Source organism: Pelobates fuscus, chromosome 3 (genome assembly GCF_036172605.1).
Source record: "Pelobates fuscus isolate aPelFus1 chromosome 3, aPelFus1.pri, whole genome shotgun sequence".
NCBI classification, from domain to species: domain Eukaryota; kingdom Metazoa; phylum Chordata; class Amphibia; order Anura; family Pelobatidae; genus Pelobates; species Pelobates fuscus.
The window spans coordinates 100,918,730-101,049,879 of NC_086319.1; the positions used below are offsets into that span (position 1 = coordinate 100,918,730).

At 43.3% G+C, this 131,150-nt stretch overlaps 1 protein-coding gene across 3 annotated transcripts; it reads left to right on the plus strand.

Moving 5' to 3' along the window:
- The first annotated feature begins 44,614 nt into the window (after nucleotides 1-44,614).
- Nucleotides 44,615-109,600, plus strand: LOC134602471 (protein kinase C delta type-like). Of its 3 annotated transcripts, XM_063447390.1 has the most exons (9): nucleotides 44,615-45,028; nucleotides 61,426-61,512; nucleotides 106,555-106,713; nucleotides 106,878-106,969; nucleotides 107,743-107,805; nucleotides 108,032-108,170; nucleotides 108,637-108,819; nucleotides 109,032-109,160; nucleotides 109,377-109,600. In XM_063447390.1, the coding sequence occupies exons 3-9, from the start codon at nucleotides 106,558-106,560 to the stop codon at nucleotides 109,518-109,520; spliced, it is 906 nt and encodes a 301-aa protein (XP_063303460.1). In that variant the 5' UTR covers nucleotides 44,615-45,028; nucleotides 61,426-61,512; nucleotides 106,555-106,557; the 3' UTR covers nucleotides 109,521-109,600. The 3 variants fall into 3 exon arrangements, with proteins under 3 accessions (XP_063303460.1, XP_063303457.1, XP_063303459.1); XM_063447387.1 differs by lacking the exon at nucleotides 61,426-61,512 and having other exon boundaries at nucleotides 44,615-45,045; XM_063447389.1 differs by lacking the exon at nucleotides 61,426-61,512.
- Nucleotides 109,601-131,150: the final 21,550 nt, after the last annotated feature.

Genomic DNA, 131,150 nt, shown 5'->3' on the forward strand with positions numbered 1-131,150 from the left:
AAAACAGACTTTTCTAAAATTAGAATATGTGTAAAGGAGTCATTATCAGACTGGAGCAATTTATATGGAGTCCAAAAGAAATGGGATTATTTAAAAGTTGCACTACTGAAGGCAACAGAAAATTGCATTAGGCTTGTCAGTAAAAGCAAAAAATTCAAGAAACCACTGTGGTACTCCGCAGATGTGGCCAAAATAGTAAAAAACAAAAAGTTAGCATTTAGTAATTATAAAAAAACCCAGAGTGAGGAAGACAGAATGACTTATAAGATTAGGCAGAAAGAGGCTAAGCAAGTTATAAGAGCTTCCAAATCCCACACAGAAGAGAAAATAGCACAGTCAGTAAAAAAGGGGGACAAAACTTTTTTTAGATACATAAATGAGAAAAGAAAAGTAAAACAAGGATTAGTTAGATTAAAAACAAAAGAAGGAAGGTATGTAGATGAGGATAAAGGTCTAGCTCACTGCCTCAATGAATATTTTTGTTCGGTATTTACAGATGAAAATGAAGGAAAGGGACCTCAGTTAAGAAAAAGGATAAATGAGTCATTTATTACACGTGAGTTTACAGAGGAAGATGTTCTATTTCAACTGTCAAAAGTAAAGACAAATAAGTCAATGGGGGCGGAGCCTGACTACCAAACGGACAAGACGTACACAGAGTGGGCTCCCGAGTCTGGACCCTAGATTCCGGGCATAACGCCCGACCACCCAAACACACGGACTGCTGATAGCACTAACCGAGTGCAAAAGACCGACCTGAACCCGGGGATACCAGTCACTTGGTCCTCCGGTACCGGGCGGACCACGTGCGGCAAGCGGCCTGTGCGGGTGGGAGCCGAGGAGGGACGGCCGCTCTCCCGGTTCTCTGGCAGACGAGGGGGCACACACATCCTACCCCCCCCCCCCTGCCGGTGGGGGTTACCCCGGCTCCCAAAGACCTGTACTGCCTCCGGTCTAAACGCCTCTGTGTACCCGGCGCAATTATCAAGCGGGTCTAGAGCGATCCAAGATGGCGGACGCACCAGGCGCTGCGACGATGGGCCAGACAATAACGCAATCGGATGAAGCAAACCCCAGGTGCCAAGTTCTGGACACCCTAGGGGTCATATTTGAAAATTTCTGGTCCAAGCTGCAGGAACGTATGAGACAGGCACAAGCTACTGAGAAGCCGTACAGAGGTAAACAAACCCGCAATGAGCGGCGACCTTGGCGGCCTCCTACCTGCCGACAGCAAAACTACAATGGCCTCATGTCGCTAGAGAGACGACCGCTACCACAGAAAACCCACAGAAGAAAAAAGAGGGCTAATGGCGGACATAATACCTATCGCTGCAGTACAGTCACGATCCCTAAAACAGCCCTGCCTGGCGATGCCACTCTGGAGTACCCACGGGGACCACCCAAGGGCCGAACGGCACACCGCACCACTCGCAAGGAAGTCGTTACTGGGACAGTGTACCCTTCTTCCGAGCTGGGGGCTTACCTGGAGGTGACCCTCCCACGCCGCCCATATACCCGAGGGGATAGCTGTGCTCAGGCACACCCTCGGGCCCACGACCCTGTTGATGGGGTCAATGGACATGCGGCACAGGCCCCTACTAAGGCCTCGGGCCGAAGAGACACGGCGCCAGGACGACGAGCACCCGGGAAATGCAGAAGGAGAACCGCGGAGTGGGGAGCTGAGTGCCAGGAAGGCCCGAGCAATCTCCAGCACGCTGCAGCACAAACACTCCGGCACAAGCAGGGCGTTGGATGAACCTGTCGCACCATAGAAACACCAGCACCTTGCCATGAGGTGCAGACCGGCTGGACGACATGTGCCTAAACCTACCGTTATGCCCACACACACACGCATTGGGACTCTCTCCTATGAGTAATGTTTATTTGATGTAAACTGATAAGTACCACCAGAGGGCAGCTGAGCAGTACCTTAAATGTATAATTCATGTCTTAACATAGTTTCTGTTTAATATGACTCAGCTCCTGTTTCCTGTATAGGTACAAGCATTTTTAGGTCCTCTCTAGTACACTTTACATGGCGGTGCTTTATTGCCTTTAGTACGCTCCGTCTCATGCCCCTCCCGTGCCTTAAATGTCTATGTTACCGGATAGGCTCCGAGCCCCCTAAGCCCCCTCACATTAACTGCTCCGCATAAACAGAGGGCTAAACCAGCGCAGATAACCTAGCCCGCAGACTAGCCATGGCTACCCATTTACATGCTTCGACATACTGAGGTAACATTTACATTTGAACCTGACTTAGCCGAGAGAACCTCTAGTATCTCGCATAAAGTAAAAGCGATAAATAGTAAAGTGACACACGTTAAAGCGACACACATTAAAGCAACACATGTTACAGCGACACATGTTACAGCGACACATGTTACAGCGACACTTGTTAAAGCGACAAATGTTAGAGCGACAAATGTTAGAGCGACATGTTAAAGCGACAAATGTTATAGCGACAAATGTTATAGCGACAAATGTTAAAGCGACAAATGTTAATGCGACAAATGATAAAGCGACCAGTGATAAAGCGACAAATATTAAAGCGACAAATGTTAAAGCGACAAATGTTAAAGCGACAAGTTCAACACTTATATCACTCTTCCGCTACTGAAACTGAACGACTGAAACACTCACTATTACTGACTAGCCTGGACCCAGCCTGATTCTGCTAATATTATTTTCTGATTTGCTTATATGTCGATGTTAAACCATAACACATAAAAAAAAAAGCAAAGAGGTATGAATACTAAGGAAATGTTAGCTACCACTGTTATTGGACCCTGTACTGTATTCTACATGCACATTTCCCCTCTCTTTATTCTGTAACCCAATTACCATGCCTCAATAAAAATACAGATTGACAAAAAAAAATAAGTCAATGGGACCTGATGGAATACACCCAAATCTATTAAAAGAGCTTAGTGGTGTACTAGCAAAACCATTAACAGATTTATTTAACCAATCATTGATAACAGGAGTAGTCCCAGAAGATTGGAAGTTAGCGAATGTTGTGCCCATTCACAAGAAAGGTAGTAGGGAGGAGTCGGGCAACTATAGGCCAGTAAGCCTTACTTCAGTAGTGGGGAAAGTGATGGAAACCATGTTAAAGGATAGGATTGTTGAACATCTAAAAACACATGGATTTCAAGACCAGAGACAACATGGGTTTACTTCAGGGAGATCATGCCAAACTAATCTTATTGATTTTTTTGATTGGGTAACTAAAATTATAGATCAGAGTGGTGCAGTAGACATTGCTTACCTAGATTTCAGTAAGGCTTTTGACACTGTTGCACATAGAAGGCTTATCAATAAACTACAATCTTTGAGTTTGGATTCCAATATTGTTGAATGGGTAAGGCAGTGGCTGAGTGACAGGCAACAGAGGGTTGTAGTCAATGGAGTATATTCGAAGCTTGGGCTTGTCACCAGTGGGGTACCTCAGGGATCTGTACTTGGACCCATTCTCTTTAATATTTTTATTAGTGATATTGCAGAAGGTCTTGATGGTAAGGTGTGTCTTTTTGCGGATGATACTAAGATATGTAACAGGGTTGATGTTCCAGGAGGGATAAGCCAAATGGAAAATGATTTAGGTAAACTAGAAAGATGGTCAGAGTTGTGGCAACTGACATTTAATGTGGATAAGTGCAAGATAATGCATCTTGGACGTAAAAACCCAAGGGTAGAGTACAAAATATTTGATAGAGTCCTAACCTCAACATCTGAGGAAAGGGATTTAGGGGTGATTATTTCTGATGACTTAAAGGTAGGCAGACAATGTAATAGAGCAGCAGGAAATGCTAGCAGAATGCTTGGTTGTATAGGGAGAGGTATTAGCAGTAGAAAGAGGGAAGTGCTCATGCCATTGCACAGAACACTGGTGAGACCTCACTTGGAGTACTGTACACAGTCAGTGGTGTATCTTGGTTTTGTGCTGCCCTAGGCAGGACAAAACTCAGACACCCCCCCCCCGCGCGCACGCGCGCCACCCCCACCCAACCCTTCCCCGCATTCTAAATACACACACATTCACTGACAGATACGCATACACTAGCTAACAGACACACACAGTCGGACACACACAGTCGGACACACACAGTCGGACACACACAGTCGGACACACACACACACTAACAAACACACACAGTCGGACACACACACTAACAAACACACACAGTCGGACACACACACACTAACAGACACACACAGTGAGACACACACACCAACAAACACACACAGTCGGACACACACACTAACAAACACACAGTCGGACACACACACACACACACACACACACACACACACTAACAAACACACACAGTCAGACACACACACTAACAAACACACACAGTCGGACACACACACACTAACAGACACACACAGTGAGACACACACACTAACAAACACACACAGTCTTACACACACACTAACAGACACACACAGTGAGACACACACTAACAAACACACACAGTCGGACACACACACACTAACAGACACACACACTAACAGACACACACTGTCGGACACACAGTCAGACACACACTGTCGGACACACAGTCAGACACACAGTCAGACACACACAGTCAGACACACACAGTCAGACACACACACTAACAGACACACACACACTAACACACACACACACACTAACACACACACACACACACTAACACACACACACACTAACAGACACACACACACACACACACACACACTAACAGACACACACACACACACACACTAACAGACACACACACACACACACACTAACAGACACACACACACACACACTATCAGACACACACAGTCAGAGACACACACACTCACATTAACAATTTTTTTTTTTTATTTACTCCCCCCCACCTACCTTTGGGAATGCTGGGGGTGGGGGGGTTCTCCAATTCCCTGGTGGTCAAGTGGCTGCAGGACGGCACTGGCGGGCAGGCTGGGCGGCCGGCGAGGGAGCTCTTCCCCTGAGCTCTCTGCTCAGCTCCCTCGCGCGCCGCCCGCAGAGTGAGGCTGGGAGGCGGAGCCGGAATATGACGTCATATTCCGGCTCCCAGTCTCACTCTGCGGGCGGCGCGCGAGGGAGCTGAGCAGAGAGCTCAGGAGAAGAGCTCCCTCGCCGGCCGCCCAGCAACCAGCAACCAGCCCAGCATGTCTGTTAGCCGCAAGGCTAACAAGACATTTGCCTTGGGCATTTGGGGGCGGCGTTTTTTGCCGCCCCCTGGAAAATGCCGCCCAAGGCAAATGCCTTGTTTGCCTCGCGGCTAATACGCCCCTGTACACAGTACTGGAGACCCTATCTTCAGAAGGATATTGATACCTTAGAGAGAGTTCAAAGAAGGGCTACTAAACTGGTTCATGGATTGCAGGATAAAACTTACCAGGAAAGGTTAAAGGATCTTAACATGTATAGCTTGGAGGAAAGACGAGACAGGGGGGATATGATAGAAACATTTAAATACATAAAGGGAATCAACACAGTAAAGGAGGAGACTATATTTAAAAGAAGAAAAACTACCACAACAAGAGGACATAGTCTTAAATTAGAGGGACAAAGGTTTAAAAATAATATCAGGAAGTATTACTTTACTGAGAGGGTAGTGGATGCATGGAATAGCCTTCCAGCTGAAGTGGTAGAGGTTAACACAGTAAAGGAGTTTAAGCATGCGTGGGATAGGCATAAGGCTATCCTAACTATAAGATAAGGCCAGGGACTAATGAAAGTATTTAGAAAACTGGGCAGACTAGATGGGCCGAATGGTTCTTATCTGCCGTCACATTCTATGTTTCTATGTTTCTATGTTTCTAAAAGGGAATCATGCCATGTCACACATGTCATGTGTCCTTAAGGGGTTAAAGGAACACTATAGTCACCTAAATTACTTTAGCTAAATAAAGCAGTTTTAGTGTATAGATCATTCCCCTGCAATTTCACTGCTCAATTCACTGTCATTTAGGAGCTAAATCACTTTGTTTCTGTTTATGCAGCCCTAGCCACACCTCCCCTGGCTATGACTGACAGAGCCTGCATGAAAAAAAAACTGGTTTCACTTTCAAACAGATGTAATTTACCCTAAATAATTGTATCCCAATCTCTAAATTGAACTTTAATCACATACAGGAGGCTCTTGCAGGGACTAGCAAGCTATTAACATAGCAGGGGATAAGAAAATCTTAATTAAACAGAACTTGCAATAAAGAAAGCCTAAATAGGGCTCTCTTTACAGGAAGTGTTTATGGAAGGCTGTGCAAGTCACATGCAGGGAGGTGTGACCAGGGCCGGCGCTTCCTATAAGGCGAACTAGGCAGCCGCCTAGGGCGCCATATAGGAGGGGGCGCCCTGCGCCACCATCGCCGGCCCTTTAGATGCTGCAGCCGCCTGAGTGCTCTATATGCCTCTCTCCTCACCTCCCCTTCCTGTAGCGTGGCCGAGCTCCTCTCCGGTCCGCGAGATTCCAGGGAGGGAAGGGGGGAGAAGAAAAGAAAATTACAGGGGGGGAGGGGAGAAGATTACAGGGAGGGGGGAGAAGAAGAGAAGATTACAGGGGGAGAAGAAGAGATTACAGGGACGGGGGAGAAGAAGAGGAGAACACAGGGAGGGGGGGAAGAAGTGGAGAACACAGGGAGGGGGGAATAAGAGGAGAACACGGGGGAGAAGAAGAGGAGACCACAGGGGGGGATGAGAACACAGGGAGGGGGGGTTAAGGAGAATGTGGGGGAGGGAGAGACCACTAAAGGAGGGAGGGGGTGGTGGATAGACCACTAGGGGAGGGGGTGAGGAGAGACCACTAAGGGAGGGGGGTGGAGGATAGACCACTAGGGGAAGGTGGGGGGAGAGGAGAGACCACTAATGGAAAGGGGGGAAGAGGATAGCAGAGACCACTAAGGGGGAGACGAGAGATCACTAATGGAAAGTCGGGGAGAAAAGGAGACCACTAAGGAAGGTGGGGGGGGGGGGGAGAGGAGAGACCACTAATGGGCAGGGGAGATCTCTAAGGGATGGAAGGGAGAGCTCTTTAGGACAGGGGGCATGACAGGGAGCTCTTTCACACTACGCACACACACACACACAATGCATCCCTATACACACAGAAACACAACATGCTTCCCTTACACACAGAGAAACACACAATGCATCCATGACACACACACACAATGCAACCCTTACACGTAAAGACAATGCATCCTTTGCATATATACACAGAAACACACAATGCATCCCTTACACACACATGCAAACACACACTGCTTCTCTTACACACACACAGAAACACAATGCATCTCTTACACACACTCAGACACACACACTGCATCCCTTACATACACAGAAACACACTTTGCATCCCTTATGCATACAAACACAGATTCACACAATGCATCCCTTACACACAACAAGAAACACACAATACATCCCTTATACACAAACACACACTGCTTTCTACCCTTACACAAAAACACACTGCATCACCTACACAAACTGGTATCCCTATACACTACATTCCATAAGCACAAACATTAGATCCTCTACAATAACACATCCCCTACACACTCCACTCCCTGTGAGCAAACTCATAGGTGGAACATATAGGTGGACTTATGGGTGGGCCTTATGGGCATACTCACCGTCAGGCCCTGGGGCCCAGACCTTGAGCTGTGTAAGGGGCCCCAAAAAATTGAGCTGATTCCCGTTCTCCCAGAACATTGAATTTTGTGACCACAGTTACAAACAGCCTCCAGAGATCCTGTTCTACACCAGACCAGTGGAGCCAGACTGCAGCCAGAGCCCATCTCCATCCTCATTTGGTTGTAAGTAGGCAATCTAGTATGTTATTAGTGACACAGTCTAATCTATAATTTACCTCACATTAAAGGGGCACTTTAGTGCCCAGAACCACTGCAGCTTAATACAGTGGTTCTGGTGTCTATAGCATGTCCCTGCAGGCTTTTTAATGTAAACACACACTGTGTGCAGCACTGGCAGATCATATGGATGGGGCATTGCGATGTCACTAGGGGGTGGGTGGGAGGGGGGAGGGCAAATCTTTCTTTTGCCTAGGGCGGCAAAAATCCTTGCACCGGCCCTGGGTGTGACTAGGGTTCATAAACAAAGGGATTTAACTCCTAAATGGCAGAGGATTGAGCAGTGAGGCTGCAGGGGCATGTTCTATACACCAAAACTGCTTCATTAAGCTAAAATTGTTCAGGTGACTATAGTGTCCCTTTAAAGTTGTTATAATGTCTGCAGTTCTGCCCCCTTCCTACGTCCAAGAACCCTTTAGTTTGCTAATTAGGAGCTCTCCAAGCCCTCTGGGTATGAGAGCTTGGAATATTACTTCCTGGCTCTCATGCTATGATGTCAGCCAAGGAGGCGGATTGGGCGGCGGACCTGCACTGCAAATAAGGTGAGAATTTACTGTATTTAAGGGAGATAGGGGGGCTAAATAGTGTTTTTAAAACTATGGAATGTGTTCCATTAAGCAATATATAAGATTGAGATATGTATAGCCTGAGCAACACAGTTTTGTGGCTACTATTATTGATATTTGCAGTATATTAATTGCTTATGTAAGATGGTTAAACATAATTACAGTATTAGTACAAAAAAATCGTATTCTGTATAATTTATTTTATGCACTGTAGAAATTTTGAAATTTAATGAAACATTTTCTGGAAAGATTATAAATCATTTCCAAACAGCAGATAGATTTAGAGAATTAAAATAAGGAACAGCAAGCATTTTTGTTAGAGGGTTATTGAAGCTAAAAAAAAAGAAGAAAAAATAAAACACCAAAACGTAATACTTTGTTTCATGAATTTCACAAAACACATGCTTTAAAGGAACATTATAGTCTCACAGACCACTTCATTTCAAGTCGTCTGGGTGCAGTGTTACATAGTTACATCAATTCAGTCTTCCGCACATATGTTTGTTTTTGCTGTTGATCCAAAAGAGCTGGCAATGCACACAGCAAAATAGCCCACTCAGAGAACTTCAGTGATATCTAGTTGGGGGAACATATCTAATCAACTCGACCACATTGCATTAAAACCCCTTAATACTTAATAATTTAAACATTTTCTGGCAAATGGGGGGCTATTTATAACTAAGGAAAGGGACAAAATAGTGTCAGGAATTCAGGTTTGCATTCCTAACGCTATAGGGTTTCTGTAAATAGATACATACCTAGGGTGAGATCAAATAGGTGTCAGGAAGAAGATACCAGCAATGCTGCACTTAGGAGACTGTCTAAGGAGGGGGCTTTAATGCAATGTGGTCGAGTTGATGAGATAGATTCCCCCAACTACTTATCACTGAAGTTCTCTGAGTGGGCCATTTTGCTGTCTGTGCACACTCTCGCAAGGGCTGAGAAAATGTGATGTACTATAAGTTCCTCCCAGCACACATGCTACACATTAGGGCAAAAAGACCAACTAGACAGCTGACGACTCCCACTGGACCCCACGTAACTGTACCAGAACTCTGATACTCCGGCTGAGTTACCTCTGCCAAGAATCTCTACCTGATCCCGCAAAGTAGTTGGTGATTATAGCCTTCTCCCAAACATGAGCCAAGACCAAGGCACCTCTGTGTCAGGGAGATGATTGTAACACCCCCCCCCCCCCCTTGCTATTTAAATTAACTCACAGGCACTTACAGTTATCCCACAAACATATTAAAACAAACAGAACAGTAGTACCCAACACACATGGATAGTCCAATCTTGTAAAATAGTGATCTGATAGTGGTTGGATAAGTTCTAGGAGAGGTTGTGTGTATAAGTGCATGGAGGCTGCTTGTGTGTTGCGTTTGTGTGGGGAAACTGCTTGTGAAGTTGCATGTTTGTGGGGATGGTAGTGGTGGTGTTGTATGTTTATGGGGATGTTGATTGTGGGGATGCATGTGTAGGGGTGGTTGCTTGATGTGTTGCATTTGTGAGGGTAGGCTACTTGGGATGTTGCTTGTTTCTAGAGTTGCTGCTTCTAGGGTTGTGTACATGTGTGGGAATGCTGTTGGGATGCTGCATGTGGAGCTGTGTAAGTGGGGGGAGACTGCTTGTGCAGAGTCGTGTGTGTCGGTAGGTCTGTTTGCGGTGTAGTATCTGTGTATTAAACAAAACGTATTTCTAGCGCTTCTGACAATATTGATAGGTAGGTTGGAGAACCCAGGCCACAGTCTCTTCTTTATGTTAGTGGAAAGATATTAAAAGGGTTGCAACCCTTCCTAACACAGGCATTCATTTTGATGGAGAGACGGGGATCCCTGGGGCTCCTCCTACCTCAGGTTGTCTCTGGGCTATTGCTCGGGACATAGAACATGTCTAGTAGTACAAAATACACGTAGAGAGGCAGATAGCCTGGAATTTCGGAGGTGGATAATGTGTAGGAATGATATATAATTTGAACTTTGGAAGAGGTTATTAATTTTTGTTTACTACTGCACGGGATCTATCATCACGCTACTTTTAGATATGCCTCTCCTATATACTAATAAGGAACTTAATTAATGTTACTACAAAAAAGAAAAACCCTCGAAGGGGGGCGAGTGATACAGACTGCATAACGTGAATTACGGTATTTGCTAGAGAAGTTATATTTGTATTTAATTGTATGTTCCTGTATATTTTGGCTTCTGCGCAAGCCTACCAGTTTGTGTTGCTCTTGCCTTCCCTATCGAGTGCAAAAATAAAGAATTTAAAAAAAAAAAGGGTTGCAACGTCTTGTTGATGTCCTCCAGTCCAGATAGTGATTATTATTTTATTATACATATAGTGCCAGAAAATTCCGTAGTGCTGTACAATGTGTGGATTAACAGATACATAAATATAACCAGACAAGTAGATGCACAGGAACAGAGAGGCTAAAGGCCCTGCTCAATGAGCTTACATGCTAGAGGAAGTGGGGTAGAGTGACACAAAGGGTATAAGTAGGGGTAACAAAATAGGTTACTAGAAAAGTAATCACTGAGGTCTTAGTTGGTTATTTTTGACAGTTGCAGGAGAGGAGTCATGGGCAGTGCTGTATTTGCCGGCAAAAAATGCTGTCCCAAAATGCACAGGCAAATACCTTGTTAGCCTCGGGGCAGGTGGCTAGCTGAGGTCCAGGACAGCGAGATCACATTCCGGCTCCCGGCATCACTCTGCGCCACCTGCCTGGACCTCAACTGGCCTCCTGCCTGCCCAAACAGCCCAGCCAGCAGCCCCACTGGACCCCAGGTAAAAATTCCACCCAGCTCTCCCAAAGGTAGGGAGGCTGGGTGGATTTTAATTAAAATTAAAAATAATAATCTGTGAGTGTTGGGAGATGGAATGTGTGTGTATGTGTGTATGTCTGTCAGTGTGTGTGTGTGTGTGTGTGTGTGTCTGCCAGTGTGTGTGTCTGTCTGTCAGTGAGTGTGTGTGTGTGTGTCTGTCAGTGTGTGTGTGTGTCTGTCAGTGTGTGTATGTCTGTCAGTGTGTGTCTGTGAGTAAGTGAGTGTGTGTGTATATCTGTCAGTGTGTGTGTGTCAATGTGTGTGTATGTCTGTCAGTGTGTGTCTGTGAGTAAGTGAGTGTGTGTGTATATCTGTCAGTGTGTGTGTGTCAATGTGTGTGTATGTCTGTCAGTGTGTGTCTGTGAGTAAGTGAGTGTGTGTGTTGTGTCTGTGAGGGAGCCTGTGAGTGACTGTGTGTGTCTGTCAGTGTGTGTCTGTGAGTGAGTGAGTGAGTGTGTCTGTCAGCGGATGTGTGTTTGTGTCTGAGTGATTGTGTGTGTCTGTCAGTGTGAATCTGTCAGTTTGTGTGTGTATCTGTGAGGGAGCCTGTGTGTCTGAGTGAGTGTGTGTGCCTGTGAGTGAGTGAGGAGATGGACAGAGTATCAGGACTGCTTTTATGGTCCTGATACTTTGTCCATCTCCTCATTATTTTATCTGAATAGATTGGCAGCAAGTTTGATATAACCACTAACCTTGCTACTCCTACTAGCATCCTATACAGTCTATATAATTTGCAGACCTTGAACATACCATTATATTTATACTTATGAGGTACCCACTACTTTACTAATCCATTTAGGATAATTACTGTGTACCCGTGGACCTCTAGTACATAATTGTGGTACCTGCAGATTCTTTACGATCTGTATATTCACCAGAACTTAACAACTGATATACCATTACTACGGTGGTCTCTATATTTCTATCTGATCCCTTTAAGGATCATCACTATATGCTACATTGGACCCTGTATACAAAACTGTGGTATCTAGGACAGATCCACCCAGGCTTATAAAAGTGTATCACTGTGTTTTCATTTAATCACTTTCTATACAAAATTTTTGCAGTGATTTAGTACTTTTAGTTTATTTTGTTTACTTTTTGACTCAATAAAGGTGCATACCATTTATATGAAATTTTAACTTTAGGAGGTTTCTTTGAGTGTGAGTGGGTTCCACCTACCTCGAGTGAGTGGTTTTCCCACCCCATTCTTTCGTAATTTCCATATAATGCAAAATTAATGATATATTCAAATAATGAAAACAAACTATTATTTTTATATTGTAGGAGCATCGGGACAGAAATAAATGTTTCTACTGATTTGATTTCAGTAAGGTATAATGTCTTCGTGAGTGGAAACAATCTTGAAATAAAGGCTCAACATTTGAGCATGCTTTTCAACTCTGTCATAATAATATTAAGAGATTCCATCATGCAAATAGTTCTTACTCACTGAAGCTACTTCTAAACCATAGAGGCGCATTACTGTCAGAAGAGAGAGGGAGCTTTATGAAAGATATTTGACAAAGAATAGGATTCTCTTCTAAGTCAATCTAACACCATAGGGAGCTGCACTTTACATTATATTAAATATGATCCTCTTGCAGGCTCAGTCCGGCCGGCATGGCAGTCAGGCCCCGCCCCAACCTGTTAACTTTGGTACAGCTATCACTTTGTGACATTAATTGGGCTAATAACAAATAACAAAATTCAAACTAAAAGCTGCATTTTATAAAAAAAAGAAAAAAAAAGAAGTGTAAATCTGCTTTCGTACCCGCATTTTCTAATTTGTTGCAGGGCTATTCATTATCTTCTAAAAATATAGCCATTTGATGTTAAGTAAATATCCAGCAATTTCAGCCAATTTGCACGTCAGCCTTTGAAGAATCTGGGTTTTCTGTTCACAACCCATTGGGCTAGAAAACTGAATGGATGAATGAATGAATTAATTAATTCATTCATTTTGGGCAGCTTGCAGGAAATGGTGTTGACATGCACAGACTAAAAAAGTATTCAGCAAATAAATAAAAAATAATAAAACATAACAAAAAACACATAATCATCTCCTAGGAACTATTCTGGATTCTTGGACTGGACATCACCATTACACTTTACTTACTAATTTTAGTGCCAAGAGCATAGGCACGGCCTTGGCAGTTCACCATGGGGCTAGCACTGCATTTATTCTCTTCATTGATAAGCCTATCCTACTTTATTCTCTAAATCAGGCTGGCAGATGTGAATTCTGGGTATTACATGTGTTGCGCACACTCAACTGCTCTCAACAGCACTCAGTAATCATTGGTTCTTTAGTAATAAACTAATTTGATAATGGTGTTACAAAGCATACTTTGTATTATTACAAATAATTGCAAATTGAGGACACCAGGAGGTGGAGGGTAAAACTGGGATGTGGGGAGAGGATGACACTTGGGTGTAGGATAAAAGGTACCATTGGGGATGGGAAGGCAATGCTGAAAAGCAGTTACTCTAAGAGAGACCTCATTATGGCAGTTGAGGGTCACAACTAATTGTGGCAGTTTAGGGTCACAAGTATGTATGGGTTAATGTGGGCCATGGGGAAGCAGTCATTGAATATTATTGTAGGATATTGCATTCAAGAATTACTTTCTGTAATATCAAACTCAATAAAATGTATTTTGACATGGAGTTGAACTAGACACTCCTCTGAATTCAAAGTTTTCTGAATTCTATAGCTCAGATTCTCATAGAGTTACTAAATAAACTCTTTCAATTGTGTCCAGTTCATCACCCATACATTTCTTTCATGCTGTCTGGAATTTAAACTACATGTCAATTGCTGCTGTCTCCAGGTAACATCCGTTGCTCTGCCAGTGAGACCAGACTGCCTCTGATGTGCAATTTAAGCTCTTCATGCTGAGAAGATGAAAAGAAATCACGCACTGTATTAAATGTCCCTGCTGTCACACATTATATCACCAACTTTTTCATCTAGCTGGGAATATATATATATATTTCATAACTATGCATCTAATCCAAAATCTAACTACAAAAGGAAAAAGTGGCATCAGCCAGCCCAACGTTCACAGTTAGGATATTTTAAACCAAAGTAGATCCTACTTCACTGCTTCAAGGGCAATCGGTTCCACCGTGGTTTAGTGATCTGACATTGCTAATTGGCTTTAGCAGTCTATTCGTAAGGATTTGATTGGTACAGCTTTTATGTGATATTTATATTCAACTATAATTAATATTCTCACTTTCGCAAAGTATAGAGCTAATATTGTAAGCATTTAATACAGTAAAAGTCAGACATAGAAACTTTTCTTTAAGTCTCCTCAATAACCCTGCCTGTAAATAAAAGATGCCCTATCCACAAGAAAGGATGGAGAACTCAATTGCAATTTAATAAAAAAGCAAAACGTATTTAAAAAAAGAAGTAGATAATAACAAGGAACAATATAGATAATGTTACGTCAAAGGTGGATACATAGACAAAACGCCATAAGTTAAGCACACAAATCCAATTGCTAAATATGGTCCCATGTTGAAGCATGTCTTCTAAAATGTAGCACCCACTTGTTAAGCTTATGTTGTATCTCATGAGCTAAATATATAATTAAGGTGGACCACTTCGCAATATATATATATTTATTTGTGTTCAAGGCATAGATGCCGTAATGACAGTATAAAACGTATACAATATAAACCAGATAGAAAATATAAACAGTCGGTTTTGGTGTGCCGAAACCGACGATGTGGTAGGCCTGTAAAGATCTAAAACATATATTTTTTTGTAGAAATTGTTAAAACTGTGTGTAGACGATCGGAAGATATCTGCTATTTAATTTTAAAATCTTAATTTTTGAAGCTACCATTTATAAAATGTCAGCCTGAATTAATAGTATGTTGAACCGTGTTAAGCAGGCAGTTATCCAGAGTAAAAAGCAATGCACAAGGAACTGGAAAATGTATGATGACTTTGAGAAATAGCTAGTTTGTCATCATTATAATTTTTCTTGCATAAAATGAATCAATCTATAAATGCGACCTGTTTCAGTCATTGTGGCATTCACTGCTGACTAGACAGGGAATGCAGTCTTCTGAAGTTTGGTCCACCAAACAGAGTAACATAGTACAAGGTCTCCCACATCTGACTTAATCAAGGCCGTTTAGGAAGTGAGTGAATGGGTCGGAAACTAGGATCGTCCCTTTTCTTTTATAAGTAGCAAAGGCAAGGCCTTGATTTAATGATTTAATCGCACATGGGAGGCTATTTATAATGCTTTTTATTCTCTCATTTTCTTCACAGTGTTTACTTCAAAAGTGCTGTTCCTTTTTCATTGTTCACAAGTGCAATGTTCCTTTTTTATAAGCCAAGTTTGCTATATATGGGATTGGATTTACTGCCTAAAGCATCATTCACTTGGCGTTCATGCGTTTCTTACAAAACCTGAATTTTTTATTTTATTTTCTAAATCAGAATAGACCTTTAAATATGAATTTATTTCAACAACTGTTTGGGAATCTCTACAAATGTACATTTGTTAATTTACACAGCTGATTTTTTTTTATCTGTTATATCATATTATACATAAATATTTCCGGGCATACAATTCTAAAGATTATGTAGTCTGCCTTACCTAGTAATATTTCAGACAGAGTGTGAAATCCAAGCATAAAAGCAGCCTACATATACTAATATCAGATGATCTACACCATATATCTTTTTTATTCACAGATTTTTTTTCAAGAAGATTATTTGTTAACTATAATTCCGAGTGCACCACTGTTTGTTTGAATTGTGTATCGCTTTGTGGTGAGTGCTGCTGAATTTTACATTTAGTTTTTTTATTGATTTTGGAAGTATTTATGCACATATATTGCTTGTGTATCTAAGCGCTTTCCACTTTTTGGTTATTTATTTAGAGTGATAGCAGATGCATTCTAGGTGGTAAAGCAACAAAACTGCAGTCACCAGACCACCACGGTTCCTCTACAATACAAAACGTAGGAAACAAAATGGGCCAGATATATCATGGTGGAGTTAAGAGAATTATTTTTCTATTTATTTTTTTGCACCAGGTTCCACAAATACCAGAGGTGGCCTGCCCTTGCCCACCTGACATCCTTTTAATTGTTTACCCTCAGAGATGATAAATATATATGTTAAAGCTGTGGCCTGTAGTCGTGGTAGGTGTTACTCGGCCTATTTAAACACAGGCAACCCTCTTTCCTGGGCAACTGAAGGTCATTTGGCCCACCCACCGCTTCCTATTTATTACATCATTAACCTGGTGGGCCCTTTTTATTTACAGGCCTACTCGTACGTCGGTTTGGGCACACCACAACCCACTTTGCACCATATCATGTCTTTATGTCCCCGACCAAAAATATATATAAACATGGTGTGCATGTCTAGACACGGAGGAAGATGGCAGCTTGAGCCCTTAGCTCCCCACAAGATCGTCAGAATGGTGTCTAAGTGTATTCCCAGACTGGTAAACTTGATAAATAACAGCGATGTCACACGCCAAAGCACGCAGGAACCAGTGATACCGGAGAAACTGACGGAAGCCAAGCACAGAGAGATGGACACAGGTTTCTTCAGGAAGGAAGAGATTCTTTATTGGATCACCGATCGGGACTCAGAGGGACTAGCGTCACCAAAATACAGCAAAGTCTGAGTACTGAATACATAGAGTACATTCCTTATATAGCACTGTAGCTCCTCCCACAATTAACTACACCCACACATACCCTTAACCTATTTAATAAATAGAGTCTAAACTCATCCATCCGGTCTAACCACGTGGCTCATCTGATACAAAGGAGAGGGACGCGTAATTCCAGTTCTTACATTCCTGCACCTGGTCAGTACAGTGATAACAGTATCTTAGCTACGTGTAATTAACTAACTGATACTACAAACACATATACATACATATGCCTTGTGGCAATCTTAGCCTGCTAAACTTGTATTTTACTGGAATTACATCACATTCCCCCCTTTGATGCCTCTGATATTTCACAATTACTTGAGGCATCACTTAACCTTGGTTTGCATATACCTCAGGTTACCATGAACCAGACCAGACTTATCTTATGATGTGAATCTTTTAACACTCATCTTCCTGCATTGGTTCTCCTTGATCTAGAGCCTTATACTTATATATCGCCATTATCTGTGCAGCAGCCTTCCTCTCTGCTATACTTCCTATCAGGCTTTGCACAGACCTAACTACTAAGGGTATAAGACACGGTAGGAGTAGACACAACAGTAAAATCAGTAGGACTCCACCTACCACTGCCTTAAGCCCTCCAAACCACTCATACCAGCTACCAAACCAACTACTTGGATTGTACCCTTTCCATACCTGAGTAGGCACATGCACTAGTTTAACCATATGGCTAGTAAGCTCAGCTATTGCTTGCCCTTCGTCATCTATTTGAAGACAGCAATTGCTCAGGTTAAACTTCCCACATACACCTCCCTCTACTGCCAAAAGGTAATCCAAGGCTAATCTATTTTGGTACACTGCCGTCCTCATCCTGGCACTATGCTTCGCTAGAAGATTGAGTGCTTGTGAGGTCTCATTAGTAATAATCTCAACCACCGCCTGTAATCTTATAATACGGTTGAGCATATAAATTGGGGTTCTATAACCAAAGGTACCATCTTCTGCCCACGTGGCTGGCCCATAATAATCTATGATACGCTGGGGAGGCCATTCATTATCTTCCCAGGTGCCTATCTCTAAGGGTCCCCTTTTCTTCCTATGATTCACATCATACACTTTAACACCTAAAGTCTCACCTGTTTCAATCGGTAACAAGAAGAAGGATGGTTTGAGCATACCCAACACACATGCCCCTTCCCAGTCCTGTGGCAACTCCGAATAGGCTTTCTTACCACAGATCCAGTACAAATTTGCTGGGGCTCTCCAGGTAGATGTGATGGATAAATCAAACCACACATCCTTTAAACTGGCATATCTAGCAAACGGGTTAGATGGTTCTGAGACATTTGAAGCCGACCACCAAGTTGTATTTTTAGTATCATCATCATAAGCTTTTTGCCCTAGACAAGTTAATTCTCCTACAGAAGTATTATACATTATTCCTTTCCTTGCTATGCAAACATAACCTATGATGGAGGTCTTTAATCTCCACTCAGATTTACCTCTAACACTCAAATGATAATCGGCTTGTGTAGATATTAGTTGGTCAACTGCCTCAGAACCGGACATTACCTCCTTTGCTTCCCAAGGCCATTGGTCTCCCATGTTAGTACCTCCACACACATAGCAGTTGGTAACATTAAGACTACCGGCAATACTTTCAGCTAGGTCAATGAACAGGTTTTTAGCGTTATGGGGGATCTTATTATCTATACTCATCTCTTCATAAAAGGAATGGTATACTTGATGAGTCTGGGAGGATACCGTATCAGTCTCTATTCCTATAAACAATAATGTCCCAGGATCTAAACCCGTCCCGTATATCTGAAACCCAAATAAATTTCCATACTTATCTAGGAACTTGTCGGGGTTATTAATAAGTATATGGACTGGGTTGCATTCCATAGACTTACAATAAGGGCTAGTCGGCAACTTAGTCACTATCATGTCTTTATCTACTGTCTGTCCCCAAGTCGCCCACCCCACACAAGACCAATATGGACAAAAGTTATAGTCTTTATTTGGGCATCTAGGACTCACATATTTATTTTTACTACTGGGACAAATATATTTATCATTAGACCCATACGTCCTCTCCCATCTAAGATCCCCACATACATTCCACGGTTTTCTACCACTTGATATCGCCTTACATGCATCAAATAGCAGAACACCCGAAGAATGTACGGATTCTAACACCGTCTTATTAATTAGGGTCCCCTGAGGATCTCCATTCCTGAGAGTCAACCAAATTGTACGAGGTTGATACTCTGGACTGAAGCACTTAGGTTCTCCTACTCCTAAATGGCACACACTATAGTCTATATTTAGGTATCTACATCTTGATACCTCTCCTTTACATTCGTATTGTGAATGCCAAATTAGGGTTTGGGAAATATGGTTACCTGTTCTCGTAGTCTTAATGCATACCTCACAGCTAGGAGTGTCGGTACCTCTACCTTCCTGAATATAAAAACACATATAAATAAACACAATCAAAAGCACATCTTTCGCCGTCATCCTCAGTCTTCGTCCGTGCGATGGAACCTCAGCTTCCAGGATGTGAGGGCTGCAGGGAATGGAGTTCTGCTCGTCTTCACAGGTGTCCCTTCGAGACTTTCCTGGCTTATACACTATGTGTTGGTAAGCGGACAGGCTTTATTATGGCCTTCTCACTCACACCTGTAACAATAAAATTTGTAATCCACAATAATTCCTCGTTACTCCGACTGAGTAGTGCGTTTCAACCGGATCTTGCAGGGATTCTCTGGATCTGCTGTAATTTGCCAAGAATCGACTGCTGCTGGTTTAACCCTGGAGTGATGTATCCACGGAGTTACTTCGGCTACTTTTATCGCTGTAGGGGTAGACAAAAGAACAACATAAGGACCTCTCCACTTGGGCCCTAACGGTACATTATTCCACTCTTTAATCCACACTTGGTCTCCTGGATGATAACTATGAACAGGGGGATAAATATTCACAGGTAATCTATCTTGTACCCATTTCTGTACCTCCTCCATAGTCTTACCCAACTCTACAACCTGCTGCCGGGTAATTCCTTCTCCCAACTGACTCAAGTCCCCCCTTAAGTTACCAAGTACGGGAGGTGGTCGCCCATACATGATTTCAAAAGGAGAGAGGCCCATCCTTCTGGTAGGGGTACTGCGGATTCGCAATAAAGCTATGGGTAAGAGAACGTTCCACTTAAGTTGGGTTTCCTGACACATTTTAGCCAACTGGTTCTTTATAGTTCTATTCATTCTCTCTACCTTACCAGAACTCTGGGGTCTATATGCAGTATGAAGCCTCCACTTTATACCAAGCATATGAGTCAGTTGTTGTAGGCACTGATGAACAAAAGCTGGACCATTGTCCGATCCTATAGAACAGGGTAGTCCATATCGGGGTATTATTTCTCGTAGCAGGAATCTTACAACTTCTCCTGCTTTCTCTGTACGAGTAGGACATGCTTCTACCCAGCCTGAATAGGTGCACACAATTACCAACAGGTAACGATGTCCACCCGATTTAGGCATTACTGTAAAGTCTATTTGTAGATCGGACATGGGGAGTCCCCCCATAAACTGGACTCCTGGTGGCTTTACTGGTCCTTGTCTTGCATTATTCTTAGCACACGTTACACATCTGCGTACAATGGCCTGAGTCAAGTTGGACAATCTTGGTATGTAGAAATGTTTCCTGAGAGATTCTTCAGTACTGTCTCTCCCAGAATGTGTCCCGTTGTGATAATTTTGGACAATTTCTACCGCTAGTGATGCTGGTATGACTATTCTTCCATCTTCTAGCTGATACCACTTGTTCTCCAAATACTTTCCCGGTTCAGTCTTTAACCACTCCTCTTCTTGAGCTGTATAAACTGGAGTCCATTGGGACAGTGGAGTTGGTATAAGAGCAGCTATATGCCCCACATACTCCTGTCTTCCTGATTCAGCAGCACGCTTAGCTGCACTATCTGCCATCCGATTTCCCTTGGTTACATCACCATCTCCTCTCAGATGCGCTCGACAATGTATGATACCGACTTCTTTCGGCTCCCACACTGCTTCCAATAGTTGTAGGATTTCAGCTGCGTACTTGATTTCTTTGCCTTCTGAATTCAGTAGTCCTCTTTCTTTATACAAAGCTCCGTGGGCATGAGTGGTTAAAAACGCATACTTAGAGTCCGTATAGATATTTACTCTTAAACCTTCAGCCAATTGTAACGCTCGTGTTAGTGCTATTAATTCTGCCTTTTGTGCTGATGTTCCTTTCGCCAGTGGCCGAGCTTCTATCACCTTGTCTATTGTTGTCACTGCATATCCTGCATAGCGGATCCCTTCTTTCACATAACTACTGCCGTCGGTGTAATATTGAACATCGGGGTTCTGGATGGGAAAATCACGAAGATCTGGTCTACTTGAAAATACTTCATCCATTACTTCCAAACAATCATGTTGACTTTCAGTAGGTTGCGGCAAAAGGGTAGCTGGATTTAAGGTGTTTACAGTCTCTAAATGCACTCTTGGGTTTTCACACAACATTGCTTGATACTTGGTCATACGGCTGTTACTAAACCAATGATTTCCTTTGTAATCCAACAACGTCTGTACTGCATGTGGGACTCGTACATAAAGTTCTTGACCCAGAGTGAGTTTATCGGCTTCAGCTACTAGCAGGGCGGCTGCAGCTACGGCTCTTAGACAAGGTGGAAGTCCGCTGGCCACTGCATCCAGTTGCTTAGACATGTAGGCAACAGGTCTTTGCCATGATCCCAAGTACTGTGTCAATACTCCCACAGCCATTCTTCTTTGCTCGTGTACATATAAGTAGAATGGTCGTGTGTGATCAGGTAGACCTAATGCTGGGGCACTCATCAAAGCCTTCTTCACATCTTCAAATGCCGTTTGCTGTTCTTGGGTCCATAAGAAGGGGTCGTGCTCTGTACCTTTGATGGCTGCGTACAGAGGTTTTGCCAGTATCGCATAGCTGGGAATCCATATCCTACAGAAGCCTGCTGCCCCCAAGAATTCTCGCACTTGTCTTCTATTCTTGGGTATTGGTATTTGGCAGACAGCTTCTTTTCTCTCTGGCCCCATAATCCTTTGACCTTCAGAGATATGGAATCCCAGATACTTGACAGTTGGCAAACACAACTGAGCCTTCTTCCTGGACACCTTGTATCCTGCCTTCCAGAGAATATGTAGTAGATCGTGCGTTGCTTGCTGACATTTTTCTTTTGTAACTGCTGCTATCAACAAGTCATCTACATATTGTAACAATACACATTCTCCTGGGATAGACTCGAAATCCAGTAGATCTTGACTTAGAGCTGAACCAAATAGGGTAGGTGAATTTTTAAACCCTTGGGGCAGTCTTGTCCAAGTCATTTGGCGTTTTGAGCCCGTTACAGCGTTCTCCCATTGGAAAGCGAAAATACATTGGCTTTCTGCGGCAATTCGGAGGCAAAAGAAGGCATCTTTGAGATCTAAGACTGTGAAGTAAGTAGCCCCGCCCGGAATTAAAGCAAGCAGGTTATATGGATTGGGTACAACTGGATGTATGCTAACAACCGCATCATTGACTGCTCTTAAGTCCTGTACAGGTCGATACTCATCTGTACCGGGCTTTTGAACAGGCAGCAATGGGGTGTTCCAGGGGGAAGTACAGAATTTTAGGATACCATACCGTATGAACTTATCCAGATAGGATTGGATGTTCTTCTTAGCCTTCTGCGGAATGTGATATTGTCTTAGGCTCACTGGATAAACCCCATGTTTCAGTTCAATTTTTATTGGTGGAATATTGCGGGCCAGTCCTGGTGGGTTGTTCTCTGCCCAAACTCCTGGTATGTTAAACAATGTCTCATCACTCCTAGGGTTTTGGCTAGTCAACACTGTATAAAGTCGCCACTCTTCTTCCTTTGGTACGGATAAAGTCATAATACCTGAAGGTCCATTAAACTTTAAGGATGTTGTTCCATTTGGTAGGAACGTAATCTGCGCTTGTAATTTTGATAGCATATCACGTCCCAGCAATTGGACTGGACATTCAGGCATATAAAGGAATTGGTGTTTTACTACGTGGCCTCCCAATGTACAGAGTCGACTTTTAAGAACCGGTTTTTCAGCACTTCTTCCAGTTGCTCCTATCACAGTAATAGTCCTTCCAGATGGAGGAGCAACTAGATTAGTCACCACTGAATGTTCAGCACCAGTGTCGATCATGAACGCACTCCTTTTCCCCCCTATTGATACATCGACCATAGGCTCCGCTCGACCAAGGGGGAAGGAGCCCGGTCGGTATCAATAGTCCTCCATGACAGTGTCAGCCAATCCTACAAAGTCCCTACCTTCTCTATCGCGGGACCTTTGCGCTGCTGGAATATACCTGTCTTCCCTAACACTTCCTCTGTTCCCATTACTCCCTCTATAACCATTACTCCCTCCGGGGCCTCCTCTACCTCTCGCTCTACCTCTAAAGTTTCCGTAGCCTGCCCTGGGTTGGTCTCTCTCGTACTGCTCTCTTTGCGGACATTCGTTCCTCCAATGCCCTTCTTCCTTGCAATACGCGCATTGATCCCTACTCAAAGGCTCCCTACTCCATCTATTATTGCCTCTATCTGGGCCCCGTTTATCTACGCCTGCGATCGCTACCGCTAGCATATCAGCCTTTTTACGCATCTTGCGCTCTTCCTCTTTCTTACTTTCTGTATCCCTGTTCATATAGACCTTATTTGCTACCTCCATTAGTTGGGTGATGGACATACCTGCAAACCCTTCTAACTTTTGTAGCTTGCGCTTAATATCTCCGTATGCTTGGCTGACAAAGGCGGAGTTAACCATTCGGGAATTGTCTGCGTCTTCCGGATTAAAGGGGGTATACAAGCGGTATGCCTCCAATAATCGGTCATAAAAGACACTGGGCGCTTCATCGCTTTTCTGGATCACCTCAACTGTCTTCGACATGTTAATGGCTTTCTTTCCTCCGGCTTTCATGCCAGCAATTATAGCGTCTCTATAGGCTCTGAGTTGAACCATATCAGCACCATTTACGTTCCAATCGGGATCGGTGTTGGGATAGTGTGTCGCGGCCCATGCTGCTGGATTGGCTTGGTTCAAAGCACGGGCTCTATCCTCTAATGCTTTAATGGCTGCTTGATTTATTCTTGTCCTTTCCTCATTGTTAAATAAAGTCATTAGTAACTGCTGGCAATCAGCCCATGTCGGATTATGCGTCTGTACTATTGAGGTGAACAGATCAGTCATAGCTTGTGGTTTCTCAGTATACGAGGAATTATGGGTCTTCCAGTTTAAAAGATCGGTTGTGGTAAATGGGACATATACGAAGACTGGGTCAGCGTGTGCCATTTGACCTGCGGCATCGATATAAGCTGACCCGGGATTCAGACGAAGAGGCATCTGATAGTGCTTTAATTGTTGGGCACCAGTCAACTGTCGGGTTTGGATGGGGCTACGTAGAGAGGCGTCAGTCATGGGTTCCGGTCGGGGAGAGATAGGGTATGGGGATGTGGGAGGTCGGTTTTGGGAAAAGGTCGTAAATAAAACACTTCGAGCCGAGCTAGATGAAGCTTGACCGGAAGTCTGAAGTGGCGCCAAATCAGGATATTCGTTTCTAATGGGGGTGGATTCTGGTTCCGGAAGGGGAGATTTAGTACGAGGGGGGGTGGATCCTGTACTGGAGGAGGAAGCGGAAGTGGATGAGGGTAATGAGGGGAGGGGTGCAGGACTTCCTGCGTTTGCGTCACTTCTTCTTAACGGAAAGTAAGGGGGCGGCAAAGGGATCTCGGACTCAGGGGGCGTGTCCAAAATGGGCCTAACACCAGTCCTAGTGGACGAGCAAGTCCTAGCTACCATGAGGCGACACTGCTCCTCGTGGCATGTCTGGAGCCATTTTGGCGAGTCATTTACGGCCTGTCTCCAACAGTCAATATAAGGAAACTGGCCGTAAAGTTCAGGCCTACCCGATACAGCCACGTGTAAGCGCTGTACCAGAGTTGGATCCAAACTGCCACGTGGCGGCCATGCCGCAACCAAAGTAGGCCACTCCCTAGTACACAAAGTGACCAAACGTACAGGAGACATCTTTACCCCAAAATCACAAACTTTGAATCCCTTTTTAAAATTCTTAACCATACATCCTAAGGGATCCGGAATCGTTGACTGCGACGCACCCATACTTAACAATGGAACGTCGTCGACAACGAATACTATACACGCGTACTATTCAACAGTCACACCCGTTTCCTCTGGCAACAGCACCACGTGGTACGGTTACCAAGTGAAACGTACACAATAACAATAAACACTCAGGGAATTCCCGTACACACACAGCTGTTACACCAGTCACTATATAATCAATATTATGCCCTTTGGCGTAACTATACAGTCACCCACGCTATAATTCTCTATATACGAATTACCCGTCTATAACACACCCCAGTAACATCGTCTTTTACAAATAGCGGTTACAGTACGGTTAGCATAGGTCAAAGCACAAGTTAAGGTCACAATACAATTATTAGTGGTTATGGTGTTAAACATGCAATGGACGACAATGATTAGTACTTATTATATAATGTCAGTAAATATACAGGGTTATGGTACCGTGCACTATAATACAGCCACACACTATTAACACTCTCGCTAGACGGCTGAGCTCGCGCTATCTAACAAGATATACACTTTACTAAAACAATCGTTAACACATTTACAATTCCCAACTAAACTATTGGCCAGTACCTTGAATGGACTACCTAAAACTATATACACCCGTTTTGGTTAGCCACACTGCCCAATCACCACATATATAGCGAGCTAGAGAACCGAATTTACACAGGCGCCTCTTAGTCGCACTATCAAAAGTCTAGTGGGTTCCAAATTTACACGCCTTCCCACTTAGCCCAGATAGGATGAGAACTAGCGAACCGAATTTACACAGGCGCCGCTTAGTCTCCCGGTCCCTCCGACCTAGCGAACGTAATATACACCCTAGAACGCTAGTCTAGACAAGACACCGGTGTCCGGCTAGGGCTATTTACACCAGGACCCCGCCTGACTAACCAAATCAAACGGTCTGACTAAAGAGCGTTCGATCGAGCGGTGCGCCTTCGCTCCTTCCCTCCGACAGAGGGGGCAGATACACAGATTCAAAACCCCTTTGGGCCTACCGCACAATCGGTATACCCCTAGTGGGTCCTGCCGTCTAAAACAGCAGTTGTCTTACCTCCTCGTTCCTGAACCTGAGTTCACACTCATCGACGGGGACACCCCAGCACTTCTCACGTAGAGGCCGATGATCTCCTGGACAACAGACCAGTGGCGCCGAGACGAAGGGAGGTCCACGCAGAAGTTCAGGGGTGCAGCCGTAGAGAACGTGGGCAAAGATAGACCGTCTCACGCCTCTGCCTCTCAGCTACCGTTGAACGATGAGCTTCCCGGCCAATGCACCAAATGATACCGGAGAAACTGACGGAAGCCAAGCACAGAGAGATGGACACAGGTTTCTTCAGGAAGGAAGAGATTCTTTATTGGATCACCGATCGGGACTCAGAGGGACTAGCGTCACCAAAATACAGCAAAGTCTGAGTACTGAATACATAGAGTACATTCCTTATATAGCACTGTAGCTCCTCCCACAATTAACTACACCCACACATACCCTTAACCTATTTAATAAATAGAGTCTAAACTCATCCATCCGGTCTAACCACGTGGCTCATCTGATACAAAGGAGAGGGACGCGTAATTCCAGTTCTTACATTCCTGCACCTGGTCAGTACAGTGATAACAGTATCTTAGCTACGTGTAATTAACTAACTGATACTACAAACACATATACATACATATGCCTTGTGGCAATCTTAGCCTGCTAAACTTGTATTTTACTGGAATTACATCACACCAGGAGAAGGCAGAAAAACTTAATTTCTTCCCCCAGAAGCGGACAACACAGCATGCTGCAGAATCGGGCCTACAAGATGGCACCGACCACTCTGGAGGGAGCAGTCTTCAGTCTGAAACAGACACAAATCCTGAGTCTGAACCCCTCACCACAGCCTTCCTACAAAAAGCACTGGACAAAAAATCCAGCAAGCTGATATCAATCTGGCAAGCCAGTGTGACCGAGATAAAGAAGGACTTAAAGGATCTAGGCTCCTGCATGACACATGTAAAGACCAAAATGGAGGAGATTGTGGATGCCCACAACACAGCTGTGGGTCAAATCCAACATCTGACCGCACAGCTTGCGCAATGTGAAGCAAAAATTATCGACCTCAAAGATCGGTCCAGACGCAGCAATATACGCCTGAGGGGGATCCATGAGATAGTCCAGGTGACAGACTTATCTGCATTCGTGAACAGCTTCTTTAAGCTCATTGTCCCTAAAATGTCATTGGACACGCTACATTTTGGACCTCCTACACAGAGTCCCAAAACCCCAACATACTGTGGCCTCGCTGCCTCGAGATGTACTCCCGAAAGCACATTATTTCCATGTGAAGGAGCTCATCATGCAAAAAAGCAGAACATTGAAATATCTTCCAGCCGAATTCACATGATTTTGGATCTTTTCAGACTTCTCAGCAGCCATGCTGCGCCAACGCAAGGCACACTAAAGGATCACAGAAACCCTACGCGAGAACCGTATTCAGATGGGGCTTTCCAACTCATCTGATCATCTCTAGGAATGGGACTACCTCTGTTGTGCACTCAGCGGAAGAAGGCACCCATCTCCTACAACAATGGAAACTACAACCATCCGGTGAAACAACAACCTCCCAGTCCCATTCACCCAAGAAAGTCACTAAGGATTGGTATCCGACATGATCATATCATTACGGCCCTCACGAGTATACTCTGCTTCGACAGAATCGAGATAGCTGCGACTATGATAGTCGCTTAGAATGTGACATGTTACCCTGTTTTTTTCCGCATTGTTAGCATTATAAAAAATTACCTATACCCTGTGAAATACACCCTGTAAAGATTTGGTGCCATAGTTGATGTTCCAATAAGTTTCTAACACCATGTTTATATGCATAGTTCACTGCTATGTCCCTTATTGTGCACATGACATACTCGGACCCTATTGTTTATACTTTAGTTTAAGATTTTGTTCCCCCTTTTGATTTTACTCCAATGCCCTCCCTTTTTAACCCTCTTGCACACTCCAACCATACACAAATAAGTTTAACTGGCCTCACACACAAGTACCTGTCTTCATAATATGCAAGTATAATTCATACCTTTTTATCTTGCACCAGTGCCTTGAGAGCTGTGCCCCTATGACTCACAGAATATTATCTTTGTATGTCAGCATTCCTGATTAGCCTCCACACTAAAAAATATACTCCTATAAGGTACATAAGCTGAATATGCCCAAAAACGGCATATGATCCTACAGAAAGCACACAAAAGCGCAGCAGACGTTTTATGCCTCCAGGAGACGCATTTCCCTAAACCCAAAATCCACCAACACGGCATGATACACTTTCCTATCCAATTTCACTCTGCCCATATATCAAAATCGAGAAGTGTTTCTATTTATGTACACAAATCTGTTGCATTTGAATAGTTACAAAGAATATCTAATACGGAAGGCAGGTACCTGATTATTGTATGTTTAATGAACAATGTTATGTACACCTTGGTTAATGTATATGCGCCCAATGAAAACCAGAGGAACTTCATACATAAGGTATTACCTAAGGTGGCAGCTGCACAAAGGGGATCCACCGTTATCTGTTGGGATATCAACCATGTCATAGACCCCAACTAAGACACTTCCATACTGAAGAACACTTCCAGGCACAGGCAACTCAAACCCCAATGTAAAGCGTTCAACCTATATGATTGCTGGCAGACACTACACCCCTCAGATAGGAGCTACCTATTACTCACAAACACACAAAATGTACTCTAGAATAGATGTTATACACCCTGTTCCAAATTATTATGCAAATTCTATTTAAGTGTCACAAAGATTAAATATTTTGTTTTTCAGTTTAACTCATGGATGGCATTGTATCTCAGGGCTCTTTTGATCACTGAAAACAATCTCAGACACCTGTGATAATTAGATTGCCAGGTGAGCCCAATTTAAGGAAAAACTACTAAAGGAGGGTGTTCCACATTATTAAGCAGAGCAGCATTTTCACGCAATATGGGGAAGAAAAAAAGATCTCTCTGCTGCCGAAAAGAGTGAAATAGTTCAATGGACGAGGTATGAAAACATTAGATATTTCACGAGAACTTAAGTGTGATCATCGCACTATTAAGAGATTTGTGGCTGATTCAGAGCACAGACGGTTTCATGCAGATAAAGGCACATTGAGGAAGATTTCAAGAGAGCAGCTGTTAAAATACCATTACATAGAAGCAAACAGATATTTGAAGCTGCTGGTGCCTCTGGAGTCCCATGGACATCAAGGTGTAGAGTCCTCCAGAGTCTTGCAACTGTGCATAAACCTTCTATTAGGTCACCACTAACCAATGCTCACAAGCAGAAATGGCTGCATTGGGCAGAAAAATACATAAAGACTAATTTTCAAACGGCCCTGTTCACTGATGAGTGCCGTGCAACCCTGGATGGTCCAGATGGATGGAGTAGTGGATGGTTGGTGGACGGGCACCCTGTTCCAACAAGGCTGTGACGTCAGAAAGGCGGTGGTGGAGTCATGTTTTGAGCCGGAATCATGGGAAGAGAGCTGGTCGGACCCTTTAGGGTCCCCGAAGGTGTAAAGATGACCTCTGCAAAGTATGTGGAGTTTCTGACTGACCACTTTTTTTCCCTGGTACAATAAAATAAAATCCTCTTCATGCATGACAATGCACCATCTCATGCTGCAAATAATACCTCTGCATCAATGGCTGCTATGGGGATAAAAGGAGAGAAAGTCATGGTGTGGCCTCCATCCTCCCCTGACCTCAATCCTATTGAGATCCTTTGGAGCATTCTTTAGCAAAAGAGCTATGAGGGTGGGAGAAAGTTTACATCCAAACAGCAGCTCTAGGAGGCTATTCTGACATCTTGCAAACAATTTCAAGCAGAAACTATCTAAAGACTCACAAGTTCAATGGATGGAAGACTTGTGATGCTGCTATCAATAAGGGGTCCTATGTTAAAATGTAATGTGACCTGTTAAAAGTTTTAAAAACTGTTATTTACATCAATTATTTAGGTAAATGAGAAAAATATAATTTGCATAATAATTTGGAACAGGGTGTAATCTTACAGGGGACCCTTTAATCAAATAGCATCCTGCGATATAGGAGACATCATCTGGTCGGACCATGCACAGATCCAGGACTTTAAGTTTCGGGGTTGTAACCCGTGGAGATTGAACACCACTCTGCAACAAAATAATAAATTTTGTACAGAAGTCGAATCTGAACTCTCAACCCATTTTCACCCTAGACAACTCGCCGGGGATGTCCACTTCATCAGAGGAGTATTGTTCCTTAAAAAACAATCCCAGACAAAATTACTTGATCTCCTATGTACATTGAACTTCCTGTATCCATGACCTAAACTCGACCACTAAAAATGCAGAACATATTAAACAAGTCCAAAGGGACTATAACGATGTTAACATAGCTAATACAACACGTGTCCTACACAAATTCAAAACTAAAGAATACGCAAATGGGGGAACAAAGCGGGATCACTGTTGGCAGCTATATTCAGGGAAATACAGGCACAAAATTACCCATATAATATCAGACAAGGGGAAAAAGTAATCAATCCTCAGGACAAATGCAACACGTTGGCAGATTTTTATAGTAAACATTATAACCTCCAGGAGGACCCGGATGTGCATCAACCTAGTCAGGAAGAAATCTCCGCCTTTTTATCGGGCATAACCCTGCCCGGGACTAACAATAGAGCAGAGCAGACTAATGGCAGAAAGGGTAACCCTGGCAGAAATAGAATGAGTGATTGCAAACTTACCTCTTAACAAATCTCCCAGCCCAGATGGGCTTCCCAACGCGTACTATCAAAGGTTCTCCTCAGGGCCGGATTAAGAGCTCAGTGGGCCTGGTGCTGACAATTATGATGGGCCTCATTACGGAATCTTATCGACCAAAAACACTAAAACAGTTATACCTCCCAAGCGTCATGCATCTGATGGAGATGGTGCTGGATGGAAACTCAAAGGATGCAGCTATAAGAAAACACATACTCTATGCTAATCTCTCTAATTTATGCTTTCATCTTTCAAGTAAATCCATACCCCCTAATAGTAGTGTCCAGTGAAGCAGGAAGTCAATTGGTGGGGTAAAAGAGTGGGCCACTGACGTGAATCACGTGGCCAGACCTGCCAAAAGGGGTGAACATGCTTGTCCAAAGAATTGGAAGGCCAGCCTGGTGTGAATGCATGCCAGACTGCCTGCCAATCATGCAGGCTGTCCAACTAAGGACACCATTCAGTGTCTCCAACCTCTGCATGCAGACACTGAACTTTCCTCATTGAGATGCATTGAATCAGCTTATCTTCATGAGGAGATGCTGATTGGCCAGGGCTATGTTTGACTTGTGCTGGCTCTGCCCCTGATCTGCTTAGTTGACAGTCTCAGCCAATCCTATGGGGAAGCATTGTAATTTGCGAAGAACACCACTTCTGATGATGTCAGCAGACAGAGTCACATAGTTACATAGTTAGATAGCTGAAAAGAGACTTGCGTCCATCAAGTTCAGCCTTCCTCACACCTGTTTTTTGCTGTTGATCCAAAAGAAAAAAAAACAAAACAAAAAAACCCCCCAGTTTGAAGCACAATTTTGCAACAAGCTAGGACAAAAAATTCCTTCTTGACCCCAGAATGGCAGTCAGATTTATCCTTGAATCAAGCAGTTATTACCCTACATTGAAAGATTATATCCTTGAATATTCTGTCTTTGCAAGTATGCATCTAGTAGCTGTTTGAACATATGTATGGACTCTGATAAAACCACTTCTTCAGGCAGAGAATTCCACATCCTGATTGTTCTTACAGTAAAAAAACCTTTCCTTTGCCTTAGACGAAATCTTCTTTCTTCCAGTCTAAATGCATGGCCTCGTGTCCTATGTAAAGTCCGGTTTGTGAATAGATTTCCACACAATGGTTTGTATTGGCCCCGAATATATCAGTCAGTTCAGAGGCAGACAGGGACAGAGCCAGCAGCTGCATACTTGAATACAAGTAAGATTTTACTATATTTAGGGAGGCAAGAGGGTGCCAGGGGGCGCTAAATTGTGGTTTTAATATAATAAGCTCAGAAATAAATGATTGTGCTCCTGACCCTCTAGTGTTCCTTTAAGCAAGAGTATGTGAAGTGTAGTTAGGGTTGCCACCTTTCTTGGAAAAAAATACCAGCCTTATACATTTGAATAAATAATTAGTTGTGCGTGACATCACATGATGTAAATTACAAGGAGTGACATAAAAGAAAATTCTGTAAAATCACTGTAACGGACCGTTTCGCTCATCAGAGGATAAAAACCGTTTAGGCGATAATCCCCTTCAAGACAGACAAGCAGCTACTGCAAGCACCAATCTCCAGAACTGCAAACTACACGAATCTTCCAACTCCCGAACTGCACACATTTGAATTCCCCAATCTCACGAACTGGAAACACACGAACACTGGAAGCAGCCGAACAGGAAAAGCATACAATCCGCTTACACTCCTGGCAATCAGCATACAGTCCAAATTCCCCCCAAATACGAGACGACACTTCGGTTTGAGGGCCAAGCAGAATCTGGTTTACTGGGGCTAACTGCCCGGCTTTTATGCAGGTTTCCCACCTGGTGGACACTCCCCTAGGGGATCAGATGGGAAACTGGGAAACATATAGGACACTGACCAATCACAGACATACACCTTTAAACAATCCCACAATGCATCACAATCCCTTCTCCCAGGGCCGGCCTTAGGGGTGTGCGAGCTGTGCGGCCGCACAGGGCGCCATGGTGCAGGGGGCGCCCTGCGACCGCATAGCTCACACAGCATGTCTGTTAGCCGCAATGCTAACAAGGCATTTGCCTTGGGCGGCATTTTCCAGGGGGCGGCAAAAAAAGCCGCCCCCAAATGCCCAAGGCAAATGTCTTGTTAGCCTTGCGGCTAACAGACATGCCGGGCTGGACTGGGCTGGTTGCTGGGTGGGCGGCTGGCGAGGGAGCACTTCCTCTGAGCTGTTTGCTCAGCTCCCTCGCGCGCCGCAGAGTGAGGCTGGGAGCCGGAATATGACGTCATATTCCGGCTCCGCCTCCCAGCCTCACTCTGCGGCGCGCGAGGGAGCTGAGCAAACAGCTCAGAGGAAGTGCTCCCTCGCCAGCCGCCCGCCCAGCAACCAGCCCAGTCCAGCCCAGCAGCCACTGGACCACCAGGGAGGAAGAGACCCCCCCCCCAGCATTCCCAAAGGTAAGGAGGCGGGGGGGGGTGTCTAAATAAATGAAAACATTTGTTAATGTGGGTGAGTGTGTGTGTCTATTAGTGTGTGTGTGTGTGTATGTTAGTGTGTGTCTGTGTCTGTTAGTGTGTGTGTGTGTGTGTATGTTAGTGTGTGTGTATGTTAGTGTGTGTCTGTGTATGTTAGTGTGTCTGTTAGTGTGTGTGTGTGTGTGTGTGTATGTTAGTGTGTGTCTGTGTCTGTTAGTGTGTGTGTGTCTGTTAGTGTGTGTCTGTGAGTGTGTTTGTCTGTTAGTGAGTGTGTGCGTCTGACTGTGTGTGTGTGGCTGTCTGCCTGTGTGTGTGTGTGTGACTGTTTGCCTATGTTTGTGTGTGTGCGTGTGTGAGACTGTCTGCGCGTGTGTGTGTGTGACTGTCTGCGCATGTGTGTGTGTGTGACTGTCTGCGCGTGTGTGTGTGACTGTCTGTGCGTGTGTGTGTGACTGTCTGCGCGCGTGTGTGTGTGTGACTGTCTGCCAGTGTGTGTGTGTGTCTGTCTGTGACTGTGTGTGTGTGGCTGTCTGACAGTGTGTGTTTGACTGTTTGTCTGTGTGTGTTTGACTGTTTGTCTGTGTGTGTTTGACTGTTTGTCTGTGTGTGTGTGACTGTGTGTGTGTGTGTGTGTGGCTGTTTGCCTCTGTGTGTTGGCTGTCTGCCTGTGTGTTTGTGTGTGGCTGTGTGTGTGGCTGTCTGCCTGTGTGTGTGTGTGGCTGTCTGCCTGTGTGTGTGTGTGTTTGTGTGTGACTGCCTATGTGTGACTGTCTGGGCAGACTAGATGGGCCGAATGGTTCTAATCTGCCGTCACATTCTATGTCTGTGTGTGTGTTTGTGTGTGGCTGTCTGTGTATGACTGCCTGAGTGTGTTTGTGACAGGGTGTGTGGGAAGGGGTGAGGAGTGGGGGAGGGGGGGCGCTGTGAAGATTTTTTGCACAGGGCGCCCAAATGCCTAAGGCCGGCCCTGCCTTCTCCCTGGCCTGGAGATAATTGGAGAAGTAATCCAATTATCTCCAAGGACAGAGGCAAAACTCCATTACCCACACGGCAGACAAAAGGACAGTGAAAGACACAAAATTACCCACTGACATATTTAGTACACGAAACACATACATGCAACATATCCCCAGATAGCTTAGATCTGAGCGCACATTATTACCGAATGGCGCTCAGATCCCATACATATAGTTCAATTGCCATGGAGCCAAAGTCTTTCACATAGTCTTTCGTTACACGAATAGGCTCCATGGCATGGCTATCTGGGGTGAGGCTGTTCATACGGTCAAACTACCGAATGAACAGCCAGTCGGTTCCAGTACCGAATGCCGAGGTAAGGAGGCTGGCGGCTTAGCGGTGTTCGCGCAATAACGTGTCCGTTTTCAGTTCCATAGTTTGAGCGCTGAACACCGCTGGCCGTTCGAGAGTTAAAATGGCCGCTGCCACGTGTTCGGCAAACGAACAAAGTCCACCCAGTGTTCATCAATTAAGCTGCGGTTAACCGCAGCTTCTGGGCGGTCAATTGACGGCACACTCCAGCTCCTAGGTGGTCCCTCGTACGGTAGTTTGTTCGGTAGCTGGAATCTACCGAACACCCCGGCAGAAAGGCATGAACAAGCCTTTCTGCAGGGAAAATAAAAGCTTTAACCTGTAGGGCCATAGTCCAAAGGGAGCAGGCGAGCAACCAGGCTCCTCCAGTGCACAGTGGCGAGGTTGGTTTCGCCACAATCACCAACAAACTACACAGTTTGATTCTGCTGTATAGATGGATTGCTCCCAGTGTCTCCCTGTCCCCTGTCTCCCAGTCTCTTAGTGTCCCTGTGTATCACAGTGTCAGTGTCCCCATGTCGCCCAGTCCCCTAGTCTCCCAGTGTCTCAGTGTTCCCATTTCTCCCAGTGTCCCCATGTCTCACTGTGTCCCCATGTCACTGAGAGACCCGCGGACACTGAGACCCTTGGGGATACTGGGAGACATGGGGCATTGAGACACTTGGGGACACTGGGAGACATGGGGATACTGAGTCACTAGGGACACTGGGAGACATGGGGGCACAGACATTGGGAGACTAGGGGACATTGAGACACTAGGGACACTGAGACATGGGGACAGACACTGGGAGACTAGGGGACACTGTGTCCCTAGTGTCTCCGTGTCCCAATGTCTCCCAATGTCCCTATGTCTCACAGTGTCCCCATGTGTCTCAGTGTCCCCATGTCTCTGTGTCCCCAGGTCTCCCAGTATCCCCTAGTGTCTGTGTCCCCATGTGTTCCCTAGTTTTTCAGTGTTCCTATGTGTCTCAGTGTCCCCATGTCTCCCTGCTGCCTTTCCGGCATCCCTCACTTACCTGAGCTGTAGAACTCCTGTCTGGACTCTGTGCTCTGTAGCTGCTCCTCCATGGATCAGTGAGTAGTAGAGAAAGGCAGGGAGGGATATGCTGTAACTTCCTATCCCTGCCTCTCTCCACACACAGTGGCCGGTGCTGGTATTGCAGAGTAATTTCCGTTTATAATGAGAAAAATACCTGCATTTGTATTGCCTGCATAACTGCAATACTGGCACACCCAGGCAGCCTCAAATACCAGCTGTGCCAGCAAAATGCCAGCCAGGTGGCAAACCTAAGAGTTGTGTGTAAAAAAAAAAAAAAGTAACATTTTTTTTTTTTTTAATGGGCCTATTCCATGGGCCTGGGCCTGGAGCTGCAGCTCCATCAGCCCCTATGTTAATCCGGCCCTGGTTCTCCTCCATCCTCTCCCCACAACTGGTGTCACATTTTTGCTCTGCCACCGAAACTGAAACACTACCAGCTGACCTGCTAGCAGCTAACGTGGCCACTTTGCCCAAACCTGGCAAACCCCCGACAAAATGCGCCAACTTTAGACCCACCTCCCTATTAAATTCGGACATCAAAATACTAGCTACGGTCTATGCGAACCAACTTATCTCGATCCTCACAACTTTAGTCAACTCTGACCAAGTGGGATTTGTTCACAGAAGACAGGGAGCAGACGGAACACCCAAAGCTCTTGCACACCTACATAGCATGCATAGAAACTCCCCTAACAGCTTATTGCTATCCTTAGATTTTGAAAAGGCCTTTGACCATCTGCATTGGTCATTCCTGCAGACGGTCCTGGAAAAATTTGCGTTTCCCAAGCTCTTTATCTCTATAGCCAGAGTCTTTAACTCCGGTTTCCACGCATTTTATTTTGTTTTCCAGTGCTGTGTATGCTTCTGCCATGGAGTTGTGTGCTTCCACTAATTCTTCTGTCCTGTCCTCCAGACGGGTAGTACACTCTCCCATGCTGTGGATGTCTGCCTTGATGTCTGCATTCATTTGCAAGAGGTCAGCTTTAAATGAGGCTTGCAGTTCTTGCATAATTAGCCTGATGGATGAATTTGTGGCAGGGCTGTTTTGCTCAAGGTGGCTGTAACGGATCAACTGGCACCCCGACTGGGTACCTCCGTTGAAAGATGCTCCTAGCGCTTCCAGAGGACTCCAAGCACTCCACCAGACACCATAAGCACCGCAGGCTGCAGCTATCTCCCTTCAGAACGAAGCAGGAACAAGCTCTTACAAGAGCTCAGTGATTATAGCAAGGGAATATGCCTAGCATAGCAATCCCTTGTAGCAGATTCCCCCAATAAGAGACAGGACTCAAGTTGAGGGTAAAAAAAGAACTCTCTGGCTGCTAGCTTGCATCCCTTTTTATTAGGTGCTCCCATGAAGGGGAGGGACACACACAGTAATGTACATTAACCAATCACACAATAGTTACATCCCACACATAGCCCTCCCCTCTACCTGTAAACTAATTATCTGTACACACAGGAAAATACAATTATCATAGGTAGGGAAAATACAGTTTTTACACAACATTCATAACTCCCAAAATATACATCACATTCGCATAAAAATACATATTCACAATCAATCCATTCAGGGGAATAACATATAAAAAATGGCATGAATCAGACCAGGGGTTCAAAAGTTAGTAAAAGTATCTTTTGTTCCCCCTGGCTCAAACAGTAAAAGTAAAACATCCCCACAATGCATCCTGGCTTCCTCCCTTCTGCCCTGGAGATAATTGGAGAAGGAATCTAATTATCTCCAAAGACAGAGCCAAACTCCATTACCCACATGGCAGACAAAAAGACAGTAAAAGACATAAAATTACATACTGATACATTTAGTACATAAAACACACATTTCTACATATCCCCAGATAGCTTTGATCTGACTGCACATTATTAGATGTATGGCACTCAGATCACACGAATAAGCCTTTCTGCAGAGAAAATAAACAGTTTAACCTGCAGGGCCATAGTCCAAAGGCAAGAGGCGGGCAAGCAGCCCCCTCCAAGGACACGTGGCGAGGTCGGTTTCGCCACACTTCTCCCCTTTGCCCCCCAGACTAACAGGGTATCTGACCTCCTGCCGGTTAGTGCCCTGGTTAGTCCAGCAACCCACCCACGAAGCACAAACAGCAGTACAGCCCACCCACAATAAATGTTTACTCCACCTGGATAAAGTAGCAACTTGTCCATGTCCAGGTGCCTCACCACGGCTGTGTGGGGAGCTGGTAGACTGCCTTGGTGGGTTGCTGAGTGGGCAGAGACCAGCGGTACTCTGCCCTGGTGCCAGCGCTACCACAGAAGTAGCCTGATTGGAGCCTGGTTGTGGGAGGGGGAGACCGACCGTCTCCCCTCTGGGTACACAGCTCTGGGGCTGGGGGACAGGACCGACCGTCCCTACCCCTTGGGCTGTAAGTGCAGAGACTACGGTCCCATCTGCACAGTTGCGGGGCTCAACATCACCCCTTGGTGGGTTAGGCTGCCGCTGGAGAGAGGGTGTAACAAGCTCCTCTCTCTGGACTGTCAACTGCCGCTGGGGAGAGGGGTTAACAGGCTCCTCTCCCTGACACTCTCTCTGCTGGTGGAGAGGGGGACCAGCTGTCTCCCCTTTCATTATTTTGTCCTGCTGCTGGGGTGTGAGACTGACGGTCTCTGCTCCCTGCAGGACACACTGCCGCTGGGGAGGAAGGATGACATCTTCAGCTCCTTCGGGTTCACACTGTCGCTGGGGAGGAAGGACGACACCTTCGGCTCCCTGGGTTACACACTGCTGCTGGGGAGGACGGACGACACCATCAGCTCCCTGGGGTACGCACTGCCGCTGGGGAGGAAGGACGGCACCTTCCGGTCCCTGGGATACACACTGCCGCTGGGGAGGAAGGATTGCACCTTCAGCTCCCTGGGGTACACACTGCCGCTGGGGAGGAGAAATATCACTTACCTCCCCCTGGTACTCCGGCTGCTGCTGGGGGGGAGGTCGATGCTCTCCACTTTCTGTAACTCCAGCTCTAGTTGGGGATCTGGGCCAGTTGCCCAGCATCCCTGTAGGGCCGGTGGAGAGATCTCGGTCCCATTCCACCTGCCTGCAGGGGGTCCTCCCAGGACCAGTCTATGAGGTCCTCTACCTCGGGTACCTCTGGTTGCTGTTGGGGAGGGAGACCGGTTGTCTCTTCCTCCAATAACACATTCTGCCGCTGGGGAGTGAGACCGACTGTCTCCCCTCCCTGTAAAACATACTGCCGCTGGGGATCTGGGCCGGGTGCCCAGCATCCCTGTTGGGCCGGTAGAGAGACCTCGGTCCCATCTCCACCGGCCACCTCGGTTTCTTCCTCGTCCCACTCTACCTGTGGCTGGAGTTTCTCCCAACGTGCCCACTGGCCTTCCCTCAACGCCCTGTGTTGAAGGTTCCGGGTCACCATGTCCCACACGAACCGCACGTATTTCTCCTCTGGATTGGGTCCGTAAAACTTCAGGTGTAACCCTACCATCGTGCCAAACTCTAGTACGGAGTAGCTATACGCCATGCTTGCTGTAGCCACTGCTGGTTCCATTATGTTGCTGAAGATAAGGACGCTGCACAACTCCACACGTTACCGGTGTCTCCGAGCTGCTTCTCCTCGCACTAGGACGCCATCCCACCGCTTGCCACCAATGTAACGGATCAACTGGCACCCCGACTGGGTACCTCCGTTGAAAGATGCTCCTAGCGCTTCCAGAGGACTCCAAGCACTCCACCAGACACCATAAGCACCGCAGGCTGCAGCTATCTCCCTTCAGAACGAAGCAGGAACAAGCTCTTACAAGAGCTCAGTGATTATAGCAAGGGAATATGCCTAGCATAGCAATCCCTTGTAGCAGATTCCCCCAATAAGAGACAGGACTCAAGTTGAGGGTAAAAAAAGAACTCTCTGGCTGCTAGCTTGCAGCCCTTTTTATTAGGTGCTCCCATGAAGGGGAGGAACACACACAGTAATGTACATTAACCAATCACACAATAGTTACATCCCACACATAGCCCTCCCCTCTACCTGTAAACTAATTATCTGTACACACAGGAAAATACAATTATCATAGGTAGGGAAAATACAGTTTTTACACAACATTCATAACTCCCAAAATATACATCACATTCGCATAAAAATACATATTCACAATCAATGCATTCAGGGGAATAACATATAAAAAATGGCATGAATCAGACCAGGGGTTCAAAAGTTAGTAAAAGTATCTTTTGTTCCCCCTGGCTCAAACAGTAAAAGTAAAACATCCCCACAATGCATCCTGGCTTCCTCCCTTCTGCCCTGGAGATAATTGGAGAAGGGATCTAATTATCTCCAAAGACAGAGCCAAACTCCATTACCCACATGGCAGACAAAAAGACAGTAAAAGACATAAAATTACATACTGATACATTTAGTACATAAAACACACATTTCTACATATCCCCAGATAGCTTTGATCTGACTGCACATTATTAGATGTATGACACTCAGATCACACGAATAAGCCTTTCTGCAGGGAAAATAAACAGTTTAACCTGCAGGGCCATAGTCCAAAGGCAAGAGGCGGGCAAGCAGCCCCCTCCAAGGACACGTGGCGAGGTCGGTTTCGCCACAGTGGCTGTCTCCTGCCTCAGAGTTATGGGCGGGAGATTGCCGTCCGTCGGCGCCATCTTGGATTTTCGGCTCCGAGTTTTGAGATCTCTCTAAGTGAGAGTTTAGCGTTTTTTGCTTTAATTTTTTCGTAGCCATGTTGTGCAGGGATGTTTACCCGTCGTGGTATGTGCTTCCTGCACAGTTTGTGTTGCTGTTATAGCCAATTCAGTGCCGCGGGCCGGGAGAGCTCCGGTTTTGCACGTCCGCTCACATGCGTGGTCAGGACACGCCCCTTGTTTTTTCATTTTTTGTTGTTGTTATCATTGAATATAACCCCTGCATGTAAACACCAGGCCTGGAAGTGATCCTTGGTTGTACCTTCTGCTTTAGATTTTACATCACTGTAGCTCAAGGCACGCTTTGCCGTAAAGCACAGTAAGGTTTGCAGCCAGCAGAGCAAGTTCAAGTAGGTCTGTCATCATTCCCTACATTATAATCATTTTTATGAAATATGTACATTGATTGTGCTATAATGTCATTGATGGTAAAAGGTGTAAGATACAGTAGGTGCTATGATGGCAAATCCTTGGGTTGAAAAAACTTGATAAAATACAGGAACCCTGCCCTCACCTTTTGTGATTCCCACAGCACTGACCGATGCTCCATCAGCCGAAGAAAGAATATGGTGGCACCCGTGAGGGAGAGCTTCAGGAAAATATACCTACCTTTCACCTGCACCCAGGGCCACCGCACCGTAAGTGGGGATATCACAATTAGGGGTCTTGACAAAATATGCAAAGACCCCCACAGAAAACAATGTTGCTTTTATATATTACTTTTCACATTCAATCTACAGGGTTATCCCCTAAAGTGAGAATTGTAGGGAATGCAAAGTGAATTTCAAATATTTTCCAAGTCAGCTTTGTTACCAGTCTATCTACTTCAGTCTCAAATTTGAAATTAACCTTGAATTCCAATCAATCCTCACTTCAGTGAATAACTTTATAAATCTAATGTGTTTTCACAATGACATTTTTTTTCATACACTTGTTATTGAATTATATCAATAACAGGCTTGTGGTGTTCTGATATTAGAATTGGACCTAAATGTGACCCTAAATTTCATCTTCTACTCCAAATCATGTAAACAAAGATGTCTGTCAATTATTAGTCACAATTCAGTATATTTCATTTATAATAAAAGCCATGCACTCCAATAATATGTATAATGCAGAAATGGGACCCTCACATGTCCCTAGGCCTAAACGGTGAAAGTCAATGTGGTAAATGAATGTTCTATAGAGAGTGATGTCTCCATTTTATGATGTTTTTAACTTTATAACACTTTTTATACTTTGTTTTTGATTACATGGATTGGAGCTCTGAAGTACAGATGTGACCAGTTATGGCACAATCTGTTTGCAGAATTATTTGCCCAGTTTGCAATTTTTTCAACACTGATGTCAAAGGCAGGGCCGTCTTTAAGGAGGGGCAAACGGGGCAGCTGCCCTGGGCCCAGTTATTCATGGGGGGCCCAAAGCAGCTGCCCCGTGGGCCCTGCTGCCTGCAATAACATTTAAAATAAAATAAAAAATATTTCCCTACCTAATGGGCCCGCGGTACTAGTATTGCGGCTGCACCGGGGCCCGCACACAAAGGGGGCTCACCGGTGGCCCATACCCTTAGGGCCACCCAGTTAGCATGTTCCAGCAGGGGTCCGGTCGGCGCTGTGGCCCTTTAACAGCGCGACCGGGCCCTTGCTTAACGGCTGCATGGGAGGAAGTGACTTCCGCGAATCACTTCCTCCCACCTCACAGACATCGGGCCATGCGGGAGGCTGCTTAGCCAGGATCCAGTGAGGAGGAGGAGCAAGCAGAGCCAGACTCCCAACTACCCCAGCCAGCACACTGGACCACAGGGAAGGAAGCCTCTTTCAAAGGTAGGAAACTGAAGAGTGTCTGTCTGTGTGTGTGTGTGTGTGTCAGTATGTTTGCCTGTGTGTCAGTATGTCTGTGTTTGTCAGTATGTCTGTCTGTGTGTGTCAGTATGTCTGTGTGTGTGTGTCAGTATGTTTGTCTGTGTGTCAGTATGTATGTCTGTGTGTGTCAGTATGGCTGTGTGTGTGTGTGTCAGTATGTCTGTGTGTGGGTGTGTCAGTATATCTGTGTGTGTCAGTATGTCTGTGTGTGTGTCAGTATGTATGTCTGTGTGTGTGTCAGTATGTCTGTGTGTGTGTCAGTATGTATGTCTGTGTGTCAGTATGTATGTGTGTGTGTCAGTATGTCTGTCTGTGTGTCAGTATGTATGTCTGTCTGTGTGTCAGTATGTATGTATGTGTGTCAGTATGTCTGTCTGTGTGTCGGTATGTATGTCTGTGTGTCAGTATGTATGTGTGTGTGTCAGTATGTCTGTCTGTCTGTGTGTCAGTATGTATGCATGTGTGTCAGTATGTCTGTCTGTGTGTCAGTATGTATGTCTGTGTGTGAGTTTGTATGTCTGTGTGTGTGTCAGTATGTATGTCTTTGTGTGTGTCAGTATGTCTGTGTGTGTGTCAGTATGTATGTATGTCTGTGTGTGTCAGTATGTATGTCTTTGTGTGTGTCAGTATGTATTTGTGTGTGTCAGTATGTATGTCTTTGTGTGTGTCAGTATGTCTGTGTGTGTGTCAGTATGTATGTCTTTGTGTGTGTCAGTATGTCTGTGTGTGTGTCAGTATGTATGTATGTCTGTGTGTGTGTCAGTGTGTATGTCTGTGTTTGTCTGTGCTTAACTGCAGAACAGTAAGAGTGCCAATGTCCACCAAAGGACCATGGAGCAATGGAAGAAGGTTGCCTGGTCTAAGGAATCACATTTTCTTTTAGACCAGGTGGATGCACGGGTGCGTTTCCATCATTTACCTGGGGAACAGATGGCAGCAGGATACACTATTGGAAGAAGCTAGGCCAGCTGATGCATTGTTATGCTGTGGCTTATGTCCTGCTGGAAGACCTTGGGTCATAAAATTCATGTGGATGTAACTTGACAAGTACCATCTACTTAGAGATTGTTGCAGACCTTCATGGCAATGGTATTTCCGGATGGCAGTGGCCTCTTTCAGCAGGACAATGTACCCTGCCACACATTGTTCAGAACACATTCAAAAGTCTTGTGGAGTCCATGCCGCGATGCATCAGAGCTGTTTTGGCAGCACGAGGGGGTCCTACACAATATTAGGCAGTTGGTTTTAATGTTGTTGCTGATCAGTGTATATGTTTATTTACTAAAATTGGAATTCCTTAAGATTTACAGATATCAGTTCAACTTATTTAATAAACTGGAAAATATTTCAAAAGCAGGAATTATCAAACTGATAACTTTGGCAATATTTTTTTATAGTTAGCCTTGCAATGTTTTACCAAATTCAGGATTTTATACTGCAAAATCAGATCCTGTAAATCTTAAATATTCTATTTACTTCTCTTTTGTATGGTTATTTGTGAATTTTCTGTAAAACATTAAGTGACACTCTAAGCACCAAAAAAAATGATGTGGTTTTGGTGTATTGCTGCAGTTTCACTGCTCAATTCTTTTTAGTTTAGGGGTTAAATTACTTTGCTTTTGCAGCCCCAGCCTTATCCCCCCTGCCTGTGAGTTACATTTAATTCTTACACAAGTCATGTAAAGAGAGATTTTTATAAAGTATGTTTCATTTAGAATTTCTTATTCCCAGCTCTGGTTTATAGCTTCTAAAGTAAAAAAAAACTGTGCTGTAAGACTTGTTTGAAAACAAAACTATGTTTCTCACGCAGGCTGTGTCAGTTACAGTAGGGGAGGCGTGACTAGCGCTGTATAAACCGAAAAAAAGTGATTGGACTCTTTAATGGCACAGAATTGAGCAGTGAGACTTCATAGGCATTGTCTATACACCAAAACTGCTTCATTAAGCTAAAGTTGTTTTGGTGCTTAGAGTATCCCTTTAATTTGTATTCGTATAGGTGAAGTACATCACTGTATTGCTTCTGGGTCTATAACAGTTGAAAGACCAAAACTGAATATTCCAACCTTTATTAAACTCTGTACTGCACAGCTATGAGGGGTGCAAATGGTTAACACAGATCACTGTTACAACAATACAGGGGAGGATGGGGACAGACTATACTGAAACCAGACAAAAACGGTTATTATTTTTTTTCTTTCACTGACCAATAGCATCACCCACAGATTGCTTTTGCTAGATTTTGAGCATGCTCTGCTGTCAAAGTGGGGAGTGATTCCCCCTTCATTTTTTTTTTTTTTCCCCACTGGACTTATGGAGAGGCGAATGCAGGAAGCAAGCTTGTTCAGTGTGTGTGTTTACAAGCAAGACTGACTTAGTCAGCAAATACTGCTCTAGCGAGCTTGGCCAATGAGAAGCTTCCCCAGCCTGCTTGGGAGATTCAGAGTTGGAGCAGTATGCATGCAGTAATGTGAGGCAGGTCTTCCTTGCTGCCGATAGCTAAATAAAATGGGGTCTGGCTCCAGAAAATACTTGGGTTTCCCTTCCATGCAGAGCCCTGGAGCCATCAGAGGACGCATCTACAATCTAGCAAGCCCTGACAGCAGGATCCTTATGGAATGAGAAGGCTCTGCATGATCCTTCATTTGAAGATGAAATGCTTTTCCCGTTACCTGCCTTACATCTTCAGACCTCCAAACACCATCCTCTCCTCTAGCTGCCACACAGAAGGTACAGATCATCAAAGGGTGGGTATGTGGGTGGGTGTGAAAATATATTTAAAAAAAAAAAAAAAGAGTGGGACGGGAGGAAGCCTGACTTCCCAAAAGATCACAGCTAGCTGAGCTAGCCATTTCTGCCAAAAAAAAAGCTTAGATGTGAAATAGTCTTTCTGCTGGGACATGTGTTATGCATCTCAGTGAACTAGTGATTCTAGATTCTACAACATTGTGTCATTAAGTCCCAGGGTTCTAACGGTACTTAGAGAACCTTCATTGTCATTCTGGAAAAACAATTCAATTTTCAGTCATTACGTCTACTTTAATTCTTGTGTGTGCATAGTCCTTCTTAGACAAGTCCCTTATGCCTGAGTGCTGAATAACCCACTTTATAGTGTGTATATACTTTGACACTGAATGCTCTATGCAGTTTTTTTTTTTAATCTTTTATCCTTAAAGAGTTGATATGGGAGATTTGTTAAGCTTTCCATTTTTCTTTTGTATATGTGATTGCTTTTCCGGGGAATACTTATAAAAAAGAATGTAAAAAAACATTTGTAGTTTATAAATTAAAGTGCATAGCAGGACAGTATTTGTGATCTCTATAACAGCTGTTCTATTGCAGAATTTGATATCAAAATAGCATATGCATGCTTGATTTGTTTAGATATACTAGTGATAGAGGTTGTCACTTCTGAAGCTGCTTCGTAATATTAAATTGTAATAATAGTGACAGCAATAGGATTTATGATATACTGAATGTATTAAGCAGAAACATAATTAAAGAAGGACGGGGCGGGATGATTGATTGCTGGCATGAATCAAATTGTATATAAACCTAGATGGCATTATCACAATAATGAAAGTTCTCTTTTCAATTTGACAACCGTGTTTTTAGATTACATTTTTAGAAACATTTCCTTTAGTTGAAAACCTGACAGGTAGTATTTGTGTTACATTTCTCAAATCCTAAGTAGGGATGCTACCAGTACTACTGCGGAAGCAGCCATCTTGCGCCTTTAGCTGACTTCTCCAAATCAAACCATCACCATAGCAACATAGTACCAACATGCTACCAAATCTTTAATTACAGTGCATTGCTGCATTCCTGAGAGAGCTAGTTTTAGAATTGTTGTCAGCAGGTTTTGTACATTTTTTGGGATATTGCCACACATGCTTGATTATTCATTCAAAATTCGTATTTAATATAATTTTTGGGAAGTATAAAAGCTGGTATTTTCATTTAAAATTGATTTGTTGAGTAAGAACTAACACTTAAAGTGTAGGCATAACCTGCCTGTTAGAATACAATTTCCAACCGGCATTTATAAAAACATTTGGAACTTAGCTGGGTTTATCTAAATTTTGGATGCTTCATAGTGCACCAAAATACACGGTTTAATAGATAAAGCCCATAGTCATCAGCCTGTTTTTAATTATTTATAATCATGTTCTTTCAGACTCCACAATCATAACAGGCAAGCAGACATCATTTTAACTTGGCACTGTTGTATGTTTTTTTACAATCTTATTCTGTGCAGTGGATTTGTGAAGCAGTTTTTGTGTGATGTGCTGAAATCAGCAAGGGATCCGAAAGAGTAGCCTATGCAACATTCTGGCCATCGTTGTTTTTGCTAATCTAAGTGTTTTTACATCATTATCTAGTAGTTCCCAGGTTCCCAAGATATTTCCAAAATGGACATCAAGATACAATGAGTGAGCCAGAGAGTATCTAGAAAAATAACAGAAACATTTGAAGACAGAAACCAGTTAGTGGTTTAAGCAGCGTCTTGAATACATATTTTTTTTCTTGTTAAAGTGTTCAACGTTTCATCGCCATGTCTATTTTATATTTTGTCATGTGAATGTCGCAAAGTGTAAATGTGGAATTTGTCGTTAAACATATTTAATGTGGTCGCTGGAGGCGAAAAAGTTTGAGGATTAATCTAAAGCACTGTCTTTTAACCTTATTTTGACAGGAACCAAAATTACATAGACAGCATTAGCTTGATGATCCATTCTTCAACTGTAAAATGAAATCAGCGAGCCATTCTTGAAGTGTAATATAATTAACAGTAAGATAGATTTAGCAAACACCTTAATTAGAATCTCCATACTGATAGAGAGGCATTGCAGTTGAGAAGGCAGTCCCGCTACAGTAACTAATTTATCTTGGGCAGGCACCTGGGGTTTGATGAATATAATGTGCCTACCTTTCTATACAGAAATGTAAAGATTAAAACATATACTTACCTGAAGATTGCTTTTAATTTCTGTAAGATACCTACTTCAGTTGTGCGCTGAAGCCTGCTGTAGTGGTTATGGTGCGATGAGTGCCCTGGCACTATCTCAGTGTAATTTGTCAAACTGTCTTAGCATGGTTTGACAAATACCTGAGCCCACTTGGCTTCCAATCTACTTGAGCTGGAGAATCCAGATGCCAATGTAGGTGTAGGTTCATTCATTGCCTGAGAGCGTCATCTGAGCGTTCTCACTGAATGAATGAATTAAACGAGTTCATGTATTGAACAAACTGACATCTAGCTTTTCTGATCTATAACGCAATGTTGTCACACATACTAGACCACATGTAGTTTTTGCTTTCTAGACTCTCTTTAAATAACTTGAGTAATAAAAAAAACATTGCACAGAAAAGTATGGATTGACATTAAAGGAACTGTAGGGGTACGATAACAACATCATTTAGATCCTTTAACATTTTTCTTGGGGAATGGGCGTAGTAATATATTTACAATTCGGGTATAATGTTATTGAAATGTTTTCTGCAACCTGCAGTGAGTAACATCTTATTAAATCTATGGAGAATCTTGTGCCTCCGAGGCATCTTCATCATATAGTGGTCCATTCACAGTCTGCTACCTGTGATTGGCTAATTTTGCCTCTTTATAAATCGCTGGTAAGACCACACCTTGCATATTCGGTGCAATTTTGGGCACCTGTTTTAAAGAAGGATAACATGGCACTAGAAAAAGTGCAGAGACGAGCTACAAAATTGATAAAAGGAATGGAGCATTTTAGTTATGAAGAAAGGTTAAAAAAATTTAAATCTCTTTAGTTTGGAAAAACTGTGCCTCAGAGGGGATATGATAACATTATGCAAATATATTCGGGGCCAGTACAAACCATTGTCTGGAAATCTGTTCATAAACAGGGCTATACATAGGACACAAGGTCACGCATTTAGGCTGGAAGAAAGGAGATTTCATCTAAGGCAAAGAAAAGGTTTTTTTACAGTAAGAGCAATAAGCATATGGAATTCTCTGGAAAAAAACAGGGTTTATAGGCGCTCACTATACCATAAGATAACAATGGGGGCTGCTGTATACAATACAAGGATTCCCAAACCTTGTGTATTGGTGAAACAGAAGATATAGAATGTGGCGTATACTGCGCCCAAATATTATACGTACATACACCTCTGCGAGGAAAAGTTGGTAAAATACCTCGGAATAATAAAACAGAAAAAAATAATAGTGCAATACAGTATATAACAGTGCAAATATCTGTGCTAGGTAACTGTAGGAAAAACACTCACATACGGTAGAGCTATATAAGAGCTCTACTTTTTTCAGCGTGGACGGTATAATCCCCGTCTAAGGATGTAAGATGGTAAAGATGGTACTGGTCCTCCAAATGCACAATGGGGATAAAAGAGAAAGAGACGCTCTGATAGTGTAGTAAGTACTATAAAATCAGGGTAGTAAGATAAAGTAATGTACTTACAATTTGTAGAGCAAGACCTGCTCTAGTTATCACAGCATGGGTGGTACTATCCCCACCTAAGGATATGATGGCACCAGGTAGTTAACAGGACATAAAGGAATAATAAATATCAAATAATAAAAAATAGATGTCTAAATGTATAAAATAGACTATTTATTATAAAATATCACATATAAAAGTATAGGTACAAATGTCCAAAAATAAGGGGGTCCCACTTGACGCGTTTCGCCTCTCCAGAGGCTTTATCAAAAGTGTGGGGTGGTTCCTCAATGTCCTGTATAAGTATGGGTGAGTTGATTGCAGAACGCTACCTGGTGGGTCTTTCTTCCGGTCTCGTGGTGCGTACCGGAAGTGATGTGGTCCGTAGATGCTGGCCTTGATTTGCGTTTCATTGTGGACCGCACGCGTCACAACCGGAAGTGACGCGGGTGATCAGAGTCTTTGCGGTCACATGACTTCTGTTTGGAACGCACGCAACGAAAAAAAGGCATGCGTTGCGTTCCAAAAGTAAAAAGACCTATATCTCCCGCATATAAACATAGGGGGATAGTAGAGAAAAACGAAATAAGTATAAATAAGCTAACCTGTGGCATAATATAACATAGAGACAATATGGGACATATTATAAAAACATGATCTAGGGAGAATCATAGATAAACATACCACTTTACTCGAATATCTATTAGTGGATAAAACTATATAAATAGGCTATAGGTATAATAGGGTTATAGACAATAGAATCTGGCATTTTTATCCTATATCCATAATCAAGAGGACAATATAATCAAGAGGACAAGACAAAACTTTTCCTCGCAGAGGTGTATGTACGTATAATATTTGGGCGCAGTATACGCCACATTCTATATCTTCTATGGAATTCTCTGCCTGAGGAGGTGGTTTTATCAGAATCCATACAGATGTTTAAACTGAAATTGGATAAATACTTGCAAAAACATAACATACAGGGATATCATTTCTAATTAGTGGGGTAATAGCTGCTTGATCCAAGGAGACATCTGACTGCTATTTTGGGGTCAAGAAGGATTTTTTTCCTATTTTGTTGCAAAATTGGAAGCGCTACAGACTAGGTTTTTTGCCTTTTTTTGGATCAACAGCAAAAACATATGTGAGGAAGGCTGAACTTAACAGTTGGATTTTGTGTACTCAGATGTCGGTCTGTGTGTATTCAGCAGTCTTTGTGTGTAGAAAGAAGTCTGTGTGTGTATTCAGCAGTCTGTGTGTGTGTTCAGCAGTTTGTGTGTATTCAGCAGTCTCTGTGTGTGTATGTACTCAGAGAGGGCGTGCCTGAGTTTTGTCCTGCCTAGGGCAGCACAAAACCAGGATACACCGCTTAATACAGGTATACCATAAACCATAAAAGAATACAAAGCAGCCCTGGAAAAAATGGTATGCCAACCCTATAAGTCTATATAGCAGTCTATAGTTTATAGCAGTCTGTGTGTGTGTATGTATTCAGCAGTCTTTGTGTGTGTGTATTCAGCAGCATATGTGCATGCCAGCAAATTCGCTTTACCGCGAATCACCTGTGTGAGCTGTCACACAATTAAGCCTGCATATCCCAGTCCTGTTACACGCATCTGGGTGCTGCTGTTTACAGGTACTAGTAGTCTAGAGATTGGGACATGGGTATATGCTCCGCTATCTGTAAAATACTATTATGCTATTCTCTCTATAATACAGGTCTGTGTATAATATCCTGGCACAGTCAGCACTCCCTGTATAGTGCTGCTCGCTGTATAACACAAGTTTGTGTATAATATCCCAGGACAGTCAGTGCTCCCTGTATAATACAGGTCTGTGTGTATAATATCCAGGGACAGTCAGTGCTCCCTGTATAATACAGGTCTGTGTGTATAATTAATACCCTGGGACAGTCAGTGCTCCCTGTATAGTGTATAGTGCTGCTCTCTGTATAATACAGATCTGTGTGTATAATATTCCAGGACAGTCAGTGCTCCCTGTATAGTGCTGCTCTCTGTATAATACATGTCTGTGTATAACAGTCTGGGACAGTCGGTGCTTCCTGTATAACACAGGTTTGTGTGTGTAATCTCCTGGGACTGCCAGTACCCCCTGTATAGTGCTGCTCTCTGTATAGTACAAGTCTGTGTGTGTAATATCCTGGGACAGTCAGCTCTCTGTATAATACAGGTCTGTGTATAATATCCCGGGGCAGTCAGTGCTCCCTGTATAATACAGGTCTGTGTGTATAATATCCTGGGACAGTCAGTGAACCCTGTATAATGTATAGTGCTGCTATCTGTATAATACAGGTCTGCGTGTACAATATCTCAGGACAGTCAGTGCTCCCTGTATCATACATGTATGTTTGTATAATTAATATCCTGGGACAGTCAGCGATCCCTGTATAGTGTATAGTGCTGCTCTCTGTATAATACAGGTCTGTGTGTACAATATCCCAGGACAGTCAGTGCTCCCTGTATAATACAGGTCTGTGTGTATAATTAAAATCTTGGAACAGTCAGTGCCCCCTGTATAGTGCTTCTCTCTGTATAATACAGGTCTGTGTATAATAGTCTGGGACAGTTGGTGCTCCCTGTATAACACAGGTCTGTGCGTGTAATATCCTGCTGATCCTTCTCTCCTGCTGATCCCTGTATAGTGCTTCCTGTATAGGGCTGCTCTTTGTATAGTACAAGTCTGTATGTATAATATCCTGGGACAGTCAGCTCTCTGTATAATACAGGTCTGTGTATAATATCCCAGGACAGCCAGTGCTCCCTGTATAGTGTATAGTGCTGATCTTTGTATAAAGCAGGTCTGTGTGTACAATATCCCAGGACAGTCAGTACTCCCTGTATAGTGCTGCTCTCTGTATTGTACAGGTCTCTGTATAATATGCCAGGACAGTCAGTGCTCCCTGTATAGTGCTGCTCTCTGTATTGTACAGGTCTCTGTATAATATGCCAGGACAGTCAGCAGTGGCGTCGCTAGGGGGGAAGGGGGGGCAGAGGGGCCATGCCCCCCCCCCACATTATGCTGTGCCCCCCTTGTGCCCCCCCAAATGCCAGCAACCTGCTGGCCATGTGTTAAAATTATATTCCCTCGGGCTGTAACAGCCTGTGACAGCCCGAGGGAATGCAGGGCAGAGCAGCTGGAACTGTGCAGGGGGCTGTCTGGGGCCGGAGGGAGACTGACAGGCTCCCTGGCACAGGCCCCGCCCCCAAACGAAGCCCCGCCTCCCGCACACAAGCCCCGCCCCCGCTGCTGGAAAGGATAGAAGATGGCTGACCCCCAGCAACAGGCTCCAGGGACAGGTAGGCTTAATGTGCTTGTGTGTGTGTGTGTTAGTGAGGAAGTTTGTGTGTCTGTATGTATGGACTCAGCCTCCCTACCACCCTCAGCCTCAGCACCCCCACCACCAGCCTCAGCACCCCACACCACCCTCAGCCTCAGCACCCCCACCACCCTCAGCCTCCCCACCCTCCCCAATAACCTCAGCCTCCCCACCCTCCCCAGTACCCTCAGCCCCACCACCCTCCCCACCACCCTCAGCCTCAGCACCCCCCACCACCCTCAGCCCCACCACCCTCCCAGCCTCACCCCCTCACCACCCTCAGCCTCACCACCCCACCAGCCTCAGCACCCCCCACCACCCTCAGCCTCAGCACCCCCCACCACCCTCAGCATCACCACCTCACCACCCTCAGCATCACCACCCCACCCCAACCACCCGCATCACCCCCTCACCCCAACCACCCGCATCACCCCCTCACCATCCTCAGCATCACCCCCACCACCCTCAGCCTCACTCCTCACCACCCTCAGCCTCACTCCTCACCACCCTCAGCCTCACCCCTCACCCCCCTCAGCCTCACCCCCCTCACCATCAACCCCCCTCCTTCTCACATCACCCCCCTCCTTCTCACATCACCCCCCTCACTCTCACATCACATCACCCCCCTCACTCTCACATCACATCACCCCCCTCACTCTCACGTCAACCCCCCCTCCACTCTCACGTCACCCCCCCTCACTCTCACGTCACCCCTCCTCCACTCTCACATCACCCCTCCTCCACTCTCACATCACCCCTCCTCCACTCTCACATCACCCCTCCTCCACTCTCACATCACCCCCCCTCCTTCTCACATCACCCCCCTCCTTCTCACATCACCCCCCCCTTCTCACATCACCCCCCTCCTTCTCACATCACCCCCCCTCCTTCTCACATCACCCCCCCTCCTTCTCACATCACCCCCCCTCCTTCTCACATCACCCCCCCTCCTTCTCACATCACCCCCCTTCCTTCTCACATCACCCCCCTTCCTTCTCACATCACCCCCCTTCCTTCTCACATCACCCCCGCTCACTCTCACCATCACCCCGCTCTCCCTCTCACCATCACCCCCTCACACCATCACCCGCCATACACACAACACACTTCAGTCTCAGACAAAAACGCAAACATGCTCACAGAGACATACATTCTCACACACAAGGATACTCTCTGTCAGACACACTCTCAGGCACATACACAGGTACTGTGCATCAATGTGTATATGTGACACTTTTTTGTTAATGGGGCCTCATGTTTGAGTTCGCCTAAGGCCTCAAAGTCTAGAGCCGCCTCTGCTCAGCAGTCTGTGTGTGTATGGACTCAGCAGTCTGTGTCTGTGTGTGTATGGACTCAGCAGTCTGTGTCTGTGTGTGTATGGACTCAGCAGTCTGTGTGTGTATGGACTCAGCAGTCTGTGTGTATGGACTCAGCAGTCTGTGTGTGTGTGTCTATGTGTATGGACTCAGCAGTGTGTGTGTGTGTATGGACTCAGCAGTGTGTGTGTGTGTGTGTGTGTGTGTGTATGGACTCAGCAGTGTGTGTGTGTGTGTGTGTATGGACTCAGCAGTGTGTGTGTGTGTGTGTGTGTGTGTGTGTATGGATTCAGCAGTCTGTGTTTGTGTGTTTGTGTGTGTGTGTATGGACTCAGCACTGTGTGTGTGTGTATATATGGACTCAGCACTGTGTGTGTGTGTATATATGGACTCAGCCCACTGTGTGTGTGTATGGACTCGGCAGTCTGTGTGTGTATGGACTCGGCAGTCTGTGTGTGTATGGACTCGGGTGTGTGTGTGTGTGTGTGTGTGTGTGTGTATGGACTCAGCAGTCTGTGTGTTTGTGTGTGTATATATGGACTCAGCAGTCTGTGTGTGTATGGACTCAGCAGTCTGTGTGTGTATGGACTCAGCAGTCTGTGTGTGTATGACCTCAGCAGTCTGTGTGTGTATGACCTCAGCAGTCTGTGTGTGTATGACCTCAGCAGTCTGTGTGTGTGTGTGGGGGTGGACTCAGCAGTCTGTGTGTGTGTGTGTGTGTATGGACTCAGCAGTGTGTGTGTATGGACTCAGCAGTGTGTGTGTCTGTGTGTATGGACTCAGCAATCTGTATGTGTGTATGGACTCAGCAGTCTGTGTGTGTCTGTATCTAGGACTCAGCAGTGTGTGTGTGTGTATGGACTCAGCAGTGTGTGTGTGTGTGTATGGACTCAGCAGTCTGTGTTTGTGTGTGTGTGTGTATGGACTCAGCACTGTGTGTGTGTGTATATATGGACTCAGCAGTCTGTGTGTGTATGGACTCAGCCCACTGTGTGTGTGTATGGACTCGGCAGTCTGTGTGTATATGGACTCAGCAGTCTGTGTGTGTGTGTGGACTCAGCAGTGTGTGTGTATGTGTGTGTGTGTATGGACTCAGCAGTCTATGTGTGTGTATGACCTCAGCAGTCTGTGTGTGTATCTGTGTGTGTGTGTGTGTATGGACTCAGCAGTGTGTGTGTCTGTGTGTATGGACTCAGCAATCTGTATGTGTGTATGGACTCAGCAGTCTGTGTGTGTCTGTATCTAGGACTCAGCAGTCTGTGTGTGTATGGACTCAGCACTCTGTGTGTGTGTGTGTATGGACTCAGCACTCTGTGTGTGTGTGTGTGTATGGACTCAGCACTCTGTGTGTGTGTGTGTGTGTGTGTGTATGGACTCAGCAGTGTGTATGTCTGTGTGTGTGTATGGACTCAGCTGTGTGTGTGTTGGATTCAGCAGTCTGTGTGTAAGTGTAAAAATCAGCCTGTGTGCATTCAGCAACGTCTGTGTGCATTCAGCAACGTCTGTGTGTGTGTATTCAGAAGTTTCTCGGTGTTCGTATTTGTGTACTGTGTGTATGTTCTCGGTGTTCGTATTTGTGTACTGTGTGTATGTACTCAGCAGTCTATCAATAATTACAATTTTTATTCCTGTGAGTTGTTGTGTAGGAAGGGCCCAGTGCACTGCTTTGCCCGGGGACCCTTAACACTGTTAAGATGGTACTGCTTGTGTGTGTCAGTGAGCTTCTATTTATTGAGCATGTGTGTGTCCCTGAACATCTTTGTAGTGAGCCTTGTGTTTATACAAGTGAGTTTGTCTGTAGTAAGCCTGTGTGCGAGTCAGAGAGTTTTTTGTCTGTCAGTGAGCCTATTTGCGCATGTCAGTGAGCTTGTGTGCTCACTGTACTATATATATATATATATATATATTGACCTTTAGGAATGGTATACATTTTTTTCCAGGGCTACTTTCCAGTTTGGCTCTGCCAGCGAGTGCGCTTTACCGCTGAATCATCTGTGTGAGCTGCCGCACACTTTAGCCCTGTTACACGCATCTGGGAGCTGCTGTATAATATAATTATTTTTGTGAACTAATGTATGTTCTATGGTGTAGACACAACTCTCTGACTGAAGCACATGTGCGCAAGGTCTTTCTATATTTGTACTTGTACACCACTGATACCCAACTCACCTAAAAGTGATAAAATGTACCTGCCTGATATAGATGCAGGGCCCACACTTCCTATAAGGCGACTTAGGCAGAGCCTCAGGCGGCTGCAGCACTGCGCGGGCCGGCGCATCTATTAGGGTGCACCGGCCCAAGTATGAGGGATCATCAGGAGAGAATCTCCTCTCCGGTCCGCGGTACAGGAACAGGACTCGGTGTGCACCGGCCGGGTACAGGAAACAGAAGCTCCTTTACCGCGGACCGGACAGGAGCTAGGCCATGTTACACAGGGTGGGGGCGGACAGGAGAACATGGGGGGGAAGAGACCACTAAGGGAGGGTCTGACTGTGTGTGTGTGTGTGGCTGTGTGTGTGTGTGACTGGCTGCCTCTGTGTGTGTGAGTACCTGTGTGACTGTCTGCCTCTGTGTGTGTGTGTGTGTGTGTGTGTGAGAGAGAGGCTGTATGTATGTGACTGTCTGTCTCTGTGTGAGTGTCTGTGGGGGTGAGGGGGGCGCTGCAAAGATTTTTCGCACAGGGTGCCTAAGGGCCTAAGGCCGGCCCTGTGTGTATGCCTCTGTCAGTGTGTGTATATGTCTCTGTCAGTGTGTGTGTCTGTCAGAGAGTGTGTGTCTGTTTAGGTACCTGCCCCCCTCCGATCACATTGGGGTTTTTACTCACCTTTTTCCCCCACGCCGTGCAGGTTTTGCCGTGGCTTGTCCTGCCTCCGTTGCCGAGTTCATCAATCTTTATGATCTCAGCTAAGCCAATCATATAGGAAAGCATTGGGAGATATTGCGCATGTTCTGTATGGGTAACATTCAGCGCCTCCATGCAGAGCACTGACACAAGACTCTCTAGTGGCCGTCTGAGTGACAGCCACTAGAGGTCTTAGTAGGCAGCAATGTAAACACTGCTTTTTCTCTGGAAATGCAGCGTTTACATTGAAAAGGCTACAGGGACAGGCTATAGGCACCAGAACCACTACATTAAACTGTAGTGGTTCTGGTGACTATAGTGTCCCTTTAAAAAAAAAAAAAAACTGGATCCTAACTTTTTTAGCTGGCTCCTAGATTCCAAACAAATTTGTCAAGCTCTGCTATAGAGTATTCCTTTAAGAGCCATTGGAAGAAGAAGGAAAAAAAAATAGACAAGGAACATATACCCTCAAACTGCCAATGGATTAATAAGCACACATGTAAAATGTGAGGTTACGTGTACGGTCTTGGTGATTACATATTTACCTAATGTGTTTGAAATTATAAGGAGAAACAAAAAAATATTGCTAGAAGTTGCAATTTCATGTAAGCAAGGCTATGGTGAAAAAAATGGAAACTATAGATTTGAATTTCATTCTGAGGTTTGACCCTGTGATTAAATATTTACGACTCCGGCTTTAGTTATCAGCATCTCTGACTTGTTAAATTGCAATCTTGCATTCAAATAAAAAAAAATCTAGAAATTACATTTTAAATATTTATTCAATGTTCTCTAAGGAGTCTGGAGTTGCATGAGAGCATTTTTACTAGAACCAGATAAATAAACGCATTGCCATAAAATAGTCATTCGAAAGGACATATGACTTTAAAAGACAAACCAATTTGCCATGTTGGATAAAGAATGGTTTTACACTAGTTATTGTGTTCTTTATTTTAAAAAGAAATAATTGCATCCAGTCATTTTAGCAGCTATTTAAGCACTGCGTCAATTGATTGCAAGGTAGAAGAAAAAAGTAAATTATAATTTTTTACTATTACTGCAGCATTTCCATACAAAATCATGATCTTATCACTGCTTCAGTATTATTTCACATTACTGGTGGGTCCTGGGCAGAGCATTTATTTATGAGCCGCCTCTCCGACCCGACTTGTATTGCTAAGAACTTGTCAGGCCATATAATAAAATGTAAATTAAAAGTATAAATATTTTTTAAAAAATGCACAAACAGTTGTTCCCCATGCAGTAAACCCGATTTAACCCCTTAAGGACACATGACATGTGTGACATGTCATGATTCCCTTTTATTCCAGAAGCTTGGTCCTTAAGGGGTTAAACTGCGTCATTCTACATTTTATTTTACCTTGTATTCATTGAAGAGTTTTATCCCATACAAATGTTTTACACAAATACTCTTATTTCTTTGTATCATTGGATAAACAGCTCTTTTAATATCATCTGTAATTTGTAGTACGTATTGAGGTCACCATGAAGCAAAGTGAGAAGAAACTAAACGTATTGGAAATTTGAGGATTATAGTCTAACTAAAAGAACTTGGATTTTAATTGCATGTCACAAAATGATTGAAATCCTGTTTTAATTGCATATAATATAAATCAAGACTGGTGTCAGTAATATATCTTACATTCTGGAGCACACATCCATCTGAAAAAATGATCAATAATTTGTCTAAAAATAGTATCTACAGGTTTTAAAAACTGGATATCTAAGTGTAACAGAGTCTCATTAAAACAATGCAAGGCCAGGCCTGGCTCATATTCATATGTAAGATGAATGTGCTTTACTTAGATGGAAAATATATTGCTGTTTTTTATCAGGTGGAGGGCTGAGGGTCAAACCAGAAAACCAAGGGCATTTATATGATGCAGAAGGTCAACAGATTACTCTGTTACAAGGTCAGGATCCCAGTGTAAATCTGTGGCAATTATTTAGCTTATTTTCCTCAAGGCTAAATGTTTTTTTTGTTTTTTTGTTTTTTAAGAAACAGAGGTTTTAACCCCTTAAGGACACATGACATGTGTGACATGTCATGATTCCATTTTATTCCAGAAGTTTGGTCCTTAAGGGGGTGAACACTCTTTTTCACTCTAATTAACGTCAAATTGCAATCATATATTTTCATCCAGGGATCTAACTTGTGGACACCTGTGTCCTATTGCTTTGAGATCTTGGTTTGACCATTGGGGTACACTGACCTCCTTGTTATATATTTTGTACCAGTTCAAGATGGCAATGTGCTGTGTCCAAAAAAAAGGCCTTTATCAACACATAGAACACCACAGCACGCAATGTGTGTTGTGTTGTGTTTTTCTATGGTTGATAAAGTTTTTTTCTATAATAAATGTTTTATAGAAACAAACTTTATACATACTGAACATAAGACAGGAAAAGAATGTACTTTCACATTATCCTGATCAAATATGGTTTTCAGTCCACATTACGCAAGCATTTAAATTTTTTATATAATTTATTCAAGCACAGCTTCATACTTTAAAATCTAAATGTGTAGTCGATCATGATGTGTAGCGATCAAAGTTTGACACATTGTCTGTTCAGAAGGGCTCTTTCCATAGCATCGATGTAATGCGTGGTTATTTTAGTTATTGTCACCTTTCTGTCAGCTCGTGTCAGTCTGTTTATTCTACTCTGACCTCTCTCACTGAAAGCCATTTTGTAACCATAACAACAACTATTTATTGAATATGTCCCTTACGGTTCCTATTAAAACACTTTCTAATGGTAAAAAAAAAAACACCATAACATAAGATAGCATAATGAAATGATTGAGAAGATAGTCACTTTATTGAGACACTAGATGGCACCAAATATTTGAGTAAAGCACAGTTCGTAACTCAAATAGGGATAAGGATCTTTTCTTTCAAATCAAGAATCTTCCTATAACAGAGATTATTTCAGAACAATGATTAGATTAGAAGCACATTTTTTTAATCTAACTAGTTCATTGAATCTACTACCATCATCAGCATTATTCATATGATTAATTCTCGTCATGACACAATCTGTAAAATAAATAAATTAATGACAAATATGTCAGTGATTATAAGTTGAAGCTTACACGCTGCGTCTGGAACTGGGCTTGATGTTTTATGACCCCCCTCCACCTGTTCAAATGCCTTTTCAATATCATGGGATATATATCATGGGGGGGAGAGCTGACAATCAAAGTGGAGGGTGTTTGGAGAGTTGTTTGGGTAAAGGTTCCCTAAACATGTTTTATATTTGTAGCTTTATTTTTTTCAAGATCTGAGCATGTTTCAGTCATATTACTCAACATTTTTTTTAAATTATTCTGAATTTGAATAACACTGAAGAATATCCCCTTCTAGATACCGTTGTAGGTGTATGAAAATATAGGATAGGAGAGGTTGACTATGTATTTAAATGTGAGATGTTGGTGGTATGGTAATGTGGGAGGTGTGTGCAAGTGGGGAGATTTGATATGTGAAGACCATATTGATTGTAGTCAGGGCACAGATGTAGATGCAGTTTGGCGCACCCCCTAAAAAAGCATCTTCACCTGTGTGCCTCTTAACACCTCCTTTTTTTATGCCCTCTTTTAAATGTATTACCCCGTTTAGTGTATCTTATCCCCTATTTTTCCCCACGCACGCGTCTGACGATCCAGGAAGTTACTGGAGGTGTAGAAACAACCGGGGAATGCTGGGGAGGGGGGGGCGGCACTTTGGTTATGTGAGCACTCTTCTTATGCTTATATACTGTATGTATCCCACTTTTTACCTTAGGACATTAGCATTGAAAAAGGGCTATTGCTTGAAACGTTTGCTGTTTTGCACTGTGTCCTCTGAATAAATTGTGGTAGTAAATGGGTAAATGGGTGTGCACACTTATACTAACTGCGCAGGACTCCCTTTTTTCTTTATTCCTATTTTTCCCAATTGTGTGTCCTCCCTTGTGTATCTTTTACAACCCCACTTTGTGTATCTTACTCCCCCAGCCCCATTGTGTCTTTTACTCTTCCTAGCTCCTTTGTGCTTCTTTTTCACCCCTAGCCCATCTGTCTCCCCTCCTCCCAGCCCCTCTGTGTGTCTCTTTTTCCCCTTCTCCAATTCATCTGTGTGTCTTTCACATCCAGCCCCTCTGTGTCTTTTACCCCCAGCCCATCTGTGTGTCTTTCATCCACAGACCCTCTGTGTGTCTTTCTCCCCTCAGGTCCCTCTTTGCATCTTTCTCACCCCCAGGCCCATCTGTGTGTTAGCCATTCTCAAAAGTGGAGACTTTCCCACAAAAAGCTCTTTAAATTAAAATATGATAAGCGGGTGGAAAAAACATATGCAAAGTGAAAATCATATTCACTATAAAAAACATTTCTAGTGAGGTTGTTGCTTCATGGGAATTTTAGTTTCACAATAATGTATAATTATCACAAAACAGTTAAGCTAAAAATAGTTATGTGGGTCTAACACTACACACTTATTTGAGCTTCCAAGAAAATGTTCACTGTATGGTTATCTGTTTTCAGAACAGAACATACCAACATTTAAAGGGACACCCTAAGCACCAAAACAACTTTAGCTTAATGAAGCAGTTTTGGCATATAGTGCATGCCCCTGCATTCCCACTACTCAATCCCCTACCATTTAGAAGTTTAATCACTTTGTTTACACAGGCGTAGCCACTCCTCCCCTGGCTGTGACTTACATAGCCTCACTGAAAAAAATATTTAATATTTACAGTACTGTCTGCTCTGTTAATTAACATTTTATCACATGCTGGCTGTTGTAGACTCTAGCAGGCAATTAAAAGTACACAAGATAAAAATCTATATTAAATACACTGTCTAGTTAGGGAAGTTATAAAACATAGCTGCAGTGGCATCAGTTTCAAAAGCTGCAGATATTTAAAGGATCACTATAGTGTCAGGAAAACAAAGCGGTTTTCCTGACACTATAGTGCCCTGAGGGTGTCCCCACCCTCAGGGTCCACCTCCCGTGGTGCTGAAGGGGTTAAAGCTATGTTTGCATCTGAAGGGTTAAAGCCTGAGGGACCTGGCACCCAGACCACTTCATTGAGCTGAAGTGGTCTGGGTGACTATAGTGTCCCTTTAAGCATACATATGACCTATCCCCTCACCACTCTCATAACTTTATTTTTAACTATATTTTTTTCAGTGAATGAGGATATCATGATCACAAATCTGGTGCTAAGGGAGACCTGAAGACCATGTACATCCAGCTTGAGTCCTACCTACAAATGAGGTAACTAAAGGCCAGCAAAGGAAACGGAGTAGGTAACCAATATCAATCTTCTCTGCAATACTTTGTGTTTTAAACATCATACTTTCGGCACCAATATAACATAACTGACATCACTCTACCTCACAGCCAATCATTGTCCGCTTATGGTTTGTACCATTTCCTCTTGGCTCAACATTGAGATACTATACAGATAATAAGAGGAGATTGATTGGTTGTGGGGTGTAGTCAACACTGATTTCTCATTGGCTGAGCTACACGGTTATCCCTTGCGCTCCAGATGGTTTTAGAATAGTTCGAAAACATAGACATAAACAGTACGTAAATATGATTTATATGTGACTTCACTTATGGGCTTTATTATGTTCTAGACGCAGTAATCTATTTTTTGTATTTGTCTTCTGTCTCTAAAATAGTTTGTCCGTTTAAAATTTTAAGCATCCCTTCTGGGAACGTTTGGTCAGGCTGAAATTCAAACACATTTCTGACTCACACAGAGACATCATTGCTAAATCTAAACAATGTTAAAGATAAACACTATGAAGAATGTCTGGACCAAAAGGCTCTATACAGAAACCAAATGGTTTCATCCCATTCAGTATGGGGCTATTCAGATATTATTAAATAACCTTGTAAATTATAAGAAGTATTACTGTGAGACTATGGGAGTGTTAAATTGGTGTTTAATAAAACTACAGTATTGACATAGAACATATTACACCTCGATGTTCATTTTGTTTTGCTTACTGTGACAAACACTCCTTAACCTGGATATTTGTCATGATCTCCTGGAGGAGCCTGCAAGGTTAGCCTCCTGCCCAAGGACTATGAGCCACATACAAAGACCCTGTTCGGGAGTTTAACCTCCCCAGCCTCCATTACCAGCTTTCCCTGGGTACTAAAGGGAACAAAAGCTACCTAAGAGCAAGGCGGAGCACCCTGTATTGCGGCCACAGGAGCTCCAGAAAGTTGACTGGCAAAAGCACCAAGTGCCTCGGAACTGTCTTGGGCATAAGACTATGTGTGCGGCCGGTCAGAACTTTGACACTGTGGCGTGTCCCCTACACTGCATGGATCTGAGCGCTATTTGGACAACTTGGGCGCTCAGATCCAAGCTATCCAGGGATTTAACATTTGGGGGTTCCTATATGATTATTATGTATTTTTATTTTATGTAATTTATGTTTAATCATGCTGACACTGTAAATCGTAGGAGTGTTCTGGGCGTGTTCTCCAGCCTCCTGATTTTGTATATACCGTATATACTCGAGTATAAGCCGACCCGAATATAAGCCGAGGCCCCTAATTTTATCCCAAAAAACTGGGAAAACTTATTGACTCGAGTATAAGACTAGGGTGGGAAATGCAGCAGCTACTGGTAAATTTCTAAATAAAATTAGATCCTAAAAAAAATATATTAATTGAATATTTATTTACAGTGTGTGTATAATGAATGCAGTGTGTGCGTATGTGTGTGTGTATGAGTGCAGCGTGTGTGTATGAGTGCAGTGTGTGTGTGCATGAATGCAGTGTGTGAATGCAGTGTGTGCAGGGCCGGTGCAAGGATATTTGCCGCCGTAGGCAAAAACATTTTTGCCGCCCCCTCCCCCCCCATATGTCTTGACTTCCCCTCCTCCTCCCTCAGTGGTCCTTACCTCCCCACCCCCGTGTTCCTTCACTCCCCCCCCCAGTGGTCCTGACTCACCCCTCCCCTAGTGGTCCTTACCCTCCCCTCCCCTAGTGGTCCTTACTTCCCCCTCCCCTCCCATAGTGGTCCTTATCCCACCCCCTCCCTCGCATAGTGGTCCTTATCCCCCTTCTCCCTCCCATAGTGTTCCTTATCCCCCCACATCCCTCCCATAGTGGTCCATATACCCCCCCCCCTCCCTCCCATAATGGTCCTTATACCCCCCCTCCCTCCCATAGTGGTCCTTATCCCACCCCCTCCCATAGTGGTCCTTATACCCCCCTCCCTCCAATAGTGGTCCTTATCCCCCCCTCCCTCCCATAGTGGTCCTTATCCCCCCCTCCCTCCCATAGTGGTCCTTATACCCCCCTCCCTCCCATAGTGGTCCTTATCCCCCCCTCCCTCCCATAGTGGTCCTTATACCCCCCTCCCTCCCATAGTGGTCCTTATACCCCCCTCCCTCCCATAGTGGTCCTTATACCCCCCCTCCCTCCCATAGTGGTCCTTATCCCCCCCTCCCTCCCATAGTGGTCCTTATACCCCCCTCCCTACCATAGTGGTCCTTATACCCCCCTCCCTCCCATAGTGGTCCTTATCCCCCCCTCCCTCCCATAGTGGTCCTTATACCCCCCTCCCTCCCATAGTGGTCCTTATACCCCCCTCCCTCCCATAGTGGTCCTTATACCCCCCTCCCTCCCATAGTGGTCCTTATACCCCCCCTCCCTCCCATAGTGGTCCTTATCCCCCCCTCCCTCCCATAGTGGTCCTTATACCCCCCTCCCTCCCATAGTGGTCCTTATACCCCCCTCCCTCCCATAGTGGTCCTTATCCCCCCCTCCCTCCCATAGTGGTCCTTATACCCCCCTCCCTCCCATAGTGGTCCTTATACCCCCCTCCCTCCCATAGTGGTCCTTATACCCCCCCTCCCTCCCATAGTGGTCCTTATCCCCCCCCCCTCCCTCCCATAGTGGTCCTTACCCCCCCCCTCCCTCCCATAGTGGTCCTTATCCCCCCCTCCCTCCCATAGTGGTCCTTATACCCCCCCCCTCCCTCCCATAGTGGTCCTTACCCCCCCCTCCCTCCCATAGTGGTCCTTATCCCCCCCTCCCTCCCATAGTGGTCCTTATACCCCCCCTCCCTCCCATAGCGGTCCTTATACCCCCTCCCTCCCATAGTGGTCCTTATACCCCCCCCCCCCCTCCCATAGTGGTCCTTATACCCCTTTTTTTTTATTATTATTAATTTTTTTTTTTTTTTTTTAATATTTTTTTTTTTCGTCCCCCCTCCCTGCTTGATATATGGCAGGGAGGGGGGCTCTCCTTCCCTGGTGGTCCAGTGGCAGTTCAGTGGGGGGAGAGGGGGGCTGGCAGAGCTGTACTTACCTTTCCTGCAGCTCCTGTCAGCTCTCTCCTCCTCCGCGCGGTCTGTGCAGCTCACTCTGTCAGCTCACAGTGTAAGTGGCTCTCGCGAGACTTACACTGGGAGCTGACCGAGGTGCTGAACGGACGGCGCAGAGGAGGAGAGAGCTGACAGGAGCTGCAGGAAAGGTAAGTACAGCTCTGCCAGCCCCCCTCTCCCCCCAGTCTGTATTATGGCAATGCAAATTGCCATAATACAGACTCTGACTCGAGTATAAGCCGAGTTGGGGTTTTTCAGCCCAAAACATGGGCTGAAAAACTCGGCTTATACTCGAGTATATACGGTAAGTGGGCCAGTTGGCCAGAATAAAAACATTTGTTTCTACCCTTCATCAAGTCTAGGGTGATGTTTGGGGAATTGGGAGCTATAATCACTGCTTCATTGAGGATTTGGGAGAACTACAGCGGATATACTCAGCCGGAGTATAAGGGATCCGTTACACACACTAAATATTATTTTCTTAGCTACATTATGTGGCTTTTTAAATAACCTGCATCACTGGAGATTAAAGGCTACACTTTAACCTGTAGAAATGCAGATAAGTTACCAGTAATGGTTCTGTAATCTTTACTTACATATTTATTGCAAATCCGATAATCTCCTGGAATTGAAACCAAACCTTTCATTAACTTTCACATTATTTGTGCAGGAGTGCAGAATCTGATATCAAATACAGCTGAACTTCATAAAAAGTTGTTGTGCGTTTTGTATTGTAAATAAAATGTTTAGATACCTGTGCTCTTAGTTCATACCTATTAATATATTGCTTATCAAATAGCTGGTCAAATAGGATAATAGTTGAAAATATCAGAACGTTAGGGTGTCTGTTGACAGAGTATTGCAGGAGGTAGGCAGCAGTCAAGCATTGTGCTGTGCGTTTGCTAGTCAACTGGTGTAGGTTTGTGCATAGGCTTATGGCCAGCAGTCACAATGTTCTCCGTGCCTGAACTGGCCCAGTGGGATTTTCACAGAGACCTGCAATAGCCAGAGTTGACTAGGCTTTTAGTTTATAATGTGCTTACAAATGGCTGTAGTCTGAAATGAGACAGTCCACATTAGATTCATAATACACTCCAGATGTCATATGTAACAATGGAGTTGTGGGAAACAGAGATCATACTTATGGAGGTTGCGGGGATATCATGTCACACCAGAATCTTTAATTTATCAAATCCACAGCACCATCTATACTGAGATCAGTACGTTTTGTGCACAGAAAGGCCATTCATTTGTACTTGCCCTTCAGTCCAAAAGTTTCCATCCCTCCCATTGATCAGGTATGAGTATGAGATAGTGATATAGAGGAATGAGATAGACAGACAGTTGGCATTCTAAAATAAGCCCATGCAGAATGGTGTTGACAGGAATGCATTTCCCATTTGGTAGAGTAGGTACCTTTCTAAAGGCGTCTGTTCTGTAGGGGGCATCTATTAACAGCCCTTAGAATGTACCTTTTGGAGCTTAGGTGGGCCGTGGGGAGAGATAAGAACCAGGAGCCTTGGCCAGTGTCCTCTCTAGTGTAGCCAGCCTCCTATGCTTAATAACAAAACTGCAGGAACAGGTATATGTTGTGTAAAGCTCAGTGCTGTCTCACTCTCTCCAGTGTATGTGTGTGAGGATGGACAGGAGGTGTAAAGGATCACTTCCCATCTGCCCATTAACAGCCTCTCACACAGCTTTGCAGTAGCTGTAGAGATAGTCCTGAATGATTCACACTGTACTACCAGCTACTATAGTTCTTCTATCAATCATAGGAGGGTGAGTACTTTGCAAATAACCTTTCTAACTCCACATGCTGTGCCCTTTTCCTCTAACCCTAGATTTACCCCTCACAAAACCTAAACAAGTTCTTTCCTTGGTCCAAAATGTAAGTACTCAAAGCCTAAAACAGAAAAAAAAACAAAAAACTCTTAATGGGACACTATAGTCAGCAGAACAATACAGCTAGATGTAGTGGCTCTAGTGTGTATAGTCAGTCCATGCAGGCTTTTTAAAGTAAAGTCTACCTTTTCAGAGCCTTTAGTGGCCCCTCCTGTGCAGCACTGACATTCAACATCTCCACATTCTGCATGGAGACACTGAACTTTCCTATGGAAAGCACTGTGATTGGCCGAGATTAGCAATTCTGATAATGTTAATCAAGGAGGTGAGTTAGAGGAGAAACCCCGCGTGGCACTTGAAAAAGGTGAGTAAATACCTTTCTAACCCAAAGTAAGGGGGGCGACCATCTAAACGGTGGTTTTAGTACTATAGTGTCAGCAACATTTGTGTTCCTGACACAATAGTGCCCCTTTAACCTGAGCCTACGTTTAACTTTTCTTAAAAATTAAACACATTATGTTCCCTAATACAAAATCTAAATCCAATAATTCTAAACACTCTTTATAATCCAACTCTGATATCAAAGCCCTAACCATTTCTAACATTATGTTAAACCCTGCATGTATTAACAGCAGCATACACTCACTATATGTACAGATTCAAACACAATACATTACAAGTAGAAATATGCACTTCTTGCCTTTCTTCCATCTCTGACTGGATGTCCTCCCACTTTCTGAAACTCAATCTCTCAAACTGAGCTCCTTGTCTTTCCTCCTCCTAATACTGATCCTCCTCTTTCGCTCTCCCTTCAAGTTAGTGGTACCCACATCAGTCCATCCTTGCAAGCGCGCTGTCTTGGCGTCATACTTGATTCTGGCCTCTCCTTTGAGCCTCACATCCAGCATGTTGCCAAATCCTGTAGATTCCATCTTAAAAACATAGCCTGCATCCGCCCCTTTCTTACGCAAGATGCTACCAAGGAGCTTGTCCATGCTCTAGTAATTTCCCACATGGATTATTGTAACCCTCTACAGTCCATAATGAACGCTGCAGCCAGACTGATTTTCCTCTTTAGTCGGTTCTCTCACACCTCACCCCTCTGCCAGTCCTTACATTGGCTTCCTGTATGCTATAGGAGTCAAGTCAAGGTACTAATTCACACCTATAAAGCACTGAATAACTCTAGCCCCTCTTATATCTCCTCACAGATCCATAGGTATGTCCCTTCTCGGTCTCTCCGCTCTGCCCCTGACCACCTCCTGTCCGTTATCTGCACCCGTACGGCCAACTCACACTTGCAGGACTTCTCGTGGGCGGCTCCCTTCATATGGAATAGCCTGCCTACCGCCATCAGACTCTCCCCTAGTCTTGCATCTTTTAAGAAGTGCCTTCAAATCCATCTCTTTAGGAAAGCTTATGGCCTCCAAGACTAACCTCTACCTCACATACCTGTCTCTTGCTCTCTCCTAAAGGGCAGCCCAACTTATTTGACTGCAAATTCCTGTCCTAATGTGTTTTACACCCCACCTTCTATAGAATTTAAGCTCGATTGAGCAGGGTCCTCTGCAACCTATTGTTCCCGTAAGTTTTTTGTAATTGTCCTATTTATAGTTAAATCCCCCTCTCATAATATTGTAAAGCGCTACGGAAACTTTTGGAGCTATATAAATGTCAATAATAATAATAATAATAATAATAATAATATATGTGGTTGTTAAATTTGAATACGTTTTTTTTGTATATATTTTTTATGCCTGCAGTTTTCTGTTATTAAATACATAAAACTCACTTTCTTTGCATTTTCTGTGCCTACTGGCAGCTGACGTGTAATTCCGGCCCTGAATGTTAATCTGTCCAATTTGCTTATTCATGATACAATACATACAAGACAAATTGTGATTATGTTAACATGAAACGTCTTGTTTGCCAAAGACAAGTACTATGTCTTCCCAGCCTGGTAAACATGCAATATGAACAAGATTAACAGGATGAGATAAAATGCAATATGCACGTGTCCTCTCCATATCTCGTTTTATGAAAAGCCTGAAAGAATATCTATACTGTTCTAACTGTCTAAATTAATTACATTTGAAGAATCACATTTCCTTTATAATTTATAAGTGAAATCTACTACAAGTGTGCCAAAGGTTGATTTTACTTATAAAATCATCAATTTTTTTTATTTTTTTTTAAATCAATATCAAGCAAGAATAAAAACAGAAACCCTTATTATAAACCACTCCACTAGCTTTTTCTATATTATATTATAATAGATTAGAATAATTTCTGATGTTGATTTAAATGAATTAACTCAATGCCAGGGGCAGACTGACCACTCGGGCAGATCAGTCAAGGACCAAGGGCCTGAAGCAGTCAGGTGCCCAAACGAACAATCATACTCTGGCTAAGGAGATCATAGATCTCCCTAGCCAGCTCATTCAGTTCTTGCTGCCAGGTCTCCAAACCCTGAGCGGTGCTCTCTGTGAGGGGGAAGAAGCGGAGCCAGTGGGTTTGGATGTGACATCACTTCCTGCTCTATCCTGCAGAGCATTTGGAAGATATGTTTCCCTGCACCCACCTCAGTCCCTTTAAACCCACAATCCTGTATCTCTATACCCACTTCAGCCTACCAGCACCCACTACAGACCCTATGCATCCACTACAGCCCGAATGCCTCCCTGCACTCACCTCAGGCTCTCACTCCCTGTACCCACCTCACACACTACAGCTTCTATGCCCCTGCACACTCACCTCACCCCTCATCTCTCCCTGAACCAATCTTAGCCACCGTGCCCTCCCTGCATACACCACAGCCCCTATGAATTCTTGCATCCACTAAAGCCCCCATCTCTCCCTGCAGCTACCTACAGCCCCTTCACATTCCTGCACCCACCACAGCCACAGCCTCTATCCCTCCCTATACCCATCACAGCCCTTACCCCCACTGCATGCACCGTAGCCCCCATCCATTCCTGCACACTGCCACTATTGCGTCCCCAAGCACCCACTACAGCCCCTATGCCTTACTGCACCCACTACTTTCGCTATCCCTCCCTGCACCCACCTACAGCCCCTATGCCCCCTACTCTGATCCACTTTGCCCACTACAGCCCCTATGCCCCCTGCACCTACTTCAGCCTCTATCCCCCCAGTGCACACTCTACAGCTACTATCCTACTTGCACACTTACTGCAGCCTCTATACCCCCAACATACAGCAGAGCCTCTATTAACCATACTAACACACACATACTACAGCACATGTGACCCACAGATGCTTACTAGAGCATCTATCCCACATACACTACAATAAAACCAGCCCTCTCCACTCACAATATACACTGCAAACAGCCCCACCCAAACATGCAAACCCACAAGGAGCCTCACTGTATGTGCACAATCCCACAAGCAGCATCCCGATACATGCAGAACCACATGCAGCCTCCCTACACATACACATTACAAGAAGTATCCCCACCATTGCAATATTGCATGCAGCCTCTTTACACACACAAATTATTACAATCAGTTATACAGCACCAACATATTCTGCAGCGCTGTAGAATAGGTAAAACAACAAACAATTAATACTAACACAACACATTGACATACAGGAACACAACATCACTAGCAGCATCCCACACAGTCCCACACATGTGTTTGGAGGCTGCTTGTATGGTTGAACATGTGGGGAATACTGCTAAATCTGTCCTTGTTTGGGGGCCCTGTGGGTTTGGGAGTAATGACTGTCTGGCTCTCTCACAGCCATTTTGGGTGCTCGGCAAGCGCATATAATATCAAGTGTTCTTGGGCAAGATATCTAACAATCTATATACCCCTTCCTCAAATTCTCATTTTAAACTGGTTTCAGCAGGGACTTAAAATAATCCCTTTTAATAACTGTTAAGTGCTGTACAAGATGTTGGTGCTAAATAAAATGTTAATAACAATCTGAAGTACTCCCATGAAACCCATGACTTTACTAAGGCTTGCTTGTTAGCCGTAAAGTTAATATGTATTGAATGCCTGTTGTTAGGTATTCAATAAGGAACAACAATTATAAATAGGAAAAGTATTCTGAAAAGTAGAAGAATATCTATTTGTCATTTGTCTCTAACTTTCTTCCACAATTTTCACATAAAGATTAATGCTGGGAGATTATGTCTTAAAATGTGTGTTTCTTCATATAATATCAAGTGGAGATTATAGGCTACACTTTAAATCTCTATTTAATTTTAACCTGTAGAAATGTATAGGTTACAGAAAGCAAGAAAGGGAGATCTGTTCAACTGGAATTACAACTGATGTTTTATTCACACTATCTCCACTACATAAGAATGGCTTTCTTGAGTTTATCCCACCTTCCTCCGGATGGAAAGCATGTGGTCAGGGCTCTCCAAACCCAGAATACCATGGTATTGTCTATGTAAGTGAATCTCACACGAATCTCTATTAATGTTAATGAGTAAGCTAAACACAACCAGACAAATGTGGACACACATCATCGGAATCTCACTGACAAACGGTGGATAGATCCTGAATGAAGCCATCACTGTAAAAGCTCTGTTAATAATTTATACAGTGCTCTGTTGGGTATTCAAGCATGCAGGGCCGCCACCAGAAATTTTGGGGCCCCTAACTCAGCTTAGGGTCTGGGCCCCCTGGGGCCCGCCTCCAAATACCGCCCACTGGGTCCACACACAGACACAAACGCACACACTGATACAAAAGGACACAGATACATACTAACAGACACACATACTGAAACAGACATACACGCATACAGGCATACATACTGACACACACATACTGAGACATACACACAGGCATACATAGTGACAGACAGACACATACTAACATACATACAGACACACATGCAAGAGGACATAAAGACACATACAAAAACCGACATACATACATACACACACACACACATTCATACATACAGACACTGACATCCATACACACAAACATTCATAATGGCATATAGACATACATACATACATACAGACTGACATACATGCATATATACAGACATACTGCCAGACATACATGCATACAGACATCCATACACACATGCATACAGCCATCCATACACACCTACGTTCATAATGATATGCAGACATACATTCATACTGACATACATATATACATATATAATGACATACAGACATACATATATACATACAGACAGACATACATGCATACAGACATACATACATATGGACAGACATACATGCATGCAGACAGAAATACATACATACACATACATGCATCCAGACATACATGCATACAGACAGACATACACGCATACAGACAGACAGACATACACATACATGCATACAGACACACAGACAGACATACATACAGACATAGACATACATGCATACAGACATAGACATACATGCATACAGAGATAGACATACATGCATACAGACATACACATACATAGACATACATGCATGCAGACATACATAGACAGACATACATGCATACAGACACACACATACAGACAGACACAGATATACAAGGTAGGTGTCTACTCTGCCATAGTGCAGACCTTGTGAGGTGCCCTATGGGTGCCAGCTGACTGGCTCTTGGTTCCCTGTTACTGGCAGAACACAGAGGACCTGGTTGCACGCTCAACTTTAGTGACCCCTATTGTTCCGCCACTGGATCCAGCACAGAGGCCTATAATTGGTATATTCCCTGGCACACACTTTCCGTTTTACAAGCTGTTTTTTCTTATACCCTTTTCTTTGCAGGAGGGTGGCTGGGGATGATGGGAGTCAGCGTGGCTCCCTCTTCACTGCCTGGCTCTCCCTCTTCACGGCTGGGCGCGCGCTCCTCCCGCGGGGAGTGAGCTGGGAGGAAGTGACCACTTCCTCCCAGCAGCACTTGCGGGTGCTTTTTTTTTTTTTAAAGGGGCCCGGTCGCGCTATACAACGGCCACAGCGCTGACCGGGCCCCTGAAGGAGGGGGCTCATCGGGTGGCCCTAAGTGTGTGGGCCACCCGATGGGCCCCACACGTGGGGCCCGGGCGGCCGGGCCCCCCAGGGCCGCCGGGCCCGTGACAACTGTTATGGTTGTCACCCCCTGATGGCGGCCCTGCAAGCATGCTAGCACCTATTTTGATACTGAATTGATGTTGGCATAACTAAACCAACTTTTTTTTAAATTACTTAAGTAACCATTGACCTGACTAGACTATTTGTATTTGAGTATCTCTAGCATACTAGTCCATGACTTTGTATCTTTTAATCATTTGTATCATTTTTAGGATTAATGAAACACTCTAAGCACCACAACCATTTCATGTTATTGAAGTAATTATGGTGCCAGGATATTATCACCATAACAATTTAATCTTGTAGGTTGTAGGCGCTGATCACTGGGAGAAAGTGCTTGTAAGTCCAAAAACTGTCCTTGTCTCTGCGACAATTGGTAGGCATGCACAGCCATTGGCATGGCTTTTAGGAGGAGCTACACTTCTATTATGGCCCAATTGTGTCAGATTGAGAAGTTAATTAAATTAAATACCATAGGAACAGTATCCTGATGCCAATGCTACTTTAATAATCTAAACTGGTTTTGGTGCCTAGAGGGTTCTTTGAAGTGCTACTATTCTACGGCTCAGTTATGTGTACTTCAGTTTTCTTTACGTTACTATTTGGTATTAGGTTCTAGGTCTAGCATGTTCTGCTGCAATGGTTCTTTAAGACGTACAAGTATTTTGTTTTAAATATGTTTATTGGTATCGAGTCTTGAGTTCTCATATCAGATAGATTTTCATGTAAGCAAACAGTCGCCTACGCAGAGGCTTAAGTATCGGTTCAGAAAAGTGAATGCGAATTATCGCCTGCGCAGAGGCGATTTGATCAGAACATTTGAACGTTCATACACTGTGCAGGAATGCATTTGCATGTGTTACAGTACCGACTGTACATATCGAACTAATGTAGCATGTTATGCTAGCTGCATGTGGGTGTTGAGCTGCATGGTTAAATATCTAATGACAGCGCTTTGTGGGCTTGAACACAGATATAGCTTGATGAGAGATTTGACGAAAACTATTGAGGCAAAGAAATCAAAAACAATATTGTATGCATTGTACATAAGCTCACATATCCGCTGATACATATGGTACGGTAATCCTATTTGGAAGGAGTATTACGTTAGTCAGGTCTCTTGACGTAATGATAGATCCTATCTAGTAACATTAAAGCAGCGGTTAGTTAATCACAGGATAGGCAAGCCTGAAAATGAGTGTATAATCGTCAAGGCTGGTAACTTATATACATGTCCCAGTGAGCAAGGACAGTTCTGTGCCTAGATTTAAGCTTGTTAATATTCGCCCCCCAATGCAGCAACTTGGCTATTTAAGTAAGCAATAGTAAAAACGTTAAGTTCTTATGCGTGCTAGCCTAGAGTTTACTTGTCCATATTTAATTATAGTAAAGCCGGTGTTCGCCTACGCAGAGCCGCAAATTTTAGCACATAAAAAGGCATACATATTATCGCCTGCACAGGTGGATTTATCAAAGCAGAAGCATTATAGCAGGCATACCCGTGTTTGGTAGCGTGCATTTCATTGCGTTTTGGTCTGATCATGCACTGCCATTATAATGTAACGATTAACAGTAAACTTTGGCCCCTGTAGGAGCTGTTTAGCGGGTTTAAGCAAAACAATTTGTGCATTAGCCGCTAGCAACTTGGCAACTTAAACAATTTCTGCGGGACAGAGTAAGACATTTTTCGCAGCAATCATAAATGTAAAAAAAAAAAAAAAAAAAAAAAAAAATTGTAAATAATAAAGGAAAGAAAAATAATAAATGTAAATTATAAAACGGCAGGACCATTATGCAGTCTAACTATGTCTCTCACTGGTTTTAGGTCCCATGCACTCCATGACAGGTGCGGGGCATTTATCAATAGCTGTCCAATGAGGGCCTTCCCTGGTTTGGCCGCGGTGCGTCTCCCGTGCTGCCAAGCCTCCATCCGTCCCCCCCTGGCCGGTCCCAGCCCAGCACCTGAGTCCTCCGCCGCGCTGTGGGCACTCGGGGGTTGAAGCAGACCACTCGACTCCCCACACCTAGAGTCCATGGGCCACCCACTCCCTGCACCTCCTCATCACAACCTCAGACCCAGTAAAGTTCGTGTCCCTGTGTCTCTCCTGTGCCGGCCACATACTTAGGGCTGGTGCACGCTGCTCCCGGCCACCGGTCCGCCGGAAGGGCCGCACTATCACGCCCCACCGGGCTCGCGGCAGCAGGGACATAGCTCACTGGGGACCCCGCAGACCCAGAAGTTGGGGCACTCACTTTTCCTGCCGGCCGGAATCCGCCGCAGGGGATCCATCCGGCGCCCTGCATCACCAGGTTCTGCCCGGGGCTTCCTGGTCGGCAACCCATTGTGGCACAATCTGCCGGCTGGCCGTCCTCCGCTGCTCTGCTCCATATCTCTCCTAGGTGCTTCCTCTTGAAGGTGGACGGCTTCCACCTTATCAGCTCCCGCATCTGCTGGCTGGCTGTGCTGTATGCAGTCTTTGCCAGTATAGGCGTCCAGCACGTTGCCGAGGCGGGAGCTCCCGTCACGGGCGGCCGCCATGTGGCCGGGATAACCCCCACCGGCCAGGGGGACGGACAGGGCCGTGCCCCGGGCCGGGAGTTGCTCTTTGTCGGAGTGCTCCCCTCTTGTGACTGCTTCAGCCCGGGTGCCTCGGCTCAGCGCTTCCCCGCGGCCCAGGTATTGGGCGCATGCGGTCGGGCTCTCAGCCGTTGGCAGGCCGGGTATGGCCGTCTCCGCTCATCTGACAGGCGAGGAGTGACATGCGGGTAGCGGGTGAAAGCTTAGGCCATTCTCCGTGCATTGGTGTCGGAGGCTTCGTCTTTCAAGCGGTCAGTAACCATATTTCGTGCTGTTTTCATGAGCTCACAGCCGGAGCTCAAGCTGATGGCCTCCAGTCGGCCCGGCGGCCCGGCCCCGCCCCCCGTACAAGTATTTTGTATCTTGGCAGATCTTCCTTCCATCCCTCCCTCCCTGCTTCCCTCCCACGGTTACTGTCAGCAAGCCTTGAGTATTTCAAATCAACAGCACCTGAACCAAATTTGCATTTATGTCAGGAAACGGGATATTTTCCATCGACGCATTACATAGTTTACAAGCATGACATGTCCTCCTGTTCATCAATATCAGCATTTTCTGAAAACAACAAAGGGAAATTTATTGTCTTGGAACAAGGAGATGAGACATCCATCAGTAGTCCTGATTCAGTGACATTGTACTTTTTGTTTGTATTAACATAACGATGATGCCAGAACTGTAAGGGCATTTCATAAACTGTGATTTCATTACAGCAAAAATGCATGCAAATAGTGAAAATCGTATTGTAGCTTCCGTAGTTCAGTAAGCTCAGTGAGACTTATAAATGTTAATAAAGAAAGGCAGAATATTTAAAATTATTAAATGGGTTTTGTAAAAAACAAGAAAAAAGTGGCAAAAAACATTAAAACTACGTTCTCTGGTGACTATACAAGAAGATGGCCTGTATCTTTGGCCACACAGATGGGTCTAGCAACAGAGAGGCAGATTTGCCATAAGGTACAGGGGGGCACTACTTGAAAGGAGAGTGTGGTCTCAGGCTCATATCCGGAGGGAGCACCACTGCAGGAGCTAACCCTCAGCCACATACGTACTCTTGCACAGGGCTGACATCAGAAATGTTGGCTCCCCTGACACAGCTCAAGGTCTGGGCCCCTTGGGCCTGCCCCCGACTCCACTCACAGGGCTCATCCTGAGTTTGAACATTTTAATTTTTAATTTTATAACCACCTCCCTGCTTTTTACCTGTCCATGGGGGGGAGGGGGGATGGTGGTCCAGTGGCATGGTTGAGGGGACCCAGCAACGCTTTCTTAACCTTCCATCATCTCCTCTGACACTCGTGAGACAGCCTGCGTGCCGTGTGGAGCTTTGCAGACAGCTTTACAGACAGAGGTGCTGCTGGGCAGTGAAGACTGACTGTACTGGGCCCCCTCTCGCGTAAACAAGTAGTCGGGGGCCCTCAGTGCACAAATATATAGCTATAATCGCTATATATAAGTGCACTTAAAGGATCAATCCACACCCAAAAGCACTTCAGCTTGTTGAAGAGCTTTATGGGTGAGGAGTAGCATAGTTTATAAAAGTTCTTTTGGAGTTCTTTTGGAAATCAGCAATTTTATAAATTTGCTAGGAAACACCTCCCTGGCTGTCAATCAAACAGCCAGGGAGGATTCCTTCCTACTTCCATTAGTTCCCGATAGCTAACGGAAGTGGCAGGCATGCTCTACATGAGCGTGCCTGTCTCCCCACTCACCAGCGTTTCAGCTTCAGACCAGACATTCGCGCACGCATGCATGAGCTGGCACATGCACATGTAGCTGTGTGCACCAATTCAGAGGCTTCTCAATGAGGCAGTGGAGTGGAGTGCTCCTTTAAGAAATGTGGGGTTGGGGACTCCCAGAGCAGTCTGGGCAATCCAGGACCACCGGGCCCATGACAACCATCATTATGTGTGAAAAGTGTGTCCTCTTTTTTTCATTTAGCAAAAATGCAGATTTCAATAGAAATTTACACTTCTATAAATTAACCTTGTTACTCCCCTTGGCTTTCGATCAGACAACAGGTCCTGGTTTGGTTAGCTCAGTGGAGCTAAACTCAAGAAGCAGCAATTGCTCAGAGCACCTGCCTTGCAAAGACCTCTCATTGAGCTGAATTGGAAAGACTGTGATTGGACAGCCACAGAATGTCTGGGTGTGGTTAGAAGGGGTGGGCTTGCAAAGGCTGCAGACAAGAGAACTGAAGGTTTTGTAAACTATTTTTAGAGAAAAACCCCAAATAAAAAATGCATAATAAAATAAATGCAAGTTTTCATTTGGGTATATCTACTAAACAGTGATTAAAAAAACAAAAAAACGTTTGTATCTGTGCAGTGGAATATCTTTTTTAATGTCTGAAAACATAAATCAGTTTGGATTCACATTCTGATGATTCCTAGTGGACAAAAAATCCATCATGCCCAATCACTGTCTGGCTAGAGTTTGGGGGATCTCACATTACATGCATCTGCTGAATGTATTTTTTGGATTACAATTCAGGTCAAGGTCAGTCAGTAGTTTTAGTCTAATATCAAATGCAGAGTATGTGTATATCACAGGGCTCTCTATACTGGTCACATTGACAGTATGTACAGTATTTGTATTTGAAAGGCAAGCATAGAGACTGTGTGTGTGAGGGGGAGAGTGTATGTGTTTATGTGTGTCTGCATATATATATATATATATATATATATATATGTTTGTATATAGTGTGTAAGAGAGTGTGAGCGCTTATGCAAGAATGAGTGCAAGTACAAATTAAAAACCCGCACAGACAATCACACTCAGCAAACACACACTCAGCCACCATATACAATTACACTCTGTCTCACCACACACAACCACCACTCAGCCAAACACACACACAGCACAATCAGCACATATCACAATTAATCATACTCACTCAGATGTGCTCTGTGATAAACCCATGCACTATGCACATATGGCTGTGGAGCTCTGAGATACACTTTAACCCCTTAAGACCGCAGGACGTACCATGCCGTCCTTATTTGGGCGGCTCTAAACGCCGCAGGACGGCATGGTACGTCCTGGGCGGTCTTCAGCCCCACGTGGCCGGCGGCACATGGCCGCTGCAGATCGCGGTCGGGGGGCATGCCTGGCCCCCCAGGCAGCCCCCCTGTGCCTGGGGACCGCGGTCTGCAGCTTCCGATCGCAGTGACAGGCTGTCACTGCGATCGGTATTTACCATGTGTCAGCCGATTTTAAAATCGGCTGACACATGGAGCCGGCCGCGTTTTCACTGTGCAGATCGCGGTCGGGGGACATGCCTGGCCCCCCAGGCAGTCCCCCTGCGGTCAGTGACCGCGATCTGCAGAGTCTGATCGCAGGGAGAGGCTGTCTCTGCGATCTGAATGCAGAGACAGCCTCTCCCTGCGATCTGATCGCAGTGACAGCCTGTCACTGCGATCAGAGTTACTATGTGTCAGCCTATTGGCTGACCCATAGTAACTCCAATCAGGATCCCCCTGCAGATCGCGGTGGGGGGCATGCCTGGCCACCCAGGCACTCCCCCTGTGGCCAATTACCGCGATCTGCAGGAGGTGATCACAGTGACAGCCTGTCACTGTGATCACTGATCCTGTGTGTCAGCCAGTGATGTAAAATCACTGGCTGACACTGTCTCTGCCCCTCTCCTCCCCTATTAACCCCTTAAAGTAAAAAACAATAAAAATTAAAGTTAAAAATAAAATACACTTACATATTTTATATATATATTATATATATGATCTATATATAATATATATATATATATACGCACACATTTACACATACACTAAGTGTATTTTAATATTTATATATATATATATAATATATATATAATTATATATATATATTAATATCAAAATACACGTAGAAGGATATTGATTAAATATATACATAATTATAATTATATATATATATATATATTATAATAAAAAATATGTAAATACGTAAAAAAAAAATAAAAAAAAAAAAATTAAAAATATATATGTGTGTAATTTCGTTCTAACTGTATTTTGATATTAATATATATATATATATATATATATATATATATATATATCAAAATACACGTAGAACAAAATAATATATATATGTATATACCCAAGTATATACGTATACATCACTATATGTATAACTATATATAAATAAAAAATAATAGTAAAAAAATTATATACATATATATACATATATATATACACACACGTGTATATATAATAATTTTACATATATATTTATGTAATAATTTTACATAATTAGGTCCTTTTATTAATTACAATTTGCAGGACCTGCCTAACAACCCAGGCCGAAAGTATAGGGAATTTAATTTGCTAGCACTATATTTAACCCTATAACTTTCCAAGACACTATAAAACCTGTACATGGGGGGTACTGTTTTACTCGGGAGACATCGCTGAATACAAATATTTGTGTTTCAAAACCGTAAAATTTATTACAACAATGATATCGTCAGGGAAAGTGAAATTTATTGCATTTTTCGCACACAAACGGCACTTACACTGACGATATTTTTGCTGTCATACTTTTTACTGTTTTGAAACACAAATATTTGTGTTCAGCAAAGTCTCCTGAGTATAACAGTACCCCTCATGTACAGGTTTTATGGTGTTTTCAAAAGTTACAGAGTCAAATATAAGGCTTGCGTTTCAGTTTTTTCATAATGAAATTCGCCAGATTGGTTACATTGGCTTTGAGACCGTATAGTAGCCCAGAAATAAGAATTACCTCCATAATGGCATACCATTTGCAAAAGTAGACAACCCAAGGTATTGCAAATGGGGTATGTTCAGTCTTTTTTAGTAGCCACTTAGTCACAAACACTGGCCAAAATTGGCTTTCAAATTAGTTTTTTGCATTTTTCACACACAAACAAATATTAACGTTAACTTTGGCTAGTGTTTGTGACCAAGTGGCTACTAAAAAAGACTGGACATACCCCATTTGCAATACCTTGGGTTGTCTACTTTTGCAAATGGTATGCCATCATGGGAGTAATTTTCATTCCTGGGCTACCATACAGTCTCAAAGGCAACGTAACCAAACTGGCAAATTTCAATGTGAAAAAACTGAAAAGTGTAACATGCTATATTTGACCCTGTAACTTCCCAAAACACCATAAAACCTGTACATAGGGGGTGCTGTTTTACACGTGAGACATCGCTGAATACAAATATGTGTATTTTATTGCAGTAAAAGCAAACAGTATTATGACATTCACAGTTAGAATGTCACATAGAACTAAGAAAATTTTAAAAAAATCATATTTTCTCTCATTTTTTTATATTTTATTCATATTACGTTATGTTCCATACCTAAATATTTGATGTTAAATGAAAGCCCTGTTTCCCCTGAACAAAATGATATATAATAAGTGTGGGTGCATTTAATATGAAAGAGGTAAATTATTGTTGAACAGACATATAGTCAAAATCTGTGGTTTGTTTACATTTTTTTTGGTTCACAACTTGTACATTTGGCTGCGGTCTTAAGGGGTTAAAGGTTTGCATTATTGTTAGTTGTGTTGCTAAGGAGTTTGATGATGTAGTCCTGCACGCTGCACATAACTGTGAACTTTATTGCTTTGGAACTCTGCAAGATACTCAAACATACTGCTCATTGCTGTGAGTTTTATTAAAATGTATCATATTATTAAAAGACGGTAGGCAGGATTTTGTTTCTTTTGTATGGTTATCCTGGGTCCCTTGCTGACACATACTGCATAATATATATATATATACGGGGTGCATTGAGGAAACTGGCCTTGGGGCAGCCGAAAGGCTAAATCCAGTCATGGAAACAGATGAGTTATTGGTTTCCATTAGTTTGTTCTCCTGAGACTGATTCCATGTTGCTAGATACCTTTTTAACAATACCATCTCTGATAATGAGATGTTTGCAAGTTGGCTCTTGTATAAATGCTTTGTTTTGGTGATAGGATGCAAATAAAATTTTCCTACTCTATACGTAAAATAAAACGTTTTTAAAAAGTCATTACAAGTGACAGAGTGATTAGTCAGTATACTATTCTTGGTCCGTCTACCAATTTTGTAGTAAACATGTGTAGTGCTTAACTTGGCAAAGTCTTCCATCTATTTATGTATTTATTTATTAGATCAGCCATGTTTGTATACTATGCACATATATTAAATGTATAGTATATTTAAAGTCATTGTATGCAAGAATGGGATTAAATTAATTGTCCAGTGTGAAGCTTTAATATCACTGCATACCCTGCCTAGACTCTGTATATACAGGGGTAGGCAAACTTTGTCACTCCAGGTGTTGTGGACTAAATCTCCCATGATGCTTTGCCAGCATTATGCCCATAAGGGCTTTATGGGAGATGTAGTCCACAACATCTGGAGTGCTGAAGTTTGCCTAGTATTCTCCCAATGTGTCCTGGCACTGGTTTATAAGGGACAGTGTCAGAATGTGGCATATTCTCCCAGGACAAAATGGGAGCACACTGACAATGTTTTTTTTTTTTTTTTTCTACCCAACACGTAGACATCTTCTTACTTGACTAGCAAGCAAGAATTTTCCTTATTCTTGTCAGGAAGTGACAAGGGAATGATATTTCACATCTTAGGAATGAATTAAAATATAGAAAAGAAGCGACTATGGTATAGAATATATCAGGAAAGACATTAAAGTAGACAACACACGAAAGTTGTTCAATATTTTATCAAGAGCGGGCCGACAGCTACACAAAAAAATACTTAAAATCATAAAAGGAAAAAAAATACTTACCTTTAGAGTACTTGAAATAGCAGTACTTTCACAGGCAAGTATAACATAAAAGAAAATAAGTGCTTGGAACAATTCTGCATATCAGCAACAGGCCTGCCAAGGTTCTCTCTTCTTGGCTGAAGTAGCGATATAGAGTAGCAATGGGGTGGTCGTTGCGCTTTGGATAAGTGAACATGTATAACAAAAAACAGAAATCGTCCAATGGTGGAGTATATTTGACTATCTGGACTGGAATAAAAGTAGAAAGGAACTCACATATAATAGAGCTGCATTGATTAAATGATGGCATGGGAGACTGGCCTTGGATGTAGCCTTGAGGGAAGGGTATCACATTTTGATATGAGCTAATCAGCTCCGGAAGGTTTTACAAATTAGCAACTCCCCTGCATGCTGCTATTAATTCATTCACAGCCTGATTTACAGTGAACAGTGATTTCCTGCGCTGCTGACTGGGCATGTTGTGGCTGTGGGTTGAATAATCTACATGACTGCTGACCCATGTAAACCTCCCCTTCCCCAATAAATACACAACACCGGTATAGTGTATGAGGGCAACGGCCACAGCTTTATTGAACTTTTGAACCAGTATTAACTTCCAACTGTCAGCTGATGGGGGTGAGCCTTCAGCCCAAGCAGGCGGCGACTCCCCAATCCGAATTGGCACTTGCCTTCACATGCGCTGGCCAGGTATCCCGCTGTGACAAAAACAAAACAGAGACAACAACACACAGAAGATCACCACAACCACCACCAACCATAAGCAACGCACATTGCAATATCACAGGGAGGGCGGGAAAGAGCTCCTGTCAATTACACTCCTTCCTTTAAAGTGGTAAGCGCCCTCCCCCATACTCCCTTTTATCAGTACCCATTTTTGCAAATTTCCCTTGATCCAGCTTCCTTCCTTGGTATACCCTCTTAAACAGGGGAGGGAGGGATATCCATGCAGGTACCATACCCATATATTGGACACAGGTTGGATGACAAAGAGTGAAGTAAATAATTAATTTCAGTGCAGGGAGTATACTTATTGCTGCTATAGCAACATGATCATTTGATTGGAGTAGGGCACACTCAGAGCCTGCAGTCCTGTCATTTATTTTGTTCTAACTATTCTACAAAAAGATAACTTGGTGGAAGGAAGAGCAAGCAGGAGTAGGGGCTTGTAACAGTGATATTGAAAATGTTAGATGCATGTTGAGGTTTGGATGTATGGGTGCCTGAGGGGGGGACATTTGATATTAGAGACCTCAAGGTAAACCCACAGTGGGGGAACATTTTTAACAGAGGTGTTTAATGTAATTAACATGTTTAATGAACTATGCTCTACTTTTACATTTTGAGGAAGTGATTGATTTTTATTGCTTATGCTTAGCGGTTGTGTTTGTTTTGACTTATCACTCACAGACATCGAGAACAGTTTAAGAACAAGTTTAAATTTAGATTCTGTGCATGTGATTAAGAACTAGCTTACATTTTCCAATTTTTATCCAATGAAATGTAAACATGGTGGTTTTCTTTTTTTTTTTTTTTTATTCTTTATTTATTCCGAGACAGGTTAACAAAAATAATGCGTACAAAACAAGATAACAGTGCGTACCATCATAACTTTGTACAATCATGATTTCCATGTTCATTTACATATTGCCAGCAAAATTACAGCCAGTAACATTGTAACAATAGAGATCTTGAAAAGCGTTAGCGACCGTGTATCGTGAAGTAGAGCACGGATTCGTATAGTAGCATATATCCCGTCTCGGGGTTTTGTTTAAATAAAAAGGAAAGAAGTTCCTATACCACCATACACACAGTTGTCAGAGAACATCGAGATGTCCCGTTTAGAAATGCCCTACAGTAGTATTGTATCTGCAAGCGTTCACACGTGGTCTCTGCAGTTCGTTAGCGACCATAAGTCGTAGATTTGTAAGTGATAAAAGGGAGAGAAAAGATGAGAGTAAGAAGAGAGATAGAACAGGATGTCCCTCAAATAACAAAGAGGGCATAGAGTGGGGTAAGAGGGGGAGAATATAGGAGGGCACTCGGGGAGGGCATCCATAAATATTGTTTGTGATAGGGGAAAACAGTGTGGTATTATATTTATTCATTCTTTGGGGCATTTCAGGTCTCTAGCAGATCCCAGGGGGATCCCGCAGGTCTCTAGGCAGAAGATGATGCGGCTATGGGTCGTTAACGAAAGTGAGATGGTCGGTGCGCTCGGGGGACCGAGCCCAGCTCGCGCCTCATTTAGTCGCTCGCTGTGCTAGCCAGCCAGGGGTCCCAAATCTTTTCTAACTTTCTGCTTGTCCCGCGGACCTGTGTTGTTAATTTGTCCATTAGGAATGTATCTTTAATTTTTTGTATCACCATAGAGATATTTGGAGTCTCTCTCTGTAGCCAAACCTGTGCTAATGCTCTTCTAGCAGCTAGGTTCACCCTGTGTAGAAGGCTTTGTTCCGCTTTTGTCCAATCTTCTACAGATCGTGCCAATAGGAACACCCATGGGTCCAATTTGACCTCTCTATCGAAAATATCGCGGAGTAATACCTCAACCCGTTTCCAAAAGGCTTGCGCCCCTGGGCATTCCCACCACATGTGGATAAAGGTACCCTTTTGACCACATCTTCTCCAGCAGAAGTCAGTTGAGTTTTTATCCATGTGGTGCAGTTTTACCGGGGTAGTGTACCATCTAAATTGGGTCTTATAAGATTGTTCCTGCAAGGAGACACACACAAAGGACGTCGCGGCGGCCTCCCATATCTCCTGCCACTCCACTCCCTCCAGCACTTCACCCAGGTCTGCCTCCCATTTATCTATGTATGTAATCTCTCCCCATTCTAGTGTGTGAGTGCTCAAGTGGGAGTAAAGACACGAAATGAGGCCGCTCGGAAATCGTTCCCTCATGCACATTTTTTCGAAGAATGTTAGCTGCGTTAAGGTGGCCTTTTTAACTTGAGGGTCTTGGGCATAATCCCGAAGCTGAATGTAACGAAAAAAGTCATAGGTGCGTAATGGTGCCCTGGTTTTTAATTCGTCAAATGTCACCAGAGAGCCACCGTCAAATAGATGGCACAATCTCTGTATGCTTGCATTACGGGGAGAAACTCTCTATTCCTCAGGAGATGGGTCAACGGGGAGGGGGATGATGCTAGGCCATATTTAAGTGCAGAGACATCCCATAGTTTTATAGAGTTCCTTAGGGGTCCACATGAGAAACTGAGGCATATCGAGCCCCAAGAGGGAGGACTCCAGATCCACCCATCTTCTCTCCTCTGGGGGAGAATGCAATAGCACTACTTGGGCCAGTTGAGCCGCCAAATAATAAAAGTAAAGGTTCGGGAGGCCCAAGCCCCCTCTATCTTTCGCCCTATAGAGCACATTGCGGGAGACTCTATGCCTCTTATTCTGCCAACAAAGTTACCTATGGCCTGTTGAAGCAACCCCAAGTTAGATTTAGTTATTCGTATGGGGAGGGCCTGAAAGAGAAACAGTATTCTGGGGAGCACATACATTTTTATTGAGTGTATCCGTCCAATTCAGGAGATTGGTTTATCCGCCCATTTCTCCATGTCACTCATTAAGGTCCGTATCAACAGGCATAATTGTGTTGGTATAGTTGAGAGGGGTCTGCCGTCAGCCGTATGCCTAGGTATTTGATATGTTCCTTCGATATGTTTAGATGGTATGTCGTCCCTATACTCGCCACGTCTGCCTCAGTCATACCTATGGGGAGTGCGCTAGATTTAAGTTTACTTTGTAACCGGCCAAATCGCTATAGTTCGTTAAGATGCCTTTCAGTGGCATCATACAATCTTTTGGGTCCATTAGTGTCAACAGAACATCATCTGCAAAGCCCGAAACAACATATTTCTGTCCTCCTGCTGTGATCCCTTTAATATCCGGGGCGGCCCTCATTTTTTGCAGCAGTGGTTCCAGCGAAAGAGCGAATAGCAAAGGAGAGAGAGGGCAACCTGCCTAGTGCCATTACTCAGTATGAATGGGGTAACCTTCGCTCCCGTGATTCGTATTTGTGCTCTCACATTGGTATACATGGCCCGGACAGCAGTAATAAACCTGGCCAGTATACCAAAGTGATACATGGTGGTTTTCTATCCAACCATGCATTTCTATTACCAAAAGAAAGACTCCCTTTCTGAATTTTGTATTGAATTCTCCCCATTGATCACAGGTTTTCTTTTCCGTCTGAAAATCAATAAACCCATTTCTGAATCTGTTACTCTGACTTTGTGGCTTACTGGAAGTGAAAGAATGCTAACAGCATTTTTACAAAAATGGCTGCAGTCATATGCCAAATTGCGCAGGTAGACAGAGATTCACTTCGACGATGCAAAGTTCCTATGGTATTTAGTGTAACCTTTTAAGACTGCTCTCAACTACAGAACATAGACAGCTTATCTCACCTAAAATACCAGCTGATCTTGCAGGCTGTGTTACTTTTCCCAGAGACAGAAACAAATTGGTTCTGCTGACATGATATGACAATGCAGCTGGAGTTCTTCAAACAGTTGGTTATAGCAATAATTAGGGAACTGAGCTCTTGAATTGCAGTCAGCAAGACCCGAGATTTCCCCGGTTACCTCAGTTAAGCATCTGTCAGAGTACAGCCGTGTTTTGTGTTGAAGTGAGAAAAATGGAATAGGCCCAGAACTATAGTTTCCTGCCCACAAACACTGTGTGTTCTTTGTGTAAAATAAGTAAAAGTCGAATTTCCATGGTAACACAAGGCTGCTATTAAACAATTTGCTGTAAAGAAATATTTTGCCTACAGCTTTGGCAGCAAAATAGTTGTTGATTTTTCTGTAAAGAGCAGCTCTATTGACAAGTACCTCAGAGGGGCACCATTAATGGATTTATAATACCCTGAAAACTAGCATTTATATTTAGGACAATTTTAGGAATATTGAACTAAATTTATTGCAGAGAGGAAAGCTTTACTTGTGGTTACACTGTTGCAATATTTATATTATGCAGATATTTTTGCATGTGTGGATATTACTTGTCTTTAATGGTCAAATGCAAAAGGCTCCATTATAATGATCATTTATTTATATTGCACCAACAAGGTTCGTAGCTCTGGAAACAAAAATAAAAGGGATTAAGTCTTAGGGAAGGGTTGGCCTGAATATAAATTCCCAGTTTTACAGCAAAACTACAACTGCCTTAATGCTTTATCAGTCTTATAGCTGATGAAGCAACATAGAAGTCTACGATAGCTAGTGATATGATATGGTGCGAGAGGGATTTGAGTAACACCCCACCTATTATTTTGTCAAAAAAAAATTCCAGGCAATTTCAAGGAAAAATAACATTCCGTGTATCCAAAGCTTGGTATGAGTTCTACTTTCTATTTTTTCATCAAAAATATTTGCACAGGATAAGTACATTCATCTGCACCAGGCTATGTTTGTCTGTTTTAGTTTTTTTGTCAATCTAAATTTGTATTGAGGTAGTATGTTTAGAAACACAGTTGTACAGTTGTGACTGAGAATAATTGCAGGTATTCTTACAATAATGATACAGAGAAAAAAACAGTGTATCTAACATCATGAGGGAGAATGATATGCCACTCACAGTTTGCAGGCACCTCATTTTTAAATTAAAGAAAATTATATTGGGGGCGGGGCCTGACAGCCAAGATGGCCGGTCGCACACTCCAAGAGCTCTCTCAACACAGAGCATAAGAACGCTGATATTGATCGACACAAAAGCCTCGGCGGCCCACGGTGACCGGAAACAGATACAGCACAACCAGACAAACAAAATGATACCTGTCCGACACCGGCGGGACACCGAAAAGCCTACAACGGCCATGCGGCCTATGCAGGAGCGGAGCCTGAGGCCTGGGGGAAGAGGCCGATCCCCTGGCGCGGGATGCGCTCACAAACAAGACTTCACCTCAGCCCTGCTACCCCCCCTTTGGACCGGCGGGGGACATCCCGGTCCTCGCAGGGGACGGTCATCCCCACACAGCTGTCAGACCAAGCGACACAACCCACAACTAAGCGAGACCGACTAGGCCTCACTAAGATGGAGGTACGGACGCAACCCAAGGCCAAACATACAATTATTAAGCCACCCAGGGACACCCTGGAGTTCTTCAATCAGCTATGCACACACCTGTGGAGGGGGCACAATACCTAGAGACAGCCCTACAAGCGAGTGATAAGAGAGATGGCGGCCTGGATCCGCCCGGCTACCAGGCGCCGCATATGGGAGATCCCCCCACGAGAAGCAAAGGCGGCTGCCCAGTGGAAACGCAGCCAAGAATCAACTGGGACCAAGGGCGCTCCGAGTTCGCCGGACTCCGGCACTCACACCCCCACGCCCCAGAATAACTCCCGCCAGTGTGCCCGGCCTGTTTGCTGCCCGACAGCGCCAGCAACCCTCGACAGAGTGGGCACCTCCCTGCACAGGGGAACTCTAACGCCAAACAGGACACAGCGAGATTGCTGGCTAGCGGGATGCACAACATAATCGAGGTACAGTGGGGAACCCTACCAGCGAAAGCCCATACTTGGCGATCCTCAATAATCGGGGGCAGCGGGCAGCGCCCACCTTGGCTTCGGGACTCTATACACCCTCAGACGGGCATAGGATGAAAATGCCTGAACCGCAAGGACTTAATGACCGTCCACCTTACCCACAAAAAAGGGGGATTTGGCATACAGTCCACATACAAACCGGACGCTTTCCTGCTTTTTATTCCCCCTGACTTTCGATGTGAAACATATTTCCAGTATACCCAACAGCCATGAGTACACCTCTCTCAAGTTACCTATTGTGCCTCCTATTGCATGCTCTCTATGTCCCACCCGTGTGATAAGCAATACCTGTATGTATACTGTTATTGCCTTGATAATTACGTAGCTTCAGTTTTATTTTTATTCTAACCACACGAGTATTCTGATGTTCAAGCTTAATTTTATAAACAGTGCAGGGAAGCAGATGTATAATGCACGCTACTAGTTGACAATCCCTGTTACCAAACGCATAACTCTCTACTTGTCTACTGAGTATACCATTCAGTAAATAGGGAGATGTAAGTGATAGCAGGCTTCTTTATATTATCTCTTTCATTACCAATGAGGGATGGCAGATTATGTCTAACCAGTGCGTGAACTGGCAAGAGTCCTGGCAGTGAAAGAAGGTATTATATGTCCACAATCCAGTCCCCTGCGGCCCATGCCGGTTCCCGACTTGCAGGATTTCGGTGCCAGCTCGCAGGTGTGTGTGCGGTGCGTGTCCGTTGCTGGGCCTCTGTAGCTCGCCGCATTGCAGGTGATGGTGAGCGTGCCTCCCTAGGCCTAGGCTGGTATGCTGGCCTGCGGTTTCTTGCCACAGTTTCATGTGTCGCTGGAGTCTGGGATTATTGTTGTGCCCCGGTTCCTCTGGCTGTCGCTGTGGGCGGGTGTTCCAGCATCATGTTCCCAGTGGTGGCTCCTCTGCGTCCGAGGGCCGCTTATCTTCGGCCTGAGGCCTGTGTAGGTGCTCGCGCCTAATGCCATTGGGCCCATCATCAGGTCCGTGGGCCCAGGGTTCTGCTGGATCCCAAGCTTCTCCCTGGGTGTATGGCAGGCTGTGGGGGGGGATTCCCTCCCTGTGAGCGCCCAGCTCAGAAGAAGAGTGAGCGGGTCTCTCGGCATCGGTATCCACTGGTGTGGTGCTTGGAGTGCGTCAGATGCCAGGGGTATCACCGGATATGAGGGCCTCTGCTTGGTGTTACCCTGTGTGCCGGAGTTAGTGATGTCTGCTAGTAGGCCTGTACTCAAGGTTGCATGTACTGCGCGCGTGGTCCCCGCCATCTTGTGAGTGGGTCTCAGGTCGCATGTCGGCGGTTTCTTAGAGAGCTGTGAGGCCTTGCTTGACTCAGCTTGGACCGGGATCACCCCCCTGGTCCGGTGGGGGGGGGTACGGGACCGGGTCCGCGGGCTTTTCATGCTTGTTGGACTCCTTCGGGCGGGATAGCGCTGTGGCGGCCGTCCGCTGCACTCACCGCCAACATAGGTCCCGTCTGTTGCAACGGGCCCCATCCTCCGAGGGACTAAAACTTCAATAGCAAGCCTCTCCTCAGCTCAGGCAGCCCGGTTCCGTTGAGGGACGCGGTAAGTTGCCGATGTTTCGTCCCAAAAGATTATTTTACAGGCTATTTATGACCCAGTTTGCAGGAGCTGAGCTGTCCTGCGACCGCTCAGCTCGGCGGCCCAGCCCCGCCCCCCGGTACATAATTTTTATCTTTAGTCTGTGGTGTTCACTAGGGGCAGAAAACTAATTTAATAACCTATAAAGTGCCATGGAGGCAAGAAACTCATCACTTTACAATAGCTGACTTGCTTCGTTGGTAATTCACAGGCTAATTGCTTCAAAGAGCGTTGTTTAAAACATCTTCTGTTTTTTGCCCAACGGTTTTATCATAAATGTGGCATAAATACAGTGTTACTTGGTCTCTGTTGACTATTTCAACATAAATGTGACAGCCCAGGAATTATTAAAGCACTACCTGCGTTCTGCTGATGTCTTGTTTGGTGGTACTTAATTTCCTAATTACTTCCCAGAGACAGAGAAGTAATGATGAACAGGTAAAGGGGGAACTGTTTTGTAACAAGAATAGTGATTAAATAACACAGTATACAGGCAATTTAAGCAACAACTAAAACATTGCTTTATTGCTTCCTAATTGGATACTTGTGGAAAACATTCTCAGAACATTTAGAAACCTCTCTTAAAAATGCTAAAGAAAGTATGTGTGTGTGTGTGCATATATACACTGCTCAAAAAAATAAAAGGAACACAAAAATAACACATCCTGAATGAATTAAATATTCTTCTGAAATACTTTGTTCTTTACATAGTTGAATGTGCTGACAACAAAATCACACAAAAATTAAAAAATGGAAATCAAATTGTTCAACCCATGGAGGTCTGGATTTGGAGTCACACTCAAAATTAAAGTGGTAAAACACACTACAGGCTGATCCAACTTTGATGTAATGTCCTTAAAACAAGTCAAAATGAGGCTCAGTAGTGTGTCGGGCCTCCACGTGCATGTGTGACCTCCCTACAATGCCTGTGCATGCTCCTGATGAGGTGGCGGATGGTCTCCTGAGGGATCTCCTCCCAGACCTTGACTAAAGCATCTGCCAACTCCTGGACAGTCTGTGGTGCAACATGACGTTGGTGGATGGAGTGAGACATTCCATAGCAGTCCATAGCATCAATGCCTTCGTCTTGCAGGAACTGCTGACACACTCCAGCCACATGAGGTCTAGCATTGTCTTGCATTGGGAGGAACCCAGGGCCAACCGTACCAGCATATGGTCTCATAAGGGGTCTGAGGATCTCATCTCGGTACCTAATGGCAGTCAGGCTACCTGTGGCGAGCACATGGAGGGCTGTGCGGCCCCCCAAAGAAATGCCATCCCACACCATTACTGACCCACTGCCAAACCGGTCATGCTGGAGGATGTTGCTGGCAGCAGAACGTTCTCCTCTGCGTCTCCAGACTCTATCACGTCTGTCACATATGCTCAGTGTGAACCTGCTTTTATCTGTGAAGAGCACAGGGCGCCAGTGGCGAATTTGCCAATCTTGGTGTTCTCTGGCAAATGCCAAACGTTCTGCACGGTGTTGGGCTGTAAGCACAACCACCCTCATGGGGTCTGTTTCTGACTGTTTGAGCAGACACATGTACATTTGTGGCCTACTGGAGATCATTCTGCAGGGCTCTGGCAGTGCTCCTCCTTGCACAAAGGCTGAGGTAGCGGTCCTGCTGCTGGGTTGTTGCCCTCCTACGGCCTCCTCCACGTCTCCTGATGTATTGGCCTGTCTCCTGGTAGCGCCTCCATGCTCTGGACACTACGCTGACAGACACAGTAAACCTTCTTGCCACAGCTCGCATTGATGTGGCATCCTGGATGAGCTGCACTACCTGAGCCACTTGTGTGGGTTGTAGACTCCGTCTCATGCTACCACTAGAGTGAAAGCACCGCCAGCATTCAAAAGTGACCAAAACATCAGCCAGGAAGCATAGGAACTGAGAAGTGGTCTGTGGTCACCACCTGCAGAACCACTCCTTTATTGGGGGTGTCTTCCTAATTGCCTATAATTTCCACCTGTTGTCTATCCCATTTGCACAACAGCATGTGAAATTGATTGTCACTCAGTTTTGCTCCCTAAGTGGACAGTTTGATTTCACAGAAGTGTGATTGACTTGGAGTTACATTGTGTTGTTTAAGTGTTCCCTTTATTTTTTTGAGTAGTGTATCTCTCTCTCTCTCTCTCTCTCTCATAGAATGTGTTTTTTATATATATATATTTCCATTTTTTCATTTTTTATTTAGTTACATGCATAGAAATAGTTACGTTACGCGTCATGGCGTGAGTTACAAATGCCTGCAGGTTTTATAATAAGTGTGACATACAAAAACAACTTAGAGGGACAGTTTAGGCTCCTTAACAATTTCATCAAAAGTTGTTATTATGCTGACTTTCCATAAGGGATTAAACCATTCTCAAACCTCAAAGTCTGTGTTCCAGCACCAAATCTCCCTTTTCTGCCGTTTTATAAAAATCTTTAAAATGCCTCTCTGCCCTTCCGTTTTCTAAAATCTTTAAAACGGAAGGCTCTTACAGAATCGGGCAGTGGTGCTGCAGATTCGCTGAGAGAGGTCAGCTGAGGCTCTTAGCCAATCAGAGACTCCACATTCATAAGACTGGCTTGAACAGAAACGTACCTTTTTCAAGACAGTTTTATGAATGGGGAATCACTGATTGGCTTAGAGCGTCAACTGACTGCTCTCAGCTAAATAGTGGCGTTGTTGCCCGATTCTGCAAGAGCATTCTGTTTTAGAGACTTTTAGAAAATGGAAGGGCAGAGAAGCAGTGAGACTCAGAGCTGGAATACAGACTTTGGGGTTCAAGAACGGTTTAATCCCTTAAACGTTTTCAAATGGTTTAACCCCTTAGGATCTGGCACCATAACATCTTCATTTCAATAAAGTGTTCCTTTAACATACAACTTGTGCTTCTCAGTCAAGTTTTTTCCTGAATTTTCTTAGTATGCTCAATGTAACATAAAGGTTGGTCATGCCTAGTTAAGCTAAACACAATTGTCTCTGCAACATTTGTGGTCTTGTTCCTACCTCTCAGCAGTTGTCTCTCCACTCCACCACGAAGCAAGAGAACTGCCTCTTTCTTATTATGTTATGTAACCACATCACAACATGCCATTCTATTTTTTGTATACCACCCCCTTTACCTTCCCATACCACTTAAAGTTGCGTGTTTGGTGCAATGTGTAAAGATTTTACAGTTGCAGAACAATTACTGTGACAGGGGTCCTTGATGAGTATGTACATTTAGCTGCATTCAACCAATATATCAGAACAGATAATAAAAAACTAAATATTCTCGAAAACAAGACAAACGAAAATGGGATGAAAATGATCCAATTAGTGTATAACAAAATAAAAACATAGTATAACTATATTTTCATGCCATTTGTTTCACAGATCAGGTGAGAAGTGCCAATTGTGGGTGGGGCAGAGGACCAGCGGAATTGTGATCGCTATATTGCTGCCATGGTCCCCAGGCCTTATAAAATGTTTTCCTGGCCTGTGCTGTCAACTTGTCCATGAGATACGTATTCTTAATTTTGGAGATGACCTGTGCTAGCTGTGGGACCTAAGGTATTTGCCACAACTGAGCTATCGCTCTACATGCTGCTAGAGTTACCCTCTGACCATGTCAAATTTTTCTCAAATTTGTTAATAAAAGAGGGGGGGGGGGGGAAATAAACCTTTGCTTACAAATCTATTAATATGGAGAGAGGATCCAGATTGATTTGCTGTAAGTGATTTAAAGGTTTCTCATTTCTCACAGAGGCCTGCTCAGTGAGAAAGAAAGAAAGACAAAAAGCTGGTGCATAAGCTGATTTGGGTACCACTACTCTAAATTTTATCAGTTACATATATGTAGATGTAGACCAAAGACAGATAGTTAAATACATAGGAACCCTAGCCCCGTTCATTCCCTACTCAGCTGCTGCTCACCCTGTGTGTTATTTAATACTTACTGCAAAGTAAGACTGTGTGTACCCTACCCTATTTTGTTTGGTTACCTAATGCTATGTTATTTGTCTGTGTTAAATGCCCGGTTCCAACATCTCAATATCCCTTTGGTGGGTGTTTTCTATTATTTGGCATCTGAATCGTTCCTTGTTCTTCTGCTCAGGGCTTTTGAAGCAGGACTGAAATTTATGATGTTCAGTTTTTATTCTTTAAATCCAAATTATGCTACAACTCAATGAAATCTGTGAGATTAAATGTGTCCCCACTGTCCAGTTTATGGATTCGATCTACCATGTCCACATGACTTGTGAGTCCACATGACTCATGTGAGAATGATCTTGTGCTAGCTCTGATTGGTCAACATCCTAAATAGTTATTTCTCCATTTTTTTTTTATTCTTTGTGGTGTTATATGTGTCTTACCCTTCTCTAGTTTAGTATGGCTTTGTAGTTCTTACCTTCATACCTTCATTTTACTCAGGTCCAGATAGGTCAAGTTTGTGTATCCAAAAGTATAGCAATTCCACAGAATGTTCTGAAAAGGCTGGGTATCCATCAGTAAATGGATTGATAGTCTTCAAAAACATTTTTTTAATTTCCAGAAGATCAGCATGGAAGGCGACTGGTCCATTTATTAAATAAGGCATATCAATATTGTCATATAGATATAAAAGGTTATTTACTAAAGTCCAAATGACCCCTTAATGAATGGGGCAACAACATCTAGCTGCAGACTGTAAAACCCGGACATTGTTGATGGAAATTAGCAATGCCAAAATTGTTTATATCAGCCTTAAAATATTTGATTCCAATATTGTTACATATCAGTAGCTGAGTGACAGGCAACAGAGGGTGATGATCAGGAGGGATAAGCCAAATGGTAAATTATTTGGATAAACTAGAAAAATGGTCTGTGGCAACTGATATTTAATGTGGATAAGTGCAAGATCTCGGGTGTAAAAATCCAATATTTGATACACTACTATCCTCAACATCTGAGGAAAGGGATTTAGGAGTAATTAGTCAGATGACTTTTATTAAAGGTAGGAATACAATGTAAAATAGCAGCAGGAAATGCTAGCAGAATGCTTGGTTGTATAGGGGGAGGTAGTAGCAGTAGCTCATGCCATTATACTTAAACACTGGTGAGACCTCACTTGGAGTATTGTACGCAGTACTGGAGATTGTATCTCCAGAAGGATATTGATACTTTAGAATGAGTTCAGAGAAGGGCTACTACACTGGTTCATGGATTTCAGGATAAAACTTACCAGGAAAGGTTAACCCCTTAAGGGCTGGACTGTTTTTGTGATGTTGTACATTTGCGACCAGGCCTCTTTTTACACTGTTGTGGTGTTTGTGTTTAGCTGTAATTTTCCGCTCTCTCATTTACTGTTCCTATACAAATAATTTTTTTTTTTTTTTTTTTTTTTTTGTGTCACAGAATGCATTTTCATCCAATCAGTAGAAAACACAGTGCTTGAGTTACAAAGTATAAATTTTCAGAGAATGAATGCATTACAGTGGGGGACACAGTAAATGAGTTTTAAAACAGAGTAAGTGAGTAGGCTTATCAATAAACTGTCATGGCAAGGTAGTTACTCAGTTAATAAACACGTTGGTCAGATAGAAACCATAATCTAAAACAATATTCAAAATTCAACTATATAGAATTAACAGGAAATATCCTAACGAAGAAGAGCGGCGCAGTTGTTGCAGTGTTGCCAGTTATGGCAGGGATTAAATGAGTAAATCAATGAAATCGTTTGGACAAAAACATTGGGTAAATTCAAGCATTACATTAAATGTGTGTGTAGCCTTACTGAGCTAGGAGAGTGACATTAGAATGTGTGTAAAGTGGGCATTAGGATGGTAAATAGCATGAGTTACGTGGGGGGGGGAGAGAGGGGAGGAAGGAGGAAACTTAGGCAGGTTGGGGCTTTGAGTAATCGATGCCTTTAGTTGCAAGGAAGTGCAGCCATGGCTTCCAAATTTTTGTAAAGGTTTGATAATTTTTAGTTTGCGCATAGGTTATTTCTTCCATTTGTCTGACCTCGTCTACTTTACTAATCCACTCTCTGATAGAGGGGATCTGCGTCTGCTTCCAGTAAATAGGGATAAGTTGTGACGCCGCCATTACTAAGAAGTTGAACAGCGAGGCTTTGTTTTTACTCATACCTGGAGGGGCTAAGGAGAATAAGTAATGTTGCGGTGTAAGCGGAACGGTAGTAGCAAGTATCAGCTGTGTTATGACCTGTATCCTTTTCCAAAATGTTGCTATTTGTGGACAGAGCCACTAAATGTGGGCATGATGCGCTAACTCGTGTTTGCATCTCCAGCATGTCTGTTGTGTTAGCTTATGTATTTTTTGAAGTTTGGCTGGGGTGTAATGCCAGCGGGTGATGCGCTTATAGTTGCTTTCTTGAGCTGCAGTGGATGAAGTGGATTTGTGTGCTGTTATAAAAATGGTTCTCCAATCTGTTTGAGGTATGTCTATTTGCAGTTCCTCCATCCAATGGCCTGTGCAAGTTATATCTCTAGATTTCCTTATTAGTTTATACATGGTAGAAAGTAATTTCTTTGTGATTGTGTGGTCAGTACAAAGTTGTTCAAAGTCAGTCATTGGTCTTTTCTCCGTAAGAAGGAGATTAGCGCTTTTAATGAAATGGATCAGTTGGGCATATTGTAATCGCTGGTTGCCTGTTGGGATCGTATCGGGTAGTAGTTGAGTTAAGGCTTTTATGTTATTGTCGGTGTCAGTGACGTCTTTAAGTTGCAAGGCCTCACCAGAATGGTAGAGGTCGTACGAGTTCCCTGATTGCCCTCTCTGGAAATCTGGATTGTGTGTGAGAGGGTAGAGGGGGGAGGGGTGTGGGGCAATTGAATCAATCTCCCGGACCTTGAAACATACCACAAAGCAACCCACCTGGCCCGAATTTATGAATGGACACGAACTAATTCGAACCTGCACTGGGTACAGATTGAAAACGCAGCTTCGCTGATACCCTTGCAATTAAGACCTTGGCTATTCACAAACCCAGCCCAACGCCATCTCACAATTGATAATCACCCCACGATTAGGCCCACTCTTCAAATCTGGCAGAAACTAATCAAAGTATCATCAATTGTTCCTATACAAAATTGTTCCTATACAAATTATATGTTGGGTTTTTTTCAGAACAAAAAAGGCTTTCTTTACATACCATTAGTTATATAATCTCATGTAATTTAATTAAAAAAAAATAAAAAAATATGATGAAAAAAATGAAAAAAATACATGTTTTTTGACTTTTACTTGAGAAATCTTTTACTCATCTACAAAAGCGAATAAAAAAACTGCTAAATAGATTCGAAATGTTGTCCTGAGTTTTAAAATATCCAGTGTTTACATGCTTTTTTGCTTTTTTTTGCAAGTTATAGTGCTATAGGTACAAGTAGGATATTGTGGTTTCAAAACATAATTTTTTTTCAAATTTATCAATAGTGACATTGTAACACTATTATCTGTCAAAATTCTCTGAATAACACCCCACATTTACATATTTTTTTTTTAAAGTAGACAACCCAGGGTATTCAATATGGGGTATGTCCAGTCTTTTTTAGTAGCCACCTAGTCGCAAACACTGGCCAAAGTTAGCGTTCATATTTGTTTGTGCGTGAAAAAGTAAACAACTAAATTGAATGCTAATTTTGGCCAGTGTTTGTGACTAAGTGGCTACTAAAAAAGACTGGACATACCCCATTTGCAATACCTTGGGTTGTCTTCTTTTGCAAATGGTATGCCATCATGGGCGTAATTCTCATTCCTGGGCTACCATACGCTCTCAAAGGCAACGTAACCAACCTGGCCATTTTCAATGTAAAAATATTTGACCCATATATTTGACCCTGTAACTTTCAAAAACGCTATAATATCTGTACATGGGGGTACTGTTAAACTCAGGAGACTTTGCTGAACACAAATATTAGTGTTTCAAAACAGGAAAACGTATCACAACAATTATATCATCAGTAAAAGTGCTGTTTGTGTGTGAAAAATTTGAAAAAAGTCACTTTCACTGACAATATCATCGCTGTGATAGGTTTTACTGTTTGGAATCACTAATATTTGTGTTCAGCAAAGTCTCCCGAGTAAAACGGTACCCCCCATGTACAGCTTTTAGGGTGTCATAGAAAGTTACAGGGTAAAATACAGTGCTAGCAAATTAAATTCTCTGCAATTTCGGCCTTGGTTGGCAGGCAGGTCCCTCAAATTGTAATTAATAAAATTATTTAATTATGTAAAAATATTACATAAATACGCACGTAGAATTTAAATATATATGCACATTTATATATTTGAAGTCTACGTGTATATTTATATAATTATTTATGTAATTTTGTATTTAAACAAATGTATATTTCGTATTATTTTTATTTATATATACATAGATATATAGATACAATTTTATTCTAAGTGTATTTTGATATAAATGTATATATTTTAATATCAAAATACAGTTAGAATAAAATTTCATATAGATATATAATTTTTTTTATTTTTGTATTATTATTTTCAAAAAATTAATTTAATTTAATTTACTTATTATTTGTATTTTATAATAATATATATATACAATATATATAGTTATTATATATTATATATATGTGTGTAATTTAATTATAAGTGTATTTTTATATTAATATATATACATATTAATATAAAAATACACTTAGCATGACATTATATATATGATATATAGACATATATTATATAGATATAATATATGTCTATATATCATATATATACAGATATATAATTATTATTATTTTTTATTAACATTAATTTTATTTTTATGATTTTACAGTTGCAGGGAGACTGCCTGTCAGCACAGGCAGTCCCCCTGCAGGCAGAAACATGGACACCTATTGTGACCATGTGGTCGCCCTATTGAGCGATCACATGGCCCAATGGGTCCTAATTTGCCATGGGGAGACTGTCTGGGCTGCAGGCAGTCTCCCCACAACGGGAGTACCGCCGATTGCCGCCGGGTGAACGACGGCGATCGGGTAAGTACATCTTAAAGTTAGGACGGTTCAGGACCGTCATCGGTTGGCAACGCAAAAATCCTTAAGGGGTTAAAGGATCTTAACATGTATAGCTTGGAGGAAAGACGAGACAGGGGGGATATGATAGAAACATTTAAATACATAAATACATAAAGGGAATCAACACAGTAAAGGAGGAGACTATATTTAAAAGAAGAAAAACTACTACAACAAGAGAACATAGTTTTAAATTAGACGGGCAAAGGTTTAAAAATAACACCAGGAAGTATTTCTTTACTGATAGGGTAGTTGATGCATGGAATAGCCTTCCAGCTGAAGTGGTAGAGGTTAACACAGTGAAGGAGTTTAAGCATGCATGGAATAGGCAGAAGGCTATTCTAGATATAAGATAAGGCCAGGGACTAATGAGAGTATTTATAAAAATGGGCAGACTAGATGGGCCGAATGGTTCCTATCTGCCGTCATATTCTATGTTTCTAAATGGACTTGAATTTGGTCTGGATTTCAACCGTACTGAACTCCAGACCATTTCGATTTTGCCCATATATATAAAGTGGACAAGCAGCATTTGCAAAACCCTTACTTATGTGTGTCTGTAATATGAACATAGACCATTTATAAAATCCTATTTTGTGTGTATATTTAGACCAATAAAAAGATTAGTGGGAAATTAGTCTGCTTTTTCTATGTTGTATGACTCTCAATCTCAGAAACAGAAAATGCAGCTGTTCTAAAACAAACACATTAAATTACAGTGCAACTTACTTGTTAACAGGATGTACTAACTATTGTTTGATGTGAGTGTTATCTTTCATAAACTAACCACCCCATATAATAACATATAGAATTAAGGAGATTGGAAAACTAGACTTACAAGGCCTGTGTGAAGCCATCTCTCTGTACTTTATAGACATATAGAGAGGACCATCTCAACGTGTATATGTTCAGACAGTGTATATACAATATATACCAGACTATGTTTGTATATTGTGTGTTCCAGTATGTTTGATTGTGGTGTAAATGTATGAATTTGTTTGGTTTTCTGAGTGAAACCATGTGCACATTCTGTGTAAATATATTTTCGTCTGTGTTTGTGAATTGGGTATTAAAAAGTTGAAAATGATGTCTAGAAACACACTGGACATTACAGCCCAAGCAATATACATACTAACAAGAGGAATTAATTAAAGTGTTAATATAATGTTTATTACAAATTCTCTTCTTTAGTTCAAAATGGCCTCCGGACTTTTATTTCTTTCCAACTTTGATTTGTTATAATGTCATTATTCACTTATCCTACTCTTCTCTTTCTTGACAAGTCGAGATCCACCTGGAGTGAACCTGTATCATAGAGCAAATCATCATTTGCCCTTTTCTGATGCTCTATTTAATGCACAAGACTCTCTGTATCTGAAATGTAATGTATAAAAAAAAGTCATATATATATATATATATATATTTTCTACTGTCCTTTCAAGCACATGTATATAAGTGAAAATTTAAACAGAAAACCTATTGTGTTTTATTTTCTTGCCAAAGGTTAACTAAAAGTAGATGCTTTTCTTTGTTGGTTTTCTTAGATCTTAGGTAAATTCTACTTCTGTGGGGTGGGCAAGAGAAATGGCATTAACACACCTTTGATCTTAATATTATTTTTAAAGCTTCTATACACTATACACTCAAGTTGGCTATTAGAGCCGTGGGTTTAATCCTAAATGTTAGTGAAAGTGTTGTTCTTTTTTGCTAATTTAATTTTATAAGCTTGTACCAAGGTTTTATGCTAGGTATGTATATTATATGGATGTAATTTTGTATCTGGTAAGCTCAGAGTTAATGATACTCAATTAACAATTTTGTTAAAACTGAAATAAACAGTGGTTAGAAATGAAAAAAAAAAAAAAAAGTTGAAAATGTATTCTCTATATTCCACAAGACAAGTGCCGTTTATGGCACAAATACACAACCCAATTACAGTTGTTTTGTTTACATAAATGTATATGTGAAGGAATTCCCCTGTTTGGCGTTGGGGTGACAGTTTGTATTCCCTTGTTTCATGTTGGCAGTTGACTCCTTGAGCCTGATTTTTCAAATATTGTCAGTTGACTCCCTGGTTTTCCTTTCAACTTGTCAATAAATCTTCAGTTCATCTTTGTACCCTTCTTCTGTCTACGTATGCTGTTTGGGAGTTTGTGTGTCTTACTGAGGGAATTATACAGGGACACTATTTAAATTTCGTCTACCATTACTACCGAACGGAGGGCTATGTTCACTAGGCTCTGGTGGTCCGGGAGGAAACTACCGATTGAGGTTTAAATACACTTGGTTTCCTTACAGTATATAACTGCATATTTTGTTATTTTACTCTGGTGTGCTGGATCAGGTTGCAAATCAAAACCGTCCAAGCAGATCCAGAATCTAAATCCAGGACCTACTGTGTTGGGTATAGATTTGGATGTTGTAAAAATAGTTGCCTTTGGTATGTTTGATGTGTCTTGTCTGAAATGGTGAGAAATAACATACCCACCTATATAACAACAACTAAAGCTGTTAGAGGCTGTTTTATTTGCCCCATCCAAATGCTGAGCAATGCATATAGTCATTATTCCTCCATTAAAGAAACACTGTAATGTTATGGCTATATTTATTTATAATGGTAAAGTGTTCCTCTTTTTTTAGGATTATTGGGCCCCCTGTAAAAGATAAAAATGCAGGTAGATCCACATTTCATCCAGCATCATCTCAGTCTCTGGCTGCCAAATTCAAATATTACCATTTCACTTAAATGACAATGTTTACGTTTGTGAGACTGCAGTGAAAGGTTATATGCACCAAAACTACTAAAGTAAGATGTAGTGATTTTTGCTACCTAGAGTGTTCATTTGAATAGGGCTTGTTAGAGAGGTTGAAAATATGTGGTCAATATGAGGCAATATCTGTTATAGTTATTAATAATGATAAAATAATAACATATTCTGCAACACTGTACAATGTGTAATAATAAATCTGAACAATAAATGTAACCCCTTAAGGAAACATGACATGTGTGACATGAAGTTTGGTCCTTAAGGGGATAAACGAGAATGGTTTCAGATAAGTATATCATGAAATTGGAATAACATATGAATAATTGAAAATAATACATAGAGGGCAATGTTCAATGGCTGAAAATGCCAGTAAATAGTGCTTTTATGTATAGGAAGGCCTAAAGACAGCTTCGATCAAAATTTAGAATCAAAAATGGTGTTTCCAGTTTTGCAGTACAATTGATTAGCATTGGGTTTTCCATTTTTTTGTTGAATAACATAAACAGTGATGTACAGAAGCTTGAACTTGGTGAAGTTTACTATGTTTAATATTAAGTTAGAAGGTTTATTAGCATCTCACTCTTCTCTCCTGGTTAAGTATATTCATGACATCACAATATGTTGCTAGCGTTAGCCAGGCAGTTGGTGTATGGAAACATTCCAAAGCAGTTGAGATCTTTATGGTCCTAGCTACGTGCGAGTCGTATTTTATAGACTGTGTGTATTTAACTTAAAAAAAAAACATGATTATAACATTTGTGATACTTATGTCATATTTGGGTAAAATATTCTCACCTAAGAAAAAGGAGTATGAAGAAGGAGAAAGTGATCCACCTATTTCTCAGGAGAAAAAGAGGAGGATGAAAAGAGGTTATGAAACAGTGTACCAGAGCATTCAATTTAGCAGTGACTGTGAGGAGCAGGAAAAAAGACCAAAACATGTATCATCAATAAAACAATTAAAGAATAGGCAAGAGAAAGATTATATATGTGCAAAACGGAAAGAGGAAAAGGAATATAAAGAAGGAGTGAGAAAGAGAGCAAGATGGGAGGAAAGTACGGTTCAGAAGTCAACAAGATGGAGTCAGCAGAGCTCACTGACCCCATTAGACTTCACGTTCCTCTATGAACTAGGAAGCGGTGCTTTTGGGAAGGTGAGTCACACGTGGTGTGATGTGGTAGAAATGTTAGAAAAGCACAGAGAATATTGCAAAATAATGTCATAGGAAGAGATTTTCACAGGTAGCAATTACAATGTACAAATTCCACATCCTTGCCATGCCACTGCAAATGTGTGTGTGCTTACTCTTTATCCCTGCTTATATATTACAGGGGGTATTTGATCTCCCATTGAACTTGATTCCATTGCTTATATATCTGATAATTTCTGATACATTTCTTTTTTTTTTTTTTTTTTTTTTTTTTTTTGGTTTTAAAATAATTTTATTAAGTTTTGTATGCAATACAATATAGATAAAAAGATAAAGACATAAAGATACATTTGGTAGTACAGGTCAGAGATGTGAAATTTTTTACAAGTTGTAACCACATGTGAATATGCGTTTGACAAATCGTATCAACAAATGCTTACATACAAACATAAAATGTAATATGAAAACTCGGATTTGACACTGTCAGGTTGTGTGTACCGTGAAGAGAATATTTACAAGGTTGAGTTATATTGTTAAGATATGGTTATTGTTTTACCAAATTTTAAAAGCTATATCTGGTATGCGAATAGATATTTGATATTTAAAATATAGAAAGATAATTTGTATATGTCGAGTTGAGGTTGGAACGTGGTGATTGTGAAAATCGTGCCTGTCAAAAGGGTGTGATCGTTAGGTTTTTCTTGGTATGTCCCTAACAGTGAAGGAATCCTTCGGCTGAGAATATTTTCAATTTTTCCCAAATTTGTGTGTGTGTTGCCATGTTTTTGGTGTAAGCAGAGGAAATATCCTCCATCTGTCTAGTATTTTCTACTTTTTGAATCCACTCTCTGATGGTTGGGGTCTCAGCTTGTTTCCAGTGGATAGGGATTATGAGATTTGCTGCTATCAATAAGCGTGTGAGTAAAGCAAGATTTTGGTTCCTTTTGTCGTTTGGAGGGGGGAGAAGGAATAACATGTATTCTGGGGCAAAGGGATAGTGTACGTCCGTTATGGTTTGTGTGAGTGAGTGGATGCGCTTCCAAAATTTAGAAATGATGGGGCACGACCACCACATATGTGATGAGTGAGCTTTGGGGGTCTTACAGCGCCAGCAATTGTCTTCGAGATCCTTGTGTATATGGCTAAGTTTGGTTGGAGTATAGTGCCATCTGGACAGTCTTTTATGATTGCTTTCTTGTGTAGCTAGGTTTGGAGATGTAGAGTGTATCCTATTAATGATTTGTTGCCATTGTGCTGAGGAAAGTGAGATTGGCAGTTCTTCAGACCATTTGTCTATGTAGGTGGGGATTGTATTAGTTTGATGTGACTGGAGCAGTTTATACATTGTTGATAGGGTTTTTTTCTTTAGGGGGTGAGTTGTACATAATTTTTCATATGGTGTGAGATTTCTCGCTCCTCTGGGGAGTAAAGAGAGATGTCTGACAAAGTGGCATATTTGGTTGTAGAACAGGTGGTGGGTGCCAGTATGGGGGGATTCTGGGAATAGATCCTTCAAATTCTTGATCTTACCCTCTTGAGTGATATCTCTTAGCGAGAGGTATGAAGGTGTCTCGGTTGCTTGTGGCATCCGTCGAGGTGTGTCTATTGGTAAGAGTGGATTGTGTGTTATTGGATATAGTGGTGAAGGAAATGTAGCCACTCCATGAGAGGCATCCGCAGTGCCGCTCTTGTCTGTAGTTGCTGTTCCCTGCTGGGGAGATTCTCACATCGCCAATGCTGTAGATCCTCCAGAGCTCCGCCCCACAGCTCTTGTCTGGCAGTCTCTCTGTAAGTGATGTCACGGTTGCCCCAGGCTGGCTGAGGGTTGGACCATAGATGGATGCTCCTAGTGCTTTCCAAGGACCATCAGCACCGCACCAGACACCATAACCACCGCTGACCCCATGAACCGCCGCAGCTTGGTTGGGGTCTCGCTGTCTCCTACCCACCCTGGACCTACAACAAGGCTCCAGGTTCCAGTGGGTGAACCTCTCTTTCCCCAGAGAGTGAAGCAGGAACAAGCTCTTACAAGAGTTTAGTGCTTATTCAAGGGAGTATGAAAAGCATAGCTGTAATGCTTACTTGAGATGTATATGGAACACAACTGCAGATAACTGAGGATTTAGTTTAATGACTAGGATACTAGAGAATAGTACAGGTACTGTACCTTTAATTAAGTGGAGGTTTGTTAACTGGAATAAGCAGCTTCAGATTTGCATGCAGTATAGCAGAAAGGAAATTGCTAGTCCATGGAGTCAGAGCAAAATAAGAGTGGTAAGTTGCAGCAGGTAATAGTTAGTTTGGAGTTATAGGAAGTAAACAGACTTGCAAGCAGGCAGAATCCAATTACGGATGATATTACTACTTAGCTTTACAATGGGGGAAGTCCAGGGTTGCCTAAGTTCTTCTCCGAGGAGGAGAGAGGATTTAGCAGAGAAGGTCCTTTTTACAATCCGTGGTCGAGGTGAGGAGAGAGTGGGTCAACGGGTTCCAGTCCGGGTTCGGTACTCATAAGGGGTAGAAGATTCTTGATAGCCGGTTTTGAGTTTCGCGGTAAAGCTGTTCAATAATCCAGCGTTTTGAATCTGGCACGGTCTCCCTATGTAGCGTGGGGAGACCGCGTCAGAGAAGGGGGTGTGGCCGAGCTCCGTCTACCCGGAAGTGTCAAGGTAGCGGTAATGCCGGCAGTTAGGACATGACAATAGCAATCCCTGTAGTGATTATAGCTGTCTCCCCCAAACATGAGACGAGGCTGCGAGTTGAGGGTCAAGTAGAACTGAAGTTTTAATGGTACAGCTGCTTCTTTTATACAGTTTTTCCCACAAGGTTACCGCCCAGGTGGACCTTGTGGGGCACAGGACATGAAATGCACAATCCAATAAAAACAGAGTTTTACATTTGAACACTCCCAGTTACTGTACACAAACCCTCCCTTCTGCCTTTGATACAATTAACAAAGACAATGGACTAACTCAATTACCCGCAGGCAGAAACACATTTTTACCCAAAGTCCAGAAACACCCCAAAACTCCAACATATTCCCATAATATTTTGTATAAGATCCAGATTCAAAAGCATTGATTTTAATCTGGACATCGACTGCATCCAGGTGATTGCTGCAGATTTGCTTGTTTTGTCCAAATTCTGACTATATTTGACTTTAGTAAATATGAGAATTGCCATTGCTGTCGGAATTCTGTCATATACAAAATTCGGTGAATATCCCCAAAAGTAAGAAAAACCTCTCACAATCACTTGCTGGACACAGACATGGGAAACATAAAGTATGATTAAATTATAAAGATATCAGTTTTATTTTTTACAGCCATGTTAAGCCACTCAGAATTCAATAGAAAGTTAATACATGATATAGCCCACTGCTCCTACAGACAACAATGGTAGGACCAGCATTGTTGTGGAAAGAGCAGAAGCAACACAACATTTTTTTCAGGCAAATAGGCAATGAGAGATGTGTACATTTTGGAGTTTATCTTTAGCACATTATGTGTTATGTAGCATGATGGTGTCTGAAAGCTGATCTGTTTCAATACAATGGCAATTATTGACAGATAATGATGATTAAGTTAGTCTGACACTGGAATCATATCTTCTCTATCTGTAGGTAATGATGGCGTCATGGAGGAGCAGAAAACCTGTGGCAGTCAAGATAATGAGGAAAGATGCAATCAGGGCAGACATCATACTCCGGGAGCGACGTGTCCTTGAGATTGCCAGAAACTGCCCCTTCCTGTGCGAGGGTTTAGCCGCCTTTCAGACTAAGGTAAAGAATTTCTTGTCAATAGATTCACAACTTTGTCCAATCTTCTAACCAGCTGAAAGGTTTGCCTTGAAACTATGCTGTAATCTATTGTGTTCATACCACATATCTGTCTACTTTATGGTGTTAGTCTACATGTGCCTTTAATACTTCGTTTCCTGTATCAGATGCACACCTTCTTTGTCATGCCCTACATGTTTGGTGGCAGCCTGGATTGGTATCTTACGATAAAGCGATCCCTCCCGACCTACGAGGCAATGTGAGTGAGGGAATGATGGATATTGGTCTTGAGATATTTATTGAAGGAAGTACAATGTGGGTTACCGAGTCCTCTTTCTTTTTTAGAGATTCATTCATTGACACCTTATTCCTTAGCAAATTATAGCACTCAGGGCCTTATTGAGTAAACTGAGAATTACGTCCAATTGGCATTTGCCGAGTTTTATGCCAAATGTAGAAATTCTCAAAAGCGTGTATTGAATCTTGCTTAGGTATTTTTTCATCTCTGCTAACATGGCCTAAAATGTTCTCATGTCACGTCTCCACAATTTATGGTTTTGTGAAAAACAGCAAACTCATGTTTTTCTTTTTTTTCATGTCTCATTTTTATTAAAGTTTTATCATGACATACATCGCATTTCAGATTGGTACAAAGTTCAAGTACATGTTTAATCTCCATCAGCATACACTTAGATAATTGGTGAGATATATATCATGAGATGTGCGTGACATCCTTAGGAAATGACTGAAACTATAGAAACGTATAATCTATATTAGTAATCAAAACAGAGAACAGTGCTCTTCATGCATAGTTGTACTAAGGCAAGGCACGCAAGTACATTTCATGAATTGAGTGTATGGTAGCTACAATGTAGTTGTTCGATTTGGTGTAGTTTATTATTAACTGCAATGTGGTTGGTTATAGGTTGGCCTCCCAGTGAATCGAAGTAAACGCTTGTCTTACACATAACTAACTTATTCTTATAAGTCTATTCAATTCTCTGTTCATCTCTTTCTACTTTTTTAAATTAGGTTTTATGCTGCAGAAATAACATGCGGCCTTCAATTCTTACATAAGCGAGGAATCGTTCACCGGTTAGTCCATTAGATTTTCTTCTTCTCTCTGTTTTAGTCTGCTTTGTTCTATCTGAACAACATTTTATCCCAATGTTGCATATTTTCTCTCTTAATGAGCTATACTGCTTCAACCCCCAGGCTGCATCTTCTGTATGTCTTCATATGATCTACTCCCTTTGTTTTTGTACTTTATAAACATTTGACATGAGCAACACATTAAACAGTGATGGGCCCTTTTCCTTAGGGATATTAAGCCGGATAACATCATGCTTGATGAAGAGGGCCATGCCAGAATATGTGATTTTGGACTGGTGGCAGAAAACATCACAGGAGGAGTCCTGGCCCAGGGTAGCACTGGGACTACAACCCACATGGCACCAGAGGTTAGGATCTTTTCTGTATTTACTTCTCATATTTTTATAGGATGTAGAAAGCTGTTTTTTTTTTTTTTTAAATTATACTATATTTTTTAAAGATAAAACTAATTCTGAAGTTCTTCAGTGGAGTTTTGTTTAAAAAAAAAAGAAGCAGCTGTTACAGCTGGATTCTCATAGCACAGTAAGAAATTCCTCTGCTTACTGCAGATCAATTCATGCATTGAAACGATTGGAAAAGTCCTATTTAGTAAGTAGAGTCAATTCTTACTGTTCTAAGAAAAACTAGCCTTCAGAAGTGCTGGAAAGTTGCCCAGATGGTATCGAGATACATCGTATCATATTAACAGTTGCACATTCTATTTGTAGTTTATCACAATTCCTTATACAGTGATTAAACCCCATATGTATCGCACTGATTAGACAATAAGAGAAGCTATTTTATATTTCATTAATATATTTAATTTTTTTAAAGGTGGCTGCAGAGAGGAGATATGGTGCGTCATGCGACTGGTGGTCACTGGGAGTTACCTTACATCAAATGTTGACCGGACATCTCCCCATTTACATCAAATTACCTGGGCACAGGTGCTCATGCTCCAAGCAGCTGCGCTTCTCTCCCCACCTGAGTAAAGAAAGCAAAGATGTCATGTCTAAAGTGAGTCTTTTAAAACTGTCTGAGCAGATTGCAACAGCTGTTGTATTGGGTATATGCGGCAAACTAATGCAGTTATGTATTAGGGTTCATATAGCACTGCCAGGTCATCTTTTTCAGAAAACTCTTGATAACAGTAAAATGCATACTTAGGATGCTGGAAAGTTGTCCACATAGCAGTGAGATGTGTTGCCTTTATCTTTATCACAATGCAGCTTCTAGAGGAAAGCCCCAGACTGAGGCTTGGAGTACGAAGCAACATCAGGCTTCACCCATTTTTTGGAGCTATAAATTGGAGGCATTTGGAAGCCAAGGCCATTCCACCCCCATACAAGCCACAGAGGGTAAGCACACTCAGGACAACTACAGTTTAATCAAAGTCACGTGGGACAGAAGCACTATAAGTTGACTGATTGCTCAGAGGTTTGATCATGTCCTTTCACTGGCTCTAATTTGATATGCAAATCTTTTGGAATGCTGGTTGGTATCGGTTGCCTCAGTTCTTCTCTCCACGGTAGATGCGTTGATGTGTTAATAATATAAAGTTTCTGTGCTTACAGGGGCCAGCTGAGAACCCCCTTTGGAATGTCCGGAAGAAGCATTTCTCTTTTATGGAGCCCATGAAGTATCACACCTTTTCAGGAGACAGCTGGTTTATACCGAACTTGTCTTTCACAAGCTCCAAATTGAGAGACTATTGCTAGGCTCCATATTTAATACCAGGGTAGGGAAGGAGGGTCGGAGTCAGAACACGTACTCCCGGAATATATAGTAAGCACAATCTTAATGAATCGCTATTGATACGTTCCGTTTCTACATGAAGATGGAGATTCGATATTTCTATACAATCAATTGTAGAATTGTAGAATGCAATCATTGTTACAAATCCAGCTATTTAATGGAAGTCTGTCCATTTTTTAATAAACTCTTCTTACATTGAAAACCAGTTTTCAGTTTTACTCTTTCATATATACATTAATATATAAAATGAAGCTTTGTGCTCAAACTCCCACTACTCCTGTGGAGCAGCAAGGACCATAGTACGCATCAGTCCCAATACCTAGAAAAAAAAAAGTTACCTGCACATTTTAAAAACTGGAGGTTTTTAGTATCACTGCAATGGTCATTAACCCCTTAAGGACACATGACGTGTGTGACATGTCATAATTCCCTTTTATTCCAGAAGTTTGGTCCTTAAGGGGTTAAAGTGTAAGCTCACCTGCCACATTATTGCAAACCTTCTACACTAAGAAGTCACCTTTCTTCCTTGAGCTAAAGGCAAAATCTCTAATGAGACAGAGAGGGGAATTTTTCTAAACCCCCACTCACTCATTAATAGGGAATACATGGGGTGGACGGCTGTATTGTAACATGGCTGTGTAATAAAAAAGCAAATACAAACATACAAAATTAAGCCCTGCACTTAAACTCCCACTACTCCTGGTCAGCAACAATGACTATTGTACACATCAGCCCGAATACATAAAACAACAAAAAACATATCTGACATGCAGTATTGGTCCAGTTATATAGACACAAAATAATGACGTATCGCAGTTTGTAATGACAAGCTTTTTGGAGTTTCTCCCTTTATCAAGTCTAAAACATTTGCAACTACAGTAAAAAAGCAAACTAAGATAGCTGTAATGCAAAGGTTAAAGCAACAAAAAATAAATAAAAATAATATATATATATATTCCAAGGTGCCCTAAATCTGCATTGGGATGGGGGAATTGGGAAAAGAAAACAAGAGCTAAATGAAGAGATAGCAAGTTAAGGAGTGGGGAGATAGGTAACTGCCAGAAACAATGGTATAAATACACAGACATTGTGATAGTAGTGTAAACAGTATATACTAGCTTGATGTGAAGGAGCAAAGTACTCATATAAAACAGATGTGTTGAAGGTACCATTGGAGAAAGTCACAGTAGTGTCCAAAAAAGTGCATGGAGATCTTTTAGATTTGACCAAAGATTCATAAACCAGGAAACCCTGGCAGACCTATACAAGTCCTGGACACATTTACTGATATACCGTCGTATTGGTTCCCCTGAATAACAAATTATATATACTTGACTTTTTCTTTTCTTTATGGTTACAAATGCTTTCTGTATATCTGAAAGATCATCAAATCCCATTGCAATTAAGTTGTTTATATGTGATATTCTTATATAAACAAAGACAATTTCTCTCACAGAGGAGAGAAATGTTAAATATGTAGTTCTAATTTCTCTATATTCTGCTTACTCTGCAGAGATCTATTTTAAAATAAGCAATTTTTCTCTGTAATTAAAAGCCATTTAGAAAAAAAAAGTGCATTAGAACGACAGCGTTTTACTGGGTTACGATCCAGCCAACATATCCTAACAGGTACATTGTCACAAACAATCCAGCCAGTTCCAAAACCTTCTTCTCCATGTGAAACTGCCACCCTCGTCCAGGTTATTCACTAACGTGTGAAATGTCATATATGCAAAGTTAAGTAACAGTACATTTCCTATTTATGGGCAAAATAACTGAATATAAAAAAAATTCTCTCCCAGGCCAAATTTACACCAGTTCTTTGGTGCTGTTTAATCAGATAAAACCATTGTAGTGTACCTCTATGAATTATTTATTGCTACATAGCCGAAACTTCACATTTTATTTCGAGGAGAATTACCCTCCAATAAAGAAAACCATCACAGACCTCGGAGTGTCGCCTATGTTCCTTGTTGTTGAGCTTAGACTGCAGGGGCATGATCTATATACCCAAAACATTTATTAAAGGAAAGTTGTTTTGCTGCCTGTACTATCCCTTTAAGAGAGATCTCAGATATACAACAATATACTTTTTGAGCAGCAGAAAAAACGGTGTCAGAGAACACATTAACCAAATTTGTGCCAATTCCTTTAGTTTACAGAATTGGTTAATATGACAGTTATTAAACAGTTTTAAACAAATATACAAACCAAAATAAAGCAAAAAAATAAAAAATGTAAACTTTGAAAAGTACATAAATAATAAACATTTATAAACTTACTATAAACTTAGTCAGATTGCATTGTTGGGCACTAAGGGAATTGCGTCAGCCTCCACAGTGTGTATGTGTTTCATATGTTTTTTTAGCAGTTTTAACATACATTTAAAAGAGAAGAGATCATCACATGAAAAAGGTTAACACAAATTTAAATCTGTTTAATTTGAAAAAAATGTTTCATCAGAGGGGATATGATAGCATTATACAAATATATTCAGGCCCAATACAAACCATTGCCTGGAAATCTGTTTACAAACAGGGCTATATATGGGACATGAGGTCACGCATTAAGATTGGAGCAAAGGAGATTTAGTCTAAGGCAGTGGAAAGTTTTTTTTTACAGTAAGAACAATAAAGATGTGGAATTCTCCGCCTGAAGAAGTGGTTTTACCAGAGTCTGTACAGAAGTTTAAACAGCAACTGGATGCAGGGCCGTCTTTAACATTAAATGGACCCTGGGCAAGCATTTGCTTGGGCCTCCTGGATCCTGCCTCCCCCCCATACTTGCACCCCCTGGCATGCAATCATGCCCTCTACCCCAACACAGTGGCAGAACGAATGTAGAGAGGGCTCTGGTGCAAGAAAGTTTTTGGGCCTCCTCTCTAGCACAAGAGAAGAGATTATCATCTGTCGTACAACTCCCACAATGCTATGCCAGCTGGGGATCTACAATTTGGACATTCTAGCAGGGCCGTATTTGAGAGCAGTTTTTGTGCATTTGAATGTAAGCATGTTTTGTATAGAGTATGTGTGTGCATGTAGGGTGTAGTATTGGTGTTTGATTGAAGGGGTGTATTTATATATATACTTTTTGAGTTTGAATTCAGGGGTATGTTTGCATGTAATGTTTGTGTTTGCATGTTGTGTTTAATCGCTGGGATGTATGCACATATGTTCTATACATTCACAGATATACATACACATTAGCACGCAGATACACATGCACACACTGACACAAACACACTGGCGTATACACACACACACACACACTAGCACATACACTCTGATACACACAGACACATAAATATACACACACACACACAGATATAAAACACTGGCACATTCACATACAGAGATACACACTTACACAGATATGTACACACTCAGATACACAGAGACACACAGGTACACATACACAGAGGTACACATGCAGGGATGTATTTATGTGCAGTGTTGGCGTAGGAATGCTGGTTTGTATGCATTGCCACACCCACAGATGCACATTTACACAAACTCTGAGATACACACAGGATCACAGATATACATGCAGTGGTGTATTTGAGTGCAATGTTAGCGTTGGAATGTAGTAATGTTTTTGTGTGCAGTGTTGGCACTGGAATGATGGGATGTATGCATTGCCACATGCATAGATACACACTTACACACACAGGTACACATACACAGACATGCAGGTACACATACAAACTGACACACAAGTACACATATACAGACCCAGGTATACATGCACACATATACACATACACACTGACACAGAGGTACACATGCACTGACACAAACACAGTCAGATACACACACACACACACACACACACAGTCAGATTCACACTGACACAAACACAGCCTGACACACACACACAGTCAGATACACACATACAGTCAGATACATATACTGACACACACACACACACAGCCAGATACACACACACACACAGATACACACACTGACAAAAACACAGCCAGATACACACACTGACACACACACAGTCAAATACACACACTGACTCAGACCCAGGTACACACACACATAGCCAGACATACACTGACTCAGACCCAGGTACACACACACATAGCCAGACATACACTGACTCAGACCCAGGTACACACACACACATAGCCAGATATACACTGACTCAGACCTAGGTACACAACATATAACTATCAATGTATATTGTTTATTATTATTATTATTATTATTGCCATTTATATAGCGCCAACAGGTTCCGTAGCGCTTTACAATATTATGAGAGGGGATTTAACTATAAATAGGACAATTACAAATAAACTTACAGGAACAATAGGTTGAAGAGGACCCTGCTCAATCGAGCTTACATTCTATAGGAGGTGGGGTGTAAAACACATTAGGACAGGAATTTGCAATCAAATAAGGTGGGCTGTCCTTTAGGAGAGGGCAAGAGACAGGTATGTGAGGTAGGGGTTAGTCTTGGAGGCCATAAGCTTTCCTAAAGAGATGGGTTTTAAGGCACTTCTTAAAAGATGCAAGACTAGGGGAGAGTCTGATGGCGGTAGGCAGGCTATTCCATAGGAAGGGAGCCGCCCGCGAGAAGTCCTGCAAGCGCGAGTTGGCCGTACGAGTGCGGACAACGGACAGGAGGTGGTCACGGGCAGAGCGGAGAGACCGAGAAGGGACATACCTATGGATCTGTGAGGAGATATAAGAGGGGCTAGAGTTGTTCAGTGCTTTGTAGGTGTGAGTTAGTACCTTGAATTGACTCCTATAGCATACAGGAAGCCAATGTAAGGACTGGCAGAGGGGTGAGGTGTGAGAGAAACGACTAGAGAGGAAAATCAATCTAGCAGCAGCGTTCATTACGGACTGTAGGGGTGCAGTACGGCTATTGGGAAGACCAATCAGGAGAGGGTTACAATAATCCATGCGGGAAATTACTAGAGCATGGACACGCTCCTTGGTAGTATCTGGTGCAAGAAAGGGGCGGATGCGGGCTATGTTTTTAAGATGGAATCTACAGGATTTGGCAACATACTGGATGTGAGGCTCAAAGGAGAGACCAGAGTCAAGTATGACGCCAAGACAGCGCGCTTGCAAGGATGGACTGATGTTGGTACCACAAACTTGAAGGGAGAGCGAAAGAGGAGGATCAGTATTAGGAGGAGGAAAGACAAGCAGCTCAGTTTTTGAGAGATCGAGTTTCAGAAAGCGGGAGGACATCCAGTCAGAGATGGAAGAAAGGCAAGCAGTGACACGTTGCAGGACAGCAGGGGAGAGGTCCGGGGAGGAGAGATATAGCTGGGTGTCATCAGCGTACAGGTGGTAGTGGAATCCAAAAGAGGTAATACGTTTGCCAAGAGAGGCAGTATAAAGAGAAAATAGAAGAGGACCAAGGACGGAGCCTTGGGGGACTCCAACCGAGACAGGGCGAGGGGAGGAGGTATCATTAGAAAAGGAGACTGAATGAGCGTTGGGAGAGATAAGAGGAAAACCACGAGAGGACAGAGTCACAGAGACCAAGCGATTGAAGAGTTTGAAGAAGGAGAGCATGATCAACGGTGTCAAATGCCGCTGAGAGGTCGAGAAGAATTAGTATGGAGTAGTGGCCTTTGGATTTAGCTGCGATTAGGTCGTTAGTAACTTTGATAAGGGCAGTCTCAGTAGAGTGGAGAGGGCGGAAGCCAGATTGAAGAGGGTCAAGGAGAGAGTTGGAATTGAGGAAATCAGACACACGGGTAAAGACAAGTCTTTCCAGAAGCTTTGAGGAAAAAGGGAGCAGGGATATGGGACGGTAGTTAGAGAGGGTGGATGGGTCGAGGGATGTTTTTTTTAGTATAGGTACTACAGTGGCATGTTTAAGGTCAGCAGGGACAATGCCAGAAGAGAGCGAGCAGTTGAAGATGTGTGTTAGAGAAGGCACGAGACAAGTGGAGAGAGATCTGATAAGGTGAGATGGGACAGGATCAAGCGGGCAAGTGGTGGGGCGAGAGGAGCAAAGAAGAGCAGCCACCTCTTGGTCAGTAGCTGGGGAGAATGTCTGAAGGGTAGGAGAGGCATGATCTATGTGTGATTGAGAAACACAAAGGCAAGGAGGGGAGAATTATTTCCTTAGCTGTTCAATCTTGTCAGTGAAGTAACATGCAAAGTTATCAGCAGTAAGGTTAGTTTTGGGGGTGGCCACAGCAGGGCGAAGAAGAGAATTAAAGGTGTCAAAGAGACGCCTGGGATTGCGGGAACATGAACTAATGAGAGAGGAAAAATAGGACTGTTTGGCAAGGGCAAGGGCTGCACTGTATGAACACAATATGAATCTATAATGGAGAAAGTCTGATTGGGTACGAGACTTCCTCCAGGAGTTCAGCACAACGGGAGCATCTTTGCAGGTAGCGCGTTGGTTTAGTATGCCATGGTTGGGGGCGGGTCCTCCTTGAGGTGCTTGTTTGGAGTGGCGCTGCAGTGTTCAAGGCAGATGTAAGAGTAGAGTTATATATGGAGATGGCCAGTGAAGGACAGGAGAGGGAAGGGATGGACAGCAGTTGTGAATCAATGTCAGCTGACAACTGTTGGAGATCAAGAGAATTAAGGTCCCTCCTGAGTTGAGGGGGGTTAGGCTGAGGTTGTTGGGTGAGGGGGTACGTGAGAGCAAATGATAAGAGGTGGTGATCAGAGAGTGGATATGGAGTGTTGCAGATATTAGATACTGTACATGCATAAGTGAAGATTAGGTCAAGGGTATTGCCAGCTACATGGGTGGGAGAATTTGCCCACTGCGATAGCCCGAGGGAGGAAGTAATTGAAAGTAGTTTAGTGGCTGCAGAGGTCAAAGGTGGGTTTATAGGAATATTGAAGTCTCCGAGAATTAAGGATGGAATGTTAGAAGAGAGGAAATAGGGTAGCCAGGCAGCAAAGTGGTCAAGGAAGAGAAGAGGGGAACCAGGGGAACGGTAAATAACAGCAATGTTAGCAGAGAAGGGTTTGAAAAGGCGAATTGAGTGTATTTCAAATGACGGGAAAGAGAAGGAAGGGGGGTGGTGGGAAGAGGTTTAAAAGAGCAGTGAGGGGAGAGGAGAAATCCAACACCACCACCTCTACACCACCTTTAGCCACCCTTCTGTCTCCTTACCTTTACAGAAGGGTGGCTTCCCTGGGGTCCAGTTGGAGCTGGATGGCTGAGGTTGATGGTAGTCTGAGGAACCATCTATCTCAGTCAGTCTCTCCTGCTCCTTGGTGTGTGCCTCCTCCTCTTCATCCTCCTCCACAGCGTGTGTGCTTCCTCCTCCTCCTCGTGCCTCCTCCTCCCCAGCGGCACTCTGTTACTTTTGAGGAAGTAATCTGACATCACTTCCTCCCACCAGGCAGAAAGACAGGACCCGGTGTGGAACACACTTAAAGGGCCAGGGGCCCCTGATCACTTCACCTGCTGCAGCCCACTGGAACATTTCTCAGGATGCCAGTGGGCTATCAGGTCCTGATTGCAGGCAGGGGGGCTATGGGGCAGCTGATTTGGGCCCCCAGGAGTAATTGGGCCCAGGGCAGCTGCCCCGTTTGCCCCTTGTTAAAGACGGCCCTGACTGGATGTTTAAAAGAGTTCAGAGAAGGGCTACTACAGTGTTTCATAGATTGTAGGATAAAACTTACAAGGAAAGGTCAAAGGATCTTAACATGTATAGCTTGGAGGAAAGACGAGACAGGGGGGATATGATAGAAACATTTAAATACATAATGAGAATGAACACCGTAAAGGAGGAGGCTATATTTAAAAGAAGAAAAACTACCACAATAAGATGACATAGTGTTAAATTAGAGGGGCAAAGGTTTAAAAAGAATATCCGGAAGTATTACTTTACTGAAAGGGTAGTGGAAGCATGGAATAGCCTTCCAGCTGAAGTGGTAGAGGTTAACACAGTGAAGGAGTTTAAGCATACGGGGGATATCCTAGCTATAAGATAAGGCCAGGGACTAATGAGAGTATTTAGAAAATTTGGCAGACTAGATGGGCCGAATGGTTCTTATCTGCCGTAACATTTTATGTTTCTATGTTTACCTAAGTTATCTCAGACTTTGAACTAACAAACTAGAGATTGCCTTCTAGCAGCAAGGGGAGTTTGCGTTTTTCCAGAACAGGAGTGCTGCAATCAGGGGCGGGCTGAGACTGGGGGTGGGGGGGTAGAGAGGCAATTGCCCCCCAGTCCACGCCTAAATCATTTTGTAAAAACGTCCAGCTCTCTAATTAAGCAGCCTAAGGCCTGCCTTAGGGCAAACTATGTCACTGACTGAGGACCCGACACTAGGAGGTGGCCCGGCGGATTGCTCATTATGCCGCCTGGTATGAGGACCCTCCTGCTGCCAGGCCCGACCGGAGAGTGCCTATGGCTGCTGGTCTGCAGCTCCGCAGTGTGCAGAGCTGCAAACTGTGTGTCTCACGAGATCTGGCCAATCAGAGTGTTGAGCGGGTTACCACAGTAATATTTTGACCGGGACTCGCGAGATACATGGTCTGCAGCTCTGCACACTGGATTATCAGGGAGCCCACACTGGACCACTAGGGGATGACAAAAGGTATTTAGTCCCCCCTCCCTCACACCATCACCCACCTCACTCACACTTTATTACCCCCCCTCAATCTCACCATCACCCCCCTCACTCACACCATCAACCCCCCTACATACCATCACCCCCTCCCTCACACCATCACCCCCCCATCCTACACACCATCACCCCCTCCCTCTCACCATCACACCCTTCCCTCACATCATCACCCCCTTCCCTCACACCATCACCCCCTCTCACATCAACCCCCTCCCTCATCACCCCCTCCCTCTCACCAACACCCCCTCACTCAAACCATCACCCCCTCCCTCCCTCTCACCATCACCCCCTCACTCAAACCATCACCCCCCTACCTCACACCATTACCCCCTCCTTCTCACCATCACCCCCTCCCTCTCACCATCACCCCCTCCCTCAGACCATCAGCCCCCTCCCTCTCACCATCACCCCCACATAAACCACATTGTATCATATTTGTCTTGCTTCATAACATCAATATCCGTTATAAAACCAGGAAAAGGTGGACTTGGATGGTGAGCTGATTCAGTGGTGCAATGGACCACTTGACTGGATTTGCCCCCCAGGCCTAAGGCTGCCAGCCCTCCCCTGGCTTCAATCCGGCTCAGGGTGCACAGAGCAGTTGGTATCTCTCTGCTGACGGACCGGTAACCCCTTGACTGTATTGCTGGCTAAAGTGTACCTTGTGTTTTATTAGTGGGTCTTGGAAACAAGCACCACATTTACATCTTGTAAGAGTTTCTATAAGGGGAAATTAGGAGGGTTTTAATAAATTTGCTATGTTACACTATGTTGCTATTTCTTTGTGATTTTTAAGGTGGATACAGAGTGACCTTGAATTGATACAGAAATGGATGCACTTAACCCTCTATGCTGATACCCATCCATTAACATCCTATATTGGAACTTGGATTTTTAAATTTGTGTTGTGGTACCCTAGAAAATATTTTCCTAGGGGCATATCCACTAAGCGCTGACACTTTTGTTTAAATAATCACAATCATATTGTTTGGCTCTCACGTTATGGGTCAATGTGACATATGCACGGAGAGCATTCCTTTTCACACAAGTGAGCTAAAATTTGTTTAAGTACTGCTAAAATGGGTAATATCCCATAGAGATAGCAAGTTAAAAGTAAAATATATGAAAATAGGTATTTTAAACAATGTGCCTCTCCAAATGGATACTGCAGTCAATAAAACCTTTTCCTTTATTTCATACAAATTTGATGTTATTTCGAGCAGTACAATTACGTCAATGCTGTGGTATTTTAAACAGTTGCAGAATAAGCAACATTGCCTCTATAGATGCCAAATTACACAGATGTGAACAGTCAAAATAGCACTGCTTGTAAACCGTTATAATTACTTGTAATGCATTCCTTGAATACAGTAAATCCATAAATAGATACATTTTTGTTTAAATTGATTACATTCTGAATATCTTTTAATGTAATCACATGGGTCCAAGTCAGGTGACAGTGTTTCCATGAGTCTTTAGGCATGACAAGAGGCATAAGTTACCTGGTCCCGAAGAGGAAATATATGTTGGAAGAGCCTCCCAACCAAGCTGTTGATTTTTTTTGTTTGTTTCTTGTTCCACACTCCACAACCCCATTTTGTTAGTGAAATCACACACTCACATTAATAAACAAGCAAGCACTCACATTCATAAAGACATACATTAAAATGACTTAATTTTAATTAACCTCTTAAGGACCAAACTTCTGGAATAAAAGTTATCACCATGGGTGACTTTAATCTTCCTCATGTGAATTGGAAAACAAAAATAGCTACTTGTGCCAGGAGCACACATATTCTAAACTCCCTACTGGGATTGTCTCTAAAACAAGTCGTTGAGGAGCCAACTCGTAAAGAGGCCATACTAGATTTAGTGTTAACAAATGGAGATTTGGTATCAGTTATTACTGTAGGTGAAAGTTTAGGATCCAGTGATCATCAGTCAGTGTGGTTTAATATAAGAACAGTGACTGAGTCACACCACACAAAAACAAAAGTTTTAGACTTTAGAAAAACAGACTTTTCTAAAATTAGAATATGTGTAAAGGAGTCATTATCAGACTGGAGCAATTTATATGGAGTCCAAAAGAAATGGGATTATTTAAAAGTTGCACTACTGAAGGCAACAGAAAATTGCATTAGGCTTGTCAGTAAAAGCAAAAAATTCAAGAAACCACTGTGGTACTCCGCAGATGTGGCCAAAATAGTAAAAAACAAAAAGTTAGCATTTAGTAATTATAAAAAAACCCAGAGTGAGGAAGACAGAATGACTTATAAGATTAGGCAGAAAGAGGCTAAGCAAGTTATAAGAGCTTCCAAATCCCACACAGAAGAGAAAATAGCACAGTCAGTAAAAAAGGGGGACAAAACTTTTTTAGATACATAAATGAGAAAAGAAAAGTAAAACAAGGATTAGTTAGATTAAAAACAAAAGAAGGAAGGTATGTAGATGAGGATAAAGGTCTAGCTGACTGCCTCAATGAATATTTTTGTTCGGTATTTACAGATGAAAATGAAGGAAAGGGACCTCAGTTAAGAAAAAGGATAAATGAGTCATTTATTACACGTGAGTTTACAGAGGAAGATGTTCTATTTCAACTGTCAAAAGTAAAGACAAATAAGTCAATGGGGGCGGAGCCTGACTACCAAACGGACAAGACGTACACAGAGTGGGCTCCCGAGTCTGGACCCTAGATTCCGGGCATAACGCCCGACCACCCAAACACACGGACTGCTGATAGCACTAACCGAGTGCAAAAGACCGACCTGAACCCGGGGATACCAGTCACTTGGTCCTCCGGTACCGGGCGGACCACGTGCGGCAAGCGGCCTGTGCGGGTGGGAGCCGAGGAGGGACGGCCGCTCTCCCGGTTCTCTGGCAGACGAGGGGGCACACACATCCTACCCCCCCCCCCCTGCCGGTGGGGGTTACCCCGGTTCCCAAAGACCTGTACTGCCTCCGGTCTAAACGCCTCTGTGTACCCGGCGCAATTATCAAGCGGGTCTAGAGCGATCCAAGATGTCGGACGCACCAGGCGCTGCGACGATGGGCCAGACAATAACGCAATCGGATGAAGCAAACCCCAGGTGCCAAGTTCTGGACACCCTAGGGGTCATATTTGAAAATTTCTGGTCCAAGCTGCAGGAACGTATGAGACAGGCACAAGCTACTGAGAAGCCGTACAGAGGTAAACAAACCCGCAATGAGCGGCGACCTTGGCGGCCTCCTACCTGCCGACAGCAAAACTACAATGGCCTCATGTCGCTAGAGAGACGACCGCTACCACAGAAAACCCACAGAAGAAAAAAGAGGGCTAATGGCGGACATAATACCTATTGCTGCAGTACAGTCTCGATCCCTAAAACAGCCCTGCCTGGCGATGCCACTCTGGAGTACCCACGGGGACCACCCAAGGGCCGAACGGCACACCGCACCACTCGCAAGGAAGTCGTTACTGGGACAGTGTACCCTTCTTCCGAGCTGGGGGCTTACCTGGAGGTGACCCTCCCACGCCGCCCATATACCCGAGGGGATAGCTGTGCTCAGGCACACCCTCGGGCCCACGACCCTGTTGATGGGGTCAATGGACATGCGGCACAGGCCCCTACTAAGGCCTCGGGCCGAAGAGACACGGCGCCAGGACGACGAGCACCCGGGAAATGCAGAAGGAGAACCGCGGAGTGGGGAGCTGAGTGCCAGGAAGGCCCGAGCAATCTCCAGCACGCTGCAGCACAAACACTCCGGCACAAGCAGGGCGTTGGCTGAACCTGTCGCACCATAGAAACACCAGCACCTTGCCATGAGGTGCAGACCGGCTGGACGACATGTGCCTAAACCTACCGTTATGCCCACACACACACGCATTGGGACTCTCTCCTATGAGTAATGTTTATTTGATGTAAACTGATAAGTACCACCAGAGGGCAGCTGAGCAGTACCTTAAATGTATAATTCATGTCTTAACATAGTTTCTGTTTAATATGACTCAGCTCCTGTTTCCTGTATAGGTACAAGCATTTTTAGGTCCTCTCTAGTACACTTTACATGGCGGTGCTTTATTGCCTTTAGTACGCTCCGTCTCATGCCCCTCCCGTGCCTTAAATGTCTATGTTACCGGATAGGCTCCGAGCCCCCTAAGCCCCCTCACATTAACTGCTCCGCATAAACAGAGGGCTAAACCAGCGCAGATAACCTAGCCCGCAGACTAGCCATGGCTACCCATTTACATGCTTCGACATACTGAGGTAACATTTACATTTGAACCTGACTTAGCCGAGAGAACCTCTAGTATCTCGCATAAAGTAAAAGCGATAAATAGTAAAGCGACACACGTTAAAGCGACACACATTAAAGCAACACATGTTACAGCGACACATGTTACAGCGACACATGTTACAGCGACACTTGTTAAAGCGACAAATGTTAGAGCGACAAATGTTAGAGCGACAAATGTTAGAGCGACAAATGTTAGAGCGACATGTTAAAGCGACAAATGTTATAGCGACAAATGTTATAGCGACAAATGTTAAAGCGACAAATGTTAATGCGACAAATGATAAAGCGACCAGTGATAAAGCGACAAATATTAAAGCGACAAATGTTAAAGCGACAAATGTTAAAGCGACAAGTTCAACACTTATATCACTCTTCCGCTACTGAAACTGAACGACTGAAACACTCACTATTACTGACTAGCCTGGACCCAGCCTGATTCTGCTAATATTATTTTCTGATTTGCTTATATGTCGATGTTAAACCATAACACATAAAAAAAAAAGCAAAGAGGTATGAATACTAAGGAAATGTTAGCTACCACTGTTATTGGACCCTGTACTGTATTCTACATGCACATTTCCCCTCTCTTTATTCTGTAACCCAATTACCATGCCTCAATAAAAATACAGATTGACAAAAAAAAATAAAAAAATAAGTCAATGGGACCTGATGGAATACACCCAAAGCTATTAAAAGAGCTTAGTGGTGTACTAGCAAAACCATTAACAGATTTATTTAACCAATCATTGATAACAGGAGTAGTCCCAGAAGATTGGAAGTTAGCGAATGTTGTGCCCATTCACAAGAAAGGTAGTAGGGAGGAGTCGGGCAACTATAGGCCAGTAAGCCTTACTTCAGTAGTGGGGAAAGTGATGGAAACCATGTTAAAGGATAGGATTGTTGAACATCTAAAAACACATGGATTTCAAGACCAGAGACAACATGGGTTTACTTCAGGGAGATCATGCCAAACTAATCTTATTGATTTTTTTGATTGGGTAACTAAAATTATAGATCAGAGTGGTGCAGTAGACATTGCTTACCTAGATTTCAGTAAGGCTTTTGACACTGTTGCACATAGAAGGCTTATCAATAAACTACAATCTTTGAGTTTGGATTCCAATATTGTTGAATGGGTAAGGCAGTGGCTGAGTGACAGGCAACAGAGGGTTGTAGTCAATGGAGTATATTCGAAGCTTGGGCTTGTCACCAGTGGGGTACCTCAGGGATCTGTACTTGGACCCATTCTCTTTAATATTTTTATTAGTGATATTGCAGAAGGTCTTGATGGTAAGGTGTGTCTTTTTGCGGATGATACTAAGATATGTAACAGGGTTGATGTTCCAGGAGGGATAAGCCAAATGGAAAATGATTTAGGTAAACTAGAAAGATGGTCAGAGTTGTGGCAACTGACATTTAATGTGGATAAGTGCAAGATAATGCATCTTGGACGTAAAAACCCAAGGGTAGAGTACAAAATATTTGATAGAGTCCTAACCTCAACATCTGAGGAAAGGGATTTAGGGGTGATTATTTCTGATGACTTAAAGGTAGGCAGACAATGTAATAGAGCAGCAGGAAATGCTAGCAGAATGCTTGGTTGTATAGGGAGAGGTATTAGCAGTAGAAAGAGGGAAGTGCTCATGCCATTGCACAGAACACTGGTGAGACCTCACTTGGAGTACTGTACACAGTCAGTGGTGTATCTTGGTTTTGTGCTGCCCTAGGCAGGACAAAACTCAGACACCCCCCCCCCCCGCGCGCACGCGCGCCACCCCCACCCAACCCTTCCCCGCATTCTAAATACACACACATTCACTGACAGATACGCATACACTAGCTAACAGACACACACAGTCGGACACACACACACACTAACAAACACACACAGTCGGACACACACACTAACAAACACACACAGTCGGACACACACACACTAACAGACACACACAGTGAGACACACACACCAACAAACACACACAGTCGGACACACACACTAACAAACACACAGTCGGACACACACACACACACACACACTAACAAACACACACAGTCAGACACACACACTAACAAACACACACAGTCGGACACACATACACTAACAGACACACACAGTGAGACACACACACTAACAAACACACACAGTCTGACACACACACTAACAGACACACACAGTGAGACACACACTAACAAACACACACAGTCGGACACACACACACTAACAGACACACACACTAACAGACACACACTGTCGGACACACAGTCAGACACACACTGTCGGACACACAGTCAGACACACAGTCAGACACACACAGTCAGACACACACAGTCAGACACACACACTAACAGACACACACACACTAACACACACACACACACTAACACACACACACACACTAACACACACACACACACACACACACTAACACACACACACACACTAACAGACACACACACACACACACACTATCAGACACACACAGTCAGAGACACACACGCTCACATTAACAATTTTTATTTTTTATTTACTCCCCCCCCCCCCCCTACCTTTGGGAATGCTGGGGGTGGGGGGGTTCTCCAATTCCCTGGTGGTCAAGTGGCTGCAGGACGGCACTGGCGGGCAGGCTGGGCGGCCGGCGAGGGAGCTCTTCCCCTGAGCTCTCTGCTCAGCTCCCTCGCGCGCCGCCCGCAGAGTGAGGCTGGGAGGCGGAGCCGGAATATGACGTCATATTCCGGCTCCCAGTCTCACTCTGCGGGCGGCGCGCGAGGGAGCTGAGCAGAGAGCTCAGGGGAAGAGCTCCCTCGCCGGCCGCCCAGCAACCAGCAACCAGCCCAGCATGTCTGTTAGCCGCAAGGCTAACAAGACATTTGCCTTGGGCATTTGGGGGCGGCGTTTTTTGCCGCCCCCTGGAAAATGCCGCCCAAGGCAAATGCCTTGTTTGCCTCGCGGCTAATACGCCCCTGTACACAGTACTGGAGACCCTATCTTCAGAAGGATATTGATACCTTAGAGAGAGTTCAAAGAAGGGCTACTAAACTGGTTCATGGATTGCAGGATAAAACTTACCAGGAAAGGTTAAAGGATCTTAACATGTATAGCTTGGAGGAAAGACGAGACAGGGGGGATATGATAGAAACATTTAAATACATAAAGGGAATCAACACAGTAAAGGAGGAGACTATATTTAAAAGAAGAAAAACTACCACAACAAGAGGACATAGTCTTAAATTAGAGGGACAAAGGTTTAAAAATAATATCAGAAGGTATTACTTTACTGAGAGGGTAGTGGATGCATGGAATAGCCTTCCAGCTGAAGTGGTAGAGGTTAACACAGTAAAGGAGTTTAAGCATGCGTGGGATAGGCATAAGGCTATCCTAACTATAAGATAAGGCCAGGGACTAATGAAAGTATTTAGAAAACTGGGCAGACTAGATGGGCCGAATGGTTCTTATCTGCCGTCACATTCTATGTTTCTATGTTTCTATGTTTCTAAAAGGGAATCATGCCATGTCACACATGTCATGTGTCCTTAAGGGGTTAAAGGAACACTATAGTCACCTAAATTACTTTAGCTAAATAAAGCAGTTTTAGTGTATAGATCATTCCCCTGCAATTTCACTGCTCAATTCACTGTCATTTAGGAGCTAAATCATTTTGTTTCTGTTTATGCAGCCCTAGCCACACCTCCCCTGGCTATGACTGACAGAGCCTGCATGAAAAAAAAACTGGTTTCACTTTCAAACAGATGTAATTTACCCTAAATAATTGTATCCCAATCTCTAAATTGAACTTTAATCACATACAGGAGGCTCTTGCAGGGACTAGCAAGCTATTAACATAGCAGGGGATAAGAAAATCTTAATTAAACAGAACTTGCAATAAAGAAAGCCTAAATAGGGCTCTCTTTACAGGAAGTGTTTATGGAAGGCTGTGCAAGTCACATGCAGGGAGGTGTGACCAGGGCCGGCGCTTCCTATAAGGCGAACTAGGCAGCCGCCTAGGGCGCCATATAGGAGGGGGCGCCCTGCGCCACCATCGCCGGCCCTTTAAATGCTGCAGCCGCCTGAGCGCTCTATATGCCTCTCTCCTCACCTCCCCTTCCTGTAGCGTGGCCGAGCTCCTCTCCGGTCCGCGAGATTCCAGGGAGGGAAGGGGGGAGAAGAAAAGAAAATTACAGGGGGGGAGGGGAGAAGATTACAGGGAGGGGGGAGAAGAAGAGAAGATTACAGGGGGAGAAGAAGAGATTACAGGGACGGGGGAGAAGAAGAGAAGAACACAGGGAGGGGGGGAAGAAGTGGAGAACACAGGGAGGGGGGAATAAGAGGAGAACACGGGGGAGAAGAAGAGGAGACCACAGGGGGGGATGAGAACACAGGGAGGGGGGGTTGAGGAGAATGTGGGGGAGGGAGAGACCACTAAAGGAGGGAGGGGGTGGTGGATAGACCACTAGGGGAGGGGGTGAGGAGAGACCACTAAGGGAGGGGGGTGGAGGATAGACCACTAGGGGAAGGTGGGGGGAGAGGAGAGACCACTAATGGAAAGGGGGGAAGAGGGATCACTAATGGACGAGAGATCACTAATGGAAAGTCGGGGAGAAAAGGAGACCACTAAGGGAGGTGGGGGGGGGGGAGAGGAGAGACCACTAATGGGCAGGGGAGATCTCTAAGGGATGGAAGGGAGAGCTCTTTAGGACAGGGGGCATGACAGGGAGCTCTTTCACACTACGCACACACACACACACAATGCATCCCTATACACACAGAAACACAACATGCTTCCCTTACACACAGAGAAACACACAATGCATCCATGACACACACACACAATGCAACCCTTACACGTAAAGACAATGCATCCTTTGCATATATACACAGAAACACACAATGCATCCCTTACACACACATGCAAACACACACTGCTTCTCTTACACACACACAGAAACACAATGCATCTCTTACACACACTCAGACACACACACTGCATCCCTTACATACACAGAAACACACTTTGCATCCCTTATGCATACAAACACAGATTCACACAATGCATCCCTTACACACAACAAGAAACACACAATACATCCCTTATACACAAACACACACTGCTTTCTACCCTTACACAAAAAATGTGATAATTGTGATAAAATTCCAATTAACTAAATAGGTATGATTGATTGATCACTAATGAGCAAATTAATCTATTATAGATAGTTAAGATGGCACTTGTCTGTAACTGTGTCGCACTAAGAAATTCAACTAAGCTGACATTGCATAAAATACTTAGACTGTGTAAGATGACATTGCATAAAATACTGAAACTGTGTTGCGCTGATATTGCATAGAATATTCCATAGCGTGTCTGGCCAATATCCAAAAAGGCCCTTGTGTGTAAGAGAGGGACTTGGTACTAGAAAGATAAAGAGTAGGGACATAGATAGATAAGATGCCGCATGTGTCTGGCATGGGCCTTGGGGGTCATGACCGGCCTGATCAACCGTACTGACTACCTAACGTGCATGACAAGATACATGCTGGGCTGCACTGATAAAACTTGGTAAAAAGTATAAAAGACGGGAAAACTTGGCACTCACTGGGAGAACTACCCACCTGTAATGCGGACGCGTGTTGCTGGTCTCTGCTGTTCCCAGAGAGGGTCCCTCCAAGCCTGACTGTCTGAGTTCCCCCGGTCGTGCAGCGAGGACGTAACCAAGCCCCCTCTAAATGGTGATGTATACTTAAGTTGATATATCTAGATACTAAGCTGTTTTGATGTGAATGCATGCAACTACTTAATGAGAATTAAGCTTATTTTGTCCTGGGTCCCTTTGTGGGCAATAAAAGTGTGATGTGAATTCTTATCTGCAACTTGGTCTCTGTGTGATTTCTGTTTCCTATAGCTCAATATACTCATTCCGAAGTGGGTTGTGTGCCCGCCAGTATCGTTATAAGCCTTATTAGGTAATTGATTATTACTTTTTGGATATTGGTGCTTCATGAATTTAATGATTAGGCACAACATTTTGGCGTAGTCGGCAGGATGAGTATTAATTGGGCTGGGAAACTTGAAATCAATTTTTGAAAATAGTTTTTGAAGAGTTGTTAGAATTTGTTAAAACTGTTTTGTTTAGAATTTGCTGGAACTGTTTGCGTAAGATAAGAAAATTGTGGTTAGAAATTGTTAGGACTGCTTAGGCGAATTGTAAGTACAGTTAAAGTGAAACTAACATTGTATAAGGTTTAATTTTTGCTGCGTCACGGAGGAAAGAAAAGACGTTTGCAAGCTGTCAGTTTCTTCCGTGCGCTGCAGTAAAATATGTTATAGAGATTTTAAGTTTAGGAAACAAACACTACAGTTTCTAAAGTTTCTTTTGAACATTGTGTAAACCTGAAAATGTTTGCATGACTTTGCAAGAGCAAAATTGGTGAGTGAATGCTCGATCTAACAAGATTGAGGAGTGTTTCAGAAGATTGATTGAAGAATGCAAGTTGTGCTCAGTTGGTAGACGCCCCTATACATCTTAACGGTGTGTAGAACGCCAGTGCCGCTGGGGAGCGATACCCTCAAACAGGCTAGCGTCCTGGATGAGGCTGAATTGCTGCTAATTTAATAAGCTCAATACCAGGTATTGAGATAAGGTCACCAAAACCACGAGATTGTTTGGGGTGATTCTGACACGAATGGGTGATTGTGCTTGGTCAGTTAACAAGTGCCCCTACGCACCTTAACAGGTGCTGGAAGCCAGTGCTGACTAAGGAAGTGAATGAAACGGCTGTTCCTGAAAGTGCAAGACTGTTGGCTCGATTCATAGACGCCCCTATGCACTTTACGGAGTGTGTAGAAAGCCAGTGTGGTCGGGAAGCGCAAACCTGCAGCCAAATTAGTCATTTGGGCAGGCTTGAGTGAAGCATAAAACAATAAGCCAGACACTAGGTGTTTGGATTAGTACATATTCAAGTGAAATTAACTAAAACACATAGTACACACATCCCCCAAGGAGTGCAAGTATATTCTAAATCAATCATAGGGACTTTGCACAATGTTTAAAAAGAATAAGAAACAAGGTGATGATGCCATCATTCCCGGATGGGAGGATGAGCCATATGCGGTGATTGCCAGTGAATGGGCCCGTTCAGCTGGCAAGGGTAACGATGACTGTGAAAAAAGTGAAATTGACATGCCTACTAACCTTCTTGATTGCCTGACAAGAATCCCAAAAGATAAGTGGCAGAAAAGAGGTTGGGTAATACTGAATGCCTATAGACAAACACACAAAGCTAAATGTCTTATGGAAAAAGAAAAGCGTTTGTATGAAATGTTATTGCAAAAATCTGTAATGAATGTGACTAAGGCTAAGGGTAAGGTTGGAACTCGTAAGATTAGCAAGAGGAAGATGCAGGTGTGCTTGGCTCAGGTAGGATCCAATTGGGATCCTGACACTTGGGATGGCAACATCTGGAGTTCAGACGATGAGTCTGGTGGAGTAAATGCTTTGCCTGTGGTCAGAAGAAAATTGGAGTACACTGACCTGGGGCAAATTAGCAAGACCTCCATGGAAGACTACACTCAACAGGAGATGGCTGACATTCTTTCAACCTTCAGGCAGCGGCCAAAGGAACCACTGGATGAGTGGGTTGTGAGACTAGCCGAGACAGGGGCGGGAGGCATCAATCTTGATGCCATGGACTCGCCAAAGTTAGCCACTATCTCAGAGGATGAGAATGTCAGGAGGATGCTGTTAAACGGACCCCCTGCCATAGAGGGGAATCCGGCTTCACTCACCCTCCTTGAGCTTGTCCAGATAGGGTTAAAACTGAGGTATCCATCTGTCAGTGACTGGCCAGATAATGACAAACCTTGGTACGGGCTGACAGATGCAGTAAGGAAACTGAAACAGGAGATGGTCAGACAGGCTATCCAGAATTCCCAACAGCTGGATAGACTGATGGAAATGCCTGTGACAGTTCAAATGAGAAATAAGATTATAAAGACCGCCCCTCCAGCATATAAGCAGGTAATAATGACACTGCTTATAAATCAAACAGGAAACTCATTGCAATTGGTTACTGAAGCCATTATGCAATTGGGGGAATTGGGAGACCTGGGAAACCTGTTAGGAGACCTGGGAGACCTGGAGGTGACGGACTCTGACCAAAAGGATTGACTAGTGAGGCAGGCTCCAGTGATTGACTTTTCAGTAAAAGACCACAGACCCCATGTAAATGTAGAAATTCACTGGAAAAATAAAAATGTTGAAAGGGTTACTGCCCTTGTGGACACTGGAGCCGAAGCCACCTTAATTTATGGTAACCCCAAGAAATTTTCTGGATCACCCTATGTGATCACAGGTCTGGGAGGTAAAAGGACAGAAGCAGTCCAGACCTGGGTAGAACTGAAAATTGGACAGTTGCCCAAAAAGAAGTATTCAGTTTTAATTGTCCCCATACCTGAATACATAATTGGTATTGACATCCTTGACAACACTGTGATACTCTCCAAGTCAGGACAAGACAAATGGGAATACGTGCCCTCGGGCAAATGTTATTTGAGAGAATAAGATGAGTCATATCTTTACAGGCAAAGCTCATTGGTCCGGCTGTTATTGTGATGGTTGCGCTTACTCTACCCCTTTTGGTCGAATCAGATACCAACAACGAGATTGGAGGTTGGGACCGGAGTGATTCCGCAGAAATGAAGTGGAAAGAGATCGAGATGCGAGTAACCTGCCGGACTTATGACTGTC

Coding starts and splice junctions, on each gene's coding strand:
- LOC134602471 (XM_063447387.1), top strand. CDS start 44,917: ATGAGAAGGCTCTGCATGATCCTTCATTTGAAGATGAAATGCTTTTCC. Junction 106,714..106,877: donor TAGCCGCCTTTCAGACTAAG/GTAAAGAATTTC, acceptor TTCCTGTATCAG/ATGCACACCTTCTTTGTCAT. Junction 108,820..109,031: donor GCAAAGATGTCATGTCTAAA/GTGAGTCTTTTA, acceptor ATCACAATGCAG/CTTCTAGAGGAAAGCCCCAG.